The sequence below is a fragment of the Anopheles stephensi genome, chromosome 3 (genome assembly GCF_013141755.1).
Source record: "Anopheles stephensi strain Indian chromosome 3, UCI_ANSTEP_V1.0, whole genome shotgun sequence".
Lineage (NCBI taxonomy): Eukaryota > Metazoa > Arthropoda > Insecta > Diptera > Culicidae > Anopheles > Anopheles stephensi.
Window position 1 is genome coordinate 37,576,563 of NC_050203.1, and position 138,448 is coordinate 37,715,010.

General features: G+C 44.9%; 17 protein-coding genes and 1 long non-coding RNA gene across 19 annotated transcripts; 9 read left to right on the plus strand and 9 right to left on the minus strand.

Moving 5' to 3' along the window:
• Nucleotides 1-2,300: 2,300 nt before the first annotated feature.
• On the minus strand, nt 2,301-10,161 carry LOC118511836 (CTD small phosphatase-like protein 2). The gene is made up of 6 exons (XM_036055381.1): nt 10,023-10,161; nt 5,239-7,235; nt 4,786-5,177; nt 4,590-4,709; nt 4,407-4,509; nt 2,301-4,323 (listed from the first exon to the last, which is right to left on the minus strand). The coding sequence occupies exons 2-6, from the start codon at nt 7,228-7,230 to the stop codon at nt 4,258-4,260; spliced, it is 2,673 nt and encodes an 890-aa protein (XP_035911274.1). The 5' UTR covers nt 7,231-7,235; nt 10,023-10,161; the 3' UTR covers nt 2,301-4,257.
• A 383-nt stretch (nt 10,162-10,544) lies between these two features.
• Nucleotides 10,545-11,418, minus strand: LOC118511837 (DNA polymerase epsilon subunit 4). The gene is made up of 2 exons (XM_036055382.1): nt 10,953-11,418; nt 10,545-10,879 (listed from the first exon to the last, which is right to left on the minus strand). The coding sequence occupies exons 1-2, from the start codon at nt 11,350-11,352 to the stop codon at nt 10,611-10,613; spliced, it is 669 nt and encodes a 222-aa protein (XP_035911275.1). The 5' UTR covers nt 11,353-11,418; the 3' UTR covers nt 10,545-10,610.
• Nucleotides 11,419-11,519: 101 nt separating this feature from the next.
• On the plus strand, nt 11,520-12,298 carry LOC118511838. Its single transcript, XM_036055383.1, has 2 exons — nt 11,520-11,703; nt 11,767-12,298. The coding sequence occupies exons 1-2, from the start codon at nt 11,657-11,659 to the stop codon at nt 12,182-12,184; spliced, it is 465 nt and encodes a 154-aa protein (XP_035911276.1). The 5' UTR covers nt 11,520-11,656; the 3' UTR covers nt 12,185-12,298.
• Nucleotides 12,299-13,712: 1,414 nt separating this feature from the next.
• LOC118511839 lies at nt 13,713-53,144 on the minus strand. The gene is made up of 2 exons (XR_004906178.1): nt 52,353-53,144; nt 13,713-15,217 (listed from the first exon to the last, which is right to left on the minus strand). It is a non-coding gene; the product is annotated as an uncharacterized LOC118511839 (long non-coding RNA).
• A 1,391-nt stretch (nt 53,145-54,535) lies between these two features.
• LOC118511840 lies at nt 54,536-55,937 on the plus strand. The gene is made up of 2 exons (XM_036055384.1): nt 54,536-55,232; nt 55,299-55,937. The coding sequence occupies exons 1-2, from the start codon at nt 55,162-55,164 to the stop codon at nt 55,615-55,617; spliced, it is 390 nt and encodes a 129-aa protein (XP_035911277.1). The 5' UTR covers nt 54,536-55,161; the 3' UTR covers nt 55,618-55,937.
• A 3,181-nt stretch (nt 55,938-59,118) lies between these two features.
• Nucleotides 59,119-61,584, minus strand: LOC118511842 (G2/mitotic-specific cyclin-B-like). Its single transcript, XM_036055385.1, has 5 exons — nt 61,312-61,584; nt 60,594-61,091; nt 60,314-60,499; nt 59,792-60,235; nt 59,119-59,716 (listed from the first exon to the last, which is right to left on the minus strand). The coding sequence occupies exons 1-5, from the start codon at nt 61,336-61,338 to the stop codon at nt 59,411-59,413; spliced, it is 1,461 nt and encodes a 486-aa protein (XP_035911278.1). The 5' UTR covers nt 61,339-61,584; the 3' UTR covers nt 59,119-59,410.
• Nucleotides 61,585-62,542: 958 nt separating this feature from the next.
• LOC118511843 (G2/mitotic-specific cyclin-B-like) lies at nt 62,543-65,042 on the plus strand. The gene is made up of 5 exons (XM_036055386.1): nt 62,543-62,824; nt 63,045-63,542; nt 63,652-63,837; nt 63,916-64,359; nt 64,435-65,042. Exons 1-5 carry the CDS (start codon nt 62,798-62,800, stop codon nt 64,726-64,728), a joined length of 1,449 nt encoding a protein of 482 aa, XP_035911279.1. The 5' UTR covers nt 62,543-62,797; the 3' UTR covers nt 64,729-65,042.
• Nucleotides 65,043-69,888: 4,846 nt separating this feature from the next.
• On the minus strand, nt 69,889-84,097 carry LOC118511844 (A disintegrin and metalloproteinase with thrombospondin motifs adt-1). The gene is made up of 13 exons (XM_036055387.1): nt 82,191-84,097; nt 74,186-74,258; nt 73,686-73,784; nt 72,670-73,600; nt 72,477-72,605; nt 72,154-72,403; nt 71,780-72,066; nt 71,666-71,717; nt 71,144-71,597; nt 70,809-71,071; nt 70,445-70,708; nt 70,175-70,382; nt 69,889-70,101 (listed from the first exon to the last, which is right to left on the minus strand). Exons 1-13 carry the CDS (start codon nt 82,350-82,352, stop codon nt 70,046-70,048), a joined length of 3,228 nt encoding a protein of 1,075 aa, XP_035911280.1. The 5' UTR covers nt 82,353-84,097; the 3' UTR covers nt 69,889-70,045.
• Nucleotides 84,098-84,624: 527 nt separating this feature from the next.
• LOC118511848 (proteasome subunit alpha type-4) lies at nt 84,625-86,029 on the plus strand. Its single transcript, XM_036055393.1, has 5 exons — nt 84,625-84,785; nt 84,932-85,137; nt 85,211-85,508; nt 85,576-85,699; nt 85,768-86,029. Exons 1-5 carry the CDS (start codon nt 84,783-84,785, stop codon nt 85,914-85,916), a joined length of 780 nt encoding a protein of 259 aa, XP_035911286.1. The 5' UTR covers nt 84,625-84,782; the 3' UTR covers nt 85,917-86,029.
• A 42-nt stretch (nt 86,030-86,071) lies between these two features.
• Nucleotides 86,072-87,360, minus strand: LOC118511847 (protein immune deficiency). 2 transcript variants are annotated; one of them, XM_036055392.1, is made up of 2 exons: nt 86,586-87,360; nt 86,072-86,498 (listed from the first exon to the last, which is right to left on the minus strand). In XM_036055392.1, the coding sequence occupies exons 1-2, from the start codon at nt 87,228-87,230 to the stop codon at nt 86,469-86,471; spliced, it is 675 nt and encodes a 224-aa protein (XP_035911285.1). In that variant the 5' UTR covers nt 87,231-87,360; the 3' UTR covers nt 86,072-86,468. The 2 variants fall into 2 exon arrangements, with proteins under 2 accessions (XP_035911285.1, XP_035911284.1); XM_036055391.1 differs by having other exon boundaries at nt 86,072-86,509.
• A 195-nt stretch (nt 87,361-87,555) lies between these two features.
• On the plus strand, nt 87,556-91,208 carry LOC118511845 (GPI ethanolamine phosphate transferase 2). The gene is made up of 8 exons (XM_036055389.1): nt 87,556-87,880; nt 87,962-88,361; nt 88,470-88,658; nt 88,731-89,073; nt 89,148-90,123; nt 90,190-90,511; nt 90,572-90,744; nt 90,837-91,208. The coding sequence occupies exons 1-8, from the start codon at nt 87,729-87,731 to the stop codon at nt 91,081-91,083; spliced, it is 2,802 nt and encodes a 933-aa protein (XP_035911282.1). The 5' UTR covers nt 87,556-87,728; the 3' UTR covers nt 91,084-91,208.
• A 65-nt stretch (nt 91,209-91,273) lies between these two features.
• LOC118511846 (origin recognition complex subunit 1) lies at nt 91,274-94,255 on the minus strand. The gene is made up of 3 exons (XM_036055390.1): nt 94,047-94,255; nt 93,783-93,968; nt 91,274-93,707 (listed from the first exon to the last, which is right to left on the minus strand). The coding sequence occupies exons 1-3, from the start codon at nt 94,160-94,162 to the stop codon at nt 91,385-91,387; spliced, it is 2,625 nt and encodes an 874-aa protein (XP_035911283.1). The 5' UTR covers nt 94,163-94,255; the 3' UTR covers nt 91,274-91,384.
• Nucleotides 94,256-94,574: 319 nt separating this feature from the next.
• LOC118511849 (DNA replication licensing factor MCM4) lies at nt 94,575-97,843 on the plus strand. The gene is made up of 6 exons (XM_036055394.1): nt 94,575-94,786; nt 94,862-95,511; nt 95,575-96,554; nt 96,634-97,000; nt 97,080-97,532; nt 97,609-97,843. Exons 1-6 carry the CDS (start codon nt 94,702-94,704, stop codon nt 97,702-97,704), a joined length of 2,631 nt encoding a protein of 876 aa, XP_035911287.1. The 5' UTR covers nt 94,575-94,701; the 3' UTR covers nt 97,705-97,843.
• A 166-nt stretch (nt 97,844-98,009) lies between these two features.
• Nucleotides 98,010-99,348, minus strand: LOC118511853. The gene is made up of 3 exons (XM_036055399.1): nt 98,975-99,348; nt 98,631-98,891; nt 98,010-98,563 (listed from the first exon to the last, which is right to left on the minus strand). The coding sequence occupies exons 1-3, from the start codon at nt 99,282-99,284 to the stop codon at nt 98,367-98,369; spliced, it is 768 nt and encodes a 255-aa protein (XP_035911292.1). The 5' UTR covers nt 99,285-99,348; the 3' UTR covers nt 98,010-98,366.
• Nucleotides 99,349-100,175: 827 nt separating this feature from the next.
• LOC118511852 (rhythmically expressed gene 2 protein) lies at nt 100,176-101,861 on the plus strand. The gene is made up of 3 exons (XM_036055398.1): nt 100,176-100,643; nt 100,779-100,861; nt 101,231-101,861. The coding sequence occupies exons 1-3, from the start codon at nt 100,489-100,491 to the stop codon at nt 101,788-101,790; spliced, it is 798 nt and encodes a 265-aa protein (XP_035911291.1). The 5' UTR covers nt 100,176-100,488; the 3' UTR covers nt 101,791-101,861.
• Nucleotides 101,862-102,103: 242 nt separating this feature from the next.
• LOC118511850 (COP9 signalosome complex subunit 1b) lies at nt 102,104-104,503 on the plus strand. The gene is made up of 3 exons (XM_036055395.1): nt 102,104-102,302; nt 102,462-103,811; nt 103,890-104,503. Exons 1-3 carry the CDS (start codon nt 102,279-102,281, stop codon nt 103,974-103,976), a joined length of 1,461 nt encoding a protein of 486 aa, XP_035911288.1. The 5' UTR covers nt 102,104-102,278; the 3' UTR covers nt 103,977-104,503.
• On the minus strand, nt 104,425-105,994 carry LOC118511851 (corepressor interacting with RBPJ 1). Its single transcript, XM_036055397.1, has 3 exons — nt 105,784-105,994; nt 105,422-105,702; nt 104,425-105,337 (listed from the first exon to the last, which is right to left on the minus strand). Exons 1-3 carry the CDS (start codon nt 105,853-105,855, stop codon nt 104,653-104,655), a joined length of 1,038 nt encoding a protein of 345 aa, XP_035911290.1. The 5' UTR covers nt 105,856-105,994; the 3' UTR covers nt 104,425-104,652.
• Nucleotides 105,995-107,989: 1,995 nt separating this feature from the next.
• LOC118509034 (odorant receptor 82a-like) lies at nt 107,990-109,332 on the plus strand. Its single transcript, XM_036049072.1, has 4 exons — nt 107,990-108,468; nt 108,532-108,979; nt 109,040-109,192; nt 109,267-109,332. Exons 1-4 carry the CDS (start codon nt 107,990-107,992, stop codon nt 109,330-109,332), a joined length of 1,146 nt encoding a protein of 381 aa, XP_035904965.1.
• The last annotated feature ends 29,116 nt before the right edge of the window (nt 109,333-138,448 follow it).

Consider the following 138,448-nt stretch of genomic DNA (forward strand, 5'->3'; position numbering starts at 1 on the left):
TCAAGCCGCCCGTTAAATTTCAAATAAAAATATCAAATAGCACTTAGCACGTCTGTTGAAGAAGCTGGTAGAACGTAAGGCCAATAGGATTGGATTGAGGATCAATGTGACAAAGTACCGCCGGAAGAGAGTATTGGTTGACGGTGGCGATCTTGAAGTAGTAGAGGAGTTTTGCTACCTTGGAACGGTAAGCAGCGAAATTCAAGGGAATCGTGCCTACTTCTGGCATCCAGAAGACTCCTAAAACGCACGAAGTTGCAAACTGATACGGCAGGAAGTCCTCTAGGTCTCTCTATGCAATCGCCAGCTTCGAGCGGCGGGTGTTTCAAACTATCCTTGGCGATGTGAGCGTGTGGAGAAGGAAAATTAACCACGAGCTAGCTGAGCTGTTTGGCGTTGCAGACAGCCTGACGGCCGGATTGATACGCTGGTTCGGGCACGTGATGAGGAAGCCGAACTCATGCCCTACCAGGAAGGTGCTCGCCAGCGACCCGTTCGGCACGAGGCGTAGAGGAGAGCAGCGAGCTTGTTGGCTGCACCAAGTGGAGTCAAACCTGAGGGAGATCTGATACAGTCGAGGGTGGAGGAGTGCAACCATGGACCGAGTTTCCTGGAAACGGATTGGACGCCAGGCCATGTCTTATAGACGTGTTCCATAGGAGTCGGTCAAGAAAGAAGAAGAAGATTCCTAATGGCGTGGCATGCGTGTGATTAAAACCCACAAACTTCTGAAAACAACCTCTGTGAAGTACCGCTGTACCTGATCGAGATTCACGGACCCGTGTTTTGAACTGGGCCAAGTACACTAAGTACAAATGCTGCACAACGTGATCCGAATCCCCCAGCTATGTCAATAAGCAATCCGACAACACTTCATCTATGTCCAAAAAATCCATTGTCCGTTTAATAGTAGCAGAAGGACTTCACAGCCCCATAAAAAGAACTCAACAATATATTTTTCGATAGTACTAGTTTCCATAGCGCTCTGGATACGGCATCTACCAAAAATCTATACATCCACCACCTCGAGGATCTCCGTCCCATCCTTCACCTCGACCTTCTGCTAGATTCCAAAACCGGAATCGGAATCCATGCCAAACAAGGCAGAACTGATCATCGGCAACTTCGTGTTATCTATACTCGAAAGGAGAAGTCCTTTGAACCAATATCGCAGGCTCCGATACTTGGATCAGGAAATAGTTCCAACTTAAGAATAATTTTCTAGGTCTCATCAAACTCTGCGCTAACCCACGGACAGGTACCTCTATCAACCGAGATCAAAGGTTCCATCACGGCTTCAGATATGAAATATCAGCCTCAAACCCTCCTTCCACGTTGTACTCCAAATTTTGCAGTGGTGTAAATATCACATTTTAACCATTATATTAAAAAAAAATTATAATATCCCATTACACATCGCCAATCACTAACAACAACAGGACGAATGAAACGACGAATGAGGGAGCGACGGACTGAATAGGGAGAACAACTTTGATTTCATCATAAGCTCACAATAGGTGACCTGAGTTTGTAAACAGACAATTAACAAACAAGAGAAAGAAAAAAGGACTCAGCTTACTTTCCCTGAAGGAATCTCGAGGTACTTTAGCTGACGATACTGTCATTAAACGATCTGGATGGGTGGTTGATGTACAAAAAGCTGGCAATGACTATTAAAAAAACATGGTAATGTCTGCTGCTGGATTAAACAATCCTCCATCTATCCTAATCAATACAGAACGAATCGGGCGGACTCGCCAGGTTATACACTTGGGGGTTATTTTATATGGCAAGATGAAGTTCCATGTTAACATTGACTGGGTCATCACTGGGATAAGTAGGCTGGCGAATGATCGTGATTGTTTTGGGAATGTTCACCTCTATAAATCACTCCTATCACCAAACTTCGATTTCTGCTCGTTAATTCTGGTTGTCGGCTTACAATACCGTATTAGGAGGTTAATATTGGGTTGCGCTCAACATACGCGGTCCTCTGTTATGCTAGAAATTCTACAATTGATGTCTGTAGAGCAGAGAATTGTATATAAAACCATGGTTTTTATGTTTCGATTGCTGAACGGATTATTGCCTGAGGATCTGACGTCTATAGGTTCTGTAGCGCTGATAAGTCCTAAATACTGCATCGAGCTAGACACTACAATCAAGCCAATCAACGGCAGTCGAATCATCAAATTAATCTACGATTTGCACAAAATTGACGGATGATTTGAAATATTAGCAGGCTAGCTAATGTCATCATGAAACTAGGAGCCGATTAAAGATACTGCAGCTGCAGCGGATTTTTTTAAGAGAAATAAATTTTTATTACATATGAAATAATTCTCATCAATACAAAGGGTAATCAAATATGAGACACGGAAGAACGAAGAAAGATTGCCTCCCCTTTTTCATGGTGAAAGTTCATTTTTCGCTCAAACAAACAAATGAGCGGAACATGCAAGAAACAACAGAGTAGCTTCAAAAAGTTGAACATCATCAGTTGATGAAATGCTGCATCACAACCTTTTCGCTAAAACGGCCCACGGTGGAGCGTAGATGTTCCGCATCGTCCGTAGTAGTAGACCTTTAGTAACATTTTCTCTTTCGAAATGATGAAACACGCAGCGGTGTAAGTTTTTTAGCTTTTCCTGTCTACACTTTAGCGTGAAGAATGTCACAATGTACCTTTTCCTTTTCAAAAAGTGGCACGATTGTATAGCTGCTGGTGTTGAAGAGGAAAACAGTTTAAAGTAAAGTTACACACATTTGATTCCGTAGTATGATCGGTTTCTCTTACTTTGTATCTCCCATTACCACCACTTCTCGTCAACAAAAACAATTGCATGCTCCGTAAAGTGGAAACATTTTTTCGTAATCCCATTGCTGCTTTTTTTTGTACAAACATTGCTGAAGTCATTTGCATGGAGGTTAATAAATAAAAAAATATATATATACGTATCATGTTACAAGCTAGGTTACAATATTTCAAAAAGAAAACGGAAGAGAACATTTTCATGTAACAATGTTGGATTTTGATCATTCGTTAATCGTTGATCGTACTAATCATAATATTAACTGTCTACGTTTCTTGCTTTCTACTACGTATTTGTGTGTGAGTGTGTGTGTGTGATCAAATTTAACCAGGAATTCCATCATATAACTAAAGCACTCGCTCGCTTCTCTGGGGCAATCTCGCTGTTTAAATATTACGTTTCATCATGTTACATTTAGACTAAGTGAATTTAAACTGTGTTGTATTGAGATATATGTATTGTAAATTCATGTGCTGTCCACGACTTCCGCCGCACGAGTGTAAGCGGTAATGCATCTGATACTAACATTTCCGTAATTTGTTCTCCGTTTTCACTATGGCATTCGTCGTGTTGGGGGTTTGTTTGATTTGATCGTTACTGTAGCATTTATCGTCGTCATTGCCTGGCGTACGTTGTACCCCAGCGTACTGAACATTTCATCGGTACCGGGATTAATTAACTCATCAGCAAAAGCAAAATGATCATGACCACACACAAGGGAAGTATGCACGTGGCATGCATCAATCCGACCCTTGAGCACGGCGCCAAGAAATGGACTGTGTGTGTGTGTTTTTCTTTTACGCTAAGCTTCTAAGAGTCATTACTGACATATTGCTACACCATTACTAATTTTTAAATCGAATTTTCTAGCCTGCTCCCGCTCCCTTTTCGAGTATGTGTGGTAGCTGGTGGTTGATGGATTTATAATGGATGAGTTCGTGTGTGTGTGTGTGTGTTTTAGCTTATAGTTTTAGCTTTGCTTAAGTAAATTTGTCATTTAAACTATACACGCCTTGTGCACAATGGTTTCATCTTATCGTATATCTCGGTCATACTACTTTTTTGTTTGCATAAACATGAATGTATATTCAAATAACACACACACACGCACACCGAGTGCCCCTGCCACGAGTTCATTCGTACGTCTATAACTTTACACCACGATTGGATTTTATCTTGTGTATGCTTACGCAAAGAGATTTACCCACTGTCAACTAAACGCGCGTCGTACGTATTAAATATTACTTGAGTAATCGTTTCAATCATATACTGCGCACATCATCGGTGACAGGTGACGATCGTTTTAGGAGAAGAAAACAAAAAAAATGCTCACATAAAACACAGGTTGCATACAAACGAGCTGCACTATATACGATGAAGGTGTGAGATTTACTACTAACTTCCCGTCGTCAACAGGTATGACCGGGGTCGTGAAAGCAGGTCCTTAGTCGGGTGGTAAAAACGAAAACAGTCGAAACTTTTCACGAATGTGAGGACGAACATCTTCGCGCTGGAAGGTAAGCAGAGAGAGGAAGGTTAGAAAGGTTTATTAGAACGAGAAAATAGTAATAATCGTCCTGAACTTAAGCTTACCATTTCAACTAGGCGTTCCAGGAACGGTAAAATCTTCATCAGCTCCGAATCACTTTGATCGACGAACCAACTCTCGATCGGGATACCGTTCTCTAGTTGATAGCTGGAAGATTTTAAAAACATTTTTTAATTATTAAACTATTTCTTCACGAAAAGCACCATTGCTGCATCGCCCATACATACCCAAATGCTTGGGGCGAATTATCTATGATAATGGTTTTGGAGAGATCTCTGCCCAGTATAGTCAAATCTTTAATGTAATTTCCGTTGACTAGCACACAATGCTCGCGGAACAAACGATATCTGCAAGAACAATAACAAACAAGCAATATGAGTTATGGCGAACCGAAAAAAATGGGGCCAAAATGAGCACACTTACTTAATGAGACGGCGGTCGGGATCTAGCAGATTGAGCAGCTTGTCGGCGTAGACCCGCTTCGAGGCAGTGAAGAGTATCACCTCGAACATCTGCGACACCTTCTCGAGAAACTCGCGAAAGTAGGGTCGGGTGCGGACAAACACCGTGTACTTGCACTCCTGGAATAGCACCGGAAACTTGAAGCTCGCGTCGGACAGCTCCATCAGACTGCAGTGAACCAATGTTTCATCGAGATCGAGCACCAAACTGAACTCGGGGCTGGACCGCGTCTTGAGGGGCAACGCAGGACACTTGGAACGCATTTCGCACGTCAGTGGTGGTAGCTGCTTGATGAACAGGTAAGGATCAAAGGCCCGGTAAGCCGCATCGTCGTGCTGACCGTCGTTCGATTCCTGGAGAAAAATAAATGTTAATGATTTGCTTCTTTATTCAAATGTCTTAAAAAAAACTTACGTCCATTTCTATGCATTCGTTATTTTCAAGCTGCATAGCTGCCTCGGTATCATCACCGCACATCGGAATCGATTCATTGCACTCGATATTGTGGATCAGCGTTTCCTGGTCCGTTCCGTGCATTGCGCGCTGATGCTGCATGTGATGCTGCTGTTGCTGCTGCTCCTGATGCATACCACCATACTCGGTCATGTATCCTGCCGTGCCAACGGTCGCCGCCAGATTTGCACTCTCATCCAGCACCATCCCGTCCACGTTATGGCCCATGCCCGAAAGGGACGTTAGCGCTTTCAGGTTTTCGATGGCCGTTGTATTCAGCGACGAAAAGAAGGCGGAATCGTTCAAACTGTCGGCGCTCGTTTGACCGCAGCTCAAATTCAGCCCGGCCGCAGCAGCAGCATCGCCGCAGCTGAGCAGCGCTTGGGTGAGCAGCGCGTTGTACGTAAAGTCCGCGTACTGGCCGAGATCGGTGGCATTTTTGTAGTGTTCCTCGTCGAACATGGAAATCAAATCGGACGCAACCGCAACGGCCGCCGCCGCCGCCGCCGTCTGGCTCGGCGAATAGCTCGATTGGGGTTGCTGCTCTTCGTATCCGGTAGTGGCGGTAGATAGCGACGAACAGTTGCTGTACGCGATGGGTTGGAAATTGGATGACAGTGAGGAAGCTGCCAGCGACACCGCCGATACGGACGCCGCGCCCAGTGATGTATTGCACGAGGACGACGATGACGAGGAGGAGGTGGAGGATGTCGACGAGGACGATGACGACGATGAAGACGACGAGGACGAGGATGACGACGACGACATCGACGCTCCACCAGCCATTCCGATGGAAGAAGTGGTTAGCGGGAAAGAGGCGATCATATCGCCGGCAATAAGATTAACAGAAGACGTATCCGGAGGTACGGTGTCCGTGGTTGAGTCGACCTCCGGCACAACGATATCTAGCGATTGAGACGATATGATTGCACTTGACTTTGGAAAGCTTTCCTCCGATGATGTGGATGGCAGCAGGATTGTATCCTCCTCCTCCACGCAGCAACTGCTGTTAACTACATCTTTAACGCTACTAATACATCCGCCCGACACGTCGCTGCCAAGGTCCGCCGTTGTACTGTCGCACTCGGTGACGCATTTGGAGTTGAGCGGCTGCAGCTCTTCCTGCGATGGGGATGATGATGCGGCAGCACCGGCCATACTACTACTACTGCTGCTCGCCAGCGAAGTAGTACCGATCATCGGTACTGGCAACACGATCGGATGGCCCAACAGTGTGTTTTTGTTGGAATCGTACGAAATTATACCGAACTGGTTAAGCGCATCTTCGGCCGATCCCAGATCGTCGGTAACTTTCTTCGAGTATAATCCACATGCGGTAGGGTCGGTGGAATAGTTCATGCCTCCCGTGTCGGTATGCTCTGGCCCATTGTTCGATGAAACATTCTCTCCCGGCAGATGGTGCTGCACAGGGCAGCTGGAGTGTGTGGGTGAATCTTCAAAGTGCTTCTGATCGATGACGGTGGCACCATCGAACAGGGTGAGATCGTTATTATCCTGCCAACAGTTCTCCTTGCAATCGTCCGGAATCGTACCAGCGTCGCGGCTGTCTGCTTTACCATCGTCACCGCCAGCAGTTGGGCGATGGTTTCTTGCCGTTACCTTACCGGCCCCCGGCGCCCCCGACGCCACCGCCACCGTCCGCCTAGAGCCGATCGATCGTGATGGTGTAATGGGCGATGCAGCAGTGGTTTTGCACCTGGACGACACCACGGTGGACGAAGGTTCGGCAACCGTCGTCGATACGTCCGATCGGCATTTCGACACGGAGGATGAAACGGTGCGCCGGGACGAGGACACCTGGACGAGTTCGGCGGACGAAGGACTCTTCTTTGCCTTTTGGCTAGCCACCTTGAGTGATGATTTAAACTTGACCGCGTTTCGCGTACTACTTGAGCGCAGCCGTCGATCCCTAGTTTCGCTTCGCAGCCACATTTTGACTAAAAAAGAAGAAGCATACACAACGTTCGACTATCATTATTATATATTATCGTTTTAACCGACATGAGGTACTGCCGAGATGACTCTCGACCGGGTGTAAACAGGTGTTATTGGCGCAAGTGCATACAAGTTGTGTGGAAACTCACGGCGAAATGAGTGCATGAGCATAAAATACATTAAAGAAATATTCAACCGTTAATTATATAAATAAAATGTATTAAAAATTTTGATAAAATGTAGTGGAAACTTGTTAATGAATTCAATAGATATATTACCAGCTTTCATTAACTTTTTCAATGTTTTTAATACATTTAACAATTAATTTAATGTTTTTAAAACATATATAAAAATTTAATATTTTTTTGACGCCGTTTTGTTATAAAAATTTAATATGTTCACAAAATTATACAAAATTTTAATTTTTTTGCCTTTACATTACAACGTCCTAATATTTCGTTAAGAATTACATTATAGAACATAACTCGATTGCATCGTGAAATAAAGTGAGATATTACATCAGCTAAACCACTGTCGGTACGAAGTGCACTGATGGCAAAGGCGGTTGCAATGCCAATCTTTCACCCGACAGAACTTGGTCTCGAATCCCATTCGAACAAGTACTATAAATCCCTCTGTACGCAGGACTTGACATGACTATACAGCTACTAGATAGTTTATTGATGATAGTATCATGTGAAGGAATCCAGTAAGTAACATGACTCCAACACCTTCCGAGGTTGTAGCAGTGTAGTGACATAGTAAAAAAACTGCTTTAATCAATCATCCACAGCAACAACGTGTTGTGTGTAGTATTGCAGAATCTACCGTTACACCTGCCCACCATCAAACAAGTAATTTAAATATTCTCATGGCCAACTCTTATTCATTACACGATCGCAAACTGCATGCATCATCATATCCTGCCAAGCAGGCAAACAAGCAAGCAAGCACTGGACGGAGGACGGACGGAGCAAATACAGTGCGCGTGCCCGTCTCGTGTGTAGGACACGGGAAGTTTGTCGCATCAAATCGCGCGCCATCAATCGCTATCGCCCGTCCACCAGTTTCCGGGCCAGTGTTTGTTAAGATTTCTCAACTCCTTAACTCCGCGGAAGACGGACCACGTTTTTGTCAAACGCGCGCGGTACGAAGGAGCTTCGTTGTAACTCCTAGTCACAAGACAAGAAAATCTATTTTTAGCCCAAAAAACGTGAGTAATCCACGCAATATCTCTCTTCCGCGTATGTGCATGTGTGTGTGTGCGTATGTTTGTAGTACAAGCGCACTCTCTTGTTGTAGAGATTTTTACGCAAAAAAGGTGTTACTTCTCTCTCTCTCTCTCTTTTTCTCTCACGTGCGATTCAAGCTCGGCTATTCTCCTCGTGGGTTTCCTTTGTATTCAAAAAAAACTCCATGCAATTGCACTGATCTTCGTTGCGATAAAATTAAAAAGAGATAAGTTATCGATAATTTATTTCCTTGTTGCAATCGTTGCTGTTTAACAACCTATTGGAATAACATCAATCTCAGCCATCGTCGCCATCGGCTAACGTGGGCCTTTAAAACAGGCCAAACAACGAGCCCTATTTAAAGGAAGCAGATCCACACCGCAGCAATAATGCTGGTGAAACTTCGGTTCCGGAACCAAGGCGCGCGACAGTGAAAATGCAACCCGATGTTCCGTAGCGAAAGTGTGCACCACCGTGTGCCTCTGTGCGGGAAGAATCAGGTGAAAAGCGGATTGTTCGCGCGGCAACAGATGAATTCAACCATGCACGAACAGAAGGGAGAAAAGGCTCGCCCTTCGCGTACCGTGCGCGAGTGTAAGCGAGAGGGAAGCGCGTGCAAGAGAAATTGGAAGAAGCGAGAGCCTTCTAGAGCGATCTCTGCGATGCAGTTTTCTCCTTCCACTGTGGATGCTGCTGGCCGTGAAGCATCATCGCCGCCACAAACAAAACGCGCTGATTTCTGTTTTTATTCTCATTTTCGCTGCTTTGTCGCGCGATATTTCGCGTGCTGTTTGCCTCTCGCCCTTTTCCCACCACCACCACCAACGCCTCCACCCGCTGCCGCTAGCTGACAACAAAATACTCTTCCCACCACACCGTCACACGCCGTCACTGTGGTTCAGAGTTTGTTTTCTTTTTTCCACCTCGCGAAGACACACACGCGCATTCACGCACGCACATCTTATTTTAGGCGCTAATCGAGTCTTTTTTCTTCGACTCGCAGAGCACAGCGCGATACACTCGCTCGCGTGCTTTTTGCCCGCGGTTTCGAGGCGAGCTCGGGCGCACTTACTATGTGTTCTTCTTCCCTACAATAAGCAGATATTTGATTATAAACAAATTTGCTTCTGAACGCCTCCCGCGCGCGCCCAACCCTTTAGAGGACGACGCTAAAGCGCGCTTGTATTACGGACGGCTCTCTCCGCATGCTCTGAACCACACGACTATCGCCCCACCAGGTTAACTATTCATGATACTGGCGCGTTTTTTGCTTTTTGCTTTTTTGTATCTCAAACTGCAAGCGAGCAAAAGCAAACGATTCTACAATCTTCCGATATCGATTATTTCCATACCGAAGGGCTAGTGCAGCGCAATGTTTGGAATGTTTCCCGATTACACCTGACGCTTTCCCTACACACAGTAGCGAGCCCCGAGAACGCACGCCGATTAGTCAGTTTCGCCGCGAAAAGAGTTTCACCCGTGCACCGTACAAGCAAACCGTACGAAATGCTTTTTCGTGCGAAACGTACACCAACCACCGGGAAACTTTACACTTACCTTGCACGGCACACACTTCCCAGTCCGTTCAAAACATTTCTAACGCACTCATCACCGACTGTACACCGAATTTTGCGCTTTCACGCGCTCGCACAGAATTTTCACTGTTTTGATTTTCTAAAATGGCTACTCTTTTGACATCAAACTGGTGCGAGATCACGTACACCATACCCGCCGCGGTGCCAGTGTTGGTGGTGTGTACGTACACGGTCTAGCATATGAATTTTGGGCTAGTGTGTGTGTGATCGCATCGCTTTCAAATAGCCGCCGATGGTGGTCAAGGTAAATAGATAAAAGCGGCGGCTACCTTATCTTTTGCATGAGTTTTTGAAGAAATCTTAACTATTATTTATTAAATTTGGCTTTTTTGTTAATTTTAGAAGTGTATGAAGCGAACTGAATTAAGAAGCACTTGCGGGCCTGATGTTTCGTTTTGCAACGGAATGTGTGTTCAATCCAGACTCAAGCAGAATCGAGATACGCATTCAGAAATAGTTTTTCTAATGTAAGGAAGCCAGTAGGTATGAAAAATACTTTCTTTAATAATAAAATGACTTACAAATAGTTCCTTCACTCTCCCACAAAACGTTACACATTCATCATCCCTTCGAGAAACATCAAGGCGTCCACATTATCTATCGCTACTTCCACGTCCCTTTTACTCATCGTTTTCTTTTTCGAGGTAAGTGTATGGGAGCTCGCATCTTTGGCCAGCGTTTGAAGAAACAGTTCGGCCGCTTTGGTTACCACAAAGATTGCTTCTGCCGTTACGATTCCAACATCAGGATCTAGCTTCATTATTTGCTTTATGCGGGCAAATGGAAACGTGGCCAATCGTTCTTCCGGCGCAGCTAAAACTGAAGGAAGATTTAGTCATAAAATATCAAACAATCGGCATACCTTCACATATCTATCTGCCACTCGAGCTACCTTTTGTGCTTGCAGCATTATCATCGTTGGGAGGTTCAGCCACACCGGCATCTTCCACTTCGGCAGCTTCATTCCTTTCGGCAATATTTTCCTCTATATCGTTTCTCGCAACCGGTTCCTCTTCTCGTTCATCGTCGGCAGACTTTTCTGGCACATCGGCCACCTTTTCGCTGTGGTTTCCAAAATCGATATCCTCTGAAAACACGAGATCCGGAGTTTCTTTCTCGACCGAGCCACGTCCTTGACTTGCAACGGGGCCGGATTCGTTTTCGATTGGTAAGGGTGTACTGTTTTCCTCCGCTAGATTTTCCGAAACCACTTCCGGCGAGGAGTTTACTTTTCCAAAGACGGCTTCATCCTGCGTACTGAATAATTCTTCGGAAAATTGTGCATCTTCCATTGTTTTGCTAAATTTGGTTTGTGGCTTAATCTGGCGCCAAAATTCAACTGGCACCAACAACAAAGGCAAAACGGGGAGGAAAAACAAAACAAAAACGCGCGTTTATTTTCTTTGGTTTCGTTACTTCATGCGAATGATGCATGTTATTCTTAGAAATGATACATGATCAACACAAATGTCAAAAACAGATAGGAAAAAAAAGCAACAATCGGAAAATATCACAACAAAGTCCCATCACAACATTGTGTAATTTTAGTCAAATCGTAACTAAAATCATAAAAATCGGCCGTGTCTAGCTTGTAATATGGCTCAAATTATAGCCGTCCGAAGATTAGCGTCTTTACTCCAAAAGTGAGTCATTACTATTCGGAAAATGGAACCCAATTATGTTTACTTTTTTCTCTCCGTTTTTAGCACACATCGCTGCAAGCTTCTGCCGGTATCGACCAATTTCTCACAGAGCGCTACCAATAAAAAGCAAGCTGATACCAAAGAGGAAGTTAACAACGAACCTATCAAATACTTTGGAAGTCAAGCGTCCCGCTGGACAGCACAACGAAGCCGGGAAGGGCCGAAGGGACAGGACGTTCCTTGGTTTCAACCGTACGTGGTAAACTTTAGTGTAGCGATATTTCTGATTTACTTCTGCATTCTACGAGAGGAAAACGATATTGACGAAGGCTTGGGCCGGTCACTTTTCGAGCATGTTCCTGGACTGGAAGAAAAGCAGCTCATTGTTAGCTACCATTACAACAAGGAAAATGGGCTACCAACGCTCGATATCGAGAACAGGATGAAGGAGTTGGGTATGAACTTTGAAACTGCTAATTAGAGAAGAGCAAAGTGATGTAAATCGATGATAAACTCTAAGCGGAATCATCCTTGTGTATCATAATCTAGCCTATAGTGTGTTGCTTTAACAATAAAAACGACAGTCAAAGTTTAAGTTCGGTAGTTGAAAATCCCAATCGTTTATTATTCACTTACAACTTAGTGAAAGGTTTCTTCCAGAATTCTTAGCTGCTATAACAAAAACGACCACTCTCCTTGAAGTTTAACTGACAAAAGACAATTTATTGACCCAAAAATGGTCTTTTAAGCTAGTATTTTACCTACATTTATCTACCCTACATTCCCTTCCTCGTCGATCCGTCGTGGTGTTGCTCATTCGTATCTGTGTCGTCAGTACTTCGGTAACGGTGAGGCCTCGTTGGTTTTAATCGGTCGTTTGACAACGGCGGTGTTTCGGTCGGTTAACCATCGTCAGCGGATTTCTTCAGCAGCTAACTGACCGACTCCGATCACTAGAATGTGTTTGTCAATCGCTGGTAGCATATAGAACGATTGGTAGTCGATCGTTAGCAGATTCTGTGTCATAGGCGGCTAACTGGTCTTCTACGATGGTTGCTGGCCTTTTACGCGGCTTGCTGATCTTCTACGTCGATGGCTTGAACGATGATATTTGGTCCGGCGGTCGTATCTAGAGCAAGCTCGTTTGATCTTTGTCAGCGGGTTTCAGTATGGGTTGTTGGCGGCGACACCGCTGCATATAACTTGCTGGGTAGCTTCATTAGGAAAATCAGCAAGTTTTTAAAAGATTTTTTTTTTAACTTTACTCGAAAGCATTCAAGAAAGAAAATGTGCCATTATTTCAGTTCTATTAAGGTGGGAGTACCTATTTCTTTCATTCTTGGCCATTCTTGATTTGATTATATCCGAAACTGGATAGCTTACCTCGTAATTCAATAAGGTGCGTACAAAAGGAAGATGCTCTGAAGGGTTTTTGGACGATGTGTGGAAGGCTACATTAACGAGATCTATACGCTGATGACCTCACTATTGAACAGCAAATTAGATTGCCAGGTTCTGATGGATTGGGCATTTCTTAAGAATCACACTGGACAACCCAGCCGGGTTAAAATAATTTTTCGGCCATCCTTGTGCACAGTAGGAAGTATTCGAGGTCCGAGACGAAATGGCCAGGAAGGTTGGGATATTGGATTGGCGGAAGCTAACGTCCGACCTACTTAAACTAAGACTGTTAAGAACCGGAAGAGTGGATAAGTTGGGATAATCAATTCTACACAAGAATAGATGGTCCAGAAGGGCTTCAACTCACGATCACGTGAGAGCCCGAAACCTGAGCTACCTGATCTGATCTGAGGACCAACATTGCGATGGATTTCTTCAATGGAGAGTTTTCTCGCATGGCAAATGTCCTGATATTCCTTAAGATAATCTCCAGAAATTCAATTGTTCAGCTATATTTCGGATGATATTTATTCACTCTAAAACTAACGTACAAATTATATTTTTTTAAGAATAATTCGCATAAGTAAAAAACAGCAAACACGTTCCGAGCCGGTTTTGTAAACTATATGCTTTTATTTGCCTTTGTGTATACTTCACATCATTTTCTAGCTTGATGTACACTTACGTTCTAAATGCGGGGTTTGAAATTCTTCCGTTTTTTATCATTTGTGTTGTGTTTCAACGGGCTCTGCTCCATCCTTGGCATGCCGGTTTTTTTGTTGTTGTTGTTGTTAACTCCTCACATGTCGGCAATTAATACCATTCTATCCACTAATTTGTAGTTGCTGTTCAGCAAACAATTAAAAAAAAAAACGATTGTTTAGTCACCATTCGGTGCAACAATGTGTGCATTCATCGGTGCACACCTCGTCCACTATCACCGACCATTTAGCAAAGCATAGTAGTAATTGTAGTATCTTGTGGATAAGCATTTAAAAAGATCGCAAATAACTCAGCTGTACGCTGCGTTCTACATTCTAAAGTATATCCTCGCATCAAATGTTTTGTGAATGTTCCTGCCTCTCTTTTCTTCAGCAAAAGCCATCATTTTGCTGGAAAATATGGAAAACGAAAAACACATCCGAAGAAAACGTGGCGCCAGCTGGCTCCTGGCGTCTCACTACTGCTACGCAATAGAAACTATGATACAACATCGCCTAACATGCTCAAACTTCAACTTCAATCCTAGAGAAAAAAAAAACAGAGAAACCTTATTTTTGTATTGATGATTGCTAAAGATTTAAACGAGTGCAAAGAGAATGAAACGCTTAAGCTTTCCCTTTTCCATCGGATGTTCTCGGTGTGGCTCGATCAGTTTAATGCAATGGATTCGGTGTTTGGAGCGCGGTGAAAAGGGAAAACTTAAGCGTGAACATTCATTTCACCGACTCGTATCTTTATCAACCAGCAATATTTGTGGCTTACATTCTATATCCCCTATACAATTAAAATGGTCCTGATCGTCCTCGATGGGCAGTCTCCCATTTCGCGTGTAAGCATGGAAAAACAAACCTCGCTTTTTGTTTTTCCATCACTTGTAACGGTCATGTTTGAAATTGTTCGAGGACAACCAAGGACATGTTGTTGTGAAGAAATGGAGAAAAAAGCTGCTATATTAGTAAAACAGAGCTGTTCTTATAGGAGGAAAGCTGCAGTAGATCCGTTACTGAAACTTCAACCTAATGAGCCTCGCAGCGGATTAACGCAGTGTAGTGTTGTTGCCGTGCTGTAGAACCACCAAGTAGTGTGTCCGCGATCGTCGTATGCAGCATACTGAAGAGATTCTCTCTGGTGGCAGCTCCTTCCATGAAGTAGTTTTCGGTCAGCTTCGGATCGTCCGTTCGATCCGTCCGCAAGCAAACCCAATCCCGGTGTACGGTTCCCTGTCTTTGCTATGGTGGGCTCCAGTTTGGGCACGATTGCGGGCGGCTCTAACCGACGATTTGACCACTAGCTTCCGATCAACCCCCAGGGTGATCCACCAGTGTAGCACCGTAAACAATCGATTACCATCCGTGCTAGGTGCTGCTGCTGCTGCTGCCACAAACGATATCTGGGTGTTTGCAGTCAATTCGACCGATCCGCCGAAACCGTGATGCCATGGAAGTAAATAAGAGAAGAAAGGGGCTTAAATTAGTTAAAATTCCTTACACTCATCAAATCACGTTTGTACGTTCGCCCACTCCACCCTTTGGTGGAGTCCACACTTTCCCAGCGTGGCTTTTCTGCGAGACCAAATGAGAGCGACTGCTAGCGGGAAAAATCTTGCAATAGGAATAAAAACGAATCCATCCAAACGAACCTTTGCCCGGCCATGGCAAAACGGGCCGAATTGGTAACGCATTTCATTCGCCAACGGGCTGCGGACTCGGATTAGGCGAGGCATGCGCAATGATACGAATGTTATGATCGTGAGTAATTATTGTGCACCGACGGAATGTTGGATGGGAGCCGATGGTAGCTGCAGGAAGCATGTGCTGAGAAATGGTGAGAGACTTTCCAGCAGATAATCAATCGGGTGCTAGAAGAAAATCGCACCAATCAAGCTCAATCGTGTTCAGTTTAGGGCTAAAGTGCCTGCGAACGTATGATTTGTATCGTATGATGCGATTTGCTGCTGATTATTTGCATAAAGGGTCGCTTCTAGACAATCGACCGTTAAATATGTTTGGGGATAAATAGATACGAAGTACTAGGAACAGTTGTCTCTTCAAAGAATATAACTGCAAAAATGGTCGGTTTTTAATTGATTTAAGACTTGTCTCTGTTTATCCTCAGGAAAACTCCCAGGCTAGGTTCGGTATATACAGACTAATTTTAAGTGCCTTATCACTTCATTTGAAGCGCATATGGCGGATAGCTAGCCGAGATCTACTTTGGAAGATATTTTCCTATAGTATTTATGTATGTATGTCTGATGTATGATATGTATCTTGGAGAGATAAAGTTGACGATCATGATATATTTTTTTATTACGTTAGCTATATATGGCTTAATGGAAACCCTTAGTAACTTGGCATAAGCGCCAGATTATTCGTCCATACTCCAACTTTAATAAAATTGGAGACAGTAACGGACTTTTAACTAGTGTAGTTAATGACAATTAAGTTTTCAATATCTTTACAATCATCAACAATTTTACTAATACCGGTAAATGGATCCAGAGGTTGATGAGAAAACCTGGTAATCTGGCCCAGGCGCTGTAGCATTTATAAAGTACAGTAAAGACAGGTTGGGGGCAAGAAGGGGCATTGTTCTACAAAATCCCCAATCGAAGACTTCCATTTCGAAGAGATGGATAATCACACAGAATGATCGGATGACAGGGCTCGTGAAGAATATTCTTAAGAGACTAACTGATCTTACTTAACTAAACCGTAAGCAGCGATTAATAAAGTTTTTTTTTCGACAATCCTTAATCGAAGGGCCTTTTCCAATTCTCTACATTGCAGGGATGGAGTAAAAACTAATCGTTAACGGCTTCTTCTCCTGTTATTTCTGACTTGCTTTGACTTGATTTTACCCGTAGCATAGTAGTCAGCCCTGCGTACGGAGAGGCGTTCTGGATGGGATTTGAACCCCGGTCCAGCAACAATTTGAAGACCTACACCGCTGTCGCCTCGGCCACCGGACCGCCCCGTAAACGGTGAGAAGAGTTAAAATTTGCAAACGTTTACTATTACGACGATTATGACAAGCAGCTGCGTTACTGCCATAAGACATATGTTTTGTAAATCATCGAGCATAAGAAGAGCCGGTAGGGAGCGAAATTAAATACACTGAGCTCGTATTAAATACATTGTCGAGTTTTAATGTAGAGTCAAGTCGATAAAGCGCCTAATATGATTCAATATGGAAGCTTGTCAGCATCGCTAGGCTAGTCGCTTCCAGATAATGACACCGGACTCATGTCCAGTCGTCTGATATCCTTTGATGCCATTCATATCGGTAATGGATCGTAGTGGATCGAAGGTACTGAGATTTTAACGGTTATTTACACTCCTTTAGTAAGATTATTTGGGACGCTTCTAACCAGACCTTAATCAGCTTGTTGTTAGTTCAGCCTATAGTATGGACGAGATCCTTTTGAATTTATAAAGCAACCAATTTATGTTATTTAGAATTTGTTGTAAATTGTAAATTGTTTTAATTTACAGTTTAATCACAAACATGATTGAGCAAAAGTTTATTTGAATTTTTGTCCAATTTATGTAAAATATTTTCAACGAAAATATAAAAAGAAATTTCGGTTTTTCGATCATAATTACATTTTTCACTGTAAATATTTTCTTATTCGTTTTTTGGAAACAATTTGTTGTTATAATGTTTCTTGCAAGAACAAAATGTATAGATAAAATGAACAGAAAGTATATGCTTTCCTAGTGAACAAGAGCTATTTTTACTCGGCAGAAAAAAATCAACGTTAACCACATACAGACCCCCGAGCATGTGGTGAAATTTACAAAATTCACGCACGAGTGTTTAAATTGAAAAATAATTTTTGCTCCACCAGAAAATTAATGAGTTTTTCCGTGCCTCAATCTCAACGTTGCGAACTGCATGCGCGCAAGCTTCACCACAAACGCTCTGCCCCGATTGTTGTGGTATTGTGTGCTCCCCCAATCGGCTCACGAAAAACCCGCCAAACCCCGCCCCGGGGATGATCCCGGGCTCAAGAAATGAGGCGCGGGTGCTTTTATTAATGGGTGTCTCATCTCGCAGCCTCCCTCTCCCAACTGCCACCCATTTTCCACAGCACTGCTCCGTGATCCGCACGCTCGCTCGCTCGCAACAGCCGTGGAAACATTCTTCTTTAATTTATGCTTAAGGGCAGCATCGTCATCACCTACCACCACCCGGGCCAGCCCGCACGAGGGGAGGAAACCTGCGTCATGAACGCGATCAACATTGCATATCAGCTGGCCGGGTTGGGAGGGAGAGCCCAGATCATTATTAACTGGGATCAGCAAAAAAAAAAAACAACCGGCGAGCGATACTAACCGCGAATCGGAGCAATGGCCGGACGGCCGGAGAAGAAGCATCGATCAAATTCCGTGGAACCATAAAGTTGTTTCCAATTTTCATTCCCCGTGTCCGCGCGCGCGTTGGTGATCGTGTAATTTTCGTGCAAATGAAATGAGTCTTTCCTGGCCGTGTACGAAAAATCACCGCCGGGCGTTAATAAGCCTGTACAGGCACGCAAGTTTTATAATGAGCTGCCGGAACCGTTGTTTGCTGCATATCAATGTGCTAGCCCCAGTAAATAGATTTATTTCGACGTCAAAAAATCCTGATCTACATCTGCGGTTACTCTTCCGACTAATTTGATGAACCTTTTGAGTAGAGTAAAATGTGGATGCACTAAATGCAATCGCTGCACCAAGATATCATCGCATCACATCGCTACGAGTCTCGCTTAAGTGAAGCCTCCAGAAGATGAAACATGGGGTGTCCGTAGAAATTATGAACCGATCCGCTTAATGCCACTCGGTCAACATCTTGTGGAAATGCGGTGGAATGAGTCGGGATAACCCCGGTCGCCGGTGCAGCACTGCGATGCACATTCCCGCGGGCAACAAAGGTGCATAATTCACCCCTTATAATAATATGCACTAGGTGGCGGCCGATTCGTGGGTGCGGGCCAGGCAAAATGAGGCATAAATAATAATAAGCAAAAATCAAAGTCAAACCACTTACCGAGCCGGGGCCGTCGGACGGACCAGGCACGGGAAAAGCCACAGGCCACAGGCGGAAAAAGCGAGCCAGCGAGACGATCGAGAAAAATGTAATGCGACCGGGAAAGAGTCTTTCTTTCAACCCCCTGTCCGGTCCGGTCACCGCTCAACCACTCACACCCAACCCGGCAAAAGGTCACGTCAACGTTGCGGATTAAAATCGCACCACGTTGCAGGGGGCCGAGGGTACGGTTACGCGGGTGATGCTTAGCGGCAAGATGCGGCAGGTGAGACAAGCAAATGAGCAAAATGAAATAAAATAAAAATGAAATGAAGCCTGGCCGGATGGTAATGGTAATTCACGAAATCTGAAAGCTGATCGTTGCCACACCAAGATCAACTGACCGGCAGACCACGAATGTGGCGCAGAATCCGCGAAAAACGGGCCAGATGATTGGTTTGCGGTGAAACGTAAACGTAATTACCTCGGGTGGACAATTATTCCGGTCAGTGAGGAGTCGCAGCAGAGCAGGATGGCAGACGACGAACAATGGGCACAGTAATTGTAACCGAGCGGATACATTTAGTACAGTGGCGGGCAAAACAATAAGTGCAGGTTTATAAAGCAGCGCTTTAAATGACTACTAGCCTTGAGACTTGTTTTAGGTTTAAACGATCCACAATATGGAAAAAGCATAGCAAGTTTAAAAAAAAATTGTCGCAATCATTTAGTTGTTTAGCAATTCCCGGGTCACAGCTTCGGAATAAAAAGATTTAATGAAGTCCTTGTTTAAAAAACAAGAAACCAATTCGTTGACTAGAGTAGGTTCCTGGGCGAAATTTGGAAGTTGGAAGTCGGATATGGCCGAGAAATCAAATCAGCCCCGTGCGGATTGGCAGTCGAGGCCCTTCTAATTGTGATTTTAGAGGGAAACAACTACCGACGAGGCCCCCCTGACCGATGAGGCCCCGAGCGGCCGCTCCTTCCGCTCTTAGGTTGATCCGCCACTGCATCTAATCTGCTGTAGATGCCCTCTCAAGTCCTTTCCACTTCAAGGAGCTCCTGCAAGGAGCTTCCCCTACGCGAGGTCTCTTATACGAAGCCATTTTTATTTCAACACGTATCACTTGTGCCGGACGAACAGAATACGTAGGCAAAACTTCACCTTCAATCGGTGCGAAACTATTTACTTCTATTGTCAAATAGTGATAAGGAAGTATTCAGTGATGTTATATGTTCATAGATCGAATTCATGCACTGTCTCACGTTACTGGTGACTCACGAAACATGAACAGAAAGCCTTCTATCGGTGAATGAAACGGCAGTTAATGGTTTTAAACGCTTTTACCAAATTTTCCTTTTGTATGGTGGCCATACAACCCCGTCAGCCCTCGGCTAGCCGTTTCTGAGTTCCTTGACTAAATGTTTCCCGTAGCTAAATAGTTAGTTTGGACTGACTTGCATCAGTCCGGAGGAAATAAATTTGAATGTTCCTACCGGTACAGTCACCACCCATAATATTACAAAATGTACGAAATTAATTGGGATTATTATTTTGTCCATCACTGTAAATTCAAAGCCAATCACTCACTCCGATAAAATAAAAGTGGTTTTAAAGATCTGAATTTTAACGTGTCGATTTGAGCACAATAATTAACAAATATTTAAAAACTTGTAAGTACAATTTGATTTATCTCTCAGATTTATTTTAATCCAAGAAGAACGACCTGACTACCTTGAAGATCGTTAGAAAAAAAGTGTGATTTAACAATCATCGTTTCAAAATGGAAGCCAACAGTATTAGTATTATCCAAAAATATTTTAAATGTGCTGCAAAACTAATGAATTCAAACTTTAAGCGAGATTCAATTTTGGCATTCTCATGTGACTCGATCTTGAAGATGATTTGATCCAAACCTGCCTTATTTGTTTGGAGTAATTGAATTGATTGAATCCATTGAATTAGCTTCAAAATTCTAAAAACTCAAAATCCTTTAGGCGGTTGCTTTACTTGGTAAATTTATATGATTACAGTGCACAATCTAGTCCCTAGCTGCAATATCTATAACTGATGGAGGGCATTGAAATCAGCCATGCTGAAGCTTGAACTCATCAGACTGATCGCATCGCCGTCATATGACACTAATGATGCTGCTTCATAGCCGCATCGCGATAACGTACTTGAACAAACACTAGTTTTCATTTTTAACACATCCTAGTTCAAAGCTATCGTTAGCGAAAAGTTTGAACCACGGACAAAACCCAAATTGAAGAATGCAAAAGCAAACATTACCAACCCACCCCTCTAAACGGGGCGACGAGAGAGAAAAGGGGTTAACAAGAATAAGTGCTGCCACAGCTTGATTACCAAACAAAGAGCAAAAAAGGGGGAATGGAAAATAAGTTGGCACCGATTTTCAGCCAACCTCCAGCCTCCGATCGTTCCGCCTGCAGCGACGCGAGACATTGCAGGCCGGACGTGCGGACGAGCTCCATAACAATTCCGCACCTCGCGGTATCATTGTCACAGGCGTAGCGGTTCATTTCGAGCCGGTTTTCTTCAACCGCCGGAGCCAATGGCGAAGTTAATCCTTTAATTTTGCATTAATCTTTTTACCTTCGTCTCCGTCGCCGTCTCGGACCTGGCATCAGAACGGCCGTTCCATTGCAGTTCCATTCGATACTGTCCACCGTCGGGCAGGCAGGCAACGATGCGTTTTTCTCGTTACTGCTCCCGTACACTCACTGGCAGACGTCGCATCGGTTCGCTCGGGAATAAATTATTCCAAAACCATAAACGTATTTGGTTCAGCTGCCCATAAGAAACCTTTATTATCGGGCATTTCCTTATTTTGCCGTGTTGGATAAATCTGGTTCTCGGACGGGGCATCCATCCATCCATCCATCCAGCCAGCCAGCCAGCCAGCCGAGTGGAATCCATCAACTTCTTACTTATTTCAAAATTATTGTAAACCACTGCCACTCATCGTTCCGTTTCCCTGGTACGATCATCCCGTCGCCAGTTACTCCCCTGAGCCTGCTTCAGTCCAGGCGCACGTTTGGAGGATCAACCCAGGTTCCTTTTCGGTTCGGTTTGGCTACTGTTTACGTCCGTTGTCTTAGGATGCTGTGCCGTGTCGGATGGAGCTTATACATACAAATGATCAGAGCTCCATTCTGCCTTTCATCGATCAGACGGCGATGGATCAGCATCCTATACAACTTGCAGCATCAATGGTGACATTGCCACCGAAGAAGTACTTTCATGCACTGGTAAACACACTGATCGGCATGGTATAGCTTCGTACTCATATTCTTATGTGAGAAGGATTATATTTTGATGATTGAACAGAGGCGTCTTTGACTAAATCACAATTTTGTTTTCGGTTCAGTCAGGTAAAAGCCTTCAGCACGCACTCCACCAGTATCGCTCGGGCCAAAAATCGCCCGTTGCACTTTAAACTCCATTGTTTCAGGTCTGCGCCATCGAGCCTACAGAACCGTGCCATCATCAATTTGCGAAAGGTTTCACAAGGCTAGGTAACAAATCCATCCACCGCATGGGGGAAAGCTAGACACACGTATCGGAGCTTAGCATCGCCGTCATCGATAGTTTAAGAAGATTTACAGGCTCGTTCGCACAATTCACAGCTCCTCCAGCTCTCCATTCTCCCCTTTGCTGCTCCCTGGTCCCCAACACCCGCTTCCCTACCGTGCGTACGACTCATGGCGTGATGCGTTAAGCAGCATAAATCTTTACCACATATCTCGCCCGATCACATCCCACCCAACTCTCCATAACCGATCCCGGTGCAAGACGCAACGACGCAAATCAAGCCCAAGAACTGACCGAACCCCAACCATAATAATGGGCATCTGGCTGGCAGAGGTCCCTTCGCATGCAGCCACCAATGCATTGGCCATCGATCGCCATTTGCAGCCCCAAGACCGCGTATCCGACCGCGATCGATCCCAGTTCTGACAATTCATCGCCAAGGATTGTCTTCCTGCCCGATGAGTGTGCGAGCCGCGCTCTCATGTGCTGCCTGCGCCCGTTGTTCTGCCCGCCGTTGCTTCCTTCAGCGTAATATGTAAAATAGTTCTTCAGCGCTCCACCAGACCCCTAATGCCATCCGCTCGTCTCGCGATGTTTGATTATTTATATTTTCTCGTATTATTTCTATATTCTTTATTGAATTATTTTATTCCCATTGTATTCGAAGTTGCTTTTCCGCGCTCGATTTTTCTCCTGCATTTAGCGTGGTTGACAGTTTTTTTTCTTTTGCCCTCTTTCTTATCTTCCTTTTCTTGCTTCAAATGCGTTCATTTTTTTGGTGCTGCTTCATTATAAAAAAAACCAAAGCCCCGAAATAAGCTAAATGATTTCGAAACAATTTGGCTGCATCTGCATCAAGATCTTTAAATTAAACAGCTAAACATCAAATTTGCATCGATTTGGGTTGCTCTTATGCATATGCATGATTCAACTCTTCTTTCCTTATGCGGTTTGTTTAGGGACCCGAAACCGATTGTTTGTATTTGTGGATTTGTTTTAAGTTTTCCAAGGATTTTTTCAAGGATTTCCCGATTTTTTTTTTCACCATGTGCATCTTATTATCTCTTGTAGAATCAGTTTTATATTGCTTGCGATACATTTAATCTGGATAAAATAAAATTATCGCAAATTTCCGTACAGTTCACCCTGATCCTGGTTGAAACAACCTTATTTATGACATTGAAATTAAGCAGCCAATCCTGTTTTATGCAAGTGTTGGACCGATCGGGAAGAAAAAAAAAACCCTCGCTTATTTCTCTTTAATACACACTTTTTGAAAAGGACAATTCACGGTGGGTGTAAAGCAGCAACCTTCACCAAAACGCCTGCATGTCTGACACCGACGACGACGACGACGGGATCAGTATAAGAGCCCGGCCACGATCGCCCTCGAGGGCACACACTCACACACACACTCGCAAGAAAGGCGAGAAGAAAATCGACGCAAAACACCACCGGACGACGAGCCGGTAAACTTATTTCGATAATTATTGAATAATAAATTACACCTACAGGGTCGCATTATGGCGAATCGATCCGGAGGATTAAGAGAAGCCACCATGATCGCCCAGATCATGGCGCACAACAGCATGTTATACGCATGCATGCACCGTGAAAGGCATTCCAGCTCGAGGCTGCGGTTTGCACGTTTACCTTACGTTTCGTTGTTGTTTAAGGTTAGATGAAGTACCACCTCGTTCTGGCACCGAAACCATCGCTTTTATGTCCTTTTTTTTCGCCGAGACACTATGAGAAATGTGTGTGCCAAGTGTGTCCAAAGTGGAGCAGATTGGGTAAAAAATGATTAAATGTTATTGAGACGAAAAAATTAAACATTAAAAGTTTAAAATAAAATTTAACAATATTCCACAATATCTCGACAAGCATCTCGAATGCACGCTAATTGGTTCAAACCAAAAGGGATGAGTAACCACACTTAAAAGGTCAAACAAATCGTTCGAGCTGCTTTCATACGGGACTCAATCCCAAAGTTAAACAAACACCTTCTTACTTTGTTGTTTCACCACCTTCTTTCAACGCATCTGTACGCCACGATCACTGATTTGCACCTCGAAAAAAAAAAACCCAAAACCACACCAACGGTTCCTGTACCCGAACCCGAGCGAAACCACATCGACCTGATTAAATAATTAACGTTCCTGCTTAATTGCGGATGAGCTGAACAACGACGACTGTCGCTCTCTATCTCTCATACCTATCAATTGTATCATGTCCCGGGAAAGTATGTAAACGTTAATTTAAGTAATTGGATATCCTGGTTTTGTTTTTGGGGCGAGAAATATCTGATGTGAGACAAGAAAACAGCTGGAACAGTGGAGGACCGTGGATCGTAAATAAACATGTTAAGCTGGCGAAGAGATTAAGGGTGGATTGCTCTCAATTGATTCATTACGTTGTGGATGATGTAGCTAAATATTTAAAGGCAGGAAGGATAGTGTGAACTAAATGTTAATGATGTTAAGGCAGGGAATTGTGTACCTCGAGTGTTTTTAATGCACTATTTTGTATATCAAGGAACATAAGAGATCTACTAGATATCAGAAGAGATCTACTGAGATATTGAATTAGATTGCCTCGTGGTCCTCGTGCTGACCTTAGAATTCATCTCAAAATCCGATAAATAGCTTCATGATTTTTTATACTTAAAATCGGTATCCTGCTGTACTCTTGTCCAATTACTGAATAAATCAGTCAGTAGCGTGGAATCCTACACAAGTCACGGACACTTGACATAATTGGAAGGACTTAAAAATGGATTACCATCTCGACGATTTCCCTGGAAAAGGCTAACGTAACTCTCATGTATCAAGATGTGTTGTCCATTTTTATGCTCAAAGAGTTTTTAATTAGAAGGCAAATGCCCAGTTACTCATCTGTTAACCTTATTAAACCTTTATGGTCTAAGTAGAGTTGGTAGATCTGGACAATTTTCGGGTACCCTCCAAGCTTCTATTTACCAGCGATCCTGTTCTAGTGATGTTTATGCATTTAATATTAGTTTCATGGTTAAAAATTACTCCTTGATTTTGTCTAAGACAGCTCATAGTCTGAGGGGATAACTGCTGATCACTGCTCATTACTAATTTTGAACGAACATCAACTGCTCCATTTTCGGTACTTGACCCATGTGATGAGTCTCTAATTGAAAAGTAACATTTCAACACCAAGCACACACTGACACACGTAAAAAAGCACAGTTTTTCAGCACCCAACCAAACAGAATGAAACGAATGCACGAAGGTTCAATTATCATCAACGAATGAACAAACTGGAGATAGAAAAAAGACACCCCGAAATGAGAGCACCTTCCTTCCGTAGCCCCAGTTCACTCGTGCTAATTGCCACAACAAACACCCCGAAAGCGCCGGCCAAATCATGAGCGAAGATTTAACTTATTAATTTGACACAGCGACCGAAACGCGAACCAGCTGGCAGTACAGAAAAAAAATAAGGACATCCCGGTGCTGCGAGAGCGCAACATTAGCGAGTTGGCCAGCATTTAGCATCCGGCCTGGCCGACTAATCGGGTACACACATCGCTGTACCCTGGCCAGTGCCGCTCATTTACATTACAGATTATCTACACTAATTGATATGCGGATATTTTCGTCCCATTGATGAACCACGTGATAGGTGGGCTTCACAGACTCCCCAGAACGCGCGTAGCAGGCAGTCCAGGCAGGGAGGACCGTGGTTCGGCAGAGAACGCAATAAAAAAAAACTCCCCCGGCAGACAGCAATCGCCAACTGTCCCGTATGATAATTGTACATTGTAAATACAGACGAGTGACGATCTGTTTTTCTCTTTCTCCATCTCTGAGAATCGATCCCGGGGTCCCATTTCCCAATGGCGCGCGGTTGGGCGGTGTTGGGAAGCCAGACACAATAATGGTCCGTCGCGACCACAGAGCATGCACGCACAGCACGGTACGCGCGGGCTAAAGGTTTATTTGTGCTTTCGTTTCCGATCCGATAAGCTTCGGTAAACTGGGCGAAGATGCTCCAAAATGGTGCATTAGGATTTATGCTAATTGCGATCGAAGGTGGACAAAGGGACATGGCAATGTCTATAACACAATTCACGTCTCGCAATCGGACGAACGGTTTTAGGCGATCGCGGCCGTCACCAGACTCCAGCGATCTGTTGGCCGGTGATCACGAGTGTGATGAGAACCGACGCAAACACAAAAACAAATCCGGATGTCGTCGTCAAAAGAGTGACATGATGCATTCATTGATTGGCAGCAGCGCGTTGGGCAGGGCAGAAACTGAAGTACAGTTCGGATTGAAGGCAGCATAAAACCGCGTTACCCTGGGGTGAAATTTTACAATCGGCTACTCATTAAACCAAATTCGCAATGATCTGTTTTGCTCGCTACTCGTTAATGGCTATTGGAAAGATCTGATTAATAGAGCGCTCCTCTACGCCCAAATGACAAAACACAAATCAATGCCATGTGGCCCTTTCGAAACTCGTCCGATTAAAGCAACTTCCCCAGCGAAAACCCCGAAGGTGTATATGCAACAAAAGAAATCCAATTATAATTTTGCTCATTTTCTTGGCATCCTCCTTTCCGCCGCTTTTCTCCTGACCGATCCGATCCATCCTTTAAACCGCTGGCCGAGAAGTCAAAGTGAAGTGAGCTGCAAAGCAAAAAACCCCTGTGCGCAGATAAAGGAACGGAAAGGAATTGTCCTTGTCCGTTTGGGATGCGATACGTTGCACCGGGCCGCCGAGACCACCCCAAGGTCTCCCATCTTTAATGTCATTCCACACCTTCTCGCCTTAACAGATCGTCCGGCCATCCAAAGGAAGATCATCAGGTTGCTTTACACACATTTTCGCTCATGATTTTCCCAATCCCCGCGCGCGTATGTGAGTGTGTGCCCTAATCGTGTCTTTACGCCAAAAAGGGGACGATCTTCCAGGTTTTGAATGATTAAAGAAGAAAAAACACACACACACACACGTCCAGCAGCAAACCGTTAGCCTGGAGTCGGGAGAATACTGGACCAGGGGTTCGACCTGTCTGTCGGGCATTGATTTTTGGCAGCCAGCCATCAATTATCAATAAATAAAATACTGAATCCAAATCTTGCGAAACATCATCGGTCGGATCTTAGCAGGGAAGGCAGCCAAGGAAAGATTTGTTATTCGAGCATTAAAAAAAGAAAAAAAAGTCCAGTCTTTGTGAGGATGGGTACCTTCCCTACGTATTATTAAACCAAACAAAAAGGATGTCAACGAATCGATGAATGGAATCGGGTGAATGGTTTACAATTCACTCCGCACATTATTCACGGTATCAAAATGGCGCATAATGGCATAATATTAAGCCCATCGCCAAATAAGGGCGAACGGATTGGGAAAACGTTGATGAACCACATCCCGAAACGTTGGATCTGGTCGATCAGGATGTGAAGAAAATCAAAAGTGAAGCTTTTGGGAGATTTGTTCTCGAATTAAACGTGTCTATGAGCGTGTATGGGGAAAGCTCAAGAATGCTATAAATACACTCTCGAAAGAAAACCTCAATCAATTTCACGTTAATACCCTTAATAATGATCCTTCCTAATTCCTCGGAAACCGCGTCTTAAAATGCCAAAAAGCCAACCTAACGGTAACGCTGGATAATTAATCATTCATCTGTAGTTCGCCGAACGTCACCGTGTGGTCGTCGTCGCTTAATTTATTCGTTCCTGTGATGCTTACACCCGAAGGCACAAACAAAATAAAACACTCCTAAAACAATGCCTCCGGAGGATCGGAGAAGCGTAGCAGCAGCAGCAGCAGCAGCAGCTTGTCAAAACCCCGACAACAACCCGAAAGGTTTCCCTTGCGTGTCTTTCTGCGCGTCGACGAGTGTCTTCCGTCGATCCCGCGAAAAAAAAAAACAACAAACCCCGGCCGATCGGAAGAAAAATGTGTGAATGGGGTCCTCACATCCTGTGCGCGGTGATCCTACCGATGCCCACCAATGATCGCTGGCTGGCGCTGTTTGTTTGCATTCAAAGCAAAGCGCTATTGAAATCGAGTGGCTCCCCTAATTAATGGCGAAACCGTGAATGGATCATCAACTGCAACGGCCGAACCGTTCACGGTGCATTGTGCCACAGCACACGGAAGAATGCCTTAAAAACCCTCGAACAAAATTTCGTATACATAAATTCTAAAACAACGAAAATGGACAACGGGTTCGGCGTCGTCGTGGGCTTTGCCATTGCAGCATCGCTGCTTAATCACCCTTTGTTTTTGGGAGCGCAGATTCGGACAACGGGACAATGTCTGTACGTTTGGTTTTCTTTTTCTTTGCGTGCTCCTTTTACCTTCCACCAAAGGACATTCAAAAACGTACGTACGAGAAGATCCTTCCGCCCGGACCGCGTTTCGGTTAAGACGCTCCTTTCGCTCCTTTCGCACAGTCGAATTTATTGCAGCGAATCGCGACTTAATCGACTTACTTTTGGGTAGGCTGGTGTCCCGAAAGCTGCAGCGCCACCGTTTGCTGGATTTATTTCCTATCAAACAGTTGCTTCCCGCACACAACCGCCGCGGCCCACCACGTGACAGGGTAGGAAACGTTGGGCAGCAGAAATGTGTGATGATCTTCAACTTGCGATCCGTCTTAGCAGCTTCCATTTTTCCCTCTATCTCTCTCTATCTCTCTTTCGTCTCATTTCACGAATCTTTAGCGTTTCACTTCATTACGCTTCCCCGGTTTTGGGGTGGGTTGGCAGAAAAATCAGACGAATCTTGAATGGATTTTTGGTGCCAAAGAAAATGACACAACCGGCCCGTTTTCCACTGTGACGGGGACGCGATCGGTTTAATGGTTCTAAGTGTGTTTATTTGTTCTGTTTCGTCATGAAAACGGCTCGTTTTCGGCTCGTTTTGACATTCTGTTCGTCACGTCGAAGCACGTAGCGACAGAGGGCACCGAGTACGATCCACGATCGTACAGTACATGATGTTCTAAAGGGTTCTTGTTATTCCTGGTTTTTTGTCGGTTACAGTGCTTAAGGGCAAAGAAATCCCTTTCGATTCATTCAATGTTTTTGGTTTCGCTTCAGAATAGAATGTCATTAACAAAAAAAAAACTCAAAGTGCGCTTCCCGTAAGAACCATTTCATTCATTGACATCGGTCGGTTTGAACAGTTTGATTACTTCATTGTTTTGTGGGAGCATCGAATAAATGTCTTGGAAATGGATTGAATGAAAACCTTTTAGTTGTTCAACTTGTTTGAAAAATGACTTATTTTAGTTGACAACTGGGTTGTTTGTTTCGCTGCAAAGTCGTGAAAATGTATGTTAATGAAGTGGAAATGAGTTCGGTGCTCGCTCATGTCTGAAAGGTAGGGTTCTTCTTTTCCGTTGCATTCAGTTGCTACACCATTATGGATACTGAATGACAAAATAAGGATCTTTGGTAGAATTTTGCAAAAAAAACAAAAACTTTGGTCACTGAGGTCAGTTGAGAATCTTAGTTTTCGCAAGCCCTGTCATCTGCAAGCTCTGAGAGATTTTCACATGACCTTGTCAGAACAATATCAAAACTGCTGTTCTGCGTTACAAGGATTACTAATCAACTCTGGGAACCTAAAATTTGATTGTTTCTTCCTTTAAAAGATGTTATAAAACTTGAAACACATGTCATCGATCATCAGGAAGAAATCTTCCTTTACTGTTAAGTGACTGCGTTGGAATATTTTAACTCTTCATGACAAAAACCATTAATGGTTGGGAAGATCACTAGAACACAGAGCTATACCAATAGATATCTTTAAAATAACTATATTTAATGCACACGATATAGTCGGGCTATACAGGTCCTACGATCATGCCAGTGCGTAATGTGATAAAATTTATCCAAGCAAAGTCACAATCCGGTACGTTTCATCAGAAAAGGAAACCTACATGTCTAATTTTATCAGGTCTTTATCTAAGCCTTAAGCCTAAGGTCAAAGTTGAAGAAGAAACAGATTCAGTACTTAAACCGGAAGCTTTTCTGTATTGGAATTGCCTGTAATAGCGGTAAAGGTCTCCAGACATACATTAAGATTAAATCTCCAGACATACATAAGGATATTCCCGAGAGTAAGAAATTTAACTGCGATGAAAATATATACCAATTTGAGAATTCAGTAGGGATCAGCTACTCTGAAAATCCTGACATTTTCTTAGAACAGGACGAAGTGCCGTATCATTTCGGTGTAATAGTCAGGAATTCAACCCGCGTCATTATTTGAGCTTCCATGAGCAGTTCGAACACATTATCACTAGTGGTAACTAGCTCATTGACTTACTGTAGCATCCGATCTAGAGGTATCTAGGATATCCAAGCTACAGTAAGCCTGCAGATGAGCACGTGCACTGCAGATGAGCCGAAGTTTGGTAGTCTATGCTTTTCGGCCGCTGAGGAGAATGGATTCTATCCAGCAAAAAATCACAACGTTAGGATCGCAAACCTGAAGAGCTCCTCTCGGTGCTGTTTTCCACGATCAACCTTTACGTCCCAGCGAGAACGTTCCGTGTCCCTGTAGTCACTAGTGTCCCAATATTGATCAGCCTTGCTCTGTATTAACTTTTATTTAATTTCAAGATGGTTCAAGAGGACCTAGTGGCCGGTTTAAATTTTAAACAAACAAACAAACTGACAACCGCTTTAATTTGAGCGTTCATGGAGCTGTGGATACCCTGAAGCCTATTGTAGTAGTCACGAGATTCGGTCGATTTTGAGCAGAGGTAATGTTGTTTGCAAGCCCCTTATAACTATAAATAAACCAACGATAACATCGCTTTACCTTACTGATTAAGGGATGGGATTTCCTTTTCAATAAATTTCGCAACCTTTCTTATCTCACCCTAAATCGAAAAGCTAGCCCCATTACGTTTTATTGCCAAACTCCACAAGCGATTAATTTTCAAAGCTTAACGCTGTTCTCATCACTCACCACTTACTAGCGTTAATAAGCTACACACGAAAAAAATACACACACACACACATGCACACATTACTCATTAATCTAATGCGTATCAAATCAACAAATTTGATCCATTTCATCCGCACCGCCATGTAATTGGTGTTCAGCATAAATTATAACCCTCCGCACCAGTTGGGTGAGTAACGCTTTTATTTTGACCTCATCTTCCCGGTGCCATGCCCAGTTCAGCTCACCAAAGCAAACCAAAACTGTGCGGCAACAGGGTAAATGGTTCTGCTTTGGCTCCTACTTCCCCCCAAAAAAAAAAACTCTCTCTAGATGCTGCTGAATGCAAACAATAATAACTTCTGCTGCGCCGGAGAAAGTATGATTACACGTCCCGTTCCGAACGCCGAACGCGGGATGGTGAAAGGCACGGTGCGCAAAAATCGGTGCCTTTAATTGAATTAACGCGTTGAATTTTTAATCCGGGATGTTGGTTTTCTTCTGCTCGTGTTCTGCTTGCTCAGCGCCGATACGACGGGCGATGGGGGATACCTTCACCCCCGGGGAAACGGTACAGTTGTGGAGCAACGATCAAAAGAGATTCCATCACGGGTAGGTAGGTCACAAAACTATATCAAATCATTACTAACAAGGAGGACTCCTCGTTGAGATCCATCCCGCCAAAAGAAGTGCTCGGGACGGGACAGGGCTGGCAGGGCGGCATGGTTCTCGTGCTTATCCATCCGGACGGGGTAGAAGTAAAAAAAAGGGTAAAGAGATTGGACCCTTTTTAGAGTCGTTGTTCAATCGAGTTAAGAATCGAAAACCGAGCCCATTTCTCCAGTCCTGCCCGGGCTCAGGGGACAGCGCCCTGGGTCGCCCATAGTTGCGGGGGACGATGTTTTTTTCACTCTCTTCCCCATTTTATTTCCAATATCTTTCGACCGGCCGGCTTTGCATGATTACGGACGCACAACGGACGGGGCTCGCCCGTTCTACCATCACCATCGGTAATCGCACAGTCGGACGGTATTTCTCGTCGTCATCATCATCATCATCGAAGTCGTCGTCGTCGTCGTCGTGATCATGTACCCCCTTGCTACAAAAGGGAATGAATCGGGCGCGAGTGGCCCCCCGCGCGAGATTTGAGTTGAATATGCGCATGCGGCTGATTAATTATTATTGAAATCACAGCCTTTGCCTTTGCGCCGTATGTCATTAACCTCCTTGACTTGACTCGCAAGATTAATTGAATGACTTTTAATTTTATCTGACATCATTTACTTGTAAATTAATAAAAGCTTTTCCACCCAACACCAACACTAACGAGCAGCATTCGGAAGGGGATGTCAGTGGTGGGGAGGCGGTTGGCCAGATCACGCGCATGATGAGCTGGAGGTAGCAGGCAAAGGGAATGGAAGCAATGATCCACGGTTGGGACGTTGTCCGCACCGATCTTGGCTGGTAACAACAACAATGACAGTAATAATAACAGACACTTTGATAGCAGCATAATGTTTCATGTTGTTGTGCATGCTTGTGTTTGTGTACGGCGAGCCAATGGGAAGGGTGAAGTTAAGGGCGATGATTGAGAATTTAAAAAATACACACACACGCTCACACACAGGTTGAAGACCGCGGGCACGATCGTGAGTGAGCCTCGTGCAAATAAGCTGTAACTTGTCGAACAAAAACTCTTCCCATTTCACCAGGAATTTGCTACAGATCTCTCGCTAGTCTTCGCTAGATCACCCTAGCCCAAGAAGCCTCAGCGAAGATCCTCTCCTGAGCAGATGGGACCGGAGAAAGGCCCAGTTTATTTTGCTGGAAAATGACGCGATTCCCGAAGTGTAGGTGAGAGAGTCGATCATCATCGGCAGACCAGACGCGTTCCGCATTATTTATTCAACACGCCGTACGGAATGTATCATTTGTATTTATAACAGACCAGATTCATGTGCAGTAAAATCATCATCATCGTCGTCGCCGCGGTTTGTGACCGATCGAGCCCAACACTCCGCACCGCGATATTGAAGAGGTGTCTCTCACATACACGGATCGAGAATGAAGGGGGGAAACCACAAATGAGTGAAAAGGAATTAACGGCCGGGATTGTGGCAAACATGCCAAGCCGAGGTCGGTGGTAAAGAAAAAACAGGCGAAAAGCTAAAAGAACGCCGATCGAAAAACACGGGAGACCCGTCACGAAAAGAAACGCTCACAACTTCTCGAACACGCTTCAATCAAAACGAATTAAGAATTCAAAAAATTAAATAAAAACACAAATAAACCGATGGAAACATGAAGGGGGTGTGGGGGAGAAGGGGGTGGAGAAAACAGGGGTGTAAGATAAAGCATGAAATAAAATCCCCACGACCACACGAAAATCCATCCATCCGCGCTCGACAGGCATGAGCGAACGGTGGGCATAACAAAGGAGAAATTATAAAGGACACTCCTTAATTAATTAAATCTCGCTTGTGTCAAGATCACTCGATCGTCACGCGTTCGACGATGATGCCGACGGGCGAGCGAACGAACGAATGCCATCATGATAGTGGGTGCGGTTTGATGATGTGTGTTGTTTTTTTTTCTTTCACCCTTCTCACCGGCTTTAGTTTTTATATACTACATTCAATTTGACGTTCGACATTTGCTGCGTGCTATCGGGGGATTTGCGGCGAGAGTGCGGCGGGATGATTTTGGGGTGTGGTTGCACAAACGGTGGCCACCCAAACCCACCCCATCCCCCTCATCCCCACCCCGGAAGCTCCACCACCAGCCGCCCACGCCGGACCGCGTTCCTTGACCCGGATGCGAACGCGTCCTCGTTTATTTACATACAATACACGCACAGGGCCCGGACCGCGCGCGGTGGCTCGCGTTTGGGTAATTTGTTATTCTTACGGGTTTTAATTTTACGCACTCGGCCCGAAACCATTTAGACAAAACAGAGGCTGACTCTGGACATCTGGTGATCATGCGATGGTTTCCCGGCAGGTGTTATGATCATTTGACTGTAATTGGTTAAATGAAGAGTGGAAAAATTACTCGATTGTGTTTAACTACTTGAATCACCTCAAAACGAATGCCACTAATTTCTAAAACGTGCGTTTTGAAATGATAATATGATATTCTGAAGGTGTTGGTGATGTGCTTAAGTGTCATCAAGAGCTTAAACATTGGAAGATCATTAGAGGGTTTTTTTCCCAAAGAGACATCGTCGTCCAAATGGTCTTATGTACCAAGAGACCTCGTCGTCTAAGCGAGCTTCATCTCCCATACGCCCTCTTAATCGAAGAGGCGTCGTCATCCAAAGGACACAATGTATACAGAAATATCGCAGTCAAACGAGCCTAATATACCAACGACCTCTCTGTCGTCGAAGATTCTGTCTAAAGGAGCTTTACTTGTAAGAGTTTTTGGTGTCCACGGGGCTCAAACGCGGACCAGGAGCCATTATTATTCCCACATTCCCAGAGCTATTCCCACTAATTATTTTTTATTTTTTAAGAAATTACCTGGCCATATTGCTGGATGACTATTTACCAACTAGAATATTTAACATAATGTTTTCCTATTATAAATTAAACTATGTTCGGTTTTTGAGTTTTTCTTACGACGCAAATCGTTGATAGTAAAATGGATTAAATTATTGATGAGTGGTTCGACTTTATTTTAAAGAACGACGTAAGAATCAAACTAATATTACCAGCACACTTGGAGTGACACGTATCGTAAAACATATTTTACAATTCCATCAACACCATCAAGTTTATTTTAGAATGCTGTCACATATAGAGCAACATTAACAGATGTTTTCACAATAGCAGCATTTTATTTCATACGCTTTATTCTGCAACTACATACCGCATGCGTAAAGATACTGTGGCTGGTATCTTTCCATACCGGACGACCCTGCCCGTAAAGTTCTTTTAGGCCGTCCACACGGGCAGAGGAGGCGTGGTAGGCCCAAACGGAGATGGAGTAATGTCGTTCGTGCGGCCGTCAGAACACCGGGGATAATCGATTGGCAGACGACGGCACTGGACCGTGAGTGGTATCCATTGGCTCAGGCGTCTGGGTCCTTGGAAGCCTTAGGTTATTTTTTCATTTCTGTAAGTCCTGTAGCTCAGTTGGTTGGTCTCAATCTATTTCCTTTTACAATTTTTCTCTTTAGTAGTGAGAGGATGAGATAAAGCTCGATGCAAGATGCTCATTAGGAAGTGCCTCACAATCTCCAACTATGTTCCTCACGGATAAAACATAGAGTTCGAACGATATATACTTGAATTCAACCTTATCTCATTCATTAAGCGAGAATTACTTGTAATTTTGATTGTAGGATAATAACACTTATAATTAATTTATTGCTTTCATGATGTTTTCAACAAGATCTGCTATAAAAAAACAGAAACAGTACAATGCAATCATAATATCCATAGGCAATCTAGCCCTTTTCTTTACTTCCCTCGTACAATGTCACATCTATAAATTCTTGGCGATTCAGTGAACACGGCACGTAATTCGCACAATTTATGAAACACGTTTAATTATCACTTGCGCATCTAAGCAAAAGACCCTCCACGCCATTCCTGCTGCATGGAGCATTAATATTCACCATTGTGCGGCGGAACGCACACCATTGTTTAACCTAAATTGTAGCGATGCACCACCGATGTAATTTCCTTAAATGGATTTATGTAGCACCTCCACACAAGAACCCCATCCATCGCTGTCTCCCATCCAGATAGCGCACATAACAATTGCACCAGCAGTAGCATCAACGGTCTGTGGACTGTGAAAGGATGCAGCAGTTCAGCTCTTAAGACTAACAATGCTTTTTTAAATGCTTTCCCGCAAAATGGTGACAAAGATCGGGTGCCCATTTACACGGTTTCGCCGAGCCATTCCGGGAACGGGAGTAGTGTTGCCGAGAGCTGCCGAGAAAAACAAATGCACCATTTTGCACCGGCATACCCGCCGGCCATTATGTGGCGAACGAGGGTGTTGTTGTGTGTCCTGGATCGTATCGTTTCACCCTCACTGGTGGGGCGGTCTCCCCCACGCGGAAGCAACAATGGAAATAAAGCACTGAAATGTAAGCCACAAATTGTGGATTCTACGAAATCGATTAACCAGACCTCCCCAGACTAAGCTGGCTGGCTGGCTGGCCGTTGGGAGCAATGGGGAGAGCGTGCGTTGGCTTATGAATTCCACGCTTTTGGCATATTTATGAAAATTTAATAACTTTCGCCCTGTCCCGGCCACAAAGCGAGCCGAGCCGTTGGTGAAGGCTCCGTTTGGATGGGGGAGACACACATGGATACACCACATATAAGGAGTGTTTGAAGAAGACAAGCTGCAATCGGAATCCCGTTCACATGCTCACACTCGGACACACTTAATGCGCGTCTGTCGATTGGTTTATGCATTGGAGAAATATAACCGCGTGGCGTCGGAGCAGCCGTAGGGGAAGGCCGCAGGAATCAAGGTAACATCATTAATTCTTTCTCACCTCATTTTAATATCATTTTCCTTTTCTGCACCGTTGCATCGTAGAGCATCGGTGAGGCATGATGATCAGTATGCCGATGCCGGAGTGGTATTGTGGTAAGCGTTGGCTGTGCAGCAACCGCGAACTGCAGCACTATTGCATTTGCACCCAAAGAATGCAACCGCGATCGGCATGGGTCCACTCATGGTCTAGCCGCGGCTGCATGGATACGATCCAGTAGATCTTGCGGGAAAAGAAGGTGAAAAGTAAAAGAGAGAAAGAGAGAGACCAAACGACCAAGCGCGAACTTGAAAGATAATGCAAAAAGGGCACTTCTTCCCCGTGCCAACTCTCTTCACGCTCGCTCGAGGGTCATGTGCTGACAAAAGGTGCGAGAAGAATCTTTCTTCACGTTTTCACATCACCGGGGCCAACGGAGGCCAGCACAGACCATCGGTCCCACCCGGCCCCACCGATGGAGGTTTAGGTGAGGGAGAAAATTTTCGAGTGGATCACAAAGCCGCCCTGGTGGCTGTGGACGACCGTCTCCGACAAACCGCAAAGCCGAAGAAGCTACTCTCGGATTTTGCGCTAGACTTATGGTCTACCTCCTGCTGTGGAGCAACGAGCGAGCTCTTGAACCGCGGGCTTCAACCGGTTTGCCGACACGGGATGCACTACCAGCGGAGCCCATGCCAGGGACCGTTCCAGCTTCACCCGCCAGAAAGACAATGAAAATCTGTTTTATTATCAGATTAAAGGCAGATGAATTATGAATACAGAAAATACCTAATGAAGTTCATTATAATCGTTCGCTGTTGACTCGCGAGCTTCACGTATGGGGCGACACGGTGAGCACACAAGGGATGAAGAAAAACCGGCAAACTGCATCCTGCAGGACGAATGCATGGATGCAGTGAGCGTGGCGCTGAGGGGCGGTGGATGCGCAAAAATAATAAGTAACAATGCAGCAATGGGGCTGGCTTGTTGAGAGCAAATGAGGAAAACAGTGAATGGGACTGTTGGAGGAACACGATCCTCATGTTCTGGTGCTTTGCTTTATTTTGTGAGCATTAGAGAGTTTGGTAAGACAGACCGGGGCTCGGAGTCACATACATTGTGTCTAGCAATGGTGTAAAATGGCTCAAAGCTGGTTTACTCACATGTGCCTCACTTTTGGCTTTCCGTGGGACACCATGGAGGATATTGCTTGTAATGAAGCTTTACGAATAAAAAAATAAGATCTCATTTACTGTGTTTTAACGTATATAATGACGGATTAGAGATTAAATATAATAATTGGGTTTTTTATTTAGGGGTTGTCCGGTGGTCGATGTGATAACGATGCCGGTCTTCATACGGCAGAACCGGGGTTCAAATCTCATCTCGGTCGTTCCCCCATAGTGAGGACTGATTATCCAACTATTCGATATCAATAAGTCTAGTAAGCCAGAAAGGACACGAATGAGGACGTTAGGTCAATAACGAAGAAGAATTGAGTTTTGGTCATTTTGATTAATTATTAAATGATCAGATGAACGAACAGCTAGAGGCGGTATCTTACTGCGGTCACCTAATTTTCAAGAGTGTCGCGAAGGACAAAGCTGAGACTATGTAGGATATCTATGGTCCCAGTGGTCCTATGAGACGGCGATTCTCTGATGGCGTTGAATCGTCCACCAAAACATCAAGAAAATGGATAGACAGACGATTGCACTATAGTGTAAGCGGTATCGAGGATCCTTGCAGCATGTAAACGGTTCGTCACGATAACCTCATTTTTACGCGTCTACAAAACTGGGTAGCCTTATTGTATTGTCCCTCACTGCAAATGTTTACTTGGCAAGTTACATGGTATAATCTCAATGTAGATCTATGTTTAAAAACAAGTAAGCTTAACAAACATCCTCTTCAATTGTAAATATATTAGATTCTTGGATGAAGTAAAATAATCTAAAGATCGCAAAGAACGATCAGCATCCGTGATGTTACCCTTTTAAACATCCATTTTGTTCTATTTTGCCCTCCATCCACATCGTACTTGATTTCGGTCAACTAAACATTCCCACGAAAACTAATCGCATTCATACAACCCCTCGCCCGAACCACGTCGGTGCCTTACCGTCGGTCCACGCGATGTGTACGCAAAATTCCACACCCACCAACCAAAATCACTCACATTGGCTTACATACCAAGTGTGCTCAACCGCCAGTCGGCCGTTCCTATTATTTAGTGGTTAAATTAAAACTGTCGATTGTTACCACGCTACGTGGCCCGCAACTCTGGTGAACCGTTTATAATTGTCAAGATTTGAATATTAACGAGTTGCCCCTTAGCCCGAGACCTCGTTCTGCCCCCGGGGGTGGAGTGTGTGGTGTGTGTGTGTGAGAATAGTACAAAAAACCTATCGGCCAGTAACATAGCACAAAGCCTCTTCCCGCTTTTTGTTATGTTGATGATCAACACATGCCACATACCTATACAGAGAGACAGAGAGAGACAGAACACAACGTGCGCCCGCGAAAAACGCAATGCTCAATTCGATTCTGCGCTCTGTGCTACGTATATTGTTTGTTGCCACGAACGTTGGTCGGGTTTGGCTGGTTGGTTGGTTAGTTGCGATCGCCGATCTTGTGTGACCGGTGACGAACAATTATATTAATGGTCACTTTTAATTAAATTCATTCCGAGTGACACCGTCACGGGCGCGCTTCTGCGGACTGCCGGCTGCCGGTTGCCTGCTGTCTCCAGTTGAGCGACACACCGTGGCGCTACAGCTCCAACGGCGGAAAACCAGCAAGACAGCAAGATGAAGCAATGATGACGCTGGTTGACACGAAATTCTCGCATTCGTACGAAGAATAGCAATTATATTCATTTGCATTTGTGTCGCATCAGCATCGGGCAAGCGGGACGGAAGCTTCATTTAATGCTCTACATATTTGTACACCTACAAGCGCACAACCTCACACACACAACCAGTGGATATTGTTTCCCGTTTAACAAGCACATCTCCGCTTGTTAGTGAAGCTCGAAGACATGGCAGCCAGCAGCACCTTTGATTTGTACACGGCAATGCCCAGATCTGCACTTTTGGGTCGGTTTTGTGTTGCAATGCCCTCAAGCAACATTTAACAACGATTAGAAGCACTATTGCAAATTGTGTGCGTACCGGCGGTATGACTGTGTGTGGGTACAACAATGTGAACATAACGCTTAATAACGCTGGCTGCGCTTATTATGCATACGCACGTGTACAGCCTACCCGTACCCTGTGCGGAGTACGCAGATGTGAACACGTGTAATCATCATCATCACACAAGCGTAAAATAATGCAACCAATTATGGATAACAGCTTTGTGGCGAGTATGTACAAGGGGAAAAGGGCTAGATGTAGGCCCCGGAACAGTAGCAGGCCACAGTCATGCAGTACGAGCGCACGACAAATGTGAAGATTTTTGTTTTGTTTAAGATTTATTTTAAAATAATTATGAATGTAGATCATACATAAATTGATTCACACTCAACAATATTTTTTTAATTTGTGATTTTCAGTTTAAGTTCCTTAAATGTGTTGAATACCATTATTTTGGAATAGTTTAACCGTAAAAATAAACGAAAAGATTCTAGCAAGATCAATAGCCTAATTTCGATTCGTTTCGATTTATATGACATTGTGATGAATGGGATCATCCGGCCAAGAATGCGATAGGAAGTGTTAGGAATTTCAGTTCTTCCGAATTACCTTGGAGAGTTCTAGTGTGCAATAACAATCGCAAAAATTTTACAAATTGTGTTAAAAAAATAAATCTTTTATGTCTAAACTCCCGTTCTTTTGAGCGATATTCCGAAGATCTGCCCCATTTAGAACCCAAGACCCGTGCAATGGAGAGAACTCTGAGTTATACGGATATATGGTTAACAAATTCGAAGAAAGTGATATAGCTAATGTTGGCTCGGTGGAAGATGCTCGGTCTGCAAACGGCAAGACTGCAAATCTCATCTGGACCATTTCCCCAATGTGAGGACTTGACTATCCAACTATGCGGTATCAATAAGTCTAGTAAGCCAGAAATGGCAGGCATGATCTTATAACAGATCTTTAGGTCATGAAAGGCGAAGAAGATATGGCCAAGATCTTCGAAGAATGTCGCACCTGTAAGCAAAAGTGGAGAACATGCAGCGAAGGACATCAGTTGATTGTACACTGAGATGCAGATCGTGCCCTCACACAAGCTCTAACTTAACGATCATAACAACGTTAAGTTTTCTCAGATTGGGTTTCATTTCCCATTTCTAGACGAATTATGGATATGTTTATTCTGGAATTGTCCACACGAGGTCTACCGAGTATCCACACAGTCTTTAAAAAGTAACAGTTAGGTTTGTAATTTGGGCCGTTGGTGCAATCACAAGCTTTGTATCGATTATCACCTACTTCTTCATGCTCAAAGCAGGACGCTATGGATTTGAACGATGTGTGAGCCCAACAGGAGCGTGTCATTTTGCCCAAGAGATTTGTGGAATTTTTCTTTGCAGGTCTATTTTGCTTAGCCACAAACTACCAATGGCCTAACATTTCAACAAGATGCCATCTTGGATATCTCGGATCAAACGAAGCTGAGGTGACCGATTGGGCAATGTGTTGTTTCGTACGGTTATCTCATCAACGGGCAGCGAATTAAACTAGCCAGGATCCGGTGGGCTGGCCATGCCATGAGAATGACACCGGACAACTCAACGCGTAAAGTTTTGGTGGAGGTGGACCTCAAGTTGGATGGAGTGATGGCCAATTGAACGGTAACTGCGGCCTTAATTTTACTTTTTAAATATAAATTTAAACATATTTCAGTTTAAAGTGTTCGACGATATATTGTTTAGCATATAGTTTCGCTCAAATGTCAAAATGGGGTTGACAGCTTCACTGCTCCCATTGTCGCACGAGAACTTTGGGAATAGAATTTGTTCACATTTTATTCTTTCTTTTGGCCACTAATGTCGTAGTCCCGGAGCCTCGTTCTATTGGACGAAAGCTACAACATAACACATACCCTTCATCCCGTGCTCTGCACAAATCCCGTGGAAAGTATTTTCCTCCGATGTGGCCTTAATTGACTTTTCACACCTTTAACCAGCACCCCATTTAGGCCCGCAGCGTCACAGCCCGCCGACACCGGGTCGAGCTGTTAGCGGTTATAATTGAGTCGAGCGATCAAAAGTTGAGCAACCGTACCGTGTACTGTGCATATGTTTCCGCCGGGGCTGGTTTCGTCCATGGTCCCCCGGTCGCCCCGACCTCCACAAGATGAAGCTAAAACATCAAATCTCACCCATTTGCTCATTCACTCACTTACCGCACAGTGCTTCTAATGATATGATTGTAATTGCCATCAAATTAGCTCCCAGGTTCCTCCCCACCCCCTCCACATCCCCCAAACCAATCACTATTGTCCAAAAACTTTCCAACCCGTCACCTTTCCGGCAGCCGACTGCGCCGACTGCGACTAGCTCTCGCCCGAGGAACTGCCCGGAATGTCACCTTCAATTATGATTTATTATGAATTTTATTCGCCCTTTTTGCGTCTGCACTGACCAAAACGGTTATTCTGAACGAAAAAAAAACCGCCCGGCGCTCCTCTCCGTCGTACCACCCTAAAACCTCCACCGGAATCGGTCTGCGTGCTGCCGGATTGGCCGTGTGACGGACATGCGGAGGCTTTTTCGTTGTTATTTTTCAACGTTCGCTTCCCGCTAAACAATGTAAGCTGATTATCAGCAATTATTTTCAGCACGAAAAATCATTGTGTAATTATTCTGTAATTTTCGTTTAATTTGAATAGCCCCACACTGGGAATGGAAAAAAACAACACGGGCTGGAACGGGGAAAAAATAACGCTTAATTTAATAATAATGGCACAAGACACACACCGGTATGCCCGCAACGGAAATTAAACAAGAAAAATAGGAAAAATGTTTCTAAGCACACCAAAACAGACACAAACACACACACACACACGCGGAAGCAACAGAGACACGTGTACGGGGATGCCACCGTTCTTGCGCACGCCTGTGTTTTCGGTGCATTTTCCTTTCGCTGGCAGGCACAACAATCGCGCCATATGTTTAAACGCCTTCATACCACGCTTGTGATTAATTTAAGTGCGGCCAGAAAGCGTTAGCACAAGTACCGAGCGAACGAATTTTAAAAATGGCATCTAATTTTCGCGTGCATGTTGATAAACGGAGAGATGATTAGTTAAGAAAATAAATCTCAAGCGTAAGTTTGCATATGGGTCATACATAGTCAATTCGGATTTGATGCGATTAAAGGAGGAACATTTTTCCCTCGGCTAACCCGCATCAACCAACGCGATCGCAGCCCGGGCTAACGATACAGCAACTCGAAGGATTTTATACAGTAAACATGTAATAGAGCAGCACGATGATGAGCACACAAACACAGAGAGAAAGAGAGAAAAAAAGAGTGCATAAATGCGTTCAATTATCTTCAATTAAATTCTAAACTAAATCAAAAGCCTCATGTCTTCCGATCGGGCGAACGGCACTGCAGTACGCGGCCGCCTACGGAACTGTCGAATGCGTTTAGGGTTGCGTCCGTGCGCATCAAATGCGCATGAAAGCCACATTAACGAGGCACAGATTGACAATGATAATTGGCCCGTTACCGCTACCGGTTTTTGTCGTCCAGGGAGTCATGGTGGGAGCTTTGGTGGAGGTGGTGTGAGAGGGGGGAGGGGGGGACAGAAATCACATCCCATCTTGCTCAACCATCGGTGATGGTTGTTGTGCACCGTGTTGCACATTTTTTCCTGATTTTCGCTCCAGCAAGATCGGTAAGCCAAGACGCTCCGCTCGCCCTTTGCTAACGGTTCGCAGCGATCAAAATTGGTATCGTCATCGCTAAATGCACAACAATGGTACAATTTATGATCGTTACCCGGGACCGGTGGGCGAACGGGACAACGATACATATATTTGGGGAGTACCGCACGCGGGATTATCTCCGGTATGGATGGATGGAAGGATGTAATGGGAGAATCGGCAGCATTGCTAGCAAATGTTTTGTGAGTTGCCAGTAATTAGAGCACATTTTGCATGCATGGAACTGTACATTAATATTTAAAATGTTTTGAAGTGATGAAGGTACTTCACATAATTTTGAGTACTAATCACAATACAGTGGATTAGCTTTTAGGCTCTGTTTTGCGCTGATGCTTTGAGAAAAGTTTGATCGTGTAAACTTTGTTTGCGTTTATCGAGGATTATATCAGTAAACGACCTGCGTGGTCATGCCATATAATGGCTTACCACACTAAATGATAACGCGTTTAGTTGGATAATGCCTTCTCACTACTGTCGAATGGTCCAGATGAAATTGTATATCCGGTACTGCCCAGTACGCCAGCAGTATTATTCCACACTCTATCTCTTATACTTACACAAAACTTTAACTGACAATTTGACTGAGCGATGACACATTGGAGGACCTCCTCCATGACTAAGTTTGTGGCCCGCAATTATTTTCTTTTGACAGTTGTATGAGAATGACAAAGGAATATTACAACCACGGCACAATTCTCTTCTTCTTCCTTGGCACTACAACCTCGAGAGGTCTCGGCCTGCCGTTTATGGTTGCCTGTGACATGATTTTACCCGTAGTAAAGTAGTCAGCCATACGTACGGGGGGGCGGTCTGGATGGGATTTGAACCCCGGTCCTGCCGTGTGAAGACCGATGCCGTTATCGCCTCGGCCACTGGACCGCCCCCCTCAGCACACTAATCCATGTATTTGGGCTCTTTCAAGGTGTTAGTGGTGAGATTTTCCTCATCCAGGCCACTTTGAACTTTGATTAAAGATTGGTTGAAAATTTCTATCTACCACAGCCTGCAGGGAATTTGGATTGGAAGTCTCTCACATCTACGACGCGATCGCCGTCGGACAACCACTCATTTTGAATGATTATGTACTACCAACATAGCCATGAACGGCTTTAGATTGAGATTTAGATTTTTTTTCGATCTTGGTTAGGACCTTCTTCAACATAAGGAAAAATCATTGGCGGATCAACCAAGGAGCGGAAGGAGCGACCGCTTGGGGCTTCGTCGTTTAGGGGGAAATCCTGTTGATCTTACTCACAAATGAGTCACTATAAGAGGACCTCAACTGCCATTTCGCCCGGAGCCTCCAAAACCCTTGATCTACCACTGGGAAGAATACTAGACATCCCTGGGTACGGTAGTATTATTCCTGAGTACTGTGTATTATTCTTAAGTTCACTTCATTTGTGCATTTGATTGCCTGACAGCCTATAGATTGGGCAGGGTTTCTCTGTTTTCTCCAGAATCAAGAAGATGTTCTAGCAACCGAATTTGTTCTGGCTCACTTTTTGGCCAAACCTTTTTCACGATTATTCAGGCCATCGTTCCTCCTAAAGGTTTTTTTTCTGTATCAATAGAACATTATACTAGATAATGGATAGTTATTTGGATCGCTAGGACCGTGGTCTAAGGACTCAAGGACACTGTTAAACTAAGGTCCACTTTCCTTATCCTAGGTCACTACTATTACTTGCACTAGTAATAGTTGCAATGTATTAACATTAAGAAACCTAAAGAAAAAATGTCTAATAAGCGTTAATTGAAACAAAATTCTCATTACACCTCCTACATTTTGCAACGCTTTACAATTCTTTACGTCAAACAGCCCAAGTTATTCTGCGCTAGGACTGCTTATGGAAGTGGTCCTTTAATCATGTTAATGATAGTCCACAACCCACCTCAATCTCTGGATTAACTAATCGGAAACCCGTTACAATAAATAACGCATGGCGAGAAAGTCCGCCATGAGTCACCGAACAGTTCCGTTGCCATAGATTACCACCCAGATGGACGGGATCACACCCTGCTAGAACCGTATCACAGACACATTCTCCACTCACCCAAAGCATCACCCTAAGATCTTGCAATGCAGACGCTTTGACGCTCTTCCATCGATAGAAAAGCTTGTTGTTGTGAAGTATTAATCGAATCCAATCGAGAAAACCACCCATAAGGCACATTTTTTTTCTTCTAAACGCTTGCGTCGTTGAACCCTCTCATCGATGGAGAGTGTACAGTACCCGTTTCCCAAAACCGATCAGCGGTCAGTTTGAATTTCCTAATGTTTTACAAACGATCCACGAGATGAAAATCCGACCGGCTCGGAAATCGAACGATGGTTCAATTCGATTGGATGTGTGTGTGTGTGTCCCGCTTCCCTGCGCCACACGATCGCGTGTGTGAGATCGCGTCCTGGTTTCGCTTGTCCCTGCCCCTGCCTTCTTCTATGACATCTTCATGTTTGACGGTTCCTCGTTTGTCCGAATCTCGTTATAGACTCCGGCTAGCATAAAGCCACCCCACCAAAGCAAACAAACAATCCGCCGACCGTATGAATGGAAGCATTCTTGAGCCATGTTTAAAGTTAGGACGAAAGCGGATGAGTGAATAAAACAAAAAAAAAGTTAAACCCTCGCCACTCGATCGCCACCAAACCGGACATCGTGGACGATCCGGACGGAAGAAAGGAACGCGCCGTGAACCGAGTGAGAGCTGTAGATGGACCGTCTTTTTTTGTTCGGGTCGAGTTTTTTTTCACACCCAGCAGCGCCTATAAAAGCGCCTGAAGCGACCGATAAGCCTCCCACCCACCCACTGGGCGATCGGGCTGGCTAGCGGGTTGGTCTCGCGGGATGGCCCGCGGACCGTGTCTTCGTCATCTCGAACAACACCCGCACCCCGATTCCGTGAGCTTTACGTCGTCGTGCGTCGTCGTGTTGCTGTTGTTGTTCTGTATCTGCATAAATAATTTCAAACAATAAAAACACATATAACCGCGCGAGTCTGTCTGTGTGCTCATGGGCTGGGGGCGAGTTCTGATTCGGGCGGGAGTTTACCCGCCGGCCCAGCCAATCATGATCACGATCGGGAGATAATGATGATTCCAATATTTATTATTTTAAACGCACACATAAAATATGCACCGGGTCAACAAAGCCGCCACACGACACGAGCGCGCGTTGCTCTTTCGTTCGCTTCGTTCTGTTTCTTCTGTTGGGGTTTTTTTTTGTGTGATCGTTGCTGGTTTTGTTAAGTTTTTATTTCGGTTTTTGGTTCACAGGAATGAGTGGGAAAAGCGTTTGCGAACTGGCATGAAAAGCATAAATACTCAAACGGAAAAGTAAAAGCATATCCCGACCGCCGGTAGAACCGTTCATGTGCTGCACGTGAAGATTTTTGAGAAAATGACTGAGATAGGTACAACGCGAAATGTACAAGATGGTGTACTTTAGGTGTACTCGCAATCGTTTCTGTTTTTGCTGGCGGAAGTCAAGAATATAAGCCTACAGAAAATTAAAAGGAAAATGGCATCGTTTGGCGTTGTCACTGGTTGCAGTCTTACGAGTGAGTAGGGCAACCTGGTCATCCAAGTTAGTTGTATTAGCCTTCGGAGAATTTATTGATGACATAGCTATACTTAACAGCTACAAATAATTATCTGAATTAAATAGACTAGTCAGATAGTCGGCCCTCGGTACAGGGAAGAGGTCCAGATGGGATTTGATTCTCAGTCCTGCCGTATGAGCTCTATCAACGAACCCAAAATACTCGAATATATCAAGGTTTTATTAGATGAACGATTGTCGTTGCAAAACTTGGCTCCAGGCATTTGTCTAAACGATGAAAAATATTCTGGACCAGATGGACATTGTTATCCTAAGATCCGTTATCATATCTAAGACGATGACGTCCATGCAACAATCACTCAACATAATCATTTGAAGAAGCTGGACTTGGAACGCGTCACCGATCGAGGAGACTGCCAACTGACTTGATCAGAATGTCTTATAGACGTTAGACCATAAGGATTTTATTCCAATAATTTCTGTGACGTATTTATATTGTCATCACCGTATAAAATTAGTATTTTTCTTAAAGCTAACGTTTATGAACGATAATATGAAAACGCTTTTATAACTTATTTTACTGCGCATCTCCAAATTCTACGAATTGCTCATTCTGTTCCGTCAAACGCTAGTAAAAAAAACTTCTCCCTCACCGCCATAATTCCTCGATGAAGGCACCGAGCAAAAACAAACCACCATTGTGGCCCAACGGTTCAGGCGCGAGGATCAATTAAACACCAAACAAAGCCACATGATACCGCGGCCTGTGCATCATCATGATCGTATCAGTATCAATGCTTCTCCGCAAAGGATTTCTGGCCGGCGCTGCCGGTACGACCGAAAAAAAGGGAACGCTGCCAGCATGCGCAATGCCAACACTGCAATCATAAACCAACCGAGCGGATTGGCGGAAGCAGCAAAAAAAAACAAAGGCGCGTTAAAATTGCGCGATACTCAGGCGATGAAACAGTACAAAGATATCTTTCAACCCACACGCACACACACACACGATCACGCACACGTGTTTGCGCGAAAGGTTGCCCGCAAGATGTCCTCTTCGTTCTACATCATTTTCCTGGTCCTGGTGGCGATGGTGCTGGCTGCGGACAATGGCGCAGCAGCAACTGTCCTGTCTCACCACCACACCTGAGACGTAGTTTCGACAAGTAACGATCGGGGCTGTCCATTAGCCACCAAATGATCTCCACCCCGTTTTGCGGGCAGGATCGGATCTCTTTTCCCTTTTTCCTATATATTCCATGGTTTGTGTATTCTACACACACACACACGCCGCTTTCCGTTTTTACCGCTTTTCCGCACCTTATGCTTGCGGAGTGTTGACTGCGTGCACGGTCGCGAAGTACCAGGTAACAAGCTTCGGCCGAAAAAGACACGTCACAAACATCGGAAAGATGGGCGGTGGATATCGTTTCCCATCCGAAGAGTGGAGCGTGTGCCACCAATAGGTCATCAGTTCCTACCACCATTGGAACGGGGAACATCGGCCACGCCAACAAGGATGATAAAAGGGGGCCGGGAGTGATGATCGCTTTTTTACAGCATCGAAATGATATAATTAATTCACGCGTGCAACATTCGAGGAGGGTGAAGCCGGAAGACAACTGTTCAGGTTAAGGTTCTACCGAAGATCGCGCTTGCAGCGAACTCCTTTCACAAAACGAACAAACGTTGGATGAGATTTCCCGAACGCCACAATGCGCCCAGATCAAAGATCAGTCCTACGGTGAACAACGACAGCAGTAAAAAGAGAAAAAAAAAGCTTGGACCTCATCTAAAGACGTCCAGAAGATCATATCCCGAGGCATTCACTGGTCCAGTTTAACCTTACCGGTCCTTTCTTTACGCTCCTTCGCGTGCACGGGCTCGCTGCAAGTCATTACCTGGGCGTCATATTTTATGTTTGAATTTCATTTGCGCTCTCACAACTGCAGTCGCCGTAGTCGGTTGGCCAAAGGGTTTCAACTTTTAATTGTTAAAGCTCTTCCCACGGGGTGTTGCGCTCACCGGTCCTGCCCAATGGAAGGAAGCTGACACAAAGGCAGCCGGTCAGGATTTTATTGACGTGGCTTAAATCATGTGCCATATAATTCTCACTTCTCATCCCTATGCAAACGTTATGCTGTGGTCGGAGCATCGCGCAAGGATGCAGTCTCATTGGAAAATCGGCTAAGTAATGCACCCCACGACCCAGACCTTTGCAGGCACAAGCGAGTATTGGCAAAGCTCGTTTGCATTTTTAATTCATATTTGGAATGTTAATTTGTTTTGCGCGCGCTCAGTTAAGCAACGCTAAGCCTCCTGGCAGGCATATCGGTCGCGACTGAACGTCGAACGCTGTTCGCCGAGTATAATTCTTCCCGGGGCCAGCGGCTTGATCTCATTCGCACTCTTCCCTGGTTTGTTACCGCCGCGACCGCCGAGGCAGTCGAAACTCTGAAGCAAACACAACGGCTTCGTCGAAGGTTCTGAACCGAACGGCCGGAGAATGCACCCGGAGGCGATCTGGACGGTGCAAACTCATTATTGGTTCCTCGATCGTATAAGCATTATTATTTATTGAAAATTGTTTTGCCTGCATCAAAATATATAATTACCAGCGCGAGAAGCAGTGCACGCGGGCCCTAAGCCCTGTTGCTCATAAACACAGGCCCAGACTCGACACTGTGTGTGTGTGTGCGAGGTGGTCGATGGATTGCGCCGCATCATCGAATTGCACTTCGAGCGCACATGCATTGCCCGCCATAATCACAAACTGCACAATAAAGCACACACACACGCGGTACAACACCCTGAGCATCGATCCCAGTGCTGAGCAGGAAATATCGATCGATGCTAGAGCATTCTTCACAGACACACACACACACACAAAGGGCTTTATTTGTGCTTTGCAGCTGACTCCAGAGAGGGAGGAGAGATTGAAGATCACCAAACACCGGCGCAAGAAGGCATTGGACCCGATCAGAGTGTTGAGGCTGGGCGTGATGAAGACGACGACCCGCTCTCAATGGATCATCGATTTCGAGCCGAGTCATGCTCGCTGCCTTAAACTGCAACGGGCCGTGTTACCGCAATTAATAGACTTCTATGCAAAGTTTGCCCATCGCTGATGCACCGTGCACCGAGCTAGCGGGCTGTCCCGGCTGTCCGGACGAATGTCAAGTATAATTTCGTATCTCGCCTCTCAAAAGCGCGGAACAATACTAGCATGATCGTGCTTGCTACACGAACTGGTTTAGGACGGGAACAGCAAATGCTATAAAAATGCTACAACCGCAGCATCGGTCGTGCATAAAAAGATGATCGTTAAGTAGAGGATGGCTTACAGAATTCTTACTCATTTCAAATCACTTTTATCTCCTGCCTGAGCCTGAGCCTCATTGCAACCCTTCTTTATCGCTAATGAGGTTTGGCGATACACTCAACACTCCTCAATCATATCTATAGTACCTGACTAATCGATAGGTTTTCGGTGACGAATTAATTGAGCTTCTTGAAGGAAGAGCTACCGCATCATAACGGTCAGCAACACCGGACGCGCCTTCAAAAATATACCGTCGGGAATTGAACACAGTGTTCCTGGATATTACACTCCCATACGACAGGATCGGTTTCTTGCCCCCAAAAAAAAGGGATCTTTAGTTCCACCAAAAGCGCATTCGAAAACCTTCGTTAAACGTCTTCCTAGTAAGGTTCGCTGATGTCGTTCGGGACTTCTTGGCAAGAGCGTGTGCGCCGAAACCGTTACCCACTTCCACCACGTGTACCCTTAACGATCGGTCGACACTGACTCCAATTAAAACATCAACGCCTTAGACGATTGAAGTGTTCCAATACAAAAAAAGTGAAAGATACAATTACAATGTAGAGAAGACAAGTGTTGCAACACAAACTCCGACGCTGTGTAATGAGTTGATCATCATAACACAAACCCGCGGCTCACAACGAACACAAGTACCGGTAAAGCGGAAAGGGGCGAGAAAAAAAGACCATCTCAAAATAATCTTCGTCCTACACACACACACGCACACACCCGAAACCTGTTGGGAAGGAAAACCCCCCCTCCGCGAGAGTGAGAGGAAACTTTTTTGGGGAGTTCTACACACCAAATACTCCAGACACAAAAAATCAAGAAGCATACAGAAAATAATAATTACTAATAATTATCCTCTGCGGAGGTACAAATTTAATTGAGATGTTTTCGTTTTCGTGAATTTTTTGGACTGTTGAACGCCTCGCCGGAGTCCTCTGTGGAATGGCAGAGATGGGAGAGCTCGGTGGAGCCCTACGTGAGGGGCAACTCGAACATACATATATATGACCATAAAGTGTCTATTAACGGCCCACAGCCAGCAGCGAACGGACCGGTGTGGACGCTGGGATGGAAAACCACACGATCTCTCAGCTCATCAGACCAGCAACAGCAGCAGTAGAAAGGGAGTAGATAATTACTTTCCATGTTCAAAACAAATTATTAAAATGATTAGAAGGCCGGGGCACGCTCATTTGGCGCATTAGTATTCTTTCCCTCGTCGTTAATGTTGCATTCGATCGCATTCTAAAGGGCGAATTCTGATTTTTCGTCCCTTTCCCCCGGTCCACCATTCACCCTCCTTCGTTTCTCGGCCAACATGTTCGATATGCAGATTGGCCACACGATGAGAGAGGCTTGTCGCACCCTTTTTTTTCAATGAGCTGCACTCGCTGGTGGCGCGCCAACTTTGAAACATGATTTCTTTTACCGGCCTTTTGGAAACACCCGTGTAAGCGCTTTTCCAGGCTGGCAATTAGTTGGGCCCGTCGGTTTATGATGATTAGTTTTCGGAAACGTGTTTGCAACCCCTAGCGCACCTCACGCGCCCAAACACGTTCCCACCCCGTTGTTCGCTTTCTCATTGACAATAATTACGCGTTTCGGGGGGGGGGGGAAGATTTAACGAAAAGATGATGAACACCACCGAAACACACTCGCACACACACACTTGTGCCCCAATACGCGTACATGCACACATAATTACAATTACCTTTTATGTATTCTTCTTCTTCGCTCAGAACGTTGAAAATATCCCAAATTAACGATGTACATCCGCTTCATGGGCTTCTTTGAGCGCGAGAGTCTGCCAGACCAGCCTCCTCTCACTCCAAACGCCGAAGATGGGTGGAGGATATCCCGGTGGATCTTGATGACGGCTTCTGCAGACGGTGCACAAATTCGCACATCCGATCGGCACGATCGATTAATACGAGCGATCACTACGGTGGGTTGGTCATCCCTCACATGTTCGTCCAGTAACTACACCCGAAGGGAACATTCCTTCCCACGATGCACTTCACGTTTCCCGCTCAATCAATGCTTCACTTGGGCGGGACACACTACTGGTCGGTCGGCACTTGGCACTGTTTAAAAGCTCCTGGCGAACTTGGAAAGACTGCGTAGTGTTACGGAACATAGAACAGTTAACGCTTTGCAGTGCGCTTCTTACACACTAAGCGCAACACACACGGGATTGCTGCTAGGCTCTCTTAAAACGCTAAACGTAACGTCACTGCTGCTGCTGTTTGCCACTGCAACTCCTTTACGTTAACTAAGGACTAACGATAGGGAACGATAAAGCACGGCTTTGTTCAAGCATGTTCGTACTTCTGATTTCGTACACAAAGGGGACGCATCCCAGGGGGCGCGCGCCGTACCTGTTGGAACCATGGCCAGTGGTCCCAACGAGGCTGGCTCGCCGCCTCGACGGGTGCGAGTTTCGCGGTTACAGTCGCGCCCCGGTCCACGCGCGCCGGCGGTTTGTTTACGAATAAGCGAACCGAAAGCTGCCGAACCGGACGAGACCCCCCGTTTGGGTGCCGAAGCGGAGAAAACGCACGCAGCGTGCGCGTTTGCACCACTACCACTCAAGCTCGCGCCAAACGCCAATACCCGTACGCACTCGGGCATCGCGCGTCACGTGTGGCTCCGGTGCAGGCACTGCCGGGCATAAATGTGTGTGAGTAGTGCGCTGCATTGCTAAATTGGATCATTAATTCTGGACGATTTACAGTGCAGGCTAATGAATTATATTTTAAAATGTTAGCTTAAAAAATGTAAATAAAACAAAGCTACATGAAGGATCAATACTGTTTTGTACCTCCTTGATTTCATGGGACAATTTTTTTTAAATAATAAATTTCTCCTCAATTATTCCTTTCAGTAACAGTTCAAAATTTTGATCTAAAATCTTTTATTTTCTTTCTTTTTCTTAAAATATTTATTTTTCGTTTTTGAAAGCCTTTTTTTCAAACTTTACATGGTTTACGCTACTTAGTTTTGACTGACTGCACACATTCTCACTATCTTGTTAGTCGCTTAGTTTCCTCGAAAGCATTTAATTTCATCAGCCGCCTGATGACGGTTTTGATAGTTGATGAAATCAAATGCTCTCGTTCAAAAATCGTTTATTTGCATTTCAAGATGTATGCATCCATAGCAAGAAATCGAGTGAGGTGCGTCAAGAAATGTGTACAGCGAGCCAAAACTAAATCGTAAAAACCCAGAACATGTTAAATAGCAATGAAAAATAGCTGCCGTTTTACAAAGTTTCTCAGATGGCAAAACCAGTGTCTCCATGCTTAAAATAATAAGCGACAAAATAATATACATCGCACCTGAAAGAACGTGACAAATTATGGCTGAAGTTTTGGGGTTTCAATCAAAAACTCGTTCAAATGCAACTTTCCGAGCAATATTTGGAGCAATTTTGAAAGGATAAAAAGGATTTTCAGGGTCAGTTTAACACTATGAAACACTATCTGATGCAACTGCTTGTTGCAGTATCTACCCTATTCGCCACATTTAGATCCCATACGACTTCTGGTAACTCCCAAAACTAAACAAAAAAAAAGCATGGAAAGCATGTTAATATGTTCTTGACAATCGATGCTGCAACCAAAATTCCATGGGCTCAAAGACGTTCGCAGGCGGCGTAAAAGTCTCGCGTTCCGACACATCAAACATCACGGTATTACTTTGTAGAGAATTATTTTACGAGCCATACGGAAATTTACTTTCAAAACCTTATACAAATAACTGTAACAACTGAATATTCTTTTGTAACGTACTTTTGATAATAGCTAGCTGTTGAAATTTGAAATAAGAAAACTTGTTTGCTGTAATAATATGGAACTGACTTCTATTTCGGTCATTACAAGATTTCAAATCGATAATAGAATATTACAAGCCCTAAGAGGAATTTTGCAACCGAATTTTCCTCTCTTTCCTTCTCTTATTTCATAGAAACGACCTGGACGTATTTCTACAACCTGTGATACTAATCACGCCTCTTTACAAAACATTTCAAACAGTTAAGAACAATGTCAAACGCTTGACCATCTCAGATATCCAAAACAACTGAGAATCATCAAACAAAAAAAAAAAAAACAATCGTACCTATCATTATCGTACTCCGCCGCAACCGGTCAGACATTTTCATCAACACAATCAAGTGAAATTAACGACAACGGCTCTGGGGCAGCATGTTGAAATCGTTCATTTTCAATGAATAACATCCCGTAAAGTAAGCGGCGCGGCCCACCATCAACCGCACCAACGGGCGTCCTCATCGGATAATCACATTGGACGAGATTTACTTTTATCTCGCTTCGGACCCATCCGCGTACATGCATCCGCCGCCGCAGAACCGATCATCACCCCAATGGTCGCCCAACAGTGTGTCCCGCGGTCAACCGTTGGCAGCATCATTCATTTCAGCATCAGTGACAATGAAATCAAAACCAACGGGCAGTAAGTAAGCACTCCCAGCACAGATTCAGCTCATTCCGGCGGCTCCCATGAGCGCTCTCGTGCGCGTGGAACCTGCCGTGCCCATCAGCCCATGCCTCCCGGGATGCAGCACTCGAGGGTTGTTACTGTTAATATATATGAAAACTGTCACCCATTATGGTCATTATTTCATTTAAAAATGTAGATCTAATTATGTGCTGATGTGGTGCGAGAAGCATGTGAGCGATGAGCGGCACATCGCACCGCTTACTCGAAAGCGGGATGTCCAGCCCGGCCGGCCGAACAGCATCCGTCACTACCAGCAGAAACCGAGGGAAAGACAACCGTCTCGAACCTTCACCAGCATCAGCGGCACAACACAAATCGGAGAGCTGCCGCCAGTTGATCGTTCTTATCTTATTGAAATCGAAACGATTTACAAACGGCAGGCCGTACTCCGCTTGGCAGGAGGACGAAAGTTGCTGCGGCGCGCCCAGGACACGGTTGAGATGGGTGTGAATTAAGCTATAATAAAATGACGTCTTTGATAAGTAAATAAATCTTTGTCCATTAGGCAGTGTGCGATCATCTCCTTCCATTCGCTTTGTTCCCGCCTGGGTCGGCCTTGTCGAATGTGTGGCACTCATTCATGATCGTATGATTTTTTCGACCGGGAAAACATCCAACCCAACAACACACGGGTGACTAACGGGTGATTATCGAATAGAGCGCGCGCTCTATTGCTGGGTGTTGGTTGCCGACTGGATGTTCTGTCTTGTTTGCCGGTTAGTGGTGTGTTTTTCCCCACCACACAGTCATTCAAGCACCGTCCCAAAAGGAATTAAAAACTAATTCAATACTTCCGGTCATTAGATCACACATACAGATCACTGTCACACGGGGCGAGGGTAATATGGGGGAAGCAAGCTGAAACGCAACGCTTGCTGCATCCACTACTTCCGGACGCTTTATTGAACGAATTATACCGTGGGGGTTGGCTTACTTAGGGTGCGGAGATTAAGTGAGAAGCACGATACATTCAAATAGCAATGAGTAATGCAGCACGTATCGGTCGGATACGTTTCGTATTAATTTGTTGACAGTGTCTGTGTCTGAAAATCTCTCGTAAACCAGTTGAAATTTACAACTCAAAAACAACTCTGGGGGTTTTTTGTTACTTCATTAATCTCGTGGTAACTTTGAGATAATGGGTGAACATTAGCATAAGCGCAATGTGAGCCAAGTGACATATGCAGATAGAGGTGATACTATCAATCTTTGGAATTGCGTAAATCTTTATATAATCAATCCTAAGCTTCACATAACATTAAACCCACCTCGTACCACCAACGCTACAGATTGCCAAGCTGGATCGATATTGGTGATATTGGATCTGAGTAACGCATTACGTAGTTGGGGCTGAACCATATCCCCGAGACTTTATCGCTATATTTTAACGACTCCTGGAAGTATAGCATACGGTAGCTCGTTAAAGTAGTTATTATATGGTTGCTATTAGCTAGCAGATTGTTAAGCATCTTCTTGTTTGATTTAACGACCTCTTAGGTCATGCCTGCCATTTCTGGCTTCCTAGACTTCACGATGCGGCAAATCATGGAGAAGATGGCGGAGCAGAAGCTCCTCTCCTACCATCTCTTCATTGATTTTAAAGCCGCATATGACAGCATAGCCAGGGTAAAACTGTACGACGTGATGAGCTCTTTCGAAATCCCGAGGTAACCAAGCTTACCAGGCTTGTAAGAATAACAGTGACCAACATTATGTACAGATAGGTGACCACACCTTCGAAGTGGTCCAAAACATCGCCTATCTGACGTCAGTAGTCAGCATCGTCAACATTATTGATGTTGAGTTACGCGCATGGGTGCTGGCTGCCAACGGTCATACTAAAGCCTGAGGATTGGGACTGTACAGAACATTTATAGTCCCAGTACTCACATACGCCTCTGAGACATGAACTCTGTCCAAAACTGACGAAGCCCTCTTAGCCGCGTTCGAGAGGAAGATGCTCAGAAGGATTCTTGGCCCCGTATGTGTGGAAAGACAATTGAGGAGCCGCTACAATAACGAGCTCTACGAGCTGTACGATGATCTCACCATCGTGCAGCGAATTAGACTCGCCAGGCTCCGGTAGGCTGGTCACGTCATGAGAATGACACCGGACAATCCAGCCCGTTAAATCCGTTTAGTCCGTCCACACGGACAGAGGAGGCGTTGTAGGCGCAAATTAAGATGGAGTGATGGCGTTGATGCGTCCGCCAGAATGGCCGGGATAACGGATTGGCAGATGACGGTGCTAAACCGTGAGCGGTATCGAGGATTGTTGCTGCAGATCAAGACCTCGAAGAGGTTGTAGCGCCTGATAAGTAAGTAAGTAAGACTTAATCATACTACATTGTTGAATAGTCTACGGGGAAACGATCCGGATGGAATTTGATCCCCGGTTCTGTCGTATAAAGACCGGCGCCGTTGTCGCAACACCACCAATTATAGAATTTGTTTCCCAACAGACCATATTTATGCTTTGGAAAACTTTGCGTAGAACGCGTTTTGAACTCCAGACTAGTTCTCCTATTTATTCGTCATTCCTATTTATTCAGACAATTTGGGCTATTTATTCGTAGGGGATCGAATCCCGTTAGGGCCGTACTGCGCGGAACCAATGCGTCTAGTAAGCCATTAGATGGCTGACATGCCCTTGTAGGTCGTTAAGCTACGACGAATTAGATCTTTCCGTAGCTTAGAGGTATTAACATACACACTATTCGTCATTCGGCAGTTTGAACACTTTTTACATTTATATTACATATGCCAGAAAGAATAGATGACTGACTGATCATTGATGATCACTTGATCACCTGAGAATAACTTGTATCATGATGACTCGTGGCGGCCATCGAAGTAATGATATTATGCTTTTTGCCAAATGCTCCCTGAAGTACAGCAAAAAAAAATCAGGCATGAAATAAAGACTTATTAGGACATTACTCATATATTCTAGAGTGATTTTTCCCAAACTGACGATGTGATGAGGATTGTTGACTCAGGTTGACTTCAGGCGACTCCGAGGAGTTGCTAAACACTGTTATATCCATGGTGGGGCGGATGTATGGCAGGAATTTTCTGTGGAAAATCAACGCACCGAAAAATTAAAAAAAAAACAACGGATTTTGGACAATGTCAACGACAACACCAGTCCAAATGTTTGGTCTATAAAATTACCCAGAACTTCTAATTAATTAGACCAAGACCAAACTAAAACAGTTTGTAAAGTCCATACCAGAAAAAATGCAGCAGGATTGAAGCGGGAAATGGTGACTACATTTGAGTGAATCTTGATAATAGGATAGTAATTTATTTAATCTGCCTGAAATTTTCAAACGTAATAGATGGAAAAAAAACTCTTCTCTTTTACGAAAATCACCCTGTTGTAGTAAAATACGAATATACACAAACCTAGAATGAAATTCATTAGAGGGATGTCCGTGTGAATGTCTAACTCCAGTGACAAGGTTCACTTTACATCGCAGAGCTCTCATATCTATAAAACTAACGAAGTGATATACCGTAGAGGCACGTCATGAAAATTGCACCAGACAAAATTTTGATAAAAAAACAAAATATAAAGACAACAGACTTTAAACAACCGAAAAACGCATTTGTTAGTAAGATTAGACTTTTACTGTGATTTTGAAAATAGTATAGAAATGTTAGGCCCGACAAGGAATGAGATCAACTCCCTAAAAAAAGCGAAAGGATTTTAAGATTTGTTCAAGAATGTAAGGTATGAACCTTCATCACTTTATCACCAGGAGGATTCGAGCTAGGAAATTGCATACTGAACTTATTATTTAAACTAAACAAAAACGCATGGAAAATTTTTTTTTTAAATAATTTGCTATATCCCTGAGGCATGGTTAATTTAATTAAAATATAATGTGGAACGGAAAAAATCCGTAATAGTCATCATACTCAATCAGATACGGCCAGAAATCAAACCAATGTACATGTTTTAAAACTGCTAATCGGAAGCAAAACGTTTGCTTCGACTAGTTTTATTCAGTCGCTTTTATTTGAACCATCATTGTACAAAATTAACCCCAACATCCGCTCAGTTGACTCACAATCTCTCCTGCTCAAAATTTTAGTAATAAATTGGTATCATAATCAAAATAATGATTACTCATTCATTGGAGAGGAGACTCATTCAATAGATCTTTACACACAAAATTAAAAAAGGCATAGTAAAAAAAACACACCAAACACAAAATTAAACTAACACAAAGGCAAATAACCTCACAGAACTAGCTTACCCTCGGCTAACATATCAATATCAACACCTTTCAGTTTTGAGTGAGTAGAAATGTTCTGGAATTTGGAGGACGAATACTTCAGCCAGGGTGACTTCAGTTTCTTTTCCATCATTTTGGGAACGGACTTGATCACGTTTGCCAGCCGCTGTACAATCGGCGACAAACCCCTAACGCTGTAGTGGGTATAGTGTTCCAGCGTTTTGGTCCATATTAGCCCACTGGAACTGTTCCCATCCTCGCCAGATAATGGAAACAGATACAACGATATGTACAATGCCGCGGCCGCAATCTGCAATGTTACATTCCATTTACCAAACATGCAACGGATTTCAATCATTATCATTCACGGTTATCCTTTACTTACCTCGGACGGTTTGTAATGGGCAGTGCTGTAGTCCACGCTGGCAAGCTCGATCAGGTACTTGGCCAGCACGTGATTCACATCCGACGCCTTGGCTGCCTTGGAAAACCGGCGCAGGAAATGCGTTGGAAGGGGCTTGCCCAAGTTGAAGTCCAACGCCCGCACCATCTCCTTCTCCATTTCCAGAATCTGATGCTTCTGGTACGTATCGTCGGTGATGAACACAAAGTCGTGAATCTCGGGAGGGAACAGTTCCTCATATTTGGATGCAATGAACATCGCCGTCACGCCCACCAACTGTAACTTCTTCTTCGGAACTGTCTTCACCTTCTGCAGATAACGGTCGATCAGCGACACTGTCATGTGGTAAGTGTCGATGTCCAGCTTAAACTGGTGGTGCACTTCGTTGATCCAATCGATCAGAATCGTTCGCATCTTGTGTGAGATCTGTTGGTCGAATAGCGAACGGCGGTTAGTACATGATACGGCCACCTTTACCTTACGATGCCCAACGGCACAGCTTACCTCCTTGTGGCCCTCTAGGAAGTTTTCGCGCAAGGCATATCCGGGCCTGCTTTCCAGTTGGTTCAAGTAATTGTATATATCATTCACGTACTCCGACACCAACATCGGATTCCACCCATCGTTCACGTCAATGTTCTCGATGCTTTCCAAAAGCTTCTGCGAATGGGTGTCCAGCCGTTCGGGTTTCTGCACAGGTAAAAGATCAATTTCTTACTCTTTGGGCTCCTACTTCGCTCGCCACACACACACCCGAATTTGGCAGATCGCCCCCGGTACGTACCTTGGTGGTCGTCGAGATGGTTTCGCCTTCGTCCGATGATGATGCGTTGCTGCTGCTGGGAGCGCTTTTTGGCTGAACTTTACGATTTTGCTTCGCCAATGTCCGCAGCGACAGCTGGCTGTCCTCGCGCTTGAGCGTTACGTGCTTTACCTCGTTGCCTTTGTTCAATTGCACGTGCACCTTTACAGCTTCCGCGTTGCCACCAGCTTTCGGGTCTGCCGTAGATTTTATAGATTCTGATCTGGTGACGGGTTTTTTGGGAACGGCTACCGCGCCCGATCCATCCGCCTTCCGCCAACGGGTGTCTACGCGAGGCTTGATATTCTTCAGCGTCGGGTTGGCATTCTTCAGCACAGCTCCCTTTTCCGTGCCTTTGCCAACCAAGTCCTGGGATGCATTGCGTAGCACTTTGTTGCCCAGCTCGCCCAACACGGGACGCCTTGTGGCGGCTACCATTTTCTTCACACCTCCTTCGTGCAGGTTTCCCGCTACGTGGTTCTGTACGGCCATAAATACGCACCATTAAACAGTGTACAACAGTTCCTTTCTCAGATCATCATTAGCATTAGAACGCTTTGCTCGAAGTGCAAAATGGTTCCGACGGCCATCGACATTTCTTCTAGCCCTGGTCGACTGTTCCAAAGCCAACCCATTTGACCCGACACCAATGGCGTCATCAACGGTGAGCATCAACTGCGAGTGACCAAACTGCACTTACCTCATCAATTCTGATAAAACGGGACATCTTCGACAGTTTTCCTGTTTATCTATCGGTGTAGAAGGTGGCAAAAGCCGTCACAAACAATACAACACAAAAAGGCGCTACAAATATATACAGCTGTTTCTCACGCCAACAGTACGCCGAGCTTGCAATCGGCCGGTGACACCAAAACCGTTTGAATTCGTACGAACCCTCGGAGACGTTGAGCGCTAATGAACGAAAAGGCCTGTTGGCAGCACACGCACACACGTTCGAACTGCTGTCGACAGAAGAATGCGTTTTCTATGCGTTCTTCGATGACAGCAGCCAGGGATACTCAATCTACCAATTCATAATTAATAAACAACATTGTGGAAGAAGATGGCAAATGATCGAGACACAGCTTCATCATACGGGGCTATTTGTCAAAAACATCGAATAATAAATTATGTTTTCTTTGTAAGACGAATTTTTAAACCTTTGCCGTCGGGCTAACCCCATATAAAATTTGAACGAAACTTAGGACTTTAAAATATACGACGGAGTTGTGACATTATCTTAATGTATGAAATGTAACGGTATTTGTCCATCTGAAAAATAAACTATTTTTAACCCTATTCCAGGCAACTGGACAATCCCAGGGTAGTCATGCCGATTTTAAAGCCGAGGGTACATTATGAATGGTATCAACCAGATTTCAAGACATCAAAAAGAATGTAGGAGAAAAGCGAAATATTAACATCAATATCGACGAGATTTTGCTTCGATCATTTGCTATCTTCTTCAAGGTATACGGATATAGTATGTAGAGTTGTTTAGAGCAAATTGACATTTCTCAACCTGCCATAGCAGTTCCGTAGTCATCGAGGGGAGGGGTATTGAGAAGAGTGATGGTAGCGTCTAAAGATTCGCCGGTGGTGGTATCGCTTGCGATTTTTTGACGAAAATGCAACCAAATATCGTCAATCCTCTGGCGGAGAACATTTGATATGCGAAGCTGACCCATAAACTAGCGACATTGCTCAAGGGACTGAGAATCGAGACTGTTTGTTCATGTTGGTAGCCCCATACCATATGTTTTTGTAAAAAAAAACTCTGACATATCTCGACTTAAATGGTGGGCAGTCAAATCGACAAAAAATCACCTTCTAAATACAATACACCTTGATCTTCCTCCACGATGTTGTTAATAATTATGAATTGGTAGGTTGAGTATCCCTGGCTGCTGTCATCGAAGAACGCATAGAAAACGCATTCTTCTGTCGACAGCAGTTCGAACGTGTGTGCGTGTGCTGCCAACAGGCCTTTTCGTTCATTAGCGCTCAACGTCTCCGAGGGTTCGTACGAATTCAAACGGTTTTGGTGTCACCGGCCGATTGCAAGCTCGGCGTACTGTTGGCGTGAGAAACAGCTGTATATATTTGTAGCGCCTTTTTGTGTTGTATTGTTTGTGACGGCTTTTGCCACCTTCTACACCGATAGATAAACAGGAAAACTGTCGAAGATGTCCCGTATTATCAGAATTGATGAGGTAAGTGCAGTTTGGTCACTCGCAGTTGATGCTCACCGTTGATGACGCCATTGGTGTCGGGTCAAATGGGTTGGCTTTGGAACGGTCGGCCAGGGCTAGAAGAAATGTCGATGGCCGTCGGAACCATTTTGCACTTCGAGCAAAGCGTTCTAATGCTAACGATGATCTGCGAAAGGTACTGTTGTACACTGTTTAATGGTGCGTATTTTTGGCCGTACAGAACCACGTAGCGGGAAACCTGCACGAAGGAGGTGTGAAGAAAATGGTAGCCGCCACAAGGCGTCCCGTGTTGGGCGAGCTGGGTAACAAAGTGCTACGCAATGCATCCCAGGACTTGGTTGGCAAAGGCGCGGAAAAGGGAGCTGTGCTGAAGAATGCCAACCCGACGCTGAAGAACATCAAGCCTCGCGTAGACACCCGTTGGCGGAAGGCGGATGGATCGGCCGCGGTAGCCATTCCCAAAAAACCCGTCACCAGATCAGAATCTATAAAATCTACGGCAGACCCGAAAGCTGGTGGCAACGCGGAACCTGTAAAGGTGCACGTGCAATTGAACAAAGGCAACGAGGTAAAGCACGTAACGCTCAAGCGCGAGGACAGCCAGCTGTCGCTGCGGACATTGGCGAAGCAAAATCGAAAAGTTCAGCCAAAAAGCGCTCCCAGCAGCAGCAGCGCATCATCATCGGACGAAGGCGAAACCATCTCGACGACCACCAAGGTACGTACCGGGGGCGATCTGCCAAATTCGGGTGTGTGTGTGTGTGTGTGTATGTGGGCGAGCGAAGTAGGAGCCCAAAGAGTAAGAAATTGATCTTTTACCTGTGCAGAAACCCGAACGGCTGGACACCCATTCGCAGAAGCTTTTGGAAAGCATCGAGAACATTGACGTGAACGATGGGTGGAATCCGATGTTGGTGTCGGAGTACGTGAATGATATTTACAATTACTTGAACCAACTGGAAAGCAGGCCCGGATATGCCTTGCGCGAAAACTTCCTAGAGGGCCACAAGGAGGTAAGCTGTGCCGTTGGGCATCGTAAGGTAAAGGTGGCTGTAACATGTACTAAGCGCCGTTCGCTATTCGACCAACAGATCTCACACAAGATGCGAACGATTCTGATCGATTGGATCAACGAAGTGCACCACCAGTTTAAGCTGGACATCGACACTTACCACATGACAGTGTCGCTGATCGACCGTTATCTGCAGAAAGTGAAGACAGTTCCGAAGAAGAAGTTACAGTTGGTGGGCGTGACGGCGATGTTCATTGCATCCAAATATGAGGAACTGTTCCCTCCCGAGATTCACGACTTTGTGTTCATCACCGACGATACGTACCAGAAGCATCAGATTCTGGAAATGGAGAAGGAGATGGTGCGTGCGTTGGACTTCAACTTGGGCAAGCCCCTTCCAACGCATTTCCTGCGCCGATTTTCCAAGGCTGCCAAGGCGTCGGATGTGAATCACGTGCTGGCCAAGTACCTGATCGAGCTTGCCAGCGTGGACTACAGCACTGCCCATTACAAACCATCCGAGGTAAGTAAAGGATAACCGTGAATGATAATGATTGAAATCCGTTGCATGTTTGGTAAATGGAATGTAACATTGCAGATTGCGGCCGCGGCATTGTACATATCGTTGTATCTATTTCCATTATCTGGCGAGGATGGGAACAGTTCCAGTGGGCTAATATGGACCAAAACGCTGGAACACTATACCCACTACAGCGTTAGGGGTTTGTCGCCGATTGTACAGCGGCTGGCAAACGTGATCAAATCCGTTCCCAAAATGATGGAAAAGAAACTGAAGTCACCCTGGCTGAAGTATTCGTCCTCCAAATTCCAGTGCATTTCGACGCATCCTAAGCTTAAAGGAGAAGAGATTAAGGCACTGATTGAGAATTAGCTACCCTGTTGGTAGTTAGGATGTTAAGCAATTTTTGACTTACAGTTTTTATCATGTTTTAGAGGAATAGTTTGTGTTTTTGACAATGTTAAAATGGGAATGATGGACATTTCTGCTGGCCAAGATAAAATTAATAATACAATTGCGTAAGATCGATGCTGTTCAATCTATCAGTTATGTATTTGTGTTACGTTCGTTCGTTCGTTTTTTGATTGATCCATGATTTAGCATATATAGGAAGGAAAATTAGACATCACACTGATGAAAATTGTAATTAAATTCAATAGTGACAACAACGCTAGTAAGCAACAAAAGCAAGGAACGGTTTTGTGGTTTTATAGGATTTTGTTATCAGTCTAGCAATTTTCTCATATATCTGTTGAACTTTAACATTTTCTTCCACCTGTCTGCGTTGGCGATGTTTTTGCCTGCCTCTGCTATGGGCTATTTTATGATTGTTCCTATTGTCGTTATTGCAGTCTTTTCTTTGGTGTCTCCCATATGATACAACTATGCTATCACACAACACCTCGTATCCGTGTCCGTTAGGGTCGCCTGATCATGTAGCGATTTTTTTCATTATTTGGAGAAAAAAGTTTTTATAGCCAACCCACGCCAGGTTAGTGGAGAGAAACACGCCAGAACGCCGCGATACCTACTGCGCACTTCCAGACCCTTTGGGATCACGCTCTTCAGCGGTCCCAATCTTCCCCGAGACACGGCCCTTGAAACTCCGAGTCCCCCAGGAAAGGACGTGCCGGACCGTGTCTTAAGCTTCTCAGGCTACTTGGTTGATCCGATCAGTCGAAATTCAGTATAAGTTCTGCTTATCATTACGGTTTAAGCGGCAGACTGGTCGGTACCCACCAGCTGACACTCAGTGGAGAGTCCCGACTGCACTGTTGGGTAACTTGGGCGAGGTTATGATTTCCAACAGTGCCCTTCGGCTTGCCCTATACCCTACGCAGGTTGATCTGTTTTCGATGATTACCTCGAGCACTCAATGGGCAGCCTTTGCCAACCCGGTGCCAGGTGTCCTGACTGACCACATCGGAGATTCAATCCGTTGGGGCTGGGCCGATTGCACTCCTTCGCAAGATGACCCAACTGGTGGCTCTAAGCCACTGCCATAGGCTCTATAAAGTTTCCCTTATGCCACCCGATCTTGACTGTCCCCAAAGTCATGAGAACAGCCCCCATCACTAGCGACACTCTCAGTGACGCCACGTGCGTATGTCCGTAGGCCTTACGCATCCTGACGCAGGACGGGTTTATTGAGACCCTAGCCAGGTCATCCAGAGCTACCACCAGCTTTTCCACCGTGATCACCTCATCGAGGCCCCGGCATTCCAATAGTTGTTGTTGGGACAGTGTCATAATTGAGCCCTGTTCCTGATCCTAAACACCTCTCAACGCCCGCTCAACTTCTTCTCTCTCGTTTTCAGAGAGAAATGTGAGCTCTAGTAGGAGCTCTCCCTTCATTGCCTCTTCCGAGCACACTTGCCCAAGAATCTGAGCATAGATATTTGATAGGCTATGCTATGCTGTATGCTTCAGTTTTTTGATAAACTATATTAACTGTTAACGGTTAACGGATCGGGTGTGTGTGTGTGGTGTAAATCAGCTCGCCGTATCTGCGCTTAGCACAAATGATGGAGATGTTCCTAGTCCTTAACTGTGGAACGGTGATGGTGACCGGTGTTCCTCTCTGTGATCGTCCTTTAAGCGTCCACATGCTGACGTTGAATCCTATTTCGTTTCAATAGATTAAACCATTATCTGGAATTTCGCGCGCTATTTCATAAAACTGTGTGGCGTAATGTTTCCTTTCTTCGATAATCGTTGGTGTGTTGCGTCACCGGTATCCGGTATCAGTTTTGCCATCTTCAGGGAATAGTTGAAACCTTTGATTTCCTTCGCTGTGGTTATGGCCGGAACTCGAACACCTTGTTGTTGAGACACTTTTTCTGCGAATGCTTTTAGCGTCACCGTGCAGTCCTCATCGATCCAGTTCCGAACATCATTTATGGCTCTTGCTGTGACAATAATTTCAATTTGTTGTCACCACGGTTCTTTGCCTCGATTTGCCATTGGGTTTGGTATTTTTTGATGATGCCATGTACAGTCGGATTTTTTAGACTGAACATTTCGCTAATCATAGCTGCAGCGGCTCGGTTTTCATACGTCGTTACCACGCGTTCTCTATCTTCGGAGCAGGTTGATCTGTAGAATTTCAGTCATCCTGTTTCCGGCTATTCCCTCGAGCACTCAATAGACAGCCTTTCAGCTCTCAGCCATAGGCTTTGTAAAGTGACCCTTATGCCACCCGATCTGTACAGTCTGTACTGATAAAGCCTTGAGAACAGCCCCCATCACCAGCGACACTCTTAGTGACTCCACTTGCGTGTGTCCGTAGGCATAACGCATCCTGACACAGGACGGGTCTATAGAGACCCTCGCCTGGTCCTCGCCTGGTCGAGGCCCCGGCATTCCAGCAGTTGATGTTCAGAAGGTGTCATAATTGAGACCTTTTCCTGGTCCCATGCACCTCTCAACTACCACTCAACTTCTTCTCTCTCGTTTTCTGAGAGAGATGCAAGCACTAGTAAGAGCTCCCCCTTTTGAGTGCGTCGTACTCTATGGATGGAGTCGCTGACTCCCTTCAGTGCCTCGTCTGAGCGCACTTGCTTGAGGATCTGAGTATAGCTCAGTCCTTTTTCGGGTCTAGCCTCTACGATTATGGTGCATCGCTTTGGCTGCCCTGCAAACATCTTTGGAGGCCTGGCATCGGTTTTGCTGGTCCCCTTGCCAGACCCCTTTGCCTGAGGAACGTTTGCAGTTTGCAGTTTGCGCACCCTTACTGCGGGAAGGTATAGCACTTCTCTTGCTATTTTTGAGATAAAAAGATATTCATCTGAGTCACTACTACAGACCGCTATCCTTCGCTAGAGATGGACCACTGTGATAGGTCGAAGGACTTTGTAGAAAATTCACCATTGAATCGGGGGGTCACTAGGGAATCCAGTTCAACCGTAAAATCACCGACACGAGACATTATCTTTGTGCGCAACGTACGGTTGAGACGTGTACGTTTGCTATTTAAACCGCTGACAGTGAAAGCCAAAGAAAGCAGAATGGCAAAACGTTGAGTTACGAAGTTCAATTGGGAAGCAGAATCTAGCTTCAGCAGTTTAGGTAGCTTTAGAAAAGTATACTATTGGATAATACTTCCCATCGTCTTGCTACTGTAATAAGACAGATCCAAATCTTACAGAGCTGCAGTATATTTAATTGACCTACAGTCCATAACTAAGTTATAGAAACCCCTGTTCTTTTAGCATGCAAAAAGACGTTGTGAAGAATAATAATTCTGTTGAGAGCCCATCTGAGACGACAGTGTTTCGACACAATGATTGAAGCAAAATGGGTTTTTTGTTTTCACAATACAATTTATGTCATACTTTACTTCACACGTCACACTTTACTGGTATGACGCGAAACTGAAAGTTATGATGATAGATAGATATGATCCGATCTATATGAAGGTTAGAGCACCGCTTTGGTGTACGAAGGTTAGAGCGCCACTGGCTAATTAGGGTCGCAATCGCTTTTTAAACCCCTTTTTTGCATAAGAATTTTGTTGAAGGAGTGCAATAGAGACCGCATTGCAAAGGAGAGAGACATCATCAATAGTTACGCACCTTGATCGATGCGGAATCTTTTGTTCTTCCTTGTGAGTGAAACCGAGGAATGTGAGAAGGACTATAAAATGAACTTTCCAGGCGGTTGGTTTGATCGGGGGTAAAAGAGGAGAATGAGAGTGGAAAGAGGAACCTATGCTTTTAACATAAGCCTTAACAGACAGGATTGGGAAAATTAACAACAGTCTCACAAAGTGTAAAGAGAAAATTGCTATATTGATCAAGACAAACAAAACCACTGAACGTCTTACAAATGTTAGCGTAGGGGACACAGATCGTCATCATCATCAAGTTGGCCTACTTTTTTAAAGAGCACGTCGTCGTGACATGGCCCGGTCAACAATAGAATTCCAGGAAACTTGATCCCTGGCTGCAGCTTCCCATCCGTGTAGGTTGGGAACCCTATCTCCGACAGGTGTTCTTCACTTGATCCAGCTAACGAACTCGCTGTGCTCCCCGACTCCTCGTGTCGAACTGAGAATACCTGACAAATACCTTCTTGGCGGGGCATGAGTCCGGCATCCTCATAACATGCCCCAGCCATCGTATCCTGCCGGTCTTCGCCACAAGCGCCACTCCGCCAAAGATGGTCCGGAGGATGCGTCGCACGAACACTGAGGACACAGATAAAGCATGTAAATAGAAATAGGGTTGTAAAGATGCTTTGAATAGAAACTGAAAAATAAGAATTAAACAGCATACAATAATTGTTATCGTAACTTGTATGCGTAGAATATAGTTGTATATACCTGATGATTTAAATTAATTGTGTGCACCTAAGTTAGACTTATTCAAGAAAGAAAAACCAACGCGGAAAACTTTCCGTGTGTGAAACCAACATGGAGGGGGTGGAAAATATAGGAGAAATGGCCATTTCAAAGATGTAATGTAAATAACAACTTAAGAAATTTGTAAAATAACTTAAGCATTGGAAAAGTGAACATTGGACCAAACAAATTGAAATGATAAAGACAGCAGATTCTCGATGCATCGTCAACAGTTTCTCACAGGCCTGACAAGATCGCAACCACTCCGGGTGGTTGGAAGTTGACCTATACAGAATGGATCTGACTCGCAGATGAAGTGGGTCCTTACAATCCTTAAAATTTTCTAATTTTTTGTCGATTATAGAGATCCGAACCTCATACCTCTAACTAGACTTGTTTTTAACCGAAGACTCGGCCCATTTATGATCCTTTCCCTGGTCCTTCTATTTAGTTTCCCTCTCCTTACAATAACTCCCCTTGTAACAGTTCCCTGCAACAAGAAACCAAACCACATATTCTCCAGACTAGAATTATTGCAAAACTGAATGAAAGAAACCGGCCCGTTGCGGTTTGGATGGATGAGAATGTTCAATCACGAGTCACAATCCCTAAACGGTTTCTATTGTTTGCATAGGAGTGTAGAGCCCAAAGGCTGTGGTAAGTGGGAACGCCCATGTGTGTACTGCCTTAAATTTACTGAAACGTAGTCGTTTTATTTCGGGTATACTTCAGGATATAAATTACATTACAAAAGCATTTGACAATAAATAAACAGCTCCACAAAGGTTGTCGGCTCCGACCAATGTAGATGTGCACCCGCCTATTCCTATCACGTTCCGGGTTGCGCTTCTATGGATCAATGTAGACCGGATTTTTCAAGTCAATGTGCTCCTCCAAAACGGCATCTGTGGACGACGGGAAGCGAGCGAAAATTAGTTTGATCCTTGCGAACATCAACCGTCAACTGGTCTACGTCACTGCTATCGCTGGCGGCGGTGGCGGCGGCCCGGGCAAAGTCGAGGTTGGCAATTAAATGCTCCAGAAACTCTTGGCTGATACGTTCGGTAATGTTGATTGGCGTAAAGTGTTCGTAATGTCGTTTGCTTCTGTAGGCGGATCTTTTAATACGAACGTTCGGGAGTGCGTTGTACGATTCGTTCACTGGCGTATCATCGTTGCCGAAATGCTGTAAGTTTAAATAAAACAGTTCAGAATAAACTCTCCTTCGCTCGTACGTTACCAACTTGCCAAGCATTTGCCGTTGATGCAATAACGATTCGATTCGTTATGGTTGCAACGCGTCCCGAATGGAAAGTGTCCTTGCTCTCCATTTACGAGGTAAAACCGATGCCTGATGAACGTGTCCTGACAGGCGACTCGACAGCTCCGATCCGGATCCTCCACGCTGGGTGCAATTTGCATGCCGATGCCCGACAAACCGGACACCTTCTGTTGATACCGTTTGCACAGCTGTGTTGCGAACTCGTACGTTGATAACACCTTGTCACAGGCCTGCCGAAGAGAGAGGGAGAGAGAGAGCCGAACCAAAGTTCAACCCGGAATGAATAACTGGGTCTACCTACAGACGAAACAAGGTTAGGAGGCCACTAACAATCGTGTTTGCGGTGCAGAGTTGAATGTTGGTGTTGGTCCCGGCCGTCGAGGATACGATTTGTACTCCTTTGCCCCGCTCCATGCAGCTAAAATGACAGCCCGATTTCACCTCCCAGTTATGTTTGCGCCCTTGCAGCTCGGACAACCTGTTGAGCTCGGATGGTCGCTCGCGCCACCGGTTGTACGCGCCTTCCGCCTTACTGTTGTATCCGCTTTCAGGTCCTTCCACCGAAGACTTACGAACGGTGTAGTTGCTTATTGCTGAGGGAAAAAAAACAACACTTAATTTCAGTCTCGAAAGAAATGCTGTTGGAAGGAGAACGAGAAATGCACCTGCTCTAATGGTAGAACTTTCCGCCTTCCGGTCATTTGGATAGGTGTTGTGGTTCAACGGCAGACTTTTGTAGTCGCGCACGTTTTCCTGGTGAATGCTGTTGCCACCGTTCCGCTCGGTGTACTGGTACACATCGGTGCAAAGTGTTCCATCGATGCGGTAGTAGTTGTTGGAGGTATTGTTGCAGCTAAACTTTTCACACCGCCCACTGACACAGTAGTACTTATCGTCAAAGTCCCCCTGCTGCACCTTGCAGGCGGTACCGTCCGGATAGATCCAGCTTTTGGTCTTCGGAATGCCGGTTTTAGTTTCACAAAACACTTTGCAAGAGTCCTCGGGATCTTCCGCTACCTTCTGCAGCCCGTACCCGATAATGTCGGAATCGAATTCCTTTGCCCGATCGCAGATCTGGTTCGAAAACTCCTGGATCGTGGTTCGCGCGATGTTGTAGCACTGCAATATCATGCAAAGAGAAGGGTTTTAATGTGTTGCTTTCGCTGCATTCACTAAACTAAAGCTACCTGTTTGGCGATGCACGTCTCATATTTACGACTAAATCCGGAACAGTTTTTGCTGCAACGAAACGATTAGGTGTGAGCTATAAGATCTACGATCCTCTCTTACCCCCAGCTTACCGTTTGTCGAGACATTTTCTCGTAAACTGACGCAATCCGGTGCTGCCTTCCTTCAACCGACCGGAGTCACCGTACAAGCAGCCGGAAACACATTCGGTCGGTTCACTCCACGAGTCCCAGGTCGGTATCGTGTTGATGGTTCGCGAGATGTCCTGCCGCAGGCTGGCAAATTTCAGCCCCTCTAGGAAGGTTTTTTTGTCGATCGTTTTAAACGCGGTAATATGTTTGCCGGTCGAATGTATGGTTAGGCCCGGAATTTTCGATACACATATTCCGCTTCTGCACCACTACAAAATAAACAAAATCAACACACAAGTAAAGAGGGTTGTTCTTTGGTTGGTCAGCAACGTGTAAAACAGTGGCAATCGATTTACCATCAACTTTCCACAGCTCGTTCCTTCCAGCGCCGGATGTGATGTCCACGTGTAACGATCCCGCTGACAGTGCAGATCCCGACAGATGTCGGCCAAATCTTGCGATTTGGAGCGCGTACTATCTTTGCCATACTTTAGCAAACACTGTTGATCGGCATCAAAGCGCTCACCCGGTAGCTTACCCTCACCGGCGTGATCAAGCGACGATCCGTAGTGTCCTCGATCGAACAGACAGGTAGCCTGAGTAGTTCTGTGTCAACAGAGGGATAGCAAAAGCTCGCTGTAGTTTGTGTGCTGCTTTCGAGCAGATTTGCAATACTCACTTCAGAAACGTGTTCAAGTAATTGCGACTGCAGGATGACCACGTTATCTTGCCGCTGCCCAACGTCGGTGACATTATGTACAGACTCGGATCGCAATTATTGTCCGACGTGTCATGGCGCATTCCCAGGCTGAAAAACGTTGCAAGCTTCAATGTAGAGTGCGAATCAATTTGACGCGTTTGCCATCACTTACTTGTGTCCAATTTCGTGCGCTACAACGAAAACACTCTCAAAATGCTTTCCCTCATTGATGGTGCAGCTGGAGGTGATCGTACACATGCCGGCAACCGGTGCCAGCCCAACCACCTGATTGCTCACCTTACCGTTCTTGCTCACCACAAACAGATCCAGCCCGGTCAGTATGACCGCGTGGTCAAAGTGTACCGGATCCGCGTCGGAAATGGGGTTCATTTTGCGCTGCCAGCCGCAGAAGCTGTTCAGGTAGATGTCGATATCGCTCGACCGGCGCAGATCCTTCGGATCGTTGTGCAGGATCTCTAGCCGCTTGAGAATAAAGTTTATCGGGTGGCCCAACGATGGATGGTTGTACAGCAACTGCACACCGTTGATCATCGCCAGCACGAACCGTATCAGGTGGGCTTCGGTGTTTTTGGGATAGTTTTTCGACATATGCCGATACAGATCCTTATCTATGAAAATTGCAGTCTCGATGTGCAGCACATCCGGCACTTTGGTGTTATGGTTTGAGCTGACGTGACGCTTAGGTCGCGGTTGATTTTGTCTGTAGATGGCCGCGGTTGGCCTTCGGGTAGGTTCGTGCATTTCTGGTTCGAACATAATGCTGGTAGCGTTTGCACCGGAGCTGCTGCCTACAGTGCTTCGCGTACTGTTCCTATTTAACATTACATGGGCCCCGGTGCCGAATCGTTCCGGCAGTGGATGTATGACGATGTCGGTTTCGTTGCTTCGTATCAGACCGCGTATGCTGCCCTCGCACAGATCGAACGCGGCACGCTCGTTGCGGTAAAAGCAATCGCGATATTTAAGCACCCGATCGTAGGAATCGTCCAACAGCTGGGTCGTGTTGTCGTAACTTTCGATGAAGGCAAACGATTCGTCTATTAAAATATCAGACTTTTGCAATCGCAGGGAGAAGCTGTCCGCTGTAACGATGATGATGATGATGATGGAACACATTTTAATGCACGGTAGCTTCACCATCGAGGCACTACATTTGGTGACACTTACCACGATCGTTGCTTATGTTGAACTGCAGAAATCCGCTGCCTGGTGTTGCAGACCTGCTTTCCCGTTTTCTTTGCCGCACATTAACAATCTTGAAATCATCTGAAAAAAAAAAACGGTTAGTGAACATTGAAATGTAAGAAACACAATGGCGCACTTTGGCAATGGCTTTTCAACACCGAATCGAACGATTTATCGACGGCTGAAGTGAATGGGTTACAGGGCGCGTCACAAAAGCGATTCGACAACCGTTTTGCTCAATACGCCTGAACTTGAACTCTAGAGTCACAGTGGCAACGAAATGTTTGTGCTGTAACAGTTCGGGACAATCATCGGGGTCTTGCGCCCGTTCGTAAAGGCGTTAATGCAGCCGTCCAACCACCGGAAGGTGTGTCAATCCGATCAGCGACCGACCAGGGCGCCGGAAGATCCGTCATCGGAGATCACCTGTTGCAATCGTGACATCTCTGCGCCAGCTCTGTATCATGCACCATCATACTTACCAGTTCGGCGATCACCAAACAGCAGCAGTTGTTCATGTTCCTCGAGAAAATTATGCAAATTCCTTTCATCGATCTGCAACAAAAGAACGGCAACGGAGAAGCGTTCGAGCAATTTGTAGGTTAAAATTCATGCAATACACACATTAACAAACAATGCCCCGTAAGGGTGTTCCGTTCGGGCCGGACTCACACCCCGGGCGTATCATGGCTACCTGATACCCGGCCCGGTGTCTAATGAGTATCGTTTACCGGTGGTTGCATATTTGCGGAATAGTTGTGGCGCTACTGTACTGTGTACTGGCTTGACGGGAGAGCAAAAACGAGCAAAACTGCCGGATCGAAACATTCTACGTACGTGCGGTGCATCGCGTAGATGGAAGAAAGTTAGTGGAATGTCGAGAAAAGAAAGGCCCGAATCGCGTGCATCACCACCTTGAAAGACATCTTCTTCGGTTAGGACATCTTTCTTTTCCTGCGGCCAAAGATGCATTGTGTTGTGCCGCGTGATGAATGTGCATTGTGCAATGGTCTATTGGCTATGGAGGTTAGGCGAGTGCGAAGACCCTACATTTCCATTAGCATTTGGCCTTTCTCCTACATTTATTTCGACGATGATATCTCTTGATACAGCCACTGAGAGAAAGAAAAGGGATTTTAATTTACATTTGCACTTTTAAACGCTTCCATTAAAATAGCAAACATTGAAGAAACCAATTAGATGCTTTTATGGAATGTCCCTTCGGTAACACGCTAAAGCGCTGAGCGTTTGGAACGTACAACTGTTGTCAATTAATCAATATCTAAACTGAAGCTCCAGGATCTCCTTGATCTCTCCTTTCAATAACTTCCTATGATTTTTAAAAGAAGCTTAAGTAAAATAGGAATATACCCTAAATATAGGACACTCTTTACTTTTGGAATTTGATGAGCAAACACGTAGATCATCGTATGATTTTTTGATGTTTTGAATTTGATTCTTTATCGAAAATTCCTCTTGGCCATTTAGCAGGAATTTCACTTAAAATTGGAAAGAATTAAACATTTAATATTGGGACTGCAAGGTGTGATGTGATTCCTTCAACTAGAAAGCAGCATATCGATTTGAACAAAATGCTATTCGGATGATGCCAGGTTTGGTTGGACTATATGGTGAGAGAAGTAGAATTTCTTCACTCTTCTCCATCACATCAGACACATCTCATGCTGTGCGTGTCGTCTAATGCTATGGCCAATTATTTCCTTCAAAGTCCTTGAAACGAATTAGCTTCGATCCAATTTTAAAACGATAGGAGCAAACAACTGGTCAGGATTAGCAGTTATCTGTGGACGGAAATCAAACGGACTCCTGGAGTTATCTGTGGTTGGAGATGGAAAAGTTCGGTTCGGTTTCAGTCCTACCGCTACTACTATTCCACCAGGGACCGCTCTTAGATCATACATTACTTTTTCAAATCACAAAACATTCGTGTTCAGACTTGGCTTTTAGTTAATAGTTTCGATGTTTAGTTTCGTTTGAATAAGATTATTTCTTTTCTATTCAATATTGCTTGCATTAATAATCCAATTTTTCAAATTTTAACCCTATAGCGGCTCACTGGTCCCTTCAGATCGTCTTCCCTTACACAGAACTGACTGCGGGGGTGGATCGGAGTACAAGAATGCTAAGCAAATGCATGTGACCCCATAGCGACCCATTCATATCAACAGAGGCGTACCTTCCTATATGCTAACTGTGCTGGGGTCCTGGATGCCTCGATCATTTAGAGGGGTTCTATAAGGAGCCTCGTTCTATATCTCCGGTTGGGCTCTGAGTATGATCCTCCAAGGACCTTGATCCGTCACTAACTGACTGTCCAGAAGCGAGTAAAGTTAAGTTACGAAAGCCAGAAATGCTAAATCGAGACCGCTTTGAGTCAGCTGCTCTTAGACACATGAACAAGTTCGTATTAAACATGGAGGACGAGCTTTGCGTAAGAATGTCAATTTAGTTGCATCGTTATGCCACTTGCTTTACCTGAATCCATGTATCACAACGATAAAGCCTTCGTTATCCTTAGAATCTTTCCTCTATTAGCTATTTTCGTCTTTCGCTAGAAGAACTTATTTCTTAAAGATTAAACAACTCAAAGTGGTAACAAGCGGTCATCAGTACAAGCTTCGCTATTTCAAACATTTTTGCTCGGCACCTTGCACCATAATACTTTGTTAGCCACACCTGCTCCAAGTCAGCTAATAAAGTCGTCATATTTTTTTAACATATAAAGTATAATAGTTAAGACAATGCCTCGTTGGGTTGGGATCACTAAGGCACAGAAGCCATTGCATTCAAAATCGCTCAAGACAGACCCATTTTAATTCCATTCCTAGAGTGAAACTATTTCAGCAAATATCATGTACAATTCAAATTTCTACATCTCCCTTAAACAGCAAATAATAGCGTCAAGGACTGTAAAATCATCGTGAAAAAAAAAACGACAAAAATGTCCCCCAAACTAAGATTCGCTAGCCTGCCACAGTTAAAAAGTAAAATCGCCCCACCCGATTAGTGTTAAAGGTCATCCGATGGGAACTTTGCAAACGTGCGTAAACCATACCCGGAAGCACGTTCTAGTAAATTTTCTCGCCCCCAAACAATAGTCGCCTTTATTCTGGGGTAAATTCTCTTCTAGGTCAGCTCATGGTCATAAATCTCGACCAAAAGTTCGGGGTGAGCCGAAACAAAACCACCACCACAACAGCACCATCATAAACCGCGCTACCTAATTACTCTGCCTAAAGACCAGAGTGTTTCTGTCAGTCCCTGTCAGCCAGTCGGCGTAATGATCGTCCACCGCCGGTGCAGGTGATAATGAAAATTTAAATAAGAAAGATGATCCCATCCACAGTCGCGCGCAACCGCGGGACCGCACGAACGATGCAAACGCGGGCTGAGAACACAGTGGCATAAATTAGCATGCAGCAGCATGAGCATTAGGTGTGCGAGGTTTGTAGTTGTGGAAAAAAATCTGTAACAATTTCGCTTTTTCTCTTCGGTCGGTTTCGATTGAACGCATTTCCATTTTAATTCGAGCCACAACACACAACCACTCACTGAACCACCCATTATACGTACAGCACGATTTTAGACCGATGTGCTATCGTGACCTGCGCACGATGTAACCATTACAAATCATTACTGCGATCATCGGTCATCTACCATCACGCGCCTGTGCGGTTACGGTTCGAGAGCACATGGGTTGATCCGGCCGGATCTAGCGCGAACCACGTTCTGTCCTTTCGGCGATCTCACCAACGTTCCAGATGCGGACCAACGCACCACACGGAAATGGTGGAAAACTCAGTGAAGCAATAAACACGTATTTAATTGCATTCTTTTCGTACGATCGTCAAGAAAGATGCGCACTCCAACTTAAAGTGCTGGGGTGGTGGACTCCATACTCTATCGCTCGGAAGGGAAGCTGCACTTCAATGTCACAGCAGGTACACCACAACAGCGTACAACGCCTTTTGGGGTGTCGTCTTTTTCCCTTTCGTTTGGTGGGCATTTGGGCAGATCTGAACAAACCTTCCCGCTGTTGTGAGAAACTAAAGTAATTACTCCGTATTCTGATGTAAGTAGCTCATTCACGACAGCAGCCGATGAGCACATTCAAATGGTGAAGAGGTTGCGAACCAGCAGCCTGTCCTAGTACACCGAGTCTTTCGGTACGCCACTCGGTCACACCATTTAGCATTCGAGGGGGGGGGATGGAGGTATGTCTCTCGCCATCAGCTGATCGTCTTATTTTTCACGTCTGTTTTGTTTTACCACGTGATACCATCTGCAGCAGGAGGGTTCGTCGCTTGCGTTCTTTCGAAAGACATTTTTGGCTGGTTTTTATGGTGCGCCGTTGTGTAATCCATTTTTTTGGCTAAAGCGATTTTCCCCGATGCATGCGCCAGTTTAAAGGTGCTAGTTCGCTGGTAATTAAACCGAAGAAGACACGCTTGTTCCAGTGCGATGGACTTGGGTGAGATAAACTGGGTAGAAGGCGTTGGCTGGATGGCTGGCTGGTCAATGCTAAAATTTACATCATTTGCCACGAGCAAACACTCGCACCCGTTTGCCAGATTGAAGTATCGTGATAAATCAAATCAAAATTCGTCCCAAAACGCGCTCGTGAATGGAAAAAGGTTGGTTGGTTGGTTGGTTGGCGCAAAATGGACCTCTTACGACGTGTTCGCATCAGACCAAAAACAATGCCACGCTGTGCGATAAAAGCTAATGGAGCAAGCATGGCAAACAATTTCACTTTTACGATCGCGCGCAGCAGATTCGCGCTCCGTTCGGTTGCGACTATTTCTGCGCCGACTATTTTGTCTGGCGAAATAGCTTGATAACGAGGTGAAAATAGATAGGCAAAGTTATTATGCTTATTGAAAAACTTAATTGAAATTGTTTTGCAGGAAAAGTGTTAAACGCCGTACGCCATACATTGCTCGATTCAAGATTTGCCGAAACAGAACATTCCGCAGCATAACACAAACTGAGTACTGCTCGTACACTGGTTCCACTTTCTATAGCAGCCTCTTTATTTTTGGTGTAATGCGAAAATTATGTGTATGAAATTGTTTTGTTTTCTCCACACCTTTTAAAGCGTATTAATAAGTAATTTTTTAAATATATCTCGATTTTCCCACAAATTGATAAAACAGTACTTCTGAGCGCATGTGCACTGTTATTATGATTTTAGTGGCGCAGTTTCGTGACAAAATCATGAGATGAATATTTCCACAATGTTCTGACCCAAACACTGGACAATACTAACTAAGCAATAACAATTTGTTCGCATTAATTTAGGACTTCTGTAAAAAAACTTGTTTGAGAGCTGTTTTGGTTCTTCCCTAGGAATTGGCCATTTTTCAGTCATGTAACACTACTGCCAGTTGAAACAAAAGCATTTAAGCCGAAAAAAATACACGAAAATAGTTGCTGAAGAGTTACTTGCTTTTCGTCAAGCAAAGCGTTAAGCAAATTATACTTAATTAAATTTAAAATATTCTTTACTTTTATCAACTTTTTAACAAGAATTTGAAGTTGTCGAAGTCGAACTTATCTACTTTCCTAGCCGTATGAACATTTGGAATCCCAGCCAAGCTTACTAGGTTTGTAAGAATGGCAATGGCCAACAGCACATGTCAGGTGAAGGTGGATGGGAAATTCTCAGGGCTCAACCCCAAGGGCCTGTATCATGGAGATGGCATCGCCTGTCTTCTCTTTAATCGGGCGCTTGAGAAGGCCATCCGTGACTCGAAGGTGGAATCTTCGGGGAGTATCTTTTATAAGCCAATCCTGATCCTGGCATCTCTGATGACATATGAATCGTTGGTTTTAGGCTCTCCTACACAGGAAGCTTACAATAGCATCGACCAAGTGGCGCAAAACCTCGGGTTAAAATGATGGTGGCAGCATGAGCGGCTCTGCTAACAAACACTGATTTACGTAGGGATGATGAACAGGTAGGTGATTGCACATTTGAATACGTTCAATCTTTACCTATCTCCTGTCTATAGTCAAATAGACCATAGACCTGTCGCAACGAACTATGTTGGGACTGTATATAACCTTGATAGTCCCAGTACTCAAATACTGACTGAAAACTGACTAAGATTTTGGGTCCGTTTGTGTGGAAAGACAATGGAGGAGCCGCTGCAATGACGAGCTCTACGAGTTATATGGTTATCTCCCCATCGGGCAGCGAATAAGACTCGTAAGGCTCCGGTGGGCTGATCATGTCATAAGAATGGTACCAGATGACCCAGCCTGTAAAGCCCTTTTAGGCCTTCAACAAGGGCAGAAAAGATGGTAGGCCCAAATTGAGATGGATTGATTGTGTTCATGCGTCAATGCCAGGACGACCGGACCAGACGAGGGCGCTAGACCACAAGAGGCATCGAAGACTTCTGTAGCAGTAAGTAAGGAAGTAGGTAACTAAAAACATAAGGTAATTTATTTTACTTGTAAAACCTGTATTATATTTAGATATTGTAGGTGACATCCTTTGTTGATTTTTTTTTAAATTAATTTAGTATGAATATGGCAATTCTTTTAATTTATTATGAATATTTTATCTGGATTAGCCGTCTTTCCTATGATTTGAAATCTGTTTTCACTGTTTTCTTTTTTTTTATCTGTTACTTACAAAGTATTGCTTTTTTGACAATTCAATCATAAACTGCGTACAGCAATTCACCGAACGACTGTTGCTTCCAAAAAGTTCAGTGTACAATAAAAAACAGACAAACAAATTAACTGGTAAGCAGCTGTGTGTTCTTAAAAAATAATGAAAAAGTATGTAAATACACGGTGCTGCTAGAGGAACTGGTTTTCAGTGTATGAAGAATGCTGTGTTCGTTCGGCGGGAGGGTTCAGAAAAATAGATCACATTAGCAATATTTTCAAGTTCATCCACCGTTTCGGGCGGGAGGGATGTTTCGAAACAAAGCATACATTAACATTCAAAATCCCAAAAAGTCAACCTTTCCAAGAATCACCTTCACTAGAACTAACCTAAATGCGCGCGAGAAAGTGTAGCAGAAAAAAAACCTTCGGGGTCCGGCTCGCTAGCTTTTGACATTCAAATTATACAAATCCCGTAACCATTGTTCTCGTTGCCGTTGTTCTCGCGTGATGGCAAGTGCCAAAAATGTTAAATGTTTGCCTCAAATTGTGCCTCATCGCCCAGAACACGAACGTTCGTATGGTATGATGGGGGTTTGCGTAGCGAAATTATGTTTCCAGCCAAAAAAAGCCAACGAGTTGAATGGCATCACCCGGCCCGGCCTAACCGTTTCGTTTAGGATAAATAAATGATTCGGCATAAAAAACGGGGGAGGATGGTGATAAGTGTAACAATTTACAACCGGCAAACAAACAAATAGATCTTTCACCCCCGAAAAAAACACCCCGACCAGCACCGAGTCGCGAGGATAATTTTGAATGATGATGCGTACGCGACCGGTACGCACGTGCAATCCTTGCTGGGTAGTCTCCCGTCGGTCCCCCGGTGGAACACTTAGTTCACGCTCAACGCACACCCGCGAATGACCTCTTGCCGCGAATCACAATTCGCGATTATTGATGGGCCAATGAGTTGAGTAAACTTTCGTGTGACAATAATCGGGCGGCACTCCGGTCGGCGTGTAATTAGAATTTCAGGTCAATGAAACCCACCGATGCTGACCGGTTTTGCGGTGTGTGTGTGTCTATGTTTTCTGTGTGGTCGTTCTAAATCGATGGGTACATGATAGTATGGGCAGAGTGGGCAGAGCAGACCATCCATCAGCAGCAGCCGCCGTTGCACGACGATGGGCAATGGGCGCAAATCGGATGCGCGTGAGGCGTTGGACAACACGGCGGTGGACAATGCACGTGGCGCCGCCAATCTGGTGCACTTCAATTGTAGGCACTTGTTTAGATTAGAAGTCACATTTGATGTGTACTTATGTGTTTCAGTAGTCATAAAGTCTTTCCTGCGAAGGTTTCTTTTTCTGTTATTGATTTATCTGAGCTCCATTAATGTGGTACAAAAGGCAGGAACTGCAATCGCAAGTATCGCCTTCCAAAAAAAAAAAGGCTTGCAAGAGAGTTAACATAATGAACAAAGTTTCCCATAACGCTCCTCAGCACGGCATTACAAAGGGCAAATAGTCAAATAATAACGATGAGACTTTGAGACTTCCGTTAAGTGTACGGCGAAACAATGGAAGGAAATGAAGACTTCCTCATCTCATTGCTACTACCTGCAACGGCCTCAAAGACGCCGGTTTGTTCGGGCTTTTTTGGGGTGACCTCGACATGTCTTCCTGAATCGACATTTTTAATTTTCCTTTCCAAAAAAGGCCCCAAAAATTTCAACGCAAATAAAATGAATGTAAAATGAGCTAAATTGTAAGATACGAGATATGCAAAGTGCGACCATATCTTCATCGCCATCCACTCCCGGCAACAAACAGTTCTTCTCACCTTTGCATTATCTAACACTAAATGGTTCAGTTTTTCCACCTCCAGATGCAGACAGCGGACCGGGTTGCGTGCCACTATCAAGATTAGCGCCAGCAGTGCAACGATCTGCAGCCTAACGCTTCCTACGGCTGCGAGGAACGGTTGTGTTTGTGGACGTTGCATTTTTCACTTTTCACATAGCTTTCGGATTTCGATGACATCTATCGGGTTTCGGCACGGTTGCGCCTGCAACGGGCATCGGGAACCGGGAGCCTGTTCTGTTGTTACACCTTCTGCGCCTGCACACACAAACGCAGCTGCAGAGGATTTCCTCCTTCAGGTACCGTTGGGTGGGTCGTTATTACTCAATCTTCATTTTAATTTCACTCAAGCTAGAGGCACAAGCAACACACTCTTCCGCAATGCGCGCTACATAATGCGATTAAATTCTACATGAGTGACTTTTCCGCGGCAAGACAACATGGTTGCACCGATTACGCGAGAGCATATGTTGTTGCTGTTGTTCTGACAAGTGCGTTACTCCCGCACCCACTCACTATCAGCGCCCACAATCACAGTAACACACACACACACTCACTCACACAGCGCACAGTGTTGTGGTTTGATGATGAGCCCAATTTAACGTACAATTATTATTGTTTGAAATCGCTCGAGCTCAAACCACTTGGTCGACACCGGCCGTAGAGCGCAGAGCGTTTGAACACCTCGACCGTTTGCATTTAACTGAGGCCCACGTTCCGACCCGAGGTACGGACGAGCCCTTGGCTGGCTGCAGCAAAACCAACATAGACCACAACACCACAGCAACAGCATGGCGCGCATCCCTTCCCCCAGCGACGCGATTAGTACGCTCCCAGGCGCCAGCCCATCGTTTGGCAGTGTTTTGGAGGAAGCAGAGATTTTTCCGTCCCGGTCGCGGCTCTCGCTTCGATGTGGGCCCCCTAGGCTTGGGGTGGGCTTGAGGTTCGTCGTTCTGTTGGAATGCTAATTGAGCGATGAGCAGCGTTTCATGCTCCAATGTTAGTGCACTAATGTTCTCTTCGCCTTCGATCGGGTGGGCACTGATTGAATTGGTTTGTGTTTTGTTTTCTTTTTTTTTTTGCGCAAATATAATGAGATTATTTTTGTGCCCAAATTATATGGAGAAAGTTGAGAATGAATGAATCAGATGATCTTTTTTGCCATGATTTTTTTTTTTGGTTAGATTTGGTCTTAACATTTTTACTACGATTTGAGAATCGTAAAATAAAGAAAATTTTATAGCAAATCCGCGCCGGTATTGGGTATCGAATAGTGTCCGGACTCTTTACGCAAGACTTCAAAGGTATAATCAATCAAAAGATTAGAAAAAGGGTATATCAAGACCTCTCGGCCAATATTAAAACTCATTGGAACCGTCTTTCCGTACGTAAAACTGACTACTCAGCCGTCAGTTGGAAGAGGCCCTACGAGAGGACACTTTGGAGTCTTTTCGGTCAACATTACGCTAAAGGGCAGCACATTCTGAGTGGTTAGGGTTTGGCGATGCGTCGTCGAGATTCGAACGCTACTTTCCTCAACACCGGTTGGTGAACAAGGCCAATTCGGGGGCAGTACATGCTTATGTGGTGGTCCGGTAACCGAGGCGATAACGGCGCCGGCCTTCACACGACAGCACCGTTGTTAAAATCCCATTCAGGCCGTCTCCCCGTACGTAGAGCTGACAACTTTACTACGGGTAAAATTAAGTCACAGAAAGCCAGAAATGGCAGCCCGAGACCTCTCGAGGTGGTAGTGCCAAGGAAGAAGAAGAGACATGCTTATGATATCTCAAGTCTTCTTAGATCTACGATCTTGTAGGAGGCCCTTTCGAAGAGACTACTTAGAAATAGTCACTATAAAGAGATTTGTCACTACTGAACGGTAGTCGAAGCCTGACCCTATTAGATGTTTTAATGTTAATCCAAATGTCTTCAAATGGGCATTTAAAAAATTCTATGTTGTTGTAAATGGTCGACAGAATGTTCCTCACTTTTCCAATTTCTTCCAAAAAGGATAAAACCCATTGTACGAAAAAGTTTTCGATTTAAATCACATTCTCATTGTTCCAACTATTCATTATGATAAAATGTAAATCAAGACAAATGTTTCTTATAACGCTCACCACAACGAACTAGCGCCACGTGGTAGATTCAAATTTCTATATTTGTTTTTATTCGATATTTATAAGAAATGACTAACCAGACCTGCATTACAAACATTAATAAAGTAAATCGTAATCGTGTGTTTTCCTAAAATCAAACTTAATGCGAAGGAAAAAATCTAAACGCAAAGTTTTATTAAAAATGTGTTTCCTTTTTGTGTTTTCAAATGCGCTCGAAACAGCCGGAAAATCTGCTCGAGTCCCCGGATAATGCGAAACTACACGATACCCCGGATCATCGGGAAAAAGCGACTCTCTACCGACGATGACAGTTCAAAATACGCTGTGCAATTGACAGTCATCAAAACTGGAGTTACTGTTTACGTCCAAGTCCTGAGCAGTTGTGTTAATTTCGCGAAAACTAAACACTTTTTTCGTAGTAAACTGCCTTCCGACAAGAATAATTGAAAATGGTAAGCATGCACGGTTCAAATAGCATAGCAAGCACGCTCCGTGTCGTTTGGGGAACTATTGCTAGCGAGCGGAATGCAAATGCCGCATCATGTATTGAGGTTATAACCTGTCGGATTTGTGCTAACTCACCTTTGCGGTTTTGTAGGCTCGTCGTTATGATTCCAGAACTACTATTTTCTCGCCGGAAGGTCGATTGTACCAGGTCGAGTATGCTATGGAAGCCATTTCACACGCGGGTACCTCGCTTGGCATTCTGGCAAAGGATGGAATACTGTTGGCAGCCGAGCGTCGCAACACAAACAAACTGTTGGACAATGTAATCTTCTCCGAGAAGATCTACAAATTGAACGAGTAAGCTCAATAGTAGCGTACTTACAACGTTGCCAAAGATCTAATTCGGTGTTGTCTATGGTTGTGCTTCCAGTGATATGGTGTGCTCGGTGGCCGGCATTACCTCCGATGCGAACGTCCTTACTAATCTGCTGCGAGTTATCGCGCAACGGTACCAGCTGAACTATGGGGAGGCTATGCCCTGCGAACAGCTTGTATCGCACCTGTGTGATGTGAAGCAGGCGTACACGCAGTACGGTGGTAAGCGGCCTTTTGGAGTGTCCATCCTCTACATGGGATGGGATAAGCACTACGGATACCAGCTGTACCAGTCGGACCCCAGTGGAAACTATGGTGGATGGAAAGCCACCTGCATCGGCAACAATTCGGCGGTATGATAGCGCTTTAGGCTCTTCCAAGGGGGAAATGACGTCTAATCTCATCCATTACACATTTTAGGCCGCCGTTTCCGCCCTAAAACAGGAGCTGAGCGATAGCGACATCAGTTTAGCGCAGGCACAGGATCTGGCCGTTAAGGTACTGTCCAAAACCCTGGACATGACCAAGCTTACGTCGGAGAAAAGTAAGTAGCTTATGAAGCTTTTTGTTTTAGATTTATTCTGTACAATTGGATTTTATTGAAAATTTCAGTTGAAATGGCTGTTCTTACCCGTGAAAATAACAAGACGGTCATTAAAATTTTGTCCAGCACTGAGGTGGATGGACTAATTGCAAAATACGAGAAGGCAGAGGCTGAAGCGGAAGCCGCCAAGAAGGAGAAGCTGGGTCAAAAATCATAATTCGCATGTAAGTGTTCTGTTCAGGCAGTGATGGAAACAAACGAGGGGAAGGAAGCATTACAATAATAAAAACACGCACCGGAGAGTGCTATCATCCAGGATTCTTAATACAACATTTTACCTTTCTTTCCAACGAACCATGTTAAGTGGAGTAGTTAAATTTTAACGTTAGTTTATTACTTACTCATTTACACCACTGGTTCATAAAATGTTTCACTTTCCTTACGCGCCTACGTATTGTACTGTTTATCATAAGTTGGGATATTCAATTCAATTCAATTGTAACGTTTGTAAAAGGCACTTTCGCTGCGTTCTTCCGCTTTCGAGCATTTTTAACGTTCGATATCACAATATCTACTGATGAGATACAAATCTCATATGGTACATCTATATGGGATGTAAGCTTCTCCTGTAGCGTGTTCGAAATACTGCTAACTCCGATTAGCACGGCTCTCCTGTTTGCGTCTTTTCCACACCTGTTTGATGTAGTATACTGTTTCCTTGTGCTTGTTGTCCCACAGCAGCGTAACAAGCCGACCGAGCGTTGGTTCATCATCGTTCCGTGTCCAATCCAACACAAAACTATAGATTTGCTGAAAAAGGTAAATTTTTTATTGCAGTTCTGTTCTCCTGCCATTCACGGTTTGAACCTCTGCGACGGCCCCTTACCTCAGCCAATGTACTGTTGTCAGCCTCAAAGGCATCGATCTGTCCCTCGGAGTATTCTAGCTTGCGCGCGAAACTTTTCCACTCGTAACCCAAGTGACGGGCCACCGTGTCGATCATTTCCGTGTCCACCTCGTCCGGGCTTTGCATCATTTGTGATATAGTATTCGACAGCCGCAAGTTGGCCCATTTCACACCGGACGAAGTACCTGCCGCAGAGCCACTCGTTGAAGCACCATTTTCCACCACGGCAGTATTGTACGTGTAGTTGTTGCCGATGTGTAGATTGGTCGCGTTCCTTATCTGATACACCTGCATTCCGGTCGTGTTGGAAATGGATGTTTGCGGGACTGAGAGTGTGTTGTGCTGCACATTGTTCACTACCGTCGCCGGTGGAGTGTGATTCTCGCCCGAGCTTAGCTCCAACGAATTCGGCGACCCATTAGGCACGAGGGCCAAGTTTTGTAGCGCCGGCACTAACGCTACGTCTGGATTTGGGAAATTCCCTGGTGGTGGTGCTGCCGTTGGTGGCCCTTCTTCCTGCGTATCTGCTTTTCGACGAGGTGGCAGCGGAGCCGCATCCGTTTCAAGCTTGGATGGCGCATTTTTGTGGAAGAGTGTTCCTATTATGTTTGAAATTTTCACCATTTCTTTTACGAAAACACGTAAATAAACGAACGAAAGCGATGATTTTCCGCTGTGCTGTGCTATTGTTGCGACCAGGAAACCAAAACAACCTTTTGCATCGAGCTGTCAGTTGGAACAATGACTCACAGTCGGCCAACACGATCGCTGCCGCAGATGCAACTCTGCCGTCGATGTAAATCGTTGTAAAATGTAATGCGATAATTTAAAGGCACGAGTGGTGTAGAAAAGCAAAAAGTACATATGTTATTACACTCACTGTACTGGTGCAAATAGACTCGAAATTATTTTACCAAATTTTGGACGGGCTAGTTTGGCAACATTTCTGATTTGTTTTGATTCACCTTGCGTCAACGCTAAACCCTTAACAAGCCCCATTGTAGCGCAGCATTGTTTATCTCGCGTTTGCAGTGGAAACGGTGGCCAGTGAAGAAAGGCTACATGCGCCGGGTACGATGAAAGTGAAAGCGTGCTAAACTTGTGGCCAGCAAACATCGCGCTATGAACGCCCGGAACGATCACATAGCGTTGTACACTTTTGTGGTGTTTTTGTTTTCCTTTAGTTTGTTTTGCTACGGCTTTTTCCCACTCTCGTTTTCGCCCTCAACCAAAGCCTCCTTCGACGAGCTACCTCAAAGCATCGGAAATGTTAGGTGAGAGGGCCTACAGCACCCCCGGATGGTTCCGGATTTATTCCTAAGCTACTGTCTTTTTTTGTGTGTGTGCTATTTCAGCTTCAATGGCACCGACTACAAACCACGAATATCGCGTGCTATCTTGATGGTGATAGACGCCCTGCGTATGGACTTTGTGCTGCAGGAAGACAACTTCCAGTTTCTGAACCAGCTGCTCGGCGATGGAAAAGCCTGCCTGTACCGTCTGCAGGTCCATCCGCCGACCGTAACCATGCCGCGAATCAAAGCGATGACTTCCGGTGCCATCCCTAGCTTCCTGGACGTGATTCTCAACCTGGGAAGCCCGGAAATGAAGCTGGACACCTTCCTGTACCAGATGAAGCAGCGGCAGCAGAAGACGGTGTTCTACGGTGATAATACGTGGACGAACATGTTTCCGGACGCGTTTCATCGGCGGGGCGAAAATACAGATTCGCTGTATGTAAACGATTTTTATAAGGTAACTTTCTATGCTAACAAGTCGCTGGGCGTGGACCGGGCATGTGCGTTGTGCTCATTACAAAACTTAACCCCACCCCCCCCTCCCATTTTCTTCTTCTTCTGGAAGGGTGACCGAAACATTACAAAGTTGCTGAACATGGAGCTGCAGATGTACGATTGGAAGCTTATGATTCTCCACTACCTTGGATTGGACCACATTGGACACGTGGAGGGTCCGTTCAGTGATAAAGTGCCAGGAAAGTTGCGGGAAATGGATAAGGTTATCAAAACCATCCACCAGACCATGGACAAATGGGTGAGAGAGAGTGTGTGTTTTGCTGTTTCGAATCGGAACGGTAACGATGAACGTGTTTTATATTTCTTGCAGAAACAAAAGTATTACACCAAACCGTTACTCATCATTACCGGTGACCATGGTATGCGTGATTCCGGTGGACACGGTGGCTCAACGCTCCCGGAAACGCATGTACCGCTCGTGATAGTAAGCGATCAGTGTGCGAAAAGCGAAGACACATTCCTGCAGATCGATCTAGCGCCCACCATGTCCATACTGATGGGTGTTGCCATACCGTACGCTTCGATCGGTTCCACCATCGATCCCGCACTGAAGATGTTACATCGAAGAGAAATGCTTTACGCGCTGTACTACAACACGCAAAGACTGGCCACCAAGGTGGAGACGATTTTAAGGGATAAGTTTAAGCGAACTGGTAAGATGATTGCTTTCGCCTGAGTTTATAATTAATAAGGCCCCTTATAATTTTTGTTTTTTCTTTCTTTCCAGAGGTACACAAATCGTTCGAGGAGGCGATAGAGCTGCACCAAGTGTTTTTAAAGGACACCACCGACACTTCCGCCTACAAACGCGCTCTGCTGCTCTACAGCTCGGTGTCGAAAGAGCTAACGCGGCTGCTGATTTCTAGCTACATACGGTACGACATCGTGTTCATCGTTATCGGCACGGTAATGTCGCTGGTATGCGCGGCCATCGCAGTCACGCAGCTGCTGCAGGATGCAAATGCGTCCGCTTTGTCCTTGCAACCGAAGCTATTTCCCAGCATCAACTGTATGCTGCTGAGCTTTCTACTGCTCAAGCTGCTATCGTTTGAAAAGGAATCATCCCAAGAGCCAACGCACTCCTTCCATGCGGCGCTAGTCTCGTTGTCCGTTGTATTTTTTACCCTTTGGGTAATATTGTCCCATTTGCTTAAAGGTATGAGCGCACATGCGTTCGGTTCATCATTTCTGTCCACCTTCGTTTGGTGTGGTGTAACATTCCATTGCGTTTCGCTCGCAAGTAGCTCTTTCGTCGAGGAAGAACATCAAACCTGGTACTATCTTACCAGCAGCATCATGGTACTGCTTACCCTGAAGCAGGTGGGCGTCATGAACAGTACGATCGCCATGATTTCCAAACACACCAAAACCGATGCATCGTTGATTGAGGTGTGCAAGGAGGAGCGGGTCATCTTCTGTGCCGCCTCGATAGCGTTCCTTTGCCTTCACGTGGCGGTGCGTCGCTTCAATCAAACGGGGGACAAGTGGCAGCATGTGCCCGATGTGGGCGATTGGCTATCAAAGGACGAGCACAAAGTTTGGCTGAGCTTGACTTTGTTCGTCGGGTTGTGCTACCTGGTGTATCAGATCTGCTACATGGCAGGGCTGCTAACCACCGTACTGTCTATGACTGCGTGCATGCTGATCTACTACTACCGTGCTGCATCCGGCACGGTGAGCATCTTCGGGCTAAGTGCTTCCAAGTAAGTGTTGCTGCGTGGAGATCATTTAACGATCGCGATCCTACTGATGACGGCCTATCGTTTCAGCTCCTCCTTTTGTCTAACGATATTTTGGATCAATCTGGCGGAAATATTCTTTATCGGGTTTTTGCCAATGGTGTACCGGGCGCTTGTAAGCCGCGCCACGCAAAGGCGCACCGGTGAGCTGTACAATAACTGCATCATCATTGTTGCGCTGCTGGCCGCCTTACTGCACAAACCGCACAATGTGCTGCTGGTTGGCACACTGATGGCTACGAGCAGATTCCTCACCGAGCGCATCGAACGTACCGCAGACGATAGGTACGGTAGCGTAATGCTGAAAGTGATCAGCCACTATTGGCTGGGGAAAACATTCTACTTCTATCAGGTAATTTCAACACATCATGTGGTATGTAGCAGCAAGCATTAATCTCGCTTACAACAACAGGGCAACTCTAACAGTTTGGCCACCATCGATCTCAATGCGGGATACGTGGGACTGACCAGCTTCAGCATTGTTCGCGTTGGATTGTTCCTCACGCTGCACACCTTCAGCGGACCTATTTTAAGCTTCCTGCTGCTGCTTCATAACCTTTTCTCGGAAAATGAACGGGATGTTAGGTACGTTTTTGTGGTGACGGCAGATAAGCGACACGGTGACAATCCATTCTTAATATGCCTTCCAATTGGGTTTTCTTTCTTTGCTCCTTCAGCCGACAGGAACGGAAACCGTTGGCAACGTACAACGCGAAGGAGAAAATGCTAATGCTGATAAACGCAATTACTATGGTGCCCGTGAGTTTTTTCCTAGTGGTAGCGACCGTGCTGCGCGATCACATATTCGTTTGGACCGTTTTTTCCCCCAAGATCATCTACGAGTACTTCACCGTGTGGTTGGTACTGATGCAGGTAATTCTAGTCCTGGTGCTGCTGCCAAAAACATTAAGCTCAGCTGTGTGAAAGAGTTTTGTGGGTTTATTTCTCTTCCATTTAAGAACCTATTTTGTGAGTGTTTAGGTGGTGATCTCTTTCTTTTTGTAATAAAGTGGCCAAATCTAGTCTCAATACACATTTCTAAAGACTGATTGATCTTCATGTTTTTGTTAACTTTATTTTCTTTCGTCTGTCCGAGAATTGAAAAAAGAAATTCATGCGTAAAGAATAATAGACAGTCTTTTAATGCACACACTATTTGTTTTGTTAGGTAAAATAAAATCTATGGTCAAGCTTTTGTTTCCAGAACAACTCCCCCCCCCCCTGCCTAGAGCAGTTTGCTCGCTTGCAGTGCAAAATGCACATCGTCCGTGCTGATGTTTAGAAGAATTTTCTGATAAATATCGTTACTGCCGCCCTCGCAAATCAGTATGCGGGACGCCGTTAGCCGGGCACAGATCGCCATCGCCCTGCCGGGGTTGGGTACGCTAACGCCGGAAAACGCGGCCAGCGCTTCGAGCTGTGAATATACGCCCAGGAAGTTGCATTCCTCGACCCCGGTACGAGTGACTTCCGCTGTAACGGCCTGCAGGAACAGCTGTTCCATGCGCGACGAGCTGCGAATCGTTCGCACCTTGGCACTGGTGATCATTTCCGTCAGTGCTTGCGTCACGTGCGTCATGGATACTGTAACGGCTTGGTCTGTCTTTCGCGCTTGATCGTCGGCCAGTTCGGTGGCACGCCGGCATATGTCCAGCGCTCGGCGGGCATCGCCTGAAACGGCCGCCACCTTACGCGCCACCAGCTGCACGGCATCGCTATTGAACGAGCTCATTCCTACCAAGCGAGCCATCACAATCTCCTGCAGCTGGCGGAAATTGTAAGGTTGAAACGTGAGCCGGGTTAGCCCGAGGCGGGACGAAATTTTTCCCTTCAGCAAACGCTCCGGCAGATCCATCGTGTTGGCGATCGTGACCACGATCAGCTGGGCCGTCGGCATGGTGGGCCAGTTCAGCAGGTTGTACACCACGTCCTGCCGCTTGTTGCACAGAATGTCCAGCTCGTCCACCAGCAGCACCGTGGTCGTGCGTCTCGGTGCTTTGGTGGTGAATCGCTTGTTTAGCAAATTGTACGCCTGCTCCCAGGCCAGCGTCTTCCCGGTCAGCTGCCGGTGGATGTGTACGTACGCCTGGCGTGGTTCGGTCAGCCTCATGCCGTTGATGTCGATAAACTCGAACCTGGGTATATGCTCGTCCGCCGACAGATGCTGAAGCGCTCGTATTACGGCCGTCGTGGTGGCCGTTTTACCCGTACCGGGAACGCCAGATATGTACATGCATCCACCGCAGCCGTCGAAAATTTTACCCTCCAAAAAGTTGTATATCTCTTCGTACTCCTTCTCGCGGCACGGCAGGCTAGCCGGGGTGGCCGATACGTGCAGACGCTCGCGGGCAATCGCCAGTTCGTTCATTTGATTATCCAATGGAGCATCCCGCGAATGGATGGCTGGTTTAATAGTGCCATCGCGGATGAGCTTCATCTTGCTCGCGCTTTTTGGTGTCGATTTCGTAGCGCTACTCGCAGCGAGTGAGGCTCGGCTGCTGCGTTTAGGCGTTTTAGGTTCGTCCATCGGTTCCGATTCCGAATCCGGTTTCTTGGGCGACAGCTTTAGCACACGCGATACTCGACGTCCGTTCGCACACTCCTCAACTATGTTCGACAGTTGAATGTTTCGTTTTGGCGTGCCAGCGTGCTGCAATCCGGTGGTGTTCGGTGTTTTCAGGATGCTTTTCCGGTGCGAGCGTCCGGTCGGAGTGCTCGCATGCTCCGTATCCGATGGAAGTAACGATTTACGGCACTTGGGCGGTGAGACATGTTCATGTGACACGGAGGACGACGACGACGGAAGCCTCTTGCGCAACGATCTGGGTGTTTCGGGATTTTTCTGGTTCTCCGAAAGGCGCAGCTTTATCTTTATATGCTGCTCGTTCGCTACATCATCTCGCACGATCGAGTAGTTGAGACATTCGTCTTCCGTGCCGCTGTTGGATGCGTACGTATTGAGGTTGGCATTGAGCCTTAGGTGCATACTACTACGGCGACCCTTCGCTTGGCGCGAGGGTGTCTTTTTAACTTCGTTATCGCTAATATCTATCTCACTCAATATGTCCGCCACATCGTCGATGTTACGCTTCACATCCACGATCTTTACTGCCCAGCGATCCTCCAGCAGTTTGGACTTCTGTTGTGGAGTCAGTATTGCCATGTTCTCCATCGACTTGGTACGCGTAAGCTTAAGCTTCGGTGTTTTGGGAGCTTCCGTCGTAGCCACGTTTGATCTATCGTACATGGATCTTCTTTTCCGTGGGCTAACTGCCGCCCCGGGCTTCTGGATCAATGGGTCAAGGTTCCACCTTCTGCCGGTTGATTTCACCAACTTGTAGCGAGCAAAAAATGTTGGACAGTTTGGGGAAGGTTTCAGCAGCTGTAGTTCCTTTACATTTACTTGCGGCGACACATGCACGACACAGCACAGGCTGAAAATTGTTTCGATCGAAATATCCGGACTGAAGCGCGCATCGGCAATAACTTCACGTGGGTCGAAAGCGTAGTTCTCGTCGTTATTGATTTTACCCGGCAGGGCTGATGGTCTGCAAGAAGCAATCGATTAGAGATGGGGATGAGTTTAGATTCTATTTGGCACGTTTCTTCGACGGACAATTCACCTAGAATACCACTCGACGATTGCACGGCACGGATCCATATTGGTGCAGTCAGTGTTTAACACCTCGTACATGTGTACAATACGGGCCACATCGCAACCATCCACCGAGTCGGGTTCAGCCGCATCCATGTCGGACACGAGCACGTAGTTTCCCACCTCCAGTGTAAGCGCACCAAAGATACATTTCCTGCGAAATCGAAATGGGAAGTGTAATTAATGTCCCATTTGTGGGCAGACATCATCATTACCAACGGCTAGAACTTACGAGTAGAACGCCGAAAACTGAAGCTTAACACTATTTATATCTGGATGGTATTGCTTGCCAACCCAAGTAATTGGTGAAGTAAATTTGTTGTTATTATGCTGCAATTTTCTCGGCATTTTTGTACCAATATTTCACAGTAAAAGGGAACACAGTCTCACAAGCACAACACGACGAACGTATTTGGCGCGAATGTTGTGAAGTTTGTGAAAAGATGGCTCGAAAACGGTTGGACGGGTCAACCGGTTCGCTCATAAGATGTATAAAGTGAAAGATGTGCGTGTTGTTATCCGAGAGTAAATCGTTTTTTTAAGGAGCAACACGAATGTTGGAGACTGAAAACTTTCTCAGAAAATTTACCAAACAATAATTAAGTGGTCGTTTTTAATATTCTCTGATCCGATTATTATTTAAAGTCGTCAGAAAGTAGAATATTGTTGCGTTATCCCATTTGTATACACCGCTGTAAACGGTTCATTTGCTTGAAAAAACTAACTCTGTATAAACTTTCTTGCAGAGGAAAAGCGCGCGCTTTCGTGTTTACAAAGCAAGATATCGCGCTTATTTCATTGAACGCTGTCCCGTGTGTATCGTTGTTAATTGTTTGCCTGATTTTAAGCTAGTTTGATTGTTGATTGTAATTTGATTGCGCACAAAAATGTCGAGCCCAGCTAGATCGAGTCGAAGCCGCCGGGGTGCCGATAGTTCGCAGGAAAATTCCCAAAGAACTCCGATGAAGCAGGGTGAGTAGCGTGGATGATCTACCTACCCGTAGATGCAATTGTAAACGAACAAACGCCTCCTCTGTGTCTCAACAGGCACTTCCAACAGTGAAACTGAAACTCCAATGCGCATGGGAAGCAGCATGCCCCAGAATGGCGCGAGTGTGGCGATCGAAAGCTCTGACCATGTAACGGTGCCTACCTCACCGGCAGTGGATGGTCCCGTCATGCAAGCGACCAGCCCCTACAGTCGAGCTGCCGGTATGAGCCAAATTGATATTAGCTCACCGTTGAACTATGGAACGCCCAGCTCGATGGGCTCGATACGTACACCACGGTCCGGTGTTCGTGGTACGCCGATGCGCCAGCGGCCGGATCTGCGGGTGGATAAATTGCCGCGTCAGGTTAACGTTGGCAGTTCGGACCCCCATCTCGATCCGATTCATGAGGAATGCCAAGCGTCTGCCGTGGATTTACCCAGCTCCGGACCCCGACTAGTAGTGTGGGGCACTAATGTTGTCGTGACGGAATGCATGAGCAAGTTTAAGCAATTCATTATGCGCTACATTGATCCGAACGCGGCACAAGATGAGTTGATCGAAGGCATCAATCTGAACGAGCCGCTGTACATGCAGAAGCTGTTGGAGATTCATACACTGGAGGATCCTTATTTGAATTTTAACTGTGCCCATTTGAAAACATTTGACGAGGCATTGTACCGCCAGTTGATCTGCTATCCTCAAGATGTAAGTACATTGAGCTACTATTGAGTGAATCTAGATCTAATTCCTTATCTTTTCTCACGTCAGGTTATTCCAGCCTTGGATATGGCAGTGAACGAGATGTTCTTCGAGCGCTTCCCGGCCGCCATTCTCGAGCATCAGATCCAGGTGCGCCCGTTCAATGCGGACAAAACGCGCAACATGCGCGCACTGAATCCGGAAGACATTGATCAGATCATTACGATCAGCGGTATGGTGATCCGCACGTCGAACATTGTGCCCGAAATGCGCTGCGCCTTCTTCAAGTGTTCGATCTGCAGTTTCTCCGTCGTGGTGGAGCTGGAACGTGGAAGGATTGCAGAACCAACGCTCTGTTCCCACTGCAACACCAACCACTGCTTCCAGCTCATCCACAATCGGTCCCAGTTTGCCGACCGCCAGTTAATCAAGCTGCAAGAATCACCCGACGATATGGCTGCCGGGCAAACGCCCCATAACGTGCTGCTGATGGCCCACGAAGATTTGGTCGATAAGGTGCAGCCGGGCGATCGTGTAACGGTGACGGGAATCTACAAAGCGATGCCGATACAGGAGAATCCTCGCCAGTCGAGCATGAAATCGGTGTACCGGACGCACATCGATGTGCTGCACTTCCGCAAGGTCGATGACAAGCGGCTGTACGAAGAGGAAGAGGGTAAAGACCACATGTTCCCCCCGGAACGGATTGAATTGCTGAAAAAGATTTCCGAAAAGCCGGACGTTTACGATCGGCTGGTGCGCTGCATTGCCCCGTCCATCTACGAAAACACGGACATCAAGAAAGGCATCCTGTTGCAGATGTTTGGTGGGTCGAAGAAGAAGCAGGCCACCTCGGGAAGACAAAACTTCCGTGCCGAGATTCACATTCTCATGTGCGGTGATCCTGGTACGTCGAAATCGCAGCTGCTGCAGTACGTGTACAATCTGGTGCCGCGCACGCAGTACACTTCCGGCCGTGGCTCCTCGGCGGTCGGTTTAACGGCCTATGTGACGAAGGACACCGAGACACGGCAGCTGGTGCTGCAAACGTACGTATTAGGTGCTATTACGCGCAACACACCATCAGTAACCGAATGCTTCTCTTGTATGCTCGTTCCTATTTCACAGCGGCGCTTTGGTGCTGGCAGACAATGGTGTCTGCTGTATCGACGAGTTCGACAAGATGAACGATTCGACCAGAAGCGTTTTGCACGAAGTGATGGAGCAGCAAACGCTGAGCATTGCAAAGGTGGGCATTATCTGTCAGCTGAATGCCCGTACATCGATTCTGGCCGCCGCAAATCCGTCCGAGTCGCAATGGAACAAAAACAAGACCATCATTGACAATGTGCAGCTGCCGCACACGCTCATGTCTCGGTTCGATCTGATTTTCCTGATCCTGGACCCACAGGACGAAGTGTTCGACCGTCGCCTGGCAGCCCATCTGGTGTCGATGTACTACGCCTCGCGCGAAGAAGACGAGGACACTTTAGTCGTAAGTGGTTGAAAGCTACGGCACTGGTACTTTAGTGGGTTCTGTTACTAGTTTAGTCTCTCCGATCTTTTTCTTTTAGGACATGAGCGTGCTGCGCGACTACATTGCTTACGCGAAGGAGCACATTAATCCCGTGCTATCGGAGGAGGCACAGCAGCGCCTTATTCAGGTGTACGTCGACATGCGGAAGGTCGGTGCTGGTAGGGGCCAAATTTCGGCCTACCCACGACAGCTGGAAAGTTTGATCCGTCTGTCCGAAGCGCACGCCAAGGTACGCCTGAGTCAGACGGTCGACGTGCAGGATGTCGAGGAAGCGTGGCGTTTGCATCGCGAAGCATTGAAACAATCGGCAACCGATCCGCTGTCGGGTAAGATTGACGTCGGTATCCTCACGACCGGTTTGTCGAGTGAAGCGCGTAAGAAGCGTGCCGAGGTGGTGACGGCCATCAAGGCGAACCTTAAAGCGAAGGGCAAAATCTCCACCATTCCGTATCAGAAACTGTTTGGCGAAATCAGGGACGGTTCGCAGGTGGTAAGTAGACGGTGGACATGTTTTTCTTCTGTAACTGCATAGATTTTAATCCCCTTGGGATGATTTTTGTTTTCAGCTCATTACAAAGGAAATGTTTGAAGATGCGCTGAAGGAGCTGCAGGACGAAGGAGTGATCGTTATCGTCGGTAACAACACCATTCGAGTGTGCTAGTTTTAAGATCTGATTAAGTTTACATTATCATCGTGTGTGTGTGTTCATTTCTTGCTATATCTGCTCGTACCTTCTTTTATGAATAGTATTTTCAGGAATAAATAGGTAATATTTTTTACGCATTGCACATATTGTAAAATTCAACGTGTTGGTATTTATTGCCAAATGGAGCACTGACCTGATCAGGTCAGATAATCAACCACTGACATGAGCATCAGCTACTACACTCTATTTTAATGGAGCTATTTTATAATCCCCGTCAAGCCTACCAGGTTTGTTAGAATGACACGGACCAACATCACCTGTTGAGTTGAAGGAACAGGTTCAGAATCATTTATTGCTAACAAGAGCCTGCGTTAGGGTCAGCGGGTTGCCTTCTTCTCGTCATTGGAAGATGTTCGGAAGGATTTTTGACCCGTGTGGAAGAGTAATGAAGCAGCAGCTACAATGACGAGCTCCATGAGTGATACGATGATCTCATAGTTGAGCTAGTCGTATCATGAGAATGCCACCGGACAACCCAGTCCTAAGTGTATTTTTTTGGATATTAGAATGGCAGATAATGGATATCTTCCGTTGATCGGTAATGTTTGGTAAGTTTGCTCCTATTTTCGTACTATTTTATTCTACCACAAATCAATCTGTTCCTTGCTTATAATTTGCTACGTCTCCGACCTTTCACCTTCTCTTTTCCGTGGTTTCAAATCGTCCAGATAGATAGTGTGCTTTTCGAACAGTTGCACCAGTTCTTCGCTTGGTTTGTTGTACTCTCGATCGAACTCAGACCCAACGCTCCAGAGCGATTCCAGATCGTACTGTTCTCGTGCTTTTGTGGAGAAAATGTGCAGTGCAATATTACCTAAATAAATGAAAAAAAGGTGAGTTGAAATCAAAGTTACTATTATCAACGACCTAGCCGACCGTACCAAGATCCATCGCCATCCAGTCGCTGCTTGATTCTCCCTCAATTTTAGGTATAATATCGTTTGGGGTTCGTTTCATTTTGAACACTTTCCGCACAAACTCTGCCATTCCTCGCATGTGCCTTACGCTGCGCCCCGAAACAATGCACATGTAATCGACATATTTGGTATCCTTCGGCACGGTGCATACGAATATATTTATAGCGTTGTTTAGCCTTAGAACGGTGACCAAATCTTCTATCTCGTACACTCCGCTTTTGCCTCCTACAATAGACAACAAAGAATTACGCAACAATCGATCGTAAACAGATCATAAACCTCTTCTGTTGCCGCCACGGAACACTTACGGGATAAATCGATGCCACTGTACATGTCCGGCAGGTCTTGCAACTTTTCCGGCTGTTGCAATCCTGCCTCGTGCAGTAACCTTTCCTCATCTACGTCCAGAATCACCGGTGCATCGGTATCTCGAAATACCTGGTACTTGGCGGCAATCGACCGAGCACTGGGGACTTCGTCCTGTTGCTTTTCTTTTGTCTGTTTGCGAATTTCCTCTAGCGGGACCTTTGACGAAAACTCATCGTGAAAGGACCGGAATGCTGGCATAAGTAAATCACGATTCAACTTTGGTATTAATCTTCGAATATTGGAGCACATGATGAGAAAAACGGCAGAACAGCAGTGAATTTGGAACAGAACGCGCACGGCCAAACAACGCAACGTGCAGCTGAAATAAACAATAACAAAAGATGCATACTGGACTGCCCGGTGGACATCGTGATGACATTTCATCAAATAAATTGTATTAATATTTTCAAATTGAGAATGCGATATCCGTTACAGCATTTCGGTTCTAGTAATATAAGTATCGAAATTTTTTTTTCTCATTTTCAAAATAATCAAGGCAGCGTGAGGTCTGAAGCACTGCGCAAAACAAACGTTATCATTCTATGCTTCAAGCACATTAAAATGGCTGTTTCTCTACAACATGCACTTCTACACGAACACTTCATACTAAGTAATTGAATTTTAGTTGCTACATTCTCCATCAATTAAAACGAACATCAATGTTATGATTAAAGAGATAGTCTTGATGAATAATGTCGGTGTTGTGAGCAGATTACCGTCGTAATAAACAAGTTGAACGACATAATACGCCGGCTCAAAGATAGGCATTGTGTTGTTTGTTCTGCAATTGTGTTTGTTTCGGTTTAGCGACTTGCAGCTATACATACATTACGCGGCAGGCACCTGTCTTTTAGAACGCGACACGTTGGGATGCTGTTGGGATGATAAGCACAATCCACAAAAGCCAAGCATAATATCACATTTACATGCAAGCGAGCCATTGAGTGAAGGAACCGGAACAACCTTCCCTGCACAAACGAACGTCAATGCCAGTAGGTGGTTTTGTGAACCTTTTGACACTGAAGAAAGGTGGGCGCCTTAACATCAGCGCCGAACGTAACGACCACGCTGTAGTAAACTATTGGCGAGCATGTTGGTGCGGCTCGTAACGCAGAATCCATACCCGACAACACACGAACCAAATCAGTAACCAAAACATTGCCGGCCTTATCAAATGAGATAAGAGTCACACACTCTCGCTTAGCAAACACATCGAAAAGGCTTGGCCGCGCTCTGATTGGATGCAGCGGGCGGCCATCCATTCCCGGGTACGAAGCCAACTGGCCAAATCAACCGGCGACTCGCGCGGTTGCTATTACGCCTGCGACTGTTGAACCATACGCTTCGTGATACGCGAGCGCACTCGGCAGCAGAGTAACAGTCTGCGCAAAAGCTGTTCTAGAATTTTGAAAAACAAACCCCGAAGCAACGTTCGTTCATCGGCATCATCATCATGAGTCTGTCTCGGTTCCGTTTGATCACGTTCGATGTGCACAACACGTTGCTACAGTTCCGTTCCAGTCCGGGCAAGAAATATGGTGAAATTGGTGCAATGTTTGGAATCAACAACAACAACAACCAACTGGTGGCAAACTACGTCCAGAGCTGGTAAGTGTGCATATGGCTGGCGCGCGCACACCACACGGGTCACACGGGTGCTCGCGTCGGGTTCAGCGATATCGGTGCGAGTGAGATAACGAGGATTCTCCTGTGCTTGTGCTTCTGTTTTACGTTATCCGATAGGCACAAAATGAATCGACTTCATCCGAACTTTGGACTGAAGACTAAGATTTCCTACAAACAATGGTGGCAGATGATGATAGACGGTAAGTCGCGTCGGATTAACTTAAATTACGCAAACAATTCCAGATACGGGATCGGACCGGCAGTAGGACGCGAAGGACAACTATTGCATTACGTCAAGGCAAATGGGTCAGTGTCGGATCGAGCGATGGAAAAGCACATGGTGGCCCGGCTGGGCGGCCTCCCTGTGATTCCGTTATCAGGCGGCCTCACTACCTACCATCTAGTGCCCGATACGCTGGGGTTTTGATTGTGCGATAGGTCATTGATTTGTTTTAGAGTGGTTTTACTGCCCGGCCACACTACCTTAGCAGCATGATATTGATTTTTATAGGTTGGCAGTGATTATACGGGGTCGATGTAAACGATCAGTTTTCTCCTTTTGTTTTCAGGCATTTTCAATGAAAATGGCACCCATAACACGCCACCGGAGAAAATCGAACAAATGACGGAACATTTCATGGAGTACTTCAAAACGAGCGTGTTTTGGCAGCATTGCTACGGATCGGTCGAATTCCTAAACTACTTGAAACTGCAACAGCACGTGGAGTCCAACGGCCAGAAACAGCCGCCCTTCAAGCTGGGCGTGATTTCCAACTTCGATCCCCGGCTGGACGTGCTGCTGAGGAATATGAAAATTAATCACTACTTCGACTTTGTGCTCAACTCGTACGACGTTGGGTACATGAAGCCGGCCCAGGAAATCTTTGACCGAGCCATCAAGGCGGCCGAGATAAAGGATCTCAAACCTCACCAGTGTCTGCACATTGGGGCTACCCCGGCGACGGATTACTTCGGTGCACGGAATGCGGGATGGTACAGCTTGCTGGTGCACGAAAAGTCTGCCGAAGAGTTGACGCGAAAGTATGGCCAGCTGGTGGAGGATAATCATGTGTTTTCTAGTCTGTTTGATATCCACAAAAAGATATCGAATGATTACATGAGATGGTAAATGATATTAGTGGCACGGCTTGTGCAAACATTACGCTGTGTGACTAAAGTTATGTTAAATTGTTCAAAACGCTCTCTGCATTCATGTTTCTGTTTTGTTATGGGCGAAAGAAATCCTCGGTTCAATATCCAGACATTCACATGTACCACGAAATTGTTTGAGCTCTCATTTGACATAAATTTTGCTGTGTTCAAATTTTCTCATCAGCTTGTTCAATTTTAGAAATAATTGATAAAATATGACCAATTTTATAAATAAATGATAAAATATGACCAAAAGGAATGTTTGATTCCGCCCATTGTTGTTGGTTGTCAAAAAGAATTCGATCACACCTTATCTCTAACCACCTTGGACGGGGTTGTCAGTGAGGCTCGCTTCGTTCGAGAAAAAAAACATACCTAGCAAAGGTTATAGAAAGAGGACCGTAGAGCTAGCCGAAGAAAGCAACATTTTCTCGTAAAGAATTTATTTCGTGTCCGTCGAGCAAAATGCCTCTGCCCGGTTGTTTTTCGGTAAGTTGGACATGTGCTTTTTCGATCGACGATCAGTAGATGTGGTGTGTTGAAGCTTGCTGCTATTGCAGCCCGTCGAGACATACCTGCATAATCGTAAACACCGTACATGTTGACACGGGCTGGCATGAGTTGATAGCATTTTCGTTCCATCCACAGAATGCAGTCGAACCGATGCAGGTGGACGTGCAGCCGGAGGATAACGAAAACAATGAGGAGGATATGTATATAGTCGAAAACCCAACGATAGATCTGGAACAGCTCGCGAACCAGTACACGGGTTTGGCCAAGCTGCACCGGCTCATCTACGTCGCCGACCATTGCCCGTCGCTGCGCCTCGAAGCACTGCGGATGGCGATAAACTACGTGACGACCACCTACAATGTGACCCTGTATCAGCATTTGCACAAGAAGCTGGCGGACAATGTGAGCAATCTGTATCTACCCGACGTTGCCTCCCAGTCAAGCGGATCGCAGGAGATACCCTCCTTCGACGCTACCTGGGTTGAGTCGAAGAGCAAAAAGTCCGCCCTCAAGCTGGAGAAGCTGGACTGCGATCTGAAGAACTACAAAGCCAACTCTATCAAGGAAAGCATCCGGCGGGGGCACGACGATCTGGGCGATCACTACCTAAACTGTGGCGATCTTTCGAACGCGCTCAAGTGCTACTCGCGGGCCCGCGATTACTGTACCAGCGGCAAGCACGTGGTCAACATGTGCCTGAACGTGATCAAAGTGTCCATCTACCTGCAGAACTGGTCGCACGTGCTTAGCTACGTCTCGAAGGCGGAGGGCACTACCGAGATCGCGGAAACGTCCAAGGACAAGGACCCGAACCAGGTTGTGATTACGCGGCTGAAGTGTGCCGCCGGGTTGGCCGAGCTGGCGTCGCGCAAGTACAAGTCGGCCGCCAAACATTTCCTGCAGGCCAACTTTGACCACTGCGAATTTCCCGAGATGATCTCGACCAACAATGTGGCAATGTACGGGGGGCTGTGCGCGCTGGCCACGTTCGACCGGCAGGAGCTGAAGCAGGTGATTGCCAGCAGCTCGTTCAAGCTGTTTCTCGAGCTGGAACCACAGCTGCGCGATATCATATTTAAGTTCTACGAATCGAAGTACGATTCGTGCCTGAAGCTGCTGGACGAGATCAAGGACAATTTGCTGCTGGACATGTACATTGCGCCGCACGTGAACGCGCTCTACACGCAGATTCGCAACCGGGCGCTGGTACAGTACTTCAGTCCGTACATGTCCGCTGACATGCGCAAGATGGCGACCGCGTTCAATCGGTCGGTGGCGGCGCTGGAGAACGAAATCATGCAGCTCATACTCGAGGGCCAGATACAGGCGCGCATTGATTCGCACAACAAAATCCTGTACGCGAAGGATGCCGACCACCGAAGCGCCACCTTCGAGAAGGCAATCAACGTGGGCAAGGAGTTTCAGCGGCGTACGCGCATGTTTATCCTGCGAGCGGCCATCCTGCGGCGTCACATTCACGTTAAGGTTTGTTGAACGGTTGTCTGTCTTTGGAGCCTGCTTTCCTCATTATGTTTGTCTGTCTGTGTGTGTGTCCGTTTTCAGAACCAACCCCGGGAAAGCAGTAACCATGCAACGGAAATCTGCGTCCCGGCGAGCGGATCGTCCGGCGGTAGCTTGGCGCGCAACTGATTGAATCTGGCTGAGGAAGATTTTTTCGTTCGCTTCAAAAGAAAATCCAAATAATGGCCGCCACCACGCCGAAGGCTCACACCACACACCGGGAAACTGAGTTAGCTGCGCCTAGTGTTTGCGCGCTTTGCTACGCTTTTCTAAGCCACAAAAAATAGGAAAAAGGAAAACATTCATACGTACCAAGCGCCAGCCTGGTTGGGAGAGACTAGTTTTAGCATCAAGTGTATGAGCAGAAATGACTGAGCGAGATGCAGGGATCGAGGGATGGGTTGGGTTGAACAATTGGTTTGTCGCGTTCTACGACCGGTTGCGCTAAAACACACGCCTTCATGCAGTTTGGCCATTCATCCATGCGCTATCCACCGGATGGGATATCGTTTACACTGTTGTCGCTGGTCAGGGTCAGTTTCGGAAGGAATATCAGTCAAACCGATTGTATCGTGCGTGTGTGTGTGTGTATGTGTGGGTTCTATTTATACGATATGTTGAGCGAAGTTTAAAATTTTCCAATAAACAAAATTAATTCTAAACTTTGTTTGGTTTCCCGTTAAGGAGGTTTCGGTGAGCCTTACAGCAGCTTTTGCAGGGTAGAAGGATACGATCACATGGTTCGCAGTTGGTTGGGATGGGTAGGTTGATATGGGACTTTTCGCATTCATGGCAGGGTCGTCTCCTAACGTCTGCTGCGATCTCGCCTTGGTGGACTGACGGAACGATCACGGCGCTTGCCCTGCTTTGCGTCATGGGTGCGAGACGACCCGGCGTGCGGTGAACGTGATCGACTACGGGGATGCCGATGCTTGTCCCGCCGTTCATTGGCCCGTTCCCGTTCCCGCTCCTTACGCTCTCCATTTCGATCCTCCGATCGATGGTGGTTTAATTTTTTGACCTTCTTTTTCATCGCTCGACTATCCGGTTCCGAATCGGATGAAGACGAACTATCGCCATCGGTGCCGCTACTACCACTGCTACTACCGGAAGCACGTTTCTTACCCTTCTTTTTGGACGAACGTTGACGCTTTTCTATTTTTTCCAACTTTTTCAGCAATTTTTTCTTTTGCTTCTTTGTAAGCGAGCGTATGAATTCGGTCTCCGGTACGGCTTGCTCGACCTCCGGATCGGCAACGAGCTTGTGTGAGGTAACCAACTCCTGTGCGCTTCGCTTCATCGCAAGCCCATCGTCACGCAGCTGCTGCTCGAGTTCGCCTTTGGAAAGGATTTGATTCGCTTCCGCTTCCGAATGAAGTTTCTTTGCCTCGCTCATCGACAGACTGTACATGGTGCATTCCTTGTCCGTGTTGATATGACCCCATTTGTGGCACTTTATGCAGCGTACGTTGCGCACCTGAATGCCGAACCTGTGCCCGGGTGAGAGAAGACGGGAACGGTTATCTCATCGGTCTAAGTGGTAAAACAGCAATGCGAATCGTCATTTCACTTACGGTTGGTCACGAATTTCGGTGTCCCCTTTGCAGTAGCTCTCACGCGGTGCGTTATATTTGCGCTGCCATTCGAATTTGTACTCGGACTCGTTCGATTCCTGTTCGCGCTCCTTCTTCATGCCCGGTGGGAGTTCGTACATAAAGTTCACGCTCAGCTTGTCCTTGCTGTCTCTGCTGAGCATTGCCTTGTTGTCGTGCAGTTCCTGCTCCTTCTCGTACTGGTTCCGTAGCTCTTCCTGCTTTTTCTTGTACGCATCCGCTTGCTGTTCTGCCATCCATACCTGGTACAAGGGTGGGAATTACATGTCCACAGGTTTTAGTAGAGATACACCACCAGCTAAAGCGTCCTTCACTTTTCTTACCCTTTTGAGGTTGTCCCTCGAGGCGGGATGGAAAAACTTTTTGCACATGTAATTATTGAATCCTTTCCCCATCTTTGCTGATTATACGGTGGCCTTTTCGAAACGAAACGATGAAGCTTTAGTAGGTTTTAGGAAGGTGCGTAGTAATTTTGTTTTGTTTATGAAAACTTTTTCTTCTCTCTGACAGCTGGCTTGGTATGTGTTGCACTGTGGGCGGTTCGTCGGACAAATAGTTATTCAATGTGACCACGAAGATTTTATTCTCAATATGTAAAATGTAGTTTTATGTAGTTTGGGAGGAATTTTAATAAATATGAACAGTTATGGTACAAGGAATAAATACAGATTGTCTCATTATCTCACAAATGGCATGTGAATTGAGCAGGAAATTGCTGCGACGTCATGCGTGTTTTACGCACCAGAGGTCGCTAGCACATTTATTGTAGCTTCTGCAACACACCTGCAAAACATCCAAAACGTCGAAATTTTGAAATTGTGACCTGTCTTCGAGAGCCCCATGCATTGTGATAAGTGTTACTGATATTTATAATTCCTTGTTTGACTAGTGATTTTTTTTGTTCACCAAATTGTGAACGCAGTGAACGAATGCTATCAGTGAAGAGCGCTCATTATAATAAATTAGTGAGTGCATCAAGGCGAAATCGTATCGGACATGATCTATTCTCTAGGACGCTCTTCAATCGATGTTTCTTAAACTACGAGGTCAACTTCACTCCACCAATAGTGCAAAACAATCAGTTAAGAAATAGTTGGCAATTTTAGAGGTCTGTACAGATGTACCAGAGTAACATCCCGGATAGTTTGAGCAGCTAAAATTATTCGTTTGATTCGCATATTACAAGAAATGAGGCCACTATTGTTTTGCAAACATGGCCTTTAATTTATATACAAAATTTGTAAAATATTTCCAAGTCATTTGGCCAGTTTTTCAATTGTCACATGGTTGGTGATCGCGACGTGATGTACGGGTCAGGTTCTTAGTAAATGGCATCTTCTAGGGATGTCTCCAATATCTCCGCTCAATCCTTCATCATTTGCTTTAATTTGTCGATGCAATGGTTTATGTGTACTATGACAGACAAAACACTTAAACTATCCAGTTACATGGACCGGTAGCCTACAAAATAACAACCATTTCTCATAGTTTCTGCAAAAACGTAAATTTTTGTGTTATCAGATAAAGAACAAAATATAAGAGATGTCTTAATGGATTGTCCACCCATAGGATAGGAAAATCGTCCTCAAAGTCCAACAATTGTCCGATTTGAAGGTGTCCGGATTTCCGTTGGAGACACTTGGCATCTAGTTGATGTGCGACCTCCTTCAGAAACATAACTGTTTTGATGATACCTCATGCTAAAGGTACCAGTTGTGCCACGCTGGTTATCCATACTATCGGTCGTCTCCAGTCTAGGTACTCTGCGGATCCTAATGGTATTCCAGCGATGGTCGTTGAGGCACCAAACGGACAGATCCTCCAAAGAACAGCTAACGTCAAGTATCTGAGCTTGCTCATTAACACGAGAATGTCGTTCAAGGAACAGCTTGACCATGTCTTTGAGAGCACCAGCCATATCCTAGGATTGATAACTAAAATGATGGGTCAGCTTCCTTAAAGACAAGGGACAGGTGAGCTTTCTTCCGTGAGTCCTTGGGAACATAGTCGTTGTACTGATTGGTGATTCAATCGCCGTTGCAGTACGCGTATATAGTGTGGTGACCTCCTATTATGCGAACCTTGGAGCGGCTCAAGATCTTTCAGTCTCGGACGATAAGCTACAGCATAGGTACAGCATGCCAAAGATGCCTTCATTTGCTTGTCTTTTGAATGGCACTATCATTTGCCCAGCGCTACTTCCGTCAGTGCTTCTGTACGAACAAAGCTTCGGTGTAAGACGAAAACCGCGAACGAATGAAGAACAAAATTACATGTTGCAAAGTCGATTGATATATTTAAATTAAAGAGTGCGCAATGTTCCACTGAGAAAGGGGTAACTCACAGGAGCCTTGAAAATCAACAATCACCTAATAAAGGTGTGAAAATTTGCACACGCTTAATAATGCAAAAAGGAAACGTTTGATTATAAAATGATTTAATAAAATACGAAGCAAGAAGTTTACTATAAAAACTCGCCCCGAACAGCCTTCAGGAGTACTATTCAACCACATCCGACCACCGTGTGACATGCCTTGCCTGGACGAATTCCCTGCCTACCGATTCTGGTACATGCGGTATTGTGGTGAAGTGGAACGACCGACCTGGTGGTTCCGTTGCCGTCTGTGGTATGCATTCATTTTGCTCTGTTCCTTCGGTCCGCTTCACGTGCTCTATCTCGTCAAAACTCCTGCACTGGATCTGATGGATACCTGCGAAGAGATCATGCTGCTGCAACTGTGCGCAACGGTGGTGCTGAAGTTTAGCCTGTTCGTAACTCATCGCACCGAGATCTACGATCTGGTGGAGGGATTCAAAAGCATTCTGAAGGGCATAACGGTGGATGAGTTTTCACGGTTTGTCAAGTGCAACGAGGTGCATGCGAAGCTGGCTCGGCTTTACGTGATCGGTACGACGATTGTGCTCATGCTGTACGAGCTGGTCGCGGTTGTAACCAGCGTAACAATATCGCTACAGCAACATGAAGTCCATTTTGTGACGCCATTCAAGTATCTTTCGAACAGAACTAAGCTTCGGAAAGAATGAGCAACGATCAATGTTTTGTCTTTCAGTTTTCCCTTTTATTATCAACATCCGGTCGCGTATGTGGTATGCTTTCTGCATAACTTGGATGCAATGTTGATAACCGTATTTGTGAGCGTAACGATCGACGCATGCTACTCGGAGATGGCCAGCAACTTGTCTATCCACTTCCACATCGTACGGGAACGGTTTGAGAGGCTGGACATCTCCGCCGGGCAACCGTTTGCCGAGCGTGAGCTGAGTGAGGTCATTTCGTACCACGATGACGTATTAACCCTTGCGCAAAGGATGACGGAACTCTTTCAAGAATCGGTATTCTACTTGCTGCTGCTACTCTCAACAATATTGTGCCTGCTGGGGTATGAGTTTGTTATGGTGAACAATATCTACAAACGGGCACAGGTGGCCACGTTGGCTGGTATCATGATCGGTCAGGCTGTCATCTATACCTACCATGGATCAGTGATTCGCGATGAGGTGAGTTTCGGGTACAAGTCAGGCGCCCTTTAAATCATTGCACCTCCTAAACTCTCGCAGAGTGTAAACGTGTCGGATGCCATTTATGGCACCAACTGGTACGAAGCAACAAATGATAGGAAAAAACAAATCCACATCAGCTTGATGCGCGCCCAGAAACCGGTAATCGTAAAGAGCGGGTTCATAGAAGCCTCACTGCCAACGCTGAAGAAGGTGAGTGTCTTGTAATGGCTTTACTTATTTGCTGGAACATTTTTACATCACCGTGCGAATATTTATAATTACAGATTCTTAGCTCCAGTGCATCGTACATTACTATGCTGATGTCTTTGGAGGCTGATGTTTCAGAGTAAGCTTTACGAAGCGTTCGAATGATCAGTGGTTTATAAGAAGATAGATATTACTTCTGCTGGAACATGAACTACTAGAGTGCAAAATAGTGATGTTTAGAGTTTTTTCTCCTTTATTATTGGCTCAACTGAATTAGAAGTGGACTGTGAAGATCAACAATTTTCTTTTTAGATGAAGTTCCGTTAATAAAGATTGAAAAACTCAGTGTTAGAAACAAAAGACTTATGATCCTCTTTGGCCTGTTAAGCGATGAGCCAGTCGTATTAAATGGCCCGGTCACTAATTAGTTTCCAGGAAAGTCTGTTTACAGCTTTATTCCTCCATCACGGTCTAGCATCGTCGTGTGTCATGTGGCACCGAGGCCTGGTGAGACGAATTCGCACCCATCGTACGTGGCTGGTGGTAGTGATGGGCTGGCGGACGAGCTCTTCAAGATGGGGCCCAAGAGGTTTACCGTCGAAATGCACCAGCTAGTGGAAGCTGGGCGTCATTCACCAAGTCTACAAAAAGGGCGACAGATTGGAATGCTCGAACTATCGTGCTATTTCAGTTCTCAATGCCACCTATAAGATCCTGTCCCATATCTTGTTCTGCAGACTAGCCCCCCTTGCTACGGATTTTGTCGGAAGCTACCAAGCTGGGCTTGTTGGAGGCAAATCCAGCACCGACCAAATCTTTACTCTTCGGCAGATCCTCCAGAAGTGCCGAGAGCGCCAGATCCTTACGCACCTACGATACTATAGATAGGAATGAGCTATTGAACATCATACAGCGGCACCACTTTCCTGGAAAGTTGATCCGGCTGTTAAGGGTTAAGGGCTGTTAAGAGTGAGAGTATCGAACATGTTGTCGAAGTCTTTCGAAACTCACAGGGAACTAAGGCAAGAGGACGGACTCTCCTGTCTACTGTTCAGCCTTGGAAGGTGTTATACGAGGCGCGGGCCTGGACAACGGCATCCGTGGCACGATTCTCTATCGGTCTCTCCAATTTCTTGGCTTCGCTGACGACATGGATATCGTTGGCAGGACGACAGTGAAGGTGTTTGCGGCGTACACCCGACTGAAACGTGAAGCAGCAAGGATTGGACTGATGATCAATGCGACGAAGACGAAATACCTGCTTGCCGGAGGCTCTGATAGTGATAGAGCCCGTTAGTGCTAGTCGACGGGCAGTTACTTCGGATAACGATGTCAGCAGCGAAATCCGGAGATGCATTGTGCTGGGGAATTCACCGTCTGCTGAGATCCAGAAGGCTTCGAGACCGCACGAAATGTGAGATCCATCGCACACTGATTCGACCATCCGAGCGAAGGATGCAAACGTTCTGGGCGTGTTTGAGCACCGCATCCTCCGAACCATCTTTGGCGGTGTGTGTGGCGAGAAGGATGAACCACGAGCTTGCTGAGCTAAACAGTGAACCGGACATTCTGACGGTGGCGAAGACCGGCGGGATACAATGGCTGAGGCATGTTATGAGGATACCGGACTCATACCCCGCCAAGAAGGTATTCGTCAGCGACCCTCAGTTCGGCACGAGGCGTCGGGGAGCTCAGCGAGTTCGTTGGCTGGATCAAGTGAAGTGACACCTGTCGGAGATCGGGTACCTACACAGATGGGAAGCTGCAGCCAGGGATTGAGTTTCCTGGAAATCTATTGTTGACCGGGCCATGCCACGACGACGTGCTCTTTAAAAGAGTAGGCCAACTTGATGACGATGATGTACGTGGCTATAAATGCTACTAAACCTATCGTTGTGGATAGCCCATAGTAGGTACCTGCAATTTGGTTCCAAGTCTTTGCCACGTTGATTCTCATTTCAGTTCTACGGCACAAACGTTTCTTCAAATCTACGCTGCAGGTTCGATGATGTAGATGTCATTTGCAATGGCAAGGTGACAAAGAAGTTTGGGTGTCGCAGCCCATGCTTTGCATAACATTTATTATATCGTAGCGGAAGGTAGTGCTTGCGATTCTTGTGCTCCCGGAGTTTCTGGAGGATCTGCCGTAGAGTAATGATTGGGTTGGTGATAGATTTTGTACCAACAAAATCAAAGCAAAGAGTCTTATTTTGCAGAAGAGTATTCCGTGACGGTTCATAAAGGCAACATTCTCTACGGTGATGGCTCAAACATTCTCTACGGTAACATTCTCTTATTTTGCAGAAGAGTATTCCGTGACGGTTCATATATGTAACATTCTCTACAGTGATGGCTCAAAAGTCAGTTCGAAGCTAATTAAAGAAAATCGTTATCTAGAGCTTTTTCGAGTTGCGTGGGATTGATAGGGAGACAATACCTACAATCTGACATGGATTGTCTGGTAAAGCTACCGCTAAGCACGGGGCACCGATCGTATCGTAGAGCTGAATATTGTCGTGTTCGTTATGTCGTACATAATAATTACAACGAAACTGTAGTGGTAGAAGAAGATTCAACGACGTTTTGTGAAGCATTAGCAGCAGCAGGGGGCATGATTGACGCTCTACCACTATCTTGCGAATCAGTAGCACCTTAATGGTAGAGTATAGGTGTGACTGTACCGTTCGCGTCTCGTTGTTAATTCAGTTAAATAAAAATGGAAAATGGTGTTACAGAATAAAGTTTTATGCTCACGCAACACAATGTTCTACTTTCGAGAAAGGATATACGGCTCAGCAAAGAGCTGCTATTTGACTCTCCTATTTTAGTTTCACAATTTTATTTAAACCGACGCGACAGCGGCACCGGTATTAACACGGCAAGATTGGGGTTCAAGTTCCACCCGGACCGTTCCCCCGTAGTGAGGACTGACTATCTAACTACGTGGTATCATTAAATCTAGTAAGCCAGAAGAAGAAGATTTTATAAAAATAGCATTACTTATGTGTTACTTTACATTATCGCTAGCGGAGTGAACAAACTGGCCCGGGTACCACTGGCTAAAGTAATTCCTCTTCTCTCTTTTTTGCCAGAAACAAGAAGTTTCTCCGACTTTTTTTTCTTTGCCTTTTCAACTTGAAGAGTCCTACTATTACTGACTTACTTGGCTTAGTTTATTTGATATGTGAAACACTTTAAAATGCGTTTCTTAGGTTCTGTATAGGGTTGCAAGGCCGATCGTGGAGACACTTATTCCACGTAGGGCTAGGTAATTTTTCGTATGGTTAATGATCAATCATACAATCATCGATTCAATGTGCAGTCTGCGATCGTTTACCCGTGTGTGGCGTAGTCTATGAATAAATGAGATGCTAAGATAAATTTATTTTTGATCCGGGTAGCGATCACGGACGCGGTGGTTTAAGTTGAACGTATGAATAAAAGGTATTTAAATTAGAGAGTGTAAGTGATAGTGTTTCTTACATTAAAACTTCCTGATTCAACCAGGGGTGACTCCCTCCTACAGGATGCTACACATGGTTTTATGGCTGGATAGTCAGCCCTGCCTACAAGGAGATGAACGGGATTCAAAACTCAATCTTGCCGTGGTAGGACTAGTGCTTCTGCCGCCTTGCATTCAACTAACCGTTCAGTAAATATAGATGCTTTGCTTGAGGATGATTCGTTACTTCATAATAAGTCCACTGCTTATAAATTTAGCTGGTTGATCACGATAAGCAAATTAGAATCGCATTCACCGTCCACTTATGATTTTAGATTGCATCCGAATTTAAATTCGAACACGTTCAAATCAAACAGTTACTATGTGATTGATTTTATAACCCTGCAATTCTCAATAAATGCATTTAGCCAACATCAAAAAAAGTTCGTATTAGCATCTAGATCACTACAAACAGTATATAGGGTTATCTCTGATCATGATCGGGAATGGGACTTGTGATAAGTGTGCTGTTTATTCATTTTCCTTATACATAATTCATTTGTCGTACTTTATTCGATCATTCTTGCTCATTCATCATTTTTATAGTTTCTTACTTTAAATAACCCTAACCATAATTTTAAGCCTAAACGAGCACAGTCACGTCCCTACTTATGCGATACTCGAACTCGGGATGTCAATGTAACCTGCTAGTCCTAAATTAAACTTATGTGAACATTCCCTCAAATTCTAAAATAGCATTGTCAAACTTAACTGCCTGAATTAAATAATCGAAAGAGGCCAGTATTGTAAGTGCTTCATTAATATGAAATAAATAATTTCCACCAAACGACTGTAGTTTTCTTTACCCTCACACGCACACACGCTATAGTTTCATCCCATATGCACGTTGTATGTGTAGGCTTTACGTTTTGGTTTGCATCATAGTGAGACCATTTAATTTTGCTACTCCATTGGTTCCGGCGGTCTTTCGCACTAACCTGGAAGGAAATATGGCCAAACAAGCAAGCAAGATGAACACCCAAAAAAAAAAAAAAAACAACCTATTGCAACATAGTGACAAAAATGAAACAAAAAAGAGGCGGGATAAAAATATTTACTCCACACACACACAAAAAAAGTAAGAAGTGATCTCCACAGCGAGCATCGGACCATCTGGTGGTGGCCAAACGACAAGCACGACGTCGTCCTTGGATTCTTTTTCCCAGCAAGGGACAGCCAGGCTCGCTCGGCGAGTAGACGGGGGACCCTTTGCAAGTTTTGGGCTGTTGCATGCTGAGCGTTGGTGAGTTGTGCTTGATGTCGTAATGTTTATAACATAATGCAAAATCTATTTTACAAAGCAGGCACTTTTGCCGGCGGTTTTTGGCAGTCTAACGCCGAACGCCGGCCAGGCAGGCTTCGGGTGCGGTTCCAGCCCGGGCGTTTTCAGCTGGCCGAGTTTCTGCAGCAGCGGTCGGTTCCCGGTTCGTGCAAAAGGGGAAGGCGTTTGGGTCTTTTTATTTTTTTATTTGTTGGTTTGTCCTCTGCTGCATCCTGCTGCCCACGGCTGGGCATGTTTCGGCACTGTCGTCCTATTCACTCCGTTCACCATTTGTCGGATGTGCTGTGAACGAGCGAAATATGGCCTGCTCTTAACGGCAGCCGTTTTACGGTTTGTGCTGCTACCGAATCGTTGTGTAATTGTGCATCGTACGTTTGTGTGTGTGTTGGGGGACGCAACATGCGAAATATGGTGGCGTGAAAAATGCTCCACACACAGCAAAAATGGTGAGAAAGTCGCTTGGAGGAAGCAAAACAAAACAGCGAACAAATACAACGAAAAAAAAAAGCATCAACACATAGTTATTTTATGATGACATAAATTATCTCGCCTGATTATTATTTCAGCATTAAGCTTAAAATATATGGAATCGCTGTTTAATGACGTGCGACAGTCGGCTGGCAGTTCGGAACTCCGGGCGGAGTCTTTGAACTAGGTGGCGAAGAATTCCAAATATGCAATCCAGCGTGAACCAGACCGGGTGTGCTTGGCTGGCTGGCTGGCTGGCTGGGTTCGGCGAGTGTGGCAGGCAGCTCGTTTGAAGAATGCGAAGACAGAAACAGGAAGTGGCCACGGGAAACAACTTTTCACCATTTTCCAAACCACCCATTCAAGCCGAAGCCGATGTCTTTCAAGCTGGCTTTCGTGCTCTACCACACGGAAGGGAAATGTTCAATCAATGCCGTTCACTCGTTCCTCCTCGATGGACACGCTTGTATGCTGCTTTCCTTTTATCGCCATCGACGGGGGTCGTTTTTTGTTCCTTGTTCCTAGCTTTTCAACCCATCTTGCCGGGTGTCAACTAGGTGGAACAACACCTGGAGCAAAATGATGAATACAACAAGTAAGATAGGCAAACGGGGGCAAAAAAAAAATGAAATAAAAGCCATGTGAAATGAACGCAGAAGGACATAATCGTAGCCCTTGATCCTGCACCGATCCGTTCAAGATAATCGATTTGTAAGCAAAACCCTTGCGGGAGCTCCTAGGACACGTAGGACACGGGCACGATATTGCACCGAAACCGAGCCCAGCCGGTAGATTTCCCAGGCGCGCCCAGACTGTGCAGGACTGTGTTGCCGCTCGGAGGCTGCTGGAAGATAGATGGAACATGCTCTCGACAGCCACAGCGGGTAATCGAAGCGGAATGACACTCGGAATCGGAAACTGTGTTTCATCCTTTTGGGGCCAAGATGGTGAATTTCGCTCCATGTAAGTCACCGTCCCGATGTACGTTCCACGTGACGCGCTCGGTTCGCGGATCCGTCCAGTCGGCTCGTCGACCGAACGAAAGAGGTTAACTGTGTTGTTGGGCAATGGAGAGGATACGCAACGGGCAGGACGGGAGACAGCCAGGTTCGATTTCGATTTGTAATGCCCCCGAGGAAGCCCGGGACCCCGGTACCCGTGGTTTGGGAACGGAATACGACAGAATATTAAAACGTCAAACTCCGGCAGCTTGCAGGCTCGTGGGGGTTATCGATGGGATCAGAATCAGGTGGGAGATTCGAGAAGGACGGCTAGAAGGACAAGGAAGAACGCAACGTGTTCTCTGCCTGTGTGTGTGTGTGTGGTCCGTGGGATCCGGCGCCGACGATGACACGAAATCGTACATGGTAATCTTTCGGCGAGTTCATTGTTGCAACAGATTCATTGCACAATCAAATGCACCATGCACGGACCGTGGCCCCCAAAACGCAATAAAGGAACTGATGACAAAGATGGGAATTTGAGAACGTAAATTGTGTGTGCCCGGCCGTTACTCGGTGCTGCGAGCTGCGGCGGCATAGAAGATACTTCTGCATAATGTGTGGATCGATTTTTGCTTTTTCCTTTTTTCGTTGCCATTGTTGCTTACCGTATGAATGGATTAAATTAAGGTTTATCTATTTTCGAACACTCGCTACATCCGATGAGGTATGAAATTGGATGCTTTCGGAAGGAAATAAATTGCAAACAGTGAATGATCGTATTTGGGTTGAATTATTCATCATTGTCTTTTGAACGTTAATGTTGAAAATAATGATTTGAGAAATAATTCTTTAGTGTAAGAAAAATAGTGTCAAATATTTTAATTGCAGAAGTGAGATTGAAGAGGATAAAAATGAATAATTTCTCGTGTAAAATCTATATCTACATCTCAAGAAGTGGTAGTGCTGCCTTGACTGTACCTAGACATGGAGACGCCTGGTGGCTGATTAATTCGTTCGTCGTAGTTAGCTCTCGAAATGAGAGAATTGCCTGCATGAGCTCCTATACGTGGTTTGGGACATATAAAATCTGATTTAGTTTTTTAACTCAGCTTTATTCTATTAACCGTTTTGTTTTTAAAAGAAAACGATCATGCAAGGAGACGCCTGGTAGTTTACTAGAGAAATATTTGCTTAAGCGTGAAACTTTCAGTTGGTCGAATGCTTAAGGGAAATGCAGTACCAAAACATGATAAACGATTTTATCACATGATTGAGGAGGAAGATCACCACCAAACAATCGGTTCAGTCTTGGTTTTTAGTCTCTAATTAAAGGCTCTTCAGATCAGGCTAATTAGGTTTGTTTATCCTAAATGCTTCTATAAACACAAAATATACTTTGTCATCCTCCTATTGACTAAGTGACTTGTCTGGTCAATGTTTCAGTTTTTCTTTGTAAACATTTTGTTTTTAAACAGTTTTGATCATGCATGGAGGCGCCTGGTAGTTGACCCGAGAAGGGTGAACTTAAGCGTGAATCTTTCAGCTGGTCGTATGATTATTGCAAATGATGGCAAATTAAGAAACAATATTTCCGATGAATGTAGACAGTTAAAATAAATTATTGAATCGGCAAAGCATTACTCAACAACATGTTTGGTCTGGTAGTAAGCTTTAGTTGGTAAGCTTGGTTATGGTAAAAGCTTCATTAAAAAGAATCAAAAGTTTACTTGCCTCTTCTTGTCTGCACAACTTGCTAGGCCAATTGCTAGGTTGGCTTTTTATTACAACGTAACATTTTGTTTTCAGACGATACCGATCATGAATGGAGACGCCTGGTAGTTGACTCGAAAAATATGGACCTAACGCATTCAAAGCCTGGTCGATCGAATTTAACAGACTGCTTTACGGTATTTTTTCTATTTGTGAGGCACCTTAAGTGCAGCAAGAGAATATGTGCAATTCTCTCTCTAGTAGAGAGAGAGAGAGTGGGGGAGAATTCTTCTCATACCTTTTACGTTCACACATGGAGATCACAGATATATGAAGACGCCCGAAAATCGTGTGCGATTTTTTTATCATCCTTGTTGCTTATTAGTCTGATGGTGGCTTAATAACTGATTAGCAAGGTATACAGGCAAAGCGGCTAATGTTGGGTTTGAGGGGAGATTTTTAACCCTTATGGTTGAGAACGTGTAACATTAGATAGTGCGATAAATATTATCTAATGAATGTAAGTAAACAGATGGTAAATATTTTACGTACTGTTCGAACATAGAGGCAACACTTGGTTTCCCTATAAAAAAAAAACAGTTTATACGAGGCTTGTTTAATTTTCTATGTCTGAATAAGGACAGGTATCGATCAAGAAAAAAGTTACACCAAACAGAGATGAAGATTTCACTCACTGTCAGAAGCGTCTTTATACATATGGAAAGACTTTGAAAGAAAAAAAGCTGTAGTCTTCCAAAAAGACTGTCCAATTGACGATGTCTCAGAAGTTCCCCTGAGGCGACAGACATTCGCAACGTTGACCGATTCCTTTCTGCTCCGTCTGATGTAGTAAACGTTAGCCTGTCGGCATCGCATTGCACAACAACTACTTTTCAAACAAAATTGTGAAATTTCATTAAAAGTTGGTGTTACGGTTCTGTCCGCACGCTTTCCTCAGTGCAGCAGATTTTCAGTTAGCCAGCTTAGGTTAACCTTTCGCCGATCCAACCGCCAACCTTAACTTTGATCGTTTGGCAATCGTCAACAGTTGTCGGATTTCGTACTTTATCGTAAGCATTGTACTTTTAGCGATGACTTTCCCAGATGCAATTCTTCCCATCCCAAACCCCGTTCCACGGGCCATGTAAAAATGGGAAAGTGACGACAAAAAAAAAAGAAGAAAAGTTGAGTTGTGAATACTTCTTATCACCAAACCCAGCACACCGTTGCGGTACCGGTGCCCAATCGGTCCTATCGGCTGCGTTGTCAAGCGTGGCTGGTAGGATAAGCGATAATGCACAGGACACGGGACACTCGTTTCGTGCGCGAAAGCGAAACGGTGAACATCTCGGTGAACGTAAACGAGATAGGGAAAAGTTTGAGCCGAGATTTCAAGCCCTGCATGAGCGGGGGTGCTTTCCTACCCAACCCAGGCCATGCCACCTGCCCATTATTACTGTATCGACAGTTGGGTGCACATTATTTGACAGGTGAATTTTACAAATTACATTTGAATATTTTGCCGAAGTTTGTGCTCGTTTGTGAGAGTCAGGTATGGTTGGTTTTTTTTTCTCTCTCTCTGCCCTAGAGCACTCGAGACTTGTACGACCAGGAACGAACGGGTGACGAGGGGGGTTCCCGAAAGCGCATTTTCACCGAGTGGATTTAGCTGTGCCGTGGGCTGGAGGGCATGGGCCAAATACCGCGGGGAATGGTGTGGACTCGCACTTCAAGTACGGTATGATGGATTAAAGGACGCGACGAAACAGCACCCAACAGTGGGGGTAGGGTAGGTGGAGATACAGAATCCAGCATCCTGGGTTCTCCTGTCAACGCTTTACAAATACAAACCAAACAGAGGGCGCACACACACAAAAAAAAAACACATTCGGCAAAGTAGGAGAGCACGTCATTAGGGTTGGTAGCTCTAGTACACCGACCGTAGTGTAGTGGATGTGCCTCGTGTGTGTATGTGTGTGTTTGTATTTGTGCGAGTGCATTAGTGAACGCTCGCTGAAAAATGGTTGTCATTACGGGGTCTAAGTACCCAGCAATGATCCGCCGGCGAAGGCAAACTAAAATGTGCTGCCCACATTTATGGATGTCGGCTGCGGTGGAAGACGAAGGCCGGAAGGTGGGTTATGCGTCCTCTTTCTCCCCTCCCCCCCCCCCCCCCTCAACTCTGTTCTCCAGTACCGTGTGATGTGATGATGATGCCGATGTTGATGTGTTCCGTTGATGTGGCGGATGTTGACGGAAAAGATGGCGACGGTTGACGCGTGCGTTAGGCGAGGTTGCGGGTGATAATGTTGCTACGGTGAGCAAAATGGTGAGGACCGACCCCATCGACATCGAGCGATGTCCTCTTGTCCCGAGCAGGCACACAAGAAGGGTCAAGTGTTCACCGACACAGAGGTAAATACTCCATGTGGATTTCATCAAGTTTTCCGCTCTTCAAGTTCCCGGGGGCTGTTGTAGATTTGTGCTGTTTCCCTTTTTTCTACATGGCCACGGGGGTTTTTTTTGTCTCGTTCGCTCGCACATTATGGTTCCTCTTGGTTTACTTGTGCTTTAGACTTTTCAGTCAATACTTAGTAGAAGAAGAAAAAAAACACGTTAAACCCCCGCGAAAGCGCCCTACGAAAGGTAAGAAGAAAAAAGGAACCAAACGAGCTCACATTTTGCATGCTCTCTTTAACTGAGCCCCTAATGATACGAATTCCCCAACCCCAAGGTGAACACTGACGACGACACCGACAACGACGACGACGATGAGTCGAGGAGGTTAAACCCTTCCGGTTTGTGAGCATTACGTTACGTTGCAAGGGATGGCCGTGAGGGTTGTACATGCCGGGTCAGGTGGGATGGGGTCAGAACAAAGTGGTGGCGAAAAAAAAGCTCTTGAAATTCCTTTCGAAAAAAGGATTGCACAAACAAGAAGAAGAAGAAGAAGCAAAAACAGGGGAAAAAACAACAACCTTTGAGCAAAACAAGAAAAAGAAGGCAAACTGAACACACACACACATACACACTGGAGTATGATCTGAAAACAAGAACAAAACTACTTTTCCACCGGGAACGGAGGTGATTTTTTGTACCTTCTCATTCCGGACTGTTTACAATGTTTTTTGAAGAGCACACAAATGCAATAGCAGCAGCAAAGTAGTAGTTTCTGTACACTTTACATTAGAGAGTCTCTGTAGGCCGTGTTTCGGGTTTCGGATGAGGGACACAGCCACACACACACACACACACACGTTTACAAGGGACTTTGCCGAGGCCAACAAATACTTCACGATGCCTATTTTGTTGGGAAATTTTTTGTAGTGGGTCTGGTCCGTTTTGGTACCCGTTTCGTGGCCGTGGCGTTCGTGGACGGAAATGTATTTGGAACATAATTAACACAAAAAAACCTCGGGTCTGCCCGTTGGTCCACGGTGCCGAAGGATGATGCATTCTAAGGTGACAGTAATGAAACGAACTCGTAATATGGGTGGGAACGAGATGATGAGACGGCCGTAATAGGATGGACTTTTCCACTTCGAAGCACAAGTTCTTTATTTTGTTAATGCCGGAGTTTTGGCAGTGGGTGTTGTTTTTTATGTGTCTGAGTGAAGGTACGAAGATGAATGATGGGACATATCTGTAAATGGGTTGTTAATGGAGATAGTATTTGGCCTAGGATAGTATTAGACTTGTCTATCCACTGGGAGCTAGGCACTAATGAATCGTGCTGAACTTTTATTATTTATTTATTATTATTTATTTTTAAACTGGTGGCCTCGAGGGCTTTCCAGTAGCATCAGATAAAATAAGTAAAATAAAAAATATAATTAAAACGGTCATGAAAGGGACGAAACACATTAGGACAAGGAAGATAATACGAGGGAACGCAATGAAGCAAAGGACATACTGTGGTTAAATAAATCACCTACTAAACTCAAGTCAGATAACGCGCGCATCTAAGGGTCATTTTGAGAAAACCGCGAGCGTCGCAATGGGATGAGAGGTGGAAGGCGAACGCGCAAGCGGTAGGATGGGACATAGATGGGAATGGCTGCCAGAAGGGTAGGGGAGTCAATGCTGGCAAGAATGTTGAAGAGAATATTGCAATAAATAAATCATAAAACCTAAAAAAATGTGTAAGTAAAAAGATGTTAACTAAATAGTCATATTCCGGCCTTTCTGGCGGAAGCCTTCAAATGGCAGTCACGATCTAGAGGGGTCGTCGTCGTCTGCCAATCCAATCCAATGTGCCGAACTTTCTGATAGCCATCACTCCATCTCAGGCCTATAATGCCTCCTCTGTCCATGGGGACGGCCTAAAGAAACTAAACGGGTCGTTCTGTGCCTTTTCCATAACCAAAATGCCGTAGAACGACGAGTCTGCACGATGGTGAGATACAACTCGAAGAGCACGTCATTGTAGTGGAGCCTCTACTGTCTACTGCCTACACATACTTGGACAATCATTTTTTTAAGTATTATGTTCTCAAAGGAGTATGTGAATATTGGGACTACAAAGATACTTTATAGTCGAAGCTTTGTTCGCCACAACTGGTGTTTTGGGTGGATAAGTTTCTTCAGACTGTATGGCAAAATGGCAGTCTCGTTTGGGTTGACCTAGCTGAAGAGAAGATAGCCCCAGCTCATCTTCCTGACACAGATTCTTTATAGTAGCAATGGGCCCTGAGAGTATTCCATCCATTTGCAGCTGGTGTGTGGTGTTGGACATTTTCATTCTAACAGCTTAGCTTTCTTAAGCTTGACTGAGATTCCAAAAGAGCTTACCGCTCCGTATGGCCTGAATTGAGTAAAACGGGATTTGATACCACGTCCTGCCGTGTGAAGGCCGGCGCCTCTTGGCAAAATGCATTGCCGCTATATTATTTTGTTAATCGTCATTTATTATGAAATTTATTAAATATGTAAAATATTTATTATACTCAATGTTGTTCTTTGCCATATCAATAAAGTTGATGGTATTATTTTCATGTTATGGAATAGGCGGTAAAATTTTTTAAAACATTACTAAAAATCTAGAGTATTTCAATTAAATCGTACCTTATTTAACCAATTTCCATTTTTACTAAACATCTGTCACGATTTTGAGAAACAATTTGTTCGACAATCTACTCGAACGGACAAAAATTAAATTTTCCCCTCTCGCTAATGAAAGACATTTCGCTACATTCTTGACAACAAACAGGCACTTGATCGCCGGACGAGTGTCCCGGTATCGAGTGCAAGTCTAATTTAATCATCAATTTCAAGCGGTTTTAGGTCAACCCCACGCAACCTGCCCTGTGCACATTTTGATTTATTTTAACTCGATCGCAGCGAGCCAGCCCGGCCAGCCAGCCAGCAAGCCAGCCGCCCCTATGGAGACATTGTTGCTTAAATGCCACTTAAATTAGCTTCGGAGCATCTCGTTACGTGATATCCATCCGAAGCCGTAACGGTGTCGTAACGGTGAAGCAGTAAAGTAAGAAGGTTCCGGCTGCCTCTGCTTCTGCCGTTCGGTCCTGCTGCTTGCGGCTCCCGTTTTCCTGATGAGTGTGGTTACGCTGCTAGAGGCCAGTGGTACGGTGCAGCGAGCCGTAACCGGGGACAATCTCGCGGGTCTGGTGCTGCGCTATTTGTTTGACATTACGGACCAATGATTGCCGATAAAACGGGGCACACGGTGGTGGGCTGACAGACCGGAAGCTAATTAGTACGTGCCGGATGATGGCATCGCGCAACAATTTCGTAGATCCAGCTACGTTCCGGCCAGTCGACATGATCTACGTGCAAGTGCAAAGGCGCGAGAAGGCAACGGAGAAAGCAAGAGCACAGAAACCTGTGGTGCTCGAACTCGAGATGAACGACTAAGGCGATTCTTAGCACGTACTTGTACTGGAACAGGCGCTATATATTTTTTTCTCTTTATCGTTGTTGTCGATATGTGTGCCTGTGTGTGTGTGTGTAATCCGGTTTTTTATGCACTGCACTGTCATCAGCAGTAAATTCCGCCGGTCCTTCGACGAAGCAGTGGCAGGATGTAATGAAAATAAAACAAAATGCTGTGTACTGAATTTATGGGGTGCACTGTTGCTATTAAATGCTGTTCGCCATTCCTTAATTCTAGGTTAGTAGGGGGCAGTGCCAGTCATTGGCATGTACGTGGGACGCATGTATGGATTGTGGATGTAGGATTGCAGGAGCTTTTCCTTGTACTTGTTCTGCCGTTTCTTGTGTGTTTGCTGTTCGTCGCCCGATGAAACGGTCGGGCGAAAGTGAAAAGCATTCATTATAGTATGCACGATTCAAACTTTTCCACTATATGCGAAACGTGCTGCTCACACTTGCGTGGCTGCCGAGCGGGGCCGGTTCTTGAGATTCCACTTTACACTTTGGTAGTTTGGCTTGCCCCGTAATTGAACAAGTGACTGGGCGAGTGAGTAGCACCCGGCGGCGAGGAAGGAGCCAGGACTGGTCTCATACCGACATCGTGATGGTTGTCGTTCGTGGAATGGTAATTTTATTACTCGAATTAAACTTTCCTCATCAAGCGCTAACCAGGTTGTTTCGGTAGGATTGTTTACGCTGCCCTGTAACGACCGCTGTTGGTCTAGCGAGATGAACATGTGTTCTATGGCCGCTCAGTGACGCGTAGCCATCGTGTGCATGAGGTGAATATTTGGAAGGTATTAGTAAAAATTTGTTTGTAATGGGTTCTATTGACGAAAGATAGAATTTGTTTAATTAGTCAATTTCTTAATAAATCAGAATATAAAGAATTGGTGGAAAGTTTCGTTACTTTTAGCTGAAATGTGTGTCAACATAGTTGGTAAACACATCATTTTATGTAATTTAATATTTAATGTGTAATGTTTATTCGGGAATCGATGGATCTTTCGAAACCGCGGTAATAAAAACATATATGTGACCCGATATGTTGATTGGACAGTTATCTGCGGAAAAAGAAAAAAAAAGTTATTGATGAATGATTTTCTTTTTGTAGAAAAAATAGTTAACCAAGCTTTCTCTCTCTCTCTCTCTCTTTCTCTCTATTTTTTTGGCCTTATGACCTCGTAGATCATGCCTGCCATTTCTGGCTTACTAGACTTAATGATATCACGTAGTTGGATAGCCAGTCCTCATTGTGCGGAAACGGTTTGGATGGTATTTGAACCTTGGTTCTGCCGTGTAACGACCGGCATCTCTATCACCTCTGCTATCGGACCGCCCCAGCTTATCATGCTATTTAGAGAAATTTTGCAAAATATCCGCCTTCGGTGTCGATTATTGTTTCGATCCGACTCCGACACCTGGAGCAGGTCCAGATCTTAGTCCAATAGGCTTAGGTCTGAGGAGTTAGAATGCGTCGGTCTAACGCAATCCAATCATCTGCTGGGCGTCCTTTTTTCTCAAAACTTTCTCAAAACTCCCGTTGCAGTTTCCCACCCTCACGGTTAATAAAATCAGCTACCAAAATTTCTGACGTTACTGACGGCATTAAAGATCTGGCATATGTGTCAAACCGGATCAGCGATGCTGATTGCTGTGTGACGTTCGGTGACAGCTAGCATGGTCCGAGAGCGAAGTGATCATGTTAAGGTATAAGTTGATTGTTGAAAGCTGCGCCGGGGAACTTTTCTTCCAGGATCGGAGCGCTGGATGGTATTTTGACGAGTTTGAGACCATTCTCCGGCAGCAAATGAATCAGTGAGCAGTAGAGTGCCTTTATGCATGTAGTGTTTTTCATCTCAAGAGTCACAATTTAGATTTTAGGCTGCAAAACAAAGCTTAGTAAGATATTTTCTCTGCTGAAGAACGGAATCTAGTTATGAATGCAGAAAGATCTTAGAATGTGGTTCCTTACTCGTAATGTTATTCCTGGCGATAATTTTTTTGAGTCACCTCTGCGTACGGGGAGGCGGTTTGGATGAGATTTGAACCCCGGCTTGGTCGTGTGAAAACCGGTGCCACTGTTGCCTTGGCCACTGGAATTGCCTGGAATATTGTTATACTCCTGGTTAATCTTCTCAGGCAATTCCTTATTTATATGTTAACGCAAAGTATAAAACCGGTAAAATACTCCGCCTTACATTGAGATCAAATGATATCAACTTCGCTTACTATTAGTGCTAAAACTTTGGAAGCTTAAAGATAACAATTTATTTGGAGAATTGTCTCATATTGGATACTTATTGAAGCATGATATATGTGTCATCTAATATCCGCAATTTCACACAAAATGTATGAAAATAAAATTCTCTTTTGTGGTTTTGGAAAGAGCCTATGTGGCATGGAAACAAACAAATGAAAGATATACTTTAATTTTTGTTTGAAGAATCTAAGGTTAGCAAATAAGTCTAGGTTATGTACAAGACATGAAAACGCCGATACAAGATGGATATACAAAATCCATAAGAAACATGAAAAAGATTTCAAAATTGTAGTTAGTTTATGTCCAATATATTTGAGAGACCTAATTTATTTAAATTCCCATTATCTTAAGCCGTTATCCCATGAAATCTGCTAACACTGAAAATGCGAACAATGATAGTTTGTAAATCAAATGAAAATTGCAGTGTGGAACAAGCTAAAACTAATAACACAATAATTTATCCAACAAGAATGTACAACGCACCGCACGCAGTACGCTGTTAAACGCATCAGACCGTTCGTTTCATCACTCCGTAGATTTAAGCCCCTTGATATGGTGTGGTTTTAATAAAAGTTTTACAAGAAAAGTTTTCTGTTGATTCTACACGATCAGAGAACAAAAACTGACGCTCCATCCACGGGCATGAAAATATGCACGTTAGTGCACGTTACAAAGCATGCCCTTTCGGTAGGACCCGCTGGAGTGCATAGTTTTACATCTCGTTGGGAATGCTGGAGCGAATGCAATAGTGGTAGTGGCAGTAGGGCTGACAATCTTCCGGGAACAGGCACGGGAGAAGAAAGTATTGCTGACGGGTTCAGTATTACCATCCTGTGTCGGGTCGTGGCTGATTTTGGTCGAGCTTTTGGTACGAAAGCGAAGATATTGCATCGACATTGTTACACCATTAGCCATGGGGGTCTTACGGCTCTATCGTACGGGCGACCAAATTGGTCTGCCATGTAGTTCGTGCCCGCTGCGGTGCACCATCACCCAGCGCACAGATGAAAGGCGAGTATGACTTCCGGCGTAACCAAGCATAACCTCAGCTGACGAGAAGAAGCGCGAAGTCAGCGAGTACAGCAAGTTGCCCGATGCATTACACCCATGTACCGTGGTGGGTATCCGTAGCAAAATGCGTTGCACAGCTCCAAACTTCTGGGAGAGTTGAGCTGGACGAACGGTAGCGTAGGACCGACGGTTCCAAAATCTGGATGCATCTTTACCCTTAGCAGCAGGGATGAAAACTGGCGGTAAGAACTTTTGTTATGATTATCAAAAGAATAATATCATTTGCATCAACACTGATCCCTGGAATACACGCATACAAACACACACACACACACGCTTGTAGTTAGGATGTACGGCACATAAACGCATTCCGAAACGACGAAAGATGGAAAACTTTTTTGTTATGGGTAATTGAATTATGCTAACGATGAAACGATGTATGATCACGTGCGGAACGGTCCTTGTCGTAACAGGCAAGTAATACAGTACTGTGGTGAGCTAGGTAGGTGTATTTGTATACCAATTTTCCTGGTTTGATACTGGTGAGTGTAAGCCAAATAGGTTAAAACTGGTATTGTTTATAAAAGGTATAAATGCTATCATTTTTACTAAATCAAATAATCACCAGAATTCCTCAGAACCTCCTTTCATATTTAATGCAATTCTCAAAACCATTTTGATGTGATTATCAGAGGGTATTGTTCAAAACTTATAAAAATAAAATTTAAATTCAAAGTGCTAGTGAGAGAGCAGGATCAACAAAGATTTTTTCACTCATTTAATCCTTATCCTGGTTGGTTTATTTTATATCACTTGTATCTGTCTATTTAGTTTTTGTCCATGTACACAATTTTCACATTAACAAGTCCTAGTAACCTATATACTAATAGTGTAGTGTTGTATACCTTTAGACCTTCAAATATTTCGAAGAGTATAAGTAAGTAAGAATCGTAATATTATTGCGACGTAAAGTACAGTTGACATGACTTACGGATAATAAGGAATAATCGGTGGCAGTTGCCAGTCTAGCCTAAGTGACTAGTGCTATAACTGGATGATTCGACACATATTAAGATGCTTTATAGATTTTTTCTATTAATCTAGTAATCATTTTAGATCTGTGGTCCGGTACGTCTCCATACTGTGAGCATTCTTTTGCTCGAATCCTGCAGTCTCTCCCTCTCTCTTTCTTCTTAGCCTCACGATCTCTTAGGCCATAGCTAACATTTTTGGCTTACTAGACTCATTGATACCACGTAGTTGAATAGTCAGTCCTCATAACGGGGGAACGGTCCGGCTGGCATTTGATCATCGGTCATACTGTATGATGACCGGCGCCGCTGTCGCCACTATCACTGGTCTGCAAATCCTAGAGTCTATTTAGCCTTAAAACACTCTATTTGCTCCGTGCTCCTGGAGATTCTGAAAATTTTAGCGGAAGCTGAGAACAGCATGGCTTTTAAACACTATTGGAGTGTATCCATTCGTCGCAAATATCCTTCGAAGCGGGTCTTCTTCAATTTTGACTTGACCGGTTTGGTGTTCTCCTCTCAATCAACATATGTGCTGCTCTTACTTCGGTTAATTTGATGTAACTTTTATATGTCCCATCGTTTTCTTTTATACTCCCATACACTTGTTTGCGTCCTACTCTTTACATATCTCTACGCTACGTGCTCCAAGGTGATTTCATGGGAAAGTGCATGGGGTCCAAGGATAGTTTTAAAAATGGATATAAATCCATAATCGCTTCGAATATGTCTAAGAAGATTGTAGCCTCCATGTAAAAAAGAAACAATAAAAAATATTTATTCAAAACTTTTGAATCTACGATGAGTATTTCGCTGATGGGTACTCGGCTCACAACATTGCTCAGTTTCGATTTATTGGCTATTATTTTTATACTCATGGCATTCGTGAGATGCATGCTATTCTTAAAGACCTTCAAATTGGTAATATATGAGAAGTTCTTTACTGATATGTTGGTAAATCACATTTACCTGATATATAATTTACTTGGTTTGGAATTTAAATAATGTACCCTCGAAAAAGTTGACCTATAACATAATTATTAATTGTTCAATACGTCCGATGCTTAGAAATAATGTGTCCTTGACATTTGCATTACCCTCACAAACCTTAATGCTCATTACAAAAACTCACAAAAAATAAAATCGATATGCCGATTTCTTAATTATAAATAACAACATAATTCAAAGAGTCATCCTAAAATCCGTCTGCTACGAGCTATGCTTCGATTTGCCATGCGTTTGTTAACATCCCTCATAGTAAGGATTTATCCGCATTCGCTCCACTACGATTCCCACTCGTTCGCAGCTCAGCTAATCTTATATATTTTAGTAGCTGAGCTCCTATCATTAGCCGCACTTGGGATGTTACACACAGCAGTGTAGTACATTTACTATCCACATGTACGCGTGTGCACAGCACAGTACACAAGCTACAACAATTGTGTGGTATGTTGAAACACATCAAAACGTGCATGAGCACAGTTAATCTTACCCTCCAGGGGTGCTGCCAAACCACCACCACCACTGAATCGAGCTGGGGGAGGTGGATTTGGTTTTTGTTGTCATTTTCTGCGAATGTTATTTGAATGATAAAAGGATAATCTTCTGAAATTTACTTGATGCATCGGGACGAAAGCGAGCGTACCAGCGTGTGTGTGTGTCCGCCTGTATTTATTCGAGCGTATGTAAGGCTTTTAAAATCGATTTATTATTTCGAAAGCGACACGAATATCCGTTCCATTTACCGAGGAAAAACAAGGCTTTTCCTGGCGATACTTTGCCACCGTTCGTTGGATGGCACGTTGCGAGTTGGTTAGGTTGTGTTTTATTTTGTATTATTGTATCCCTTCAGTTTGTTTTTTTTTTCTTTCCTGTCGGCTTGTGCGGACGTGCTTTTTGTTCCTGTTCTGTCGTACGGCTCAGCACTGTAGGGCCGACTGTTTTACCAGTTGGAAAGCCGACGTCGGGATATGAATATTTCGTGTGCATAATAGTATCGAACGTATATTTCTCACCAGCTCAGGACGAAGCAGGTCTTTGGAGGTGTGCGTGTCTGTGTGTCGGTTCGGTGTTTCATATTTCATGTGGCTTATTTTTGCCCGGCTTCCGGAGCCGGGCACAGTCACACTTCAGCCAGTCAGCCAATTTGGACCGGTCTCGTGACTCATTTATCGCTGGTTAACACATTCCCGCCGATATCACTGATGGCTGTGGCTGGCTGGTGGTGGTGGCGGCAGCGGTGATGTTTGGGCCGACCAGTGCGAATGAGCAAGTTTTTCGCCAGAACGGAACTTGTTGATTGTTTGCTTTAAGTTTCTCAGGACAACACTTTAGTGCGAACGCGAAAAAGCCCTGTTGCTCGGTCGGTGAAAATTTCCCAGGCTACGGCCACCCCAATGCCACTGTTGTTTCGCGCGGTCGGAACAAATTAGTTTGCATAAGGAAAACAAAAAGCAAAACAAGTGAACCAAAACACACACACGCGAAAAAGAAACAACAAGCTGTGAGACAATGTTTAACATGCTATCTCTTCGGTGGTCGGTGTCAACGAATCATTACCGGTTCATTTTGTTTTTGGCGGGTTATGATTGTTTGCGAAGGAACGAGCTTGTTAGTTTGTAAATGTAAATGATGATGCTAATGAAGCGTGACTTTGGGCTTGAGCTTGATGCTAGAGTTTTGGGCAGGATGTTAGACGACGTAGGAATAGAACTGGGGGGGAATGAATTGATTATTACATTTGTACGGCACCACTGATTGGGGTAATTGAATGTTGGGGTTTTATGAAGCATAGAAAAGCGGTTAAAGAGAATGCTGCTCGTTGCTTAAACTGTATCTTTCAAACAGAGAAACAAAGACGTGCTTATACACTTTGCGAAATAAATATGTTTTTGTCAATACTTTTTAAATCTACCTACCGGTCCTTCGAGGCGGTCCGATGGCCGATACTATAACGACGCTGGTTTGCACACGGCAGGATCGGGGTTTAAATCCCTTCGCTTCCCCGTACGTAGGGCTTACTACTTTACTACGGGTAAAATTAGGTCACAGAAAGCCAGAAATGGCAGGCCGCGGCCTCTTGAAGTTGTTGTGCCAAGGTAGGAAGGAAAGAAGAAGTTTTTGATAATCCTGTGTACCTGTGTGTGTATAGTTGAAAATTCATGAAAAATTGTGCAAAATAAAATGGCATCACTTTGACTTTTGATCAACGAAAGCCTATATTAAAACATGTAGTCAAAATAAATTACGTTAGATATTAGAAGTCAGGGTATGAGTAATTACCGAAATTATTTCCATATGACGTGTTGATAAGGTAAAAACACTTTTATTCAGGGTAAACAGCTCGTTCAGTTCTTATAGTTCTTAGTTCAATATAGATGTACGATGTTTCAGCTTCTTAAACCTGTTCAATAGCTTGCTGGTATTACAAATGGAATGAATAAGAACAGACTTAACATTTTTCAATGATCTGCAGAACGTATTAATCGACCTAATTTCGTTGAAATGTTGTGTGAAAATCATGCTTTAGTCAGTTAAGAGATGTAAATCGCGTCATTTTCTTGCTGCTATACGAGGTTTGAGTCCTTCCAACAGTAATCATGGTCGATTAAGATTATTTCTTACAATTAGATACCCTCAGCCTACAGTCTCGTTTATATTCACACCAGTGGAAGCTTTCCTTGAAATGAAAAAGCTGAACAAAAATGTCAGTTTTCTTGCCAAATGTGTAGCAAATAGTATGAACCAGCCAGGATGAACAACATTTCTTCCTTAAAACTACGTTTTCTGTCATAAATCTGTCATTGGCGATATAGCACCGACTCGAGTTATGAAGTTCTGTAAAGCTGGACATACCGAGACTCCACGATCTCTACACTAGGAGCTCGTTCGAGCTTGATGCAATTGCGGGGCATTGCAATGTTTCTTGAATTAAGGGAGCTGATCGCAAATATCAGCTTAAACTGTATCATAGTTTAGCTTCGCCTCCTACGTATCACACAGCGGCCGTAATTGAAGAGATGCCTTAAAATGGCCTGCTGCATTAGAAGTTAAGATGATGCATTCGACCCATCGCTACTAAATTAACAAAAGCAAAGGTATTTCTTCGCGATTTTTGTATAACACAATGTCTTCATGGGAACGGACAGCAACTCAGCGAAAAACGAGAGAAAAAATGTCAAAAATCGAGCATAGAGCAGGTTGACTGAGTGATGCTTTTTAATTATATTATATCATTATATTAATGTGCCCTTTTTTTAATGAAATTAATATTAATTAATTAAATAAATTCAATTAATGAAAAAAGAATTTTTCAACTTAAATAAAATCCACGCTTAAATATCAACATTATAACCTAAAAATAACGAAATCGTTGAAAAAATGTTGCAAATATTTCCAAAAAATATGATGGTGCTCTACTTATTTTGCCCAGTGTAGTAGTGTAACTGTCTAAAAAGTTACCTAAAGCATCAAAATCTAACGAGTAAATTGAAACATTGATAAAGGCATGCAAGTGTTTCTCAGTTGTCAGACCAACAATATATTGTTAGCAAATAAATTGATCAGAAAGGCATACCATGGTTTCTGTTATTAAAAATAATACTCTAAACATCACAATAGAATGTCACGCAAGATGTGCACTTGTCCTGCAAAGACGCATAAAAGGCTCCAGATAAAAGGTTTTCAAAAGCTCCATTTGGATTCGTCGTCGTTGCTTGATGGGCGGTTAATTAAGTCAATTACTTGGTAATGTAAGATGTCGCCGACACTCTCCGGGGGTGGGGGATGAAGCCATCCAGCGTCGCAAATGGACATAAAAACCCGTCAAATGAAGTGTCTAACTAGTGTCGGGCCACGGATGGGTATGCGCTGTTCCAGACTGGCGACTGGTGAAAAATGAAAGAAATGGCGAGAAAAATTGCATCCACCAGGAAAGGCAGCTCAAGTATGATCAAATGAAAAGAATTAATTAATATATTAGATTTCAAAGCGAGCTGCTCGCTCTCGTGCCGGCACCAGGAAAAAAATGCGCAAAACTGCAAACAAAATGGAGGAAAAAATAAGTCGGGCCGAAAAGCAGAACGAACGAAAGCTTCGCGTTGCTGGACGTTCGGGGTTGGCAGGCGCCGCGGGAAGCGAATGGAGCGAAAGATTACCGGTCCAATTTTCCTGTCGCATTCAAACGACTATTGGCTTCGGATTCATTTTAAGTGACTTTTCATTTTGTACGCTATCGCACCATGATCGTTCGCTGCACCCTGATCGGGGCGCGGTACACGGCTTGCCTTGACAATGCAATCTCGCGTCGCCTGCACGATTGTTTGAAGGTGACAATAGCTCGTATTTTGAATGTGAAAGCCTTGAATGGCTATCGTGGGACGAGATCGAAAATATTCTATTAAATTCCAACCTGCAGCACCACCGGGTGCCCGGTACGGCGGACAAAAGATTACGCTAGTACATATTGCCGGGGTTCGGGTGGGAGGATGGGTGAGTTGCGCCGTGCGGTGTTGTGTCCGGATGTGTTCGGGTATACAAAAATGGCCCATACAGCCCGAGTCTTCCTTTGCACTCGGTGACGTTCCCGTGCCAGAGGATGGAAGATTATTGTTCCTTATTTCTATATAAAATGAAATGAATATGCATGCAACTTGATGGAAAATGAAAACTTAAAAAACAGGAATAGAGCGGGAGGCCGGGCATGCCATCCACGGTCCGACTTCGTAATGCAAGAATGCGATGGAACATCGGTGGGTGACACCTCTGCCGAAATTTGCATTCGAAAATTTCCTTTAGGAATATTTTTGAATGGAAAAATATTTGAAAAACCCGAGTGCTGTTGAGTGCGTGTGGTTTGTGGGTTTTTGAACGTTTTGTTTAATTGATTTTTGGAGAATTTTTTATGAGGTGCTCAAAAAACAATTTGCTTAAGCATATTTCTAGGTAGTTCTTTGCGGTAGAATTTAAAAAGTTTCTTAACGGCGATAATTTGAATGTTTTAAATATTACTTCCATTGAAAATTTTGAATTGTTTAGGGCATGAATTATCATTGAGATATTGAAATCCCTAGGCCTAGGCTCAAACCCCATTTGGGCTATTCTTCGCAGATTGTAAGAACAGGCCGTGCATTTGCATGGTGTAATATAAGTCTAGTAAGTAATTTTAAGGCCGATATAACCTAACCGATGTGAATTTGTAATAGAGGTGACAGCGACCAAGGTTCGAATCTCATCCGGAACGAGAAGTGACCATCAAACTACGTGGTACCATTAATCATGCAGGTCGTTAAGTCAGCAAGAAGAAAAATGGTATAACAGGTGTTTAAAAGAATGATTGGCTTACAGGTAACATTCGTCAATAAATCGTCGCTCGTGCGTTATTGTTTCAGACGATTCTTATTTACCATTGCTTTAGTTTGCACATTCACATAATTTCAGACTTGCATTACTAATGCGAAAAGCAGTTTAATCTAGGTGAACCTACTTAACTCTTACGACGTTTACTGGCGGTTAGAAGGCCAATATTGAAGAATTGGAGTCTTCGAGGACTTACTTTTGGTGGGGTGACTTTGGATGTTCATCGATGGATTTAGCCTGCCAGGCGACTTTGGATATGGGAAAGGAATTTTTCGTATTGGCTCGTCGTTGCAATCAATTTGCAATATGGGTTTATATACACATTGTTCAATAAATTCGAAAAAAAACTATTGAAATGCATGTAATAAAATGAAAATAAAAGATTTTATTTTATGAGTTCTTTTGAATCGAAGTACTTTTCTGGGAGCACTAATAGGAAATATTTTCCGTGATAGATCCGGCAAAGTATTATTAGTCAAAGTTTTTATAATGACAAGTGTTGATATACATGCTTTATTGGACGAAACCAGTGAGAGCAGCCCCAAGCCTGAACGCAGCCTCCGAAAATCCACGGAATGTTTATATGGGACGGGTAAACGTCGTCACCCACATCCAACGATTTTGGACATTTTGTGATTGTTGTAAAAAACCTTCCTACCAGAAAACACAAACCAGTGGCATGCGTGCCTCAAAACTATCAGCTTAAATCTACTTCTTATACATATATAGAGTTACCAGCACCTCAATTAATCTAAAAATAGCTTACAATATTTCGACACTATGCGCGCTATGTATAATAATAATACACAAATTGCCAATGGTGTGCACTGCACACTCATGAATAAATGTATTCCAACTTATTAAACAACGTGATCACTTCTTTGAAATTGAATGATGATGATGTATGGAATGATGCATTGTGTGTTTTTAAATGGTTAAGTACTTTTTTTTTCGGGAAAATTTATTTTTTGGGACGGCCCAGTAAAGATGCAACTATGGCGCCGGTCTTCACACGGCAGGACCGGGACTCAAATCTCACCTGGGCTGTTCTTCCATTTTGAAGACGGGCTATCTAACTATGCAGCAACAATAAGCCTATTCAACCAGAAATGGCAAGCATGACCTAACAGGTCGTTAAGCTAAGAAAAAAGAAGATCTTCTTTTTTTAATTTGCTTTATATCAGAACGCTTGGGTACGAAGAAGAATTGAAGAACTGATGCTCTCCAGATGTTCGAGTACAAGTACGAAAAATGCATGAGAAAACTTTAATCAGCAGAACTACAATAAGCTGCCTATGGTCTCTGCGGTTGTTTTTTATACATAAAGCTAAAAAGCTAATCGCGATCTAGGGCAAACAAACCAACTTGACTAAGCCTATTAAGCATCAAACGGTGTTGGATACTGCTACACGTTACAGCTGATTCAGCACTGCATTGTTCCGCGTTAACTAAATGTAGAACGATCGGTACTGTCGCTAACGAGTGACGGTTAACAACATAACCGATTGGGGCGACTCAGCACCGTTTGGTTATTTGTAAACCGAAAGTAATTCGAATAGTGCTATCGACCACAGCAAGAACAGAAACGCCCAGGTGTGCTATTAACGCTTAAATCCTGATCCTGAATGGACTTAAACTCATTAAATATCACAAGACTATTAGCTGTTATAAAGGAACATTAGTCTCATAAAGCATTAGTTTTTTCTTTACAGATTGCACTATGTTGCAATAAAATACATTTAAATAATTACAGTTAGTGAAAGACTCAGATCCTATTTTCATAATCACAGCTAGTTTTCTTATGATTTATGTTACTAAACAACTAAACTCCAATACAATGAATACCATAATTAATGTAGTAAGAACTAGGACGCTTTGTATTGATATCGAAAATTGGTTTAGACATCCAGCAAGTTCCGGAGAGCCCGCAATTACTAAAGCTCCCTTTCATGCATGGATTATGAATAGGAACTTGTTTCGGATAAAGCGAACTGTCGTAAATACCTTGCATAAGAAGCTTGCAGCTCCTTTATCGTTTCCAAACCAGCTAGCCAGCCAGCGAGTCAGCCAGCCAGAAGGAAAGCTCTCGGCACGCTCGGCGCTTTCGTCCGGATTGTTTACGCCGCGCTGTAAATCCCGGTGCTCCAAAAAAGCACCCCGAAAGCACTCGAAACGGTCGACGAGCGCCAAACCACCGAACGGTTGGGACATGAAAAATGAAATATAATTTATAATTCCGCGCTCGGCGTGTAAGAAGTGGTGCACTTTTAATTTTATACTTCGGCTTTCGCGTCATCCCGCGGGTATCATTGCACAAAGGCACAGCGAGCGGGGGAAGCTTGGGCCTGGTGCGGGCTAGGGGCGGCTGCAGGAAAACATAAATCGCGACATGCCTTTGCACCGCGATGTCACGGCATCGGTGTTTTCAATGCGGTGCGGCCGAAGTACAAAGTTCTGGGGGAAGGGCGCACGAAGAGGTTCTGTGAAAGGGGGGGAAAGTTTTCGCAATTTCCTCAATTTTCAAAAGCGCGGACGAACTTATAAGATGCTCTCGCGGTGCATACCATCGAAACTGTCTCGGACCACTCGTGGTATTGTGGGCTCAAGGAACCGGGGCTAGAGTGTACGGGAATCGGGTTTTTATAATTCGCCTGAGTAGCATTTCCATCTTGGGTGTTTGGAGTGTGGCCCACGGTGGCTTACCTAAGAGCGGCCGCGTGAAAGCGACTGGTGCACATTTTCAGAAGAGGCACAATCATTCGAGTTATAATGGGAATAATGAAGAAACGCGAAAATTTACCGTTTTTGTCTGTTCCATTGGTGCAAAAGTAAAGTGCCACCGGTACTCGGGCGTTTCTTCTGCTAGCTCCCTCATCTTGGGGCGCAGATATTGTTGAGTCGAATATAATGGCGAAACTCAAAGACGTATTACTTAGCTGCCAGCTCTTGGCGTTGGGAGCTTGCGAAATGCAAAACAGTCCGCCTTATCGTCGTCTGTCACCCGGAGTGGGTTTAGGCGTGCCTGTGGGATTCTTTCGGCGCAAGGACCGGTGGTAGTCAGCAGACCCGGGAATCATTTTCAAGGAGATACGCCCGAACCGTTACCGGTTGTCTCGATTGTGCCAATTTAATCCGAACACTCGAAGATAAAGATGTCTGCGATGGAATATGCTTCATGATGAATTGAGATCGATGGTTGAAAAACAAAGACTCGTCAGACGGTGGATCGAATCCTATTCAAACAAGCTGGAGAAAAATCAATCTCGCTTCATTTCTCCACGGTGTAGACCTGATGATATCTCACCTGTAAGCATTTTTTTACATGGTTGGTGGTGGTGTCTTACTCGACACCCAGCTGTTCTCCCTCGAGAGATAGCACCGCTGGCTGTCCCCAATGGGGTACGATTTGGTCGGTTAATGTATTAATAATTGCCCTTAATACATCCTAATTATGGCGAATGCTACCACCTGCAGGCAAGATTCCGCCGAAGGTTGGGCTGGGCAAGAGAGCATATTGCAATCGCATCACACCCGTTACGTCCGGGAGAATCTACGATAAGCCGGTAACATATGGTGAATTAAAATCGGCCCAAACTGACCAAACGAGTCTCCGCGAATGTGTGTATGTGCCCGGCCTTAAAACCATAAGCCTTCATTACAGTTTAATTATCGCATGCACTCATACACCGGGCCTATTAGAGACACATTCAGGTTATGGTGGAAAAACCGCAACTTGCCACCGTGAACCAAGTTGCAGCCCGGCTCCAAACCCAGCCGGGCTGCTACCTTCTGGAGGCCGCGCGGAACGTTTTGCCACTCAGTAAGCACCGATGTCCGTGAGCTGTAAATGTTACATCCAGAGTGGCGAGAGAAGAATTATACCTCTGGAGGGCTGGCTCTGGTTGCCGGAGATTCGTTGCCAATTTTTTTTGTGTGTGTGTGTATTACTGCTCTGCATGGAAGTAAATGTTTTTTGGACCGTTGCTGTACCTTTGAAACGGGAAGCAGCCTGTGTTCGTTCCGTTCCGTCCGCTGCGGTTCGTTGTGTGTTGCAGGGATCGTCGGACGTTATGAGTGCAATTAAGCCGGGCTGACATTTGCCGGCTGTGCACTTCTTCCGGTTTATGCTTTTTGTGGTTTTTCTAGCCTAGATCAGCCGTTTCGGAGGCTAGGCCGCAGGTGAAGACGTACCTGTTCTGCCGGGAGAACCGGCTGACGGTCGCTCGTACCGTGTCGCTTCCGCTTGCGCTGATTGTCTTAATGGACCGTGCTAATCTCGTCTCGTCGTGTGAGAGTGTGGAAAGATGGACGTTTAGGTTTAATTGTTTAATTATTTTGAGGATTTCAGTGTGATGACATCGTTTAAGCCCTTCCAAGCTATATTAACACAAAAATGATACTAATGAAATACTTAATTAAAGTTTCAGTAAAGTACAATTCGCGAAGAGCTATGTAGTCCCAGACTCTCAATAAAACACGTTGTATCGATGTCATCCAGCACTACATTTAATTCTTATCTCTGCTGATAAATCGTTCCATACACATCCACGCTTCTTCGCTCAGGAAAGTCGTTCTGGCTGAAGCAATCACTCATCACACAAACCGTAGAAGCCGTTATTAAGAATCGATTATATCGCTATAAAAAAGCAGGCAAAATCCAATATGCTCGACGATCGATTAGGGTGGGTCAATGGTGTTGGCAGCCGGTGGGTCGATTTTGAAGAATGGCCGCACAATTACTATTCCACTCAGTCGTGTGCCAGCATTATTGAGTGCGTGTTAAGCATTGGCGAGCGGAA

Excerpts from the sequence above, each read along its gene's own strand:
- LOC118511836 (XM_036055381.1), bottom strand. The coding sequence starts at position 7,230 with ATGTGGCTGCGAAGCGAAACTAGGGATCGACGGCTGCGCTCAAGTAGT. Across the intron at positions 5,178-5,238 it reads ACGAATGCATAGAAATGGAC|GAATCGAACGACGGTCAGCA; the intron begins GTAAGTTTTTTT and ends ATTTTTCTCCAG. Across the intron at positions 4,710-4,785 it reads CCCGACCGCCGTCTCATTAA|ATATCGTTTGTTCCGCGAGC; the intron begins GTAAGTGTGCTC and ends TTGTTCTTGCAG.
- LOC118511837 (XM_036055382.1), bottom strand. The coding sequence starts at position 11,352 with ATGGAAGATGCACAATTTTCCGAAGAATTATTCAGTACGCAGGATGAA. Across the intron at positions 10,880-10,952 it reads TAATGCTGCAAGCACAAAAG|TTTTAGCTGCGCCGGAAGAA; the intron begins GTAGCTCGAGTG and ends ATCTTCCTTCAG.
- LOC118511838 (XM_036055383.1), top strand. The coding sequence starts at position 11,657 with ATGGCTCAAATTATAGCCGTCCGAAGATTAGCGTCTTTACTCCAAAA. Across the intron at positions 11,704-11,766 it reads TTAGCGTCTTTACTCCAAAA|CACACATCGCTGCAAGCTTC; the intron begins GTGAGTCATTAC and ends CTCCGTTTTTAG.
- LOC118511840 (XM_036055384.1), top strand. The coding sequence starts at position 55,162 with ATGAGCGCTCTCGTGCGCGTGGAACCTGCCGTGCCCATCAGCCCATGC. Across the intron at positions 55,233-55,298 it reads CCGGGATGCAGCACTCGAGG|ATCTAATTATGTGCTGATGT; the intron begins GTTGTTACTGTT and ends TTAAAAATGTAG.
- LOC118511842 (XM_036055385.1), bottom strand. The coding sequence starts at position 61,338 with ATGTCCCGTTTTATCAGAATTGATGAG. Across the intron at positions 60,500-60,593 it reads CCATCTCGACGACCACCAAG|AAACCCGAACGGCTGGACAC; the intron begins GTACGTACCGGG and ends TTACCTGTGCAG. Across the intron at positions 60,236-60,313 it reads TCCTAGAGGGCCACAAGGAG|ATCTCACACAAGATGCGAAC; the intron begins GTAAGCTGTGCC and ends TTCGACCAACAG.
- LOC118511843 (XM_036055386.1), top strand. The coding sequence starts at position 62,798 with ATGTCCCGTATTATCAGAATTGATGAG. Across the intron at positions 62,825-63,044 it reads GTATTATCAGAATTGATGAG|AACCACGTAGCGGGAAACCT; the intron begins GTAAGTGCAGTT and ends TTGGCCGTACAG. Across the intron at positions 63,838-63,915 it reads TCCTAGAGGGCCACAAGGAG|ATCTCACACAAGATGCGAAC; the intron begins GTAAGCTGTGCC and ends TTCGACCAACAG.
- LOC118511844 (XM_036055387.1), bottom strand. The coding sequence starts at position 82,352 with ATGCAACGTCCACAAACACAACCGTTCCTCGCAGCCGTAGGAAGCGTT. Across the intron at positions 73,601-73,685 it reads CAACATAAGCAACGATCGTG|CGGACAGCTTCTCCCTGCGA; the intron begins GTAAGTGTCACC and ends TCATCGTTACAG. Across the intron at positions 70,102-70,174 it reads CACCGCCGCCAGCGATAGCA|ATGCCGTTTTGGAGGAGCAC; the intron begins GTGACGTAGACC and ends CGTCGTCCACAG.
- LOC118511848 (XM_036055393.1), top strand. Across the intron at positions 85,138-85,210 it reads AAGATCTACAAATTGAACGA|TGATATGGTGTGCTCGGTGG; the intron begins GTAAGCTCAATA and ends TTGTGCTTCCAG. Across the intron at positions 85,700-85,767 it reads CAAGCTTACGTCGGAGAAAA|TTGAAATGGCTGTTCTTACC; the intron begins GTAAGTAGCTTA and ends TGAAAATTTCAG.
- LOC118511847 (XM_036055391.1), bottom strand. The coding sequence starts at position 87,230 with ATGGTGAAAATTTCAAACATAATAGGAACACTCTTCCACAAAAATGCG. Across the intron at positions 86,510-86,585 it reads ACAACAGTACATTGGCTGAG|CAAATCTATAGTTTTGTGTT; the intron begins GTAAGGGGCCGT and ends TACCTTTTTCAG.
- LOC118511845 (XM_036055389.1), top strand. The coding sequence starts at position 87,729 with ATGAACGCCCGGAACGATCACATAGCGTTGTACACTTTTGTGGTGTTT. Across the intron at positions 88,659-88,730 it reads ACCAGACCATGGACAAATGG|AAACAAAAGTATTACACCAA; the intron begins GTGAGAGAGAGT and ends TATTTCTTGCAG. Across the intron at positions 90,512-90,571 it reads AAACATTCTACTTCTATCAG|GGCAACTCTAACAGTTTGGC; the intron begins GTAATTTCAACA and ends TTACAACAACAG.
- LOC118511846 (XM_036055390.1), bottom strand. The coding sequence starts at position 94,162 with ATGCCGAGAAAATTGCAGCATAATAACAACAAATTTACTTCACCAATT. Across the intron at positions 93,969-94,046 it reads CAGTTTTCGGCGTTCTACTC|GAAATGTATCTTTGGTGCGC; the intron begins GTAAGTTCTAGC and ends TCGATTTCGCAG. Across the intron at positions 93,708-93,782 it reads ATCGTCGAGTGGTATTCTAG|ACCATCAGCCCTGCCGGGTA; the intron begins GTGAATTGTCCG and ends TGCTTCTTGCAG.
- LOC118511849 (XM_036055394.1), top strand. The coding sequence starts at position 94,702 with ATGTCGAGCCCAGCTAGATCGAGTCGAAGCCGCCGGGGTGCCGATAGT. Across the intron at positions 94,787-94,861 it reads AAGAACTCCGATGAAGCAGG|GCACTTCCAACAGTGAAACT; the intron begins GTGAGTAGCGTG and ends GTGTCTCAACAG. Across the intron at positions 95,512-95,574 it reads TGATCTGCTATCCTCAAGAT|GTTATTCCAGCCTTGGATAT; the intron begins GTAAGTACATTG and ends TTCTCACGTCAG.
- LOC118511853 (XM_036055399.1), bottom strand. The coding sequence starts at position 99,284 with ATGTGCTCCAATATTCGAAGATTAATACCAAAGTTGAATCGTGATTTA. Across the intron at positions 98,892-98,974 it reads CAGTGGCATCGATTTATCCC|GAGGCAAAAGCGGAGTGTAC; the intron begins GTAAGTGTTCCG and ends TGTCTATTGTAG. Across the intron at positions 98,564-98,630 it reads CTGGATGGCGATGGATCTTG|GTAATATTGCACTGCACATT; the intron begins GTACGGTCGGCT and ends TCATTTATTTAG.
- LOC118511852 (XM_036055398.1), top strand. The coding sequence starts at position 100,489 with ATGAGTCTGTCTCGGTTCCGTTTGATCACGTTCGATGTGCACAACACG. Across the intron at positions 100,644-100,778 it reads GCAAACTACGTCCAGAGCTG|GCACAAAATGAATCGACTTC; the intron begins GTAAGTGTGCAT and ends GTTATCCGATAG. Across the intron at positions 100,862-101,230 it reads GTGGCAGATGATGATAGACG|GCATTTTCAATGAAAATGGC; the intron begins GTAAGTCGCGTC and ends TTTTGTTTTCAG.
- LOC118511850 (XM_036055395.1), top strand. The coding sequence starts at position 102,279 with ATGCCTCTGCCCGGTTGTTTTTCG. Across the intron at positions 102,303-102,461 it reads CTCTGCCCGGTTGTTTTTCG|AATGCAGTCGAACCGATGCA; the intron begins GTAAGTTGGACA and ends TTCCATCCACAG. Across the intron at positions 103,812-103,889 it reads GGCGTCACATTCACGTTAAG|AACCAACCCCGGGAAAGCAG; the intron begins GTTTGTTGAACG and ends GTCCGTTTTCAG.
- LOC118511851 (XM_036055397.1), bottom strand. The coding sequence starts at position 105,855 with ATGGGGAAAGGATTCAATAATTACATGTGCAAAAAGTTTTTCCATCCC. Across the intron at positions 105,703-105,783 it reads CGAGGGACAACCTCAAAAGG|GTATGGATGGCAGAACAGCA; the intron begins GTAAGAAAAGTG and ends CCCTTGTACCAG. Across the intron at positions 105,338-105,421 it reads ACCGAAATTCGTGACCAACC|GTTCGGCATTCAGGTGCGCA; the intron begins GTAAGTGAAATG and ends ACCCGGGCACAG.
- LOC118509034 (XM_036049072.1), top strand. The coding sequence starts at position 107,990 with ATGCCTTGCCTGGACGAATTCCCTGCCTACCGATTCTGGTACATGCGG. Across the intron at positions 108,980-109,039 it reads GATCAGTGATTCGCGATGAG|AGTGTAAACGTGTCGGATGC; the intron begins GTGAGTTTCGGG and ends AAACTCTCGCAG. Across the intron at positions 109,193-109,266 it reads CACTGCCAACGCTGAAGAAG|ATTCTTAGCTCCAGTGCATC; the intron begins GTGAGTGTCTTG and ends TTATAATTACAG.